At 51.6% G+C, this 139,898-nt stretch overlaps 3 protein-coding genes across 5 annotated transcripts; 2 read left to right on the top strand and 1 right to left on the bottom strand.

Moving 5' to 3' along the window:
- Positions 1-48,246: 48,246 nt before the first annotated feature.
- On the bottom strand, positions 48,247-52,588 carry MRPL14 (mitochondrial ribosomal protein L14). The gene is made up of 3 exons (XM_013943857.2): positions 52,516-52,588; positions 50,956-51,049; positions 48,247-48,914 (listed from the first exon to the last, which is right to left on the bottom strand). Exons 1-3 carry the CDS (start codon positions 52,526-52,528, stop codon positions 48,548-48,550), a joined length of 474 nt encoding a protein of 157 aa, XP_013799311.1. The 5' UTR covers positions 52,529-52,588; the 3' UTR covers positions 48,247-48,547.
- Positions 52,589-58,574: 5,986 nt separating this feature from the next.
- Positions 58,575-118,931, top strand: TMEM63B (transmembrane protein 63B). Of its 2 annotated transcripts, XM_067293216.1 has the most exons (24): positions 58,575-58,622; positions 95,233-95,430; positions 96,160-96,239; positions 98,976-99,014; positions 103,230-103,320; positions 104,058-104,095; positions 104,907-105,049; positions 105,324-105,375; positions 105,694-105,802; positions 106,363-106,433; positions 107,408-107,488; positions 107,696-107,819; positions 108,278-108,411; positions 108,564-108,701; positions 108,971-109,124; positions 109,472-109,578; positions 111,269-111,355; positions 113,271-113,336; positions 113,505-113,667; positions 113,865-113,970; positions 114,115-114,282; positions 114,489-114,604; positions 114,935-115,015; positions 116,218-118,931. In XM_067293216.1, the coding sequence occupies exons 2-24, from the start codon at positions 95,254-95,256 to the stop codon at positions 116,380-116,382; spliced, it is 2,490 nt and encodes an 829-aa protein (XP_067149317.1). In that variant the 5' UTR covers positions 58,575-58,622; positions 95,233-95,253; the 3' UTR covers positions 116,383-118,931. The 2 variants fall into 2 exon arrangements, with proteins under 2 accessions (XP_067149317.1, XP_067149318.1); XM_067293217.1 differs by lacking the exons at positions 58,575-58,622; positions 95,233-95,430; positions 96,160-96,239; ... (1 more) ...; positions 103,230-103,320; positions 104,058-104,095 and having other exon boundaries at positions 104,102-105,049; positions 116,215-118,931.
- A 3,067-nt stretch (positions 118,932-121,998) lies between these two features.
- CAPN11 (calpain 11) lies at positions 121,999-138,526 on the top strand. Of its 2 annotated transcripts, XM_067293218.1 has the most exons (22): positions 121,999-122,141; positions 126,621-126,903; positions 127,317-127,386; positions 129,150-129,268; positions 129,448-129,581; positions 129,760-129,928; positions 130,841-130,924; positions 131,011-131,096; positions 131,330-131,404; positions 132,342-132,502; positions 132,604-132,773; positions 133,012-133,023; positions 133,524-133,735; positions 133,924-133,963; positions 134,189-134,254; positions 134,729-134,786; positions 134,868-134,932; positions 135,869-135,937; positions 136,050-136,128; positions 136,559-136,675; positions 136,750-136,808; positions 137,049-138,526. In XM_067293218.1, exons 2-22 carry the CDS (start codon positions 126,658-126,660, stop codon positions 137,073-137,075), a joined length of 2,118 nt encoding a protein of 705 aa, XP_067149319.1. In that variant the 5' UTR covers positions 121,999-122,141; positions 126,621-126,657; the 3' UTR covers positions 137,076-138,526. The 2 variants fall into 2 exon arrangements, with proteins under 2 accessions (XP_067149319.1, XP_067149320.1); XM_067293219.1 differs by lacking the exon at positions 133,012-133,023 and having other exon boundaries at positions 122,000-122,141.
- Positions 138,527-139,898: the final 1,372 nt, after the last annotated feature.

Raw genomic sequence — 139,898 nt, 5'->3', positions numbered from 1 at the left:
TTAATTAGAAGTGGGCAAATAGCAAAAGAACCATACCTTTGGCTTGGAAGCGCATGTTTCCCATTATGTTTCTCTGCTATAGGTATTCCCTCAACCATCACGTCTCTGGAGACCACAGCTTGCTATAGCCCTTCGATCCTGCCCCCAGCAGCTCATGCTGCCTCGCCAGCTCTGCAGGGACCAGCCACTACTGACCTGCAGCCCCCTGCTACTCCAAGCTTGGCTCCACCTTATGCCTGGCTCGGTGAATGTCTCCTCAGTCCCACCTCCCAGCCTCCTGCTGCTATCTCAGCTCCAGGCCCTTTCCCCCTGCTTGTCCCTTCCCAATCACCCTCATGCCTGACCCATTTGTAACCTCTAGTTGCAACAGCTATTCAGCTTATATCCATTACTAAATGAAGAATTCTCTACGAAGCAGCAGAAAAGCACCAGCTTTACAATACGCCCAGAGTGAAAAGAGGAGGCTGTTAACACCACTTGGAAAGGGGCCTGCATTTGACAACAAACACAGCCAAGTTTCAAGCTCCTCACTAATTAGTCTGTTAGCTATATGAATATAGAAAGTCTCTCACCATCCAGCACCATTCCATTCTTAAGCTTCAGCCTTGTTACCTCAGGAATCCCCTGTCCCGTCTCCATGGCGCGGTGCTACGTAGACATCACACCAGCGGCTGCCTGGCCAGTTGCCTGGATGGGAAAGCCAGGCGGAGACAGTTCCTCTCAGCAGATTTTCTCTAATGGACAAAACTTGCTTAAAAAAAGGAGCTAAAGTCCCAGGTGCTGCTGGGATGCTCTGTCACAGAGAAAGCAGATACCCTGGAGTAATCCAGAGACCTGTGCGCTCACAAGATGGCCATCCCCAGCCTGTTGACCTTGGCAGAAGCCTCACCCCTTCCTTTTCACTGAGGTGCCAGAAATGCCTCTGTGAAGAAGGTGTTGGGGACAGCCCTTCCTCCTGCCAAGTCCCACATCTTCTGGCCAAACTCAGGTGCCAGCAGAGCCAGCAACCCAGGGGGAAGGTTGTTCCCCAATGCACATCTACCCACTGCCTTCAAGTGGGGAGCAAGCAAAACCATTGCTGTTCTCCACAGCACATGGAGCTGCATGCCTTTGCCCCCCTGCAAATACTCCCCTTGGCATTTTGGCACTTGAGGACCCTTTCTGGCAACCCAGCCAGCCACATCTCTCCTAGCAGAGGGGCTCCCAGTGCCGAGGCAATGGCCAGGGAGCATTTGGCCAGCCAGGGAATGGGTTAAACAGCCTGTGCCCCACCCCATGAGGCCGGCCTGGGCTTCCAGGCATGGGAGGGAGAGGTTTACAGCTGGGGCTCATTACAGGGCAGCCATAAAGAGGGTGGAGGCACTTCCTCCCACACTGATCAGAGAAGCCTTGCAACTGTGTGCCCTGAAGCCAAGGGATGAGGTTTAGGGCTTGTTTACTGCCCCCTGTGAAACAGGGGAGCTTTCATGGGGCTTTGTTCATACCAAGGAGAAAGCCAGACAACCCTACCAAGAAGACATGTGTTTATTTGCTCCCTGAAGTGAGGGGCTCATAGGATGATCACTGGGACTGCTTTGGTTGGCTGCTTCAAATCAGGAGGGCCTGATTGTCTGGCCTGCCTTGGGAACCAGATGGTTATTCATCTAATGTTCCCCTCAGAATTAACAGTGGACATTGTGTTTTTCTAACCTTTTCCTGAGGGTGCCTGCTAATACAGCCTGGTGACAAGTCACAGGGGACTGATGCACTTCTGCTGCCTGAAAACACAGAGCCACAGCAACCAAGGGTCTGGATTCACTCCTGTCCTGCATATTGTGGGTTCAGAGAAGCCAAGGGAAAGGCAGACACAGCCTTTCTGATCTGCCAGTGATGTATGTGGCTAGAAATGACAGGCCGCACTGCTCTGAGGTATTGACACCAAAATCTCTGGGGATTGAGTTGTCTCTATGCGGATACTCTGTGCAAAAGACTTGGAGATCTTGAAGGGATCTAGCAAAATCTTAAGGGATGCACTAGCAGCAGAGGAGTTAAGGAGAAGCCATTTTGTCCTGGAGATGGCATGTTGCCTAGCCGTCAACAGATGAATGGAAACACACGTGGCCAAGGGATGCCGGAAACATGGCCTTTTCCCTTGGAATGCTGGAGTGCTGCAAGTAAAAAATGGATGACTCATTCTCCCAAGCACCACAGTCAAATGTGGAAGGGAGGAGGTCGTGGTACCTCTCCAAGCTCAGCCCCCAGAACAAGCCTGCCAGTTACCAAAATGAGATATTATGAGACATTTGGCTGGTGTAGCTGGTCTCCCTTCTTCATGCCCTTGAGCAGCAAAGCTGTGCTGCCTCGTAGAAATCAATGGTGTAGACACAATACCCTTTGGTTTTCAGTGAAAGCTGGGAATTTTTGGAGAGCCAGTTGTAGCTTCTGAGGGTTACTGGATAAGTGCGTGGTCATGCACCTCTTCATCCAAGAAGGACTGGATCAACTTCTCTGGCAGTTTCCTCTTAGCTGAGCAGGACAAAGATGGTTCTTCCCAAGATCCATGCTGTGTTCTCCACCATGACCCCTTTCTCCTGTCTTCTATGCATGGGGGATTTTGTACTCCCTGCAGGATGGCCTCATCAAATATTCCTGAACTGCAATATGCAGTCTGGGAGGAAGGTATTCCCCTCAATTTTATTCTGCACCATTACACTAGGGTGATTCAGCCAAGGAGTCTGGAAGAATTCTTTATTGAAGGGTCATGAGATCACTGGGGTCACTGATCTGTGAAATCACCGAGGAACAGAAAAAGGGTCATTGGCCTCAGGTCCTTGAAAATCATATAAACCTGTGGGGAATGTCTCTGCTCCAACCCTCATCTGTTCTTGACAGATGTTTATATCACAGTGGCCTCTCTTGTCTCAATGCTGTAATCTAGGCAACGGTCAGCTCTTTCATTGCCAATGCCTCACTTAACACGTGCAGTGGGTTGGCTTTTCTGTGTCTCCAAGACTTAGCGCCTGATTTTTCAGTATAGCCTCCACCCAGCCTCTGTGAGCATGCTTCTTACCCTCTAGCAGAGGTTCACATTTGCTTGAGACAGCCTTAACAATGGATTTGAGTTTGAAGGGACTGTTTGTATGATTCAGCACTTGGCTGAACCACCACAGGTGTAAGAGGATTTCTTGTGCAAACTGCACAGATACAGGACACCCCAGTCTGTGTGAGAAGGAAGGTAGCTCGGATCATCACTGAACAGCCTTCTACAGAAGTTTGGCACAGCTCTGAAGGACACCTGTCGGTTCGCTTTCCTCCTGATCCCCAGGAGGACTTGCCAGCTTGATTTTGTTCTCTTTCTGAAAGATTGGTGTGAGATCTAGTGGAGGCTAAGTCCTCTTTCTCTTGCCACCTTGAATTCTTATTCCAGGACTGATGTTTACTTCATGCCTGCAGTTTATCTTGGATTAGTAGTTTAACTTCAGCCACAACAGAGGATAGTCTTCATCGATTACTTGTTTACATTGTTGCTTGATATCTAGCCATACTGGATGAGGGATCTATTCAAGAAGTCTTCTCATCTGATTCTTGTAGATAGGACTGATGTAATGAGTCTTTCTGGTTTCCTCCCTGGTTCTGCAGAGCTAGAAACATCCACAGTGTACCTGAAGCACTGCACTTCCTAGCAGGGACCAATAGGAACCTCTTATCCTCGGCTGGAGGGTAATGTTTTCTAAACAGGGGGTTAAGGTTTCTCTGGCCAGGTCACAGCTTGCTGCTGTTGTGCCTTGTATCCTGTGAGGCTATCAGCCCTATGAAACATGGAATATGGTGTGGTGGCTGGAAAATGTGGCAATGTGGGGAGCATCACTATTGACTGATTTTCAGTGATGCTCTTGTCAACCTGCAAAGATGCCTCACTTTCTGGAACTGCAGGGCTGCTCCATACCGTGTAACTGTGTGTGACCAAAACCAGGGCTCTTGAGAGGTCATCTAGACATATCTCTGCCCAACGTGGGGTACCACTCTCTAACTGTTCCTGGCAGATATTTGTCCACCCTGGATTTTAGAAATTTCTAGTGAAGAAGATTATGTGGTCTCTGCAAGGCATTCTGTCCTTAAGGGGACCAAAGCCCTTAAAGGCTTAAGTAGCTAACAAGATTCTCTGAATGTCTAACCGTATGTCTCCTGGATATGGAGAATAATCCATTCTGTTCCTTTTCTAGACACTTTCTACACATCTAAAGGTTGTTATTGTTTCCAACCCCTCCTCCCCTAAGCAGACTAAACAAATGCAGTGCTTTCAACCTTTACTCTTGAGTCATGGTCACTAGACTGCTGATCATCTTCTGTGGACTCTTAGAGGTTTACACCTTTCTTGAACTGTGTTGCCCAAAACTGGACGTATCCGGGGCTTTCATAATGCTGCATAAAGTGGAAGGATTGCAGCACATGTGGTATGTATGACACTTTTGTTTGTATATCCTAGTAGGGGCATTTGATTTTATTCAAATCCATGTGTTGTCAAGTCATTCAGTAAAGATACCTGTCACCACAATGACACTCATGTCCTCTTCTGAAGGCCTAGTTGCTTTCTTGTATATACATGCAGCTGATTATCCTGCTAAATGCTGTGGCTTGCACTTGCCCTTACTGAATTGCATCCTGTTTATATCTGTTTCACCAATATGTCACAATCTGCTCGAACTCCCCTCCTGATCTCCAAAGTGCCTGCAACTACCACATGGCCTATTAGCAGCAGCAAATGTAATGTGCATCTTTTATTCCAACACCCAGGCTGATCAGGCAAATATCTCACAGTATTAGAGCCAGGATATATCTTTCTCATCTCCTACAGCCTTTGCTCTCCTACCCTGCTGTAGAAGGAAATTAGGTTGTTGACAAATCCATGCTGGCTATTACTTTTCACCTTGCTATCTTGGTCAGTCTTACAAATAGCTCGTCTGCTCCAGGACCTTTGTCGGCACTGAAGGCAGACTGACAGATCTGTAATCCCATAGCCTCATTTCTACCCCTTTAAGAACAGGTACTATCTGCTTGCCTTTTTTTCTAGTCATCTGGAACCTCACCCCTTCTTCATAAGATAATTACTACCACATTTGAGACTGTTTCAGCCAGGATTTCAGCAAGGCCAGCTTGAAAGGAATAGGAGGGACTCATCTGGGGTGAAAGAGTGATAGAAGCAGGGTCTCTGCCCTGGCCACTGGGCATGCAACGTCTACTCTGGGGTCTCTCGAAAACCTCTGCATGGCTAATGGAGCCCACAGGTGTGGATCTGACACCTCCCATGACACGAAGAGCGTACGTGAGTCTGCAGACAGCAACCCACAGCATCTGGCCTGTTTACATAGCAGGGAGCTTTTGTTAACAAAAAAAAGCTCAGGAGGTTGGCCAACGAGGGGAAATTTTACAATCTCACCATACAGCTCCGTTGAGTCAAAAAGAAGAGTTAGCTTCAAAGTAAAACAGGCTCCACATAGCCAGGCTCACGTACTCCAGCCAGCTGCACAATGAGGCGTTTCAGTGGAGGGCTGGGAGGCTTTCGGATAGATGCAGAACATCACACAGGGCCGATATCAGCTCTCACTAGGCAGCTGGCAAACGAGTAGCTCCTGAGAGCCAGAGAGCACCCTGAGAAAGGGGCAGGGGGAGAGGGAAACAAAAAGCTCCTGGGTGAAGATGAGGCGGCTGCGGGTTCGGTGCAGAGCCAGTGCGCTCAGCTGACATCCTCTCAATGAGGCAGGAGCTGGCAGCTGCCTGTGGGCACCCGGGAAGGGGCAGAGGATGAACAGGCCGCTGAGTTCCCAGGCCCCTTTTGGGGATGTGACAGCATTACCACAAAGTTTAGTTTTGAGCTTCAGCAAAGGTGGCTGCCCCAGCATCCTCCCATAGCGCTAACCCCACTGAGTTTTCTGTTTCTTTTCTCAGACAGGAGACGCCCAATTCTTTGGTGACTGCTTTCGCCTTGTCCTTACCTCTTGCCATGAATGAATTTATTTCTTGCCCTGCTTTTTGGTCCAGCAGCTTCCCAGCTAGGCAGTGAGAGAGGAAGGCAGGGGAGTGCTACACCCACCTCTCCCTCGTTTCTCCTCTGCCCACTGAAGAGCAAGGCAGCCCTGTACACTGTTAATTACACGGAACAGAAATGCCCTGTGCCCGATATCCGGTGCAGCTGAGTGATGACAGCTCACTAATCATTTCCAGAATTTGTGATTGGAATTAAAGGGCCGAGTTTTCCTTCAAAAAGTGCAGAAAGGGCAGCTGGGGGAAGGGATCAGCCCTCCTTTAGGTAGGAAAGAGAAGAAATTGCAAAGAATATCGCTGCACTGCAGTTCAAGCACTGGTCACCTGAGAAGTGATTTATGAGCTTATAAGATAGTGAGAGGTTACAGCTTTGCCAGATACAAATCTTTCCTCCCCACCCATCACATGCAGCACCTCCACTGCCAGCATCTGCACGGTCTCTCCCCACTTTCTTATGCTCCTGGAAGATAGCAGGCCTGCCTTCACTCTGCCAGCAGTGCCAGGCAATCAATACTGCCTGTTTGTCTGCTTTTCGGACAAGCGCCTGCATGCTTCCTCCCTTCTCACCCACTTGTATCCGGGAGAGGCTCCCCATACACCTCCTCCAAACCACCTTCTCCACCATGATGCTGGAGAGAGCAAGCTGGTGCGCTGGGAGCCAGGCTGCTTCACATTATCATGCTGGGGAATCGCCTCATCAATATTCCCTGTGCTCCCCACCTGCCTGGTGGCTGGAGTCAGAGGCTGCTGCTTGGTTTGAGAGATGTAAATCCAGACTGTTCCTGGGAAGGAGCTGTCTTTTGTTGTTCTGCAGCTCAGTGGGACCTGGGATCGAGTGGCCCTGAACCCCAGGCAGGCTCTCCAGAGACTCTGTTTGCCCAAAGAGTGCTTAATAAAAAATGGAGCCATCAGCTCCTGCACTGAAGACACTGGTGTAGCCCAGAGATGCAAGATGCTGAAGGCAGCAAAGCCTTTTATTATTATTCATGTCACCAGGAGACAAGCACTCCAGAGGAGAAGCAAGCCTTGGCCCGCTGGCCCCAAGCACATTGTCCAAAAGCAGCCCTGTGGGGGCCTTTGAGACGCTCCAGCTTCTAAGTGCAGAAAAGAACTGTTTTCTCCTGGGGGCAAGGCACAGGTCCCAGTTTCCCCCACGCCCCTCTTTGGAGCTTCTCACATCTTTGCTTGAAGTTACAGGTCCTGATTATGAAGAGGGACAGGACGCTGCAGAAGATGGCCCTCTGCAAGCCACTGTGGTCTTCCCATGCACCTCTGCCCTGGGCCCCAGCTATGAAGCTCTGGTGAAGAGAGGCTCAAAGTTCTATGGAGATGAGCTGGACAGAGTTGTGAAAAGGGAAGCCAGCGAGAGGGTGGGACGCCTGGAGGCCTGTAAAGAAACTTTTAAGTAATTGTGTCAGAGGAAGAAGAGATTGGACCACAGAATGGAAATTAATGAGCTGTCTGCAGGGCATGGGCAGAATGAACTGGAAGCCTTGGGAGCCTCCTGGAGCAGGGAAGCCAGCTCCTGCAGGAGGGACATTGTGTGTAGTCCTCTTGTGTTAGTACTGTACAAGGACCTTTGGTGGGAAGCCCATATATTTTGGGATGAGCCTCACTGCCTGATTTCCAGATAAGGATTTTACAGTGATTACTTTCTCCGAGTCTGAAACCATTGCAGATGTGACTTGTTCTCATGCTTCAGGTGACCACTCTTTCCTGACTGACATAGGCAGGGCTGAGACATTCTTTACATGGGGTTGTCACTGCAGGAACTCCTTCTCTGCTTAACCTGTCAAACTTGGAGCTTCACAGCCTCCTGCAAACCCTGTCTGCCCCAGCAGGGTGAGGAGGATGTTTGCAGAAATGCTGGGATGAAATCACAGTCTGGGAGGTCTCTTTCTCCTCTTTACAGCTTCAGAGCTTAGCTCAGTGCCCAGCTAGAATCCACTTTATGAGCCATCGCTGCTTGATGTGAAATCTCCATCCTGATCCTGGGCCTTTAGATAGATACAATTAACAGATTTGATGAAATAACCAAGATAAAAGAAGGTGTCTGCTGGATGCTGGGCCAGGCCCTGCCCAGGAGGCTGGCAGGATCATGCCAACACAAATTTTGGAGAGCAAACATGCAATCAGGAGTGGGAATTAATTACTCAGGCTCATTTATCACTGCTCTCCCTCCCTGCCTCTCACAGAGGCTCACGCCCCATCTCAGTGCCAGACTGCACGTACAGTAGCAGGGCTCTGACTAAGGCTTGCCTAGGGATCCCAGGCTGCACGCGCTGTGCCGGCTCACCCGCCTCCTGCCTCCACACCCCAGCCGTCACCCGCTCCGCCAGGCTGGGTGCTCACTCCCAAGCGTGGCAGGCAGCACAGTGCTGCAGGGCAAGCCAGGAAAGAAGGTCACAGTCACCTGTTCCTGTGTCTCACCTGCACCCAGGGGACCTGCTCCAAGCCTGGGGATGGCGCCTTCCAGCTCTGCCAGCTAACAAGCAGCAAGCTGAGCAGAGCTGAGGACACCAGGCTGCTGGGACCATGCTCGTTAGCTTCTGGGAGTGAGATGGTATTTACTGAGGACCAGGCGATGATGAGGGTCTGGGAAGGAATGTAGTAGGATTTGGACCAGCCCTTCTCAGGTGCAGAGCAAAGCAAGGGGTGACCCCAAGGACTGAGCAGTAGTGTTGCAACTTGGGTGTGGGAACAGACCTGCAAATGCATCCTGAGCGACAGGGATGCTTGGAAGTCAGGGCAGGTTTGCTCCACTCCAACTGCAAGGGCTGTGCTGAAGGAAGCTTCCTCCCTCCGAACCCTTGTGTCCCAGTGCAGTATGGCTCTGCCTAAGCTCGCAGCAAAGCTGGCACCTGGGTGCCAAAGCGGAGTTGCACACCTGCGGCAATAGTGGTGGTGAGGGCTGGGGGGACCCAGGGGGGACCCAGCCCAGATCTCCTGAGATGCAGGGCACCTCCCCCAGGCAAGCAGAGGCCGGGGTGGGCAGCACACAGCCCCATCTCCTGGGCCCTTCCCTGGCTGCTGATGGGCTGTGTCTCCCGTCACCCCATGTTATCCTCTCCCACCATTGGTCACCAAGAGCTGTCTCCATCTGTTATTCAGATCAGTCCGTCCTGGGTTGTTAGGGCGCTGTGCAGTTCTGTGGTTGAATGTTTGAGCCATTCAAGTCATCACTGCCACAGTGTATGTGTGCTGCCTATGCCTCTCTCTTGTGCTTTTGTCCTAGCTGGAATACATGGCACCTTGATCTGGGGATGCTACTGAGGAGTCGGAAATAGAGGAAACCCTGTACTAGTGCCCAAGGATCTCCACATGCTCTGAGGGCTATTTACAGACAAAAGTCTCTCTGGCTTGTAAGTGAGATGCAACCACCTCTGTGGTGGAACACAGCAGCTGCTTTACAAAAGGTTGCTTTGCAACATAAGCTGCAAACTGTGAGATGATAATAATGAGTCCAACGGAAAAGGCATCCATTCAGGTTGCACCCCTTATCCAGATTTGAACAAACACCCTGACTAAGACAAAAAAATGCCAAAAATCAAGACATCATTTTCAGCAGCTTGTTTAACAGGCAGCATCTTGTGTTAGGTGATGTCTCCTAGCACTCCACAGAGGGGTCAGGTTAGTACTGAAACAAAGAGAAGGTGGCACTTTGCAGATACCGTTTGACTAAAGAACTCCACTCTTTTCTGAAACACCTTACGCTTTGTACACATACAAACTCTTGCAAGCACCAGTCACACTGGGACTGCAACTTGCAGAAGAAAAAGGTTTGGATCTTAAGGAAAACTTGGACAGTGTTAAAATCTTGGGAGAGAAAAAATGAGGTTTAGATGCAAAATATTCCAAGGAAGAGAGAAAATAAGTAACTAGCTCGAGGACAGTGGCTCGTGGGAGGACACTGAGTAAAGGGGAGTGTGCTCCAAGGGATGGCATGGCACAAGGCCTGCAGACACACAGTAATTCCTGTGTACCATGAACTCCTGGAGCAGCAGCAGGGAGGGATTCAGCCATGAGTCAGATGGGCGCTTACTTAGAGGAAGGAAATGGTCCAGAGGACAAACGCCAGACAGTCAGGTGGAGGGAAGTGCCACTGCCTCCTCTCCTGTAATATTCCTGTGGCCCTCACATATCACAGGTTCCTACAAGAGTGACGAGTAACAGCACCTGGGAGGGGAAGGGAATCACTCCCCCTGCCCAGCTCAGGCCAATAGAAATAGGGGAGTTCCTCAACTCACTGGCTAATAAAATACAGTGGCAGCCCAGGCACCCTCCTGTTCTTTCGCCACGTGAAGATGTCCTAAAACATCCTACCCACACGGTGCACCTGCCCTCCAGCAATGTCTGCTTGTGGACACAGCACAGCCATGGCAGGCAGCCTGGGAGGTGTGTGATACAGGGAGTGGATTCAAGGCCAAGAAACTGAGACAAGCTGGTGAGCTGCCCAGTGTAAAAATTCTGCCGTTCTCCCCACTCCATTTATGAATTCAAGGCAAATTTCTTGACTCCATTGGTATCTCCCTCAAACACACATGGCAGGGTGGAAAGAATGACTGATGGAGAGGGCAGGTTTCTGGGCTTATAGGATATTTTTTCTAAAGAGCATAGGTACTGCCTTTGCAAATGGCTCAGCGTGCTATGAACAACTCTCTGTACCACTCCTGAAGGATGTACCCAACCTAGCATTAAATCTAGCTGGCTTGAGTGCCAAGAGCAATGAAGCTGTGATACTACAGACTTCAATATGAGTCATTTACCCCCAGCGTGGGGCCTCGACCATGTCCTTGTGGTGACTAACTATTGGCACCACTAGCTCAGCGGTGCCCATACATGTTCTGTACCCATTTATCTGCTGTCCTTTCCCAGAGAAAAGTTACACAGACACATACCTACACACATACACCCCACAGGTCACCTGGGAACATGCCTGCCATTTCAAATGCCACAAGCCAGACCTTGGATTCTGCCACCAATGTATTGCATGGGGCCTGGATGCTTCACGTTGGTTCACTGCATTCCCTTGCCTTGGTTCAGAGACAGCACAGTTGCATTGCAGGTGCCCCAATTCTCTCTTCCCTTGTACTGCAGCCAGTCTGTTGGGGCAAAGACTTTATCTTAGGACAATAATGGCAGAAATCCTCATAACACAGCTCACAAGCACTGAGGGACTCACCTACAGACAGCTGTGTTCAGCCTCCACGTGGATGCTGATGCTAAGCCAGTTGCCACACTCAATTCATGACCTATAGCATCTGTCCTTTTCTGGGTCCATGATAGTTTCTTTTCCTTATGGCAGTGGACTACACCAAGTGCTGGGTATTTAAAGACACCCCCTGGTCAGTGAAAGATTTTCTTGGCCATCCCAATTTCACTAGCTGATGGGCATTTCACACAATCAATACACTCAGTGTATTTGTGTTCTGGCCCCAGATCATGAGCAGGATGAGCATAGGACTCTTCTCCAGTATCTGCCCAGTGGTTTCACCTTCCTTGATTACTGGAAAATAATATTCAATTGGAAAAGTGAATGAATAGGTATACCTGTGTCCCCTCTGTGAGCAAACATACCCCAGGGACACTGACCAGATTGGAGGGGGGAGACACAGGGACTCTCACAGCCAAAATACAATCTCCTTTTAAGGTGTGGGTCAATTTGTGACTGATGCATGCAGAGAGATCCCAGTGTCCGTGAGCAATGGGCTGGTGGAGCAGGGCACTCCCAGCTCCTGGGACCTCCTGCCGCGGCGACCCCCTTCTGCACCCTGGCCAACTTCACGCTGTCATGGGTGCAGCCTCTGAAACCCCCAGACCCCATCCCTCTGCCCTGCTGCAGCAAACAGCATCACCCCAGCTCCTTGTTCTCCTCTGCATTGCAGCAGAGTGGGGAGAGAGGGCATTCCTGATGGGGGAGAAACACAGCACAAGAGATCTCTGTCAAACCACAACTCCAAAGCCCTCCTTCTTCCCCCCACTTCCCAATATTCCCACCAGTTTCCCCCGCTGCCTCCCTTCCTGCCCCTGTCAGGTCAATCTGGCATTGCCTGCTATACGATTAAGTCATTTCCTGACATTCAGGACCGCACAGAATGACCAGGAGCAGATGTACACAAGCACAGAAGAGTGGGAGCTATAATACCACGTCCAACAGCACATTGACAGTGTGTTGAGCAAGGAAAGGAAAAAAAAAGAGAAAGAGAGAAAAAAAAAAAAAACCACACAGCTCAATACTTTCCATGTGCTGCCGCTAAGGAGGAAATCGCCTCCATTTGCTACGTGCAAAGCCTGGTGTCTGCACAGCGGGCCAGGGAAGAGAAGGGAGCTTGTTTCCCAGGTGGGGAGGAGGGGCTGCTGTGGGAGGATCTGTGAAAGGGAGGAAGGTGCCTTGCACACCCACACTGGGTGGCAGGAGGGGGCTGCAGGCTGAGCTGCAGGTGGCAGGGGAAATACCAAAGGTCAGAGGCTGTTTTGTAATTGAGCTTTCCAGGGAGTGCTGGGCTGGATGCTGCCTGGGTTTCCCCACCACCATGCTCCCCTCTCCTCCTTCTCACCCAGGAGAGGGGGGTGCAGTGCTGCCCCTCTTTCAGCTCTACTCAAAGGGGAGCACATCATGGGATCAAGCCAAGCAGGCTGTCAGGGCAGCTCCTAGCTGCTGTCCCTACCTCTCCCAGTGCCAAAGCTGCAGGAAAGGGGGCTACAGCTCTGGCTCTTTCTCTCTGAGCTGGGGTGCCAGCTGTGCCCCCTTCTCTGGTAGTATGTGGAGTACCATGAGCTTTCTTTCACCCCTCAAAATAGGGGGGAAGGGGCAAGGGGAGTGAGGGCAAATTTCCCATGACACTGCCTCTCTCTGCACAGCTGGGGTGCAGGGGCAGGGGCTGCAGTGTCCCCCTCCTTCCAGTGTCTGCAGCTCTCGGGGGACCTGGCCTCTGCACATGCTGGGGCGCAGCCAGCGTGCTGGGGCAGCCTGCCTGCCATTATGTCCACCTTGTCCCCTTCCCCAGGCCTCCTGCCCAGCTTGGTTTTGGAGCTGCTGCTCCCACACCGCATCCCAGGTGCCTGCCCCCATTCTCCCCTAGTAACCCCCTCTCCCCTGTCCCCAGGAGTGACAGTCCCCAGGATGCTGCCATCTCAGCTGGGGTGGGAGAGGGGGAAAGACCTCCTGCCCACCGTCGGGCATTGGAGTACCCCCAGGCTGGTTACTCCTGGGGGGCAATGACAGGAGATGCACTACCTGATAGGAACTGAAGTCCCCCTGGGACTTGAGAGCTTATCCTATGAGGCACTGAGCATCTCCCTCTGGAGCTTTGCACCTTAGAGGATCTGGGGCAGTGGCCTCCAGTCCTTTCAGGAGGGTCCCTCTCCTTCCCCACTCCAGCCATTCCCACTAACACAGCAGCTATCCCTCCTTCAAATGCACACTCGTTCCTGCAGGATGCTGCAGCACCAGCCCAGAGTCCACACTCGTAAGAGCTGCCCTCTGCTCCTTCCCTTAGCCTTCAACACAGTGAGATGTACCCTAGCAGTGGAGAGCTACTGCTTGTTCCCTGCCTCTAAAGTCAGAGTGGGAGCCACCCAGTGTGCTGGCCCAGGAAGTAGGCTGGCCTCTCCAGACGGGGAGATCCTTGCACCAGGAAGGTGGCACCACATTCCTTCCTGCACCCTGACTAGGAGGCAAAGTCCCTGATTAGGAAAGGTCTGCCACAATCATCACTTTGTGCCTTCTCAGTCTGGGGAAAGTCCATGGACTATGAGACAAGAGCAAGGTCGGGCCAGGGGCAGAAGGGAAGCTTGAGGGACAAGGGGATGGGAGATCCTTCCCCTCTTCCCTGGCACCTCTGTGGGAACCAAGGGGTCTTTGCTGCTCTTTTGCGCCTGAGCCCCTGCCTGGAAAAGCCTGCAAAGCACATGAGCTTGACATCTCACCAGGAGACTCCCAAATCCAAAGTGTTTCTCCAGCTGTGAGTGGGGACCGCCAGAAAGACTGGGAAAATACCTTTGGTTGTCTGCAGCGTACATGTAGGTTGTAAACTGTAAAGTCAATCTGATTCTGCTCCAGGCTGTTTAAATGCTGGCCCAGACTCCTCTAGTGCCTTTCTCATCATATCTGCAGGCTCCCAGCTGTTAAGTAAGTTACAGCCCTTCCAGCCCCTCACTAGGAAACCACTGTTCTGTCCTGATTTGACCCATGTCCCTGGAGCCTTGTTTGATCTTATTTATGCAGGTGTCCCACAGGTGGGGTATCCTTAAAGTCAACAGATTTGCATCCACACCAGCTAAAGCAGAATCAAGCCTTTGGCCCTTGGTGTTTCCTGGGAAAAAAACATGACTAATTTGACCAAACAACAGGAGATCAAAATGGCCCCTTTCAAAAACAGCATCTGCTGCAGGAAAGTTTTAATTTGGGGGGCGCGGGGGGAGGGGGTGGAATATTTTGAAGGCTGTGGGGCCTTCATCAGATCCATTGACCATAAACTGCATGCAAGCAAGACTGTGCAGCAAAACCCGTATCATTTTCCTTGGTCTAAAAGCCAGAACACATCTTTTCTCATAGTCCAGTTCATCCTCTGAAGACCCTATGTGATGGATGCCAAGACCCATTGCAGATTTTTGCAAGGCACACTGGGATTTGGGTCATTCCACCAAGTCTTCTGTGATATGTGGAGGAAAGCTTCAGACTGACAAAACCCAGTTCACCAGCACCCCAGTGGAGAGATGAGGATGAAATTCAAGCTCTTAAAAATGGCTGTTAATCCACCTCCTGACACATTCTGTCCACTGGATGCCACAAGAATCAAGATCCCTGAGCAGCCCACCCTGAGGCCCTCCCTGATCTTTTGTAAAGAGAGCAGGTGGAGAGCAGAACTTACCTCCAAACACCGCCTGATACACATGGCTCTCCCTGTTGGGATGTCTTACTCTTGCCCTGCAATGTGTCATGGCTTGAGACCTCCTGCGCACCTACCGCAGTGAGGAAGGCTGACAGGCATAGGGTCATCAGGTTGTATATCCTACCTCTGGAATTGCTGGCCAGCTCCCACTGGAGGTGCTGTCCAACTCCATATTCACTCTTAGGTGTCAGTCACAGTCAGCTCTACCACAGTGGCATCTATCTTCCAGCTGTCTTGCCTCATCTCTGGTCTATGGAGCTGTACCCGGTGGTCAAGGGGTGATGGTGCCTACTGAGGAAGGTCCAGTCACCTATCTGCAGGAAAGTTGTCCTCCCTCACCACGTGGAGAGATCAGAAGTAGCCCCAGAAGCAGCAGAACTGTGTGTCAAGCCATGAGACAGTGGCTTGGTTTCTCTCAGGAATCAACATGGTGCCCAGATGAGCTAGTGGCCCCTGAGCAAAGCAGGGAGACTTCCAACAGGGACCCCAGTTCATATTCCAGGAGGGTGTGGGGAGGTGGCATCTTCTGCTCGCTGGCAGTGAAGACACAGTGGGGAAGATGGTGTACCGCACACTGCCTCGGGGAACAACAGCTCTGAAAGTGAACATCCCCTTCTACTAGGCATCTTTCTCCATCTGCTGGTTTATTAATTTATTTTTCATTTTCCCTCCCTCCTCCTCCTCCTCTTCTTCCTCCTCCTTCTTTCCCCCTAATCCATGAACAAGACTCTCAGAGGTAGAAGAGAAGTGAAAACCAGCACAGCTGCAAATTCAATCAGCCCCAAGCTGGCAGGCAGGCACGCACAGCTGGGAAAGGGGAGCACGCTCTCACAAACACAAAGCAGCACCAAATGGAGCACATGGATGAAGGCCAGCGGGGGCTGGTGATTCACATACCCCGGCCACCATCAGCTTAAGAATGAGGACCATCAGCAGATGACTGAGACTGGCAGGAGACACTGCAATGCTGGAGCCACACTGAGCACCCACCAGCCACCAACATCTAGGACAGACAAAAGCTCTTGACTTCAGAGGCTGCTCAACACATCTTGGTGGCAGCAAGAAGTAAAGGACCTGTGTTATCATCTGAGCCTAAATGTTTCATTTCCTCATCTGTGTCCTGACATGTCCTTCCTCTCTCCTTTGTCAAAAGTATCTGTACCTAATATCAATCATTGAAATGGCAAGAGGTTTTTAAATGAGTATGTTGTGCTACAAAACCGGCAGATTGGCAGAAAGAAATTGTTGTTAGCTGATCACTGAGGAGACAGGGAGAGCTCTTCCTGTGGCAAAGGTGGGAATTAAGAGGAGGTTAACTATTATGAAAACTGCAGCTGCTGTACAAAGAGCATCTGGTCTCTGGGTATGCTGTCCCCTTTCCAAAACATCCCATAACCTAATATGGCCTGCAGTGACTACCAGACTCTCCTTGCCAGAGTCTGTCCAGCAGGTAGAGGTTATTCAGTGGTCTGTGATTGTCACTGTTTCTGACAGGGTTTGGGAAGCAACTCATGAGCACATGTTATTCCAGTGGACAGCACAGCAGCGTCTCTCCAGTGACCCAGAGCACGCTCCTCAGCCAGAAGCAATGGTCTGCTCTCCTCTGTCTCCAGGGAGAGCTCTGTGAGACACAGAAAGCCTCTGCGGAGGCTGGAGTCTCTCCTGGGAGGGCCAATGCTGGACTGGCAGGCAATGCACAGCACTCAGCATCGGCTTGATGTAGTTTTGTTGCATAGGTGTCTGGAAAGGTGGTTCGCTGCTCTCAACAAGGCTGGAGTTTCTGTGTGGTTTTCAAAGTCAGCTCCAAACTGCAGTAACTCACCAGCAAGTGACCTCTGCCTGACATGCCTCAGAAAAGTCCCGTCTTTGGGACCATGTGTGAATAGGGAAAAACATGCTTCCAGGAGACACCGGCAGCAGAGCGAAACTAGGCACCACTCTGCAGACACACAGCATCTTTTTGAGCTGCAGCTCTGCTGCCTGCACTCACCTGCAGCACCAGCATGGCTGGGCCAGCTTCTTCCCTCGTCTGGGATGGCAGTGGCCTTTGCCAGGGTGCAGTGGCAACACAAGAGCGAGAGGAGGGAAAGGAGCCCTACACTGATGCAGCATCCATACCATCTCTCATCACATGATGCTGCAATGGGTAGTGCTAGCTGGGGGCTTCAGGCCTCTTTTTAATCATCTTTCATGCATCCATGCCAGCATGTAAGCCAAAAAGGGGATATCAAACTGAAGTGCAGCTCTATACCATTTGCTATGGCACAGCTGTATTTTCCAATGCCGGTCTCCTTGCGGCTACAAGTTCCAGTGTGGTGCTTTTCTCCCACACCTGGATAGCATCACATTTCTTTGGGATCCTGACTCCCCAGCTTGACAAAACCCAGACATGCCACTGAGTGCCAGGAGGAAGGCCAGTGAACCACCATTTTGTCACATTTCAGAAAAATGGGAGAAGATAGTGTACAGACTGGAGCAGTGGTACAGCCTGATCCAGCCTTATCTGCCCTTAGAGCCCGTATCTTCTTTTTGTTCTTGTGCATGGCTGCATTTCCCAGCAGGTAGGTCTGTGAAGCCTGACTCCTCTCTCTCCTTCCCTCCTCACCCTACCATGCAGACCATGTAGCCTCCCCATGTGCACACAGTGTACAACACCATACAGAGCTGCCATGGGCTGTAAATTTGGGGTAGCCTGAAAGCACTGGTATAAGCAGACCAACTCTCCTGTGCATAAGCAGCCATACCCTGCCTGCGCTGAGCTCTGTCTCCAAACTAAGGCTGGAGTTCGGGTGAGCAATCCTAGGTACTACTCACAGATTAACAGCTGTGCACTGTACTTCTAGCTTAGGGGGCAGAAAGAATAAAGGAAGAAATGAATGAATGTTCTAGGTTTTTCTCATACTTTCTTCACCCTGACAAAACATGATTTCCTCCTAAGCAGCTCTGTGAGTGCAGCAGACACAAGAGACAGCTGTTACAGGTAGGTCTGCTCCTGCCAAGTGGTGTGAACATGCTGTCACTCTTCCCACTCCAAGCTCTGGTTTTCAGCCGGTTTTAACTTGACCATACTTAAACCACTTGGACTGAACTTTGTCCTGCTGGCTGGCTGCCTAATGCTGAACTATCTATGCAAATATAGATATAAAATATATAATTTCAGCCAAAATGATTCATCCACTTCCAAGAACATTGTAAGGGGGAAATACTTTGGTTTCTCTTGCTTTTGTTACAAAGAAATCTGATGACCTTTTCTTTGAAGAACTCCCGAAGCTGCATGTTTTTTGGCACACAAACTTGAAGTTTGGCAAAAGGGGAGGTAGGGAAGGCCTTTGGGTTAGTCCAGATGTGCCCTTTGCTGCCACCAAACTTAGCCAAGTCTTTGAAATATCCCATTTCATATGTGCTCCCTAACGACAGCCTTAGTGTTGACCAGCTAAATTCCCTGAAAATTTTCCCCATTTGGGATATACTCCAGCCAGGGGCTGAGCAGGATTTCCAGATAAGCGGAGCTGTGGATTGTTGTGGTCCAGGCCACAAATACAGTCCCTCCCTGAGATTAAGCAGCCTTTTGTTCCTACGTCCTCACTGTGCCCTGCTAGGCCCAGGCAGCATGAGCAATTCAAATGAGGACAGGTAAAGAAAAGAGTCGACTCGACCAAGAGACATGGATGCAGGAACTGCTGGGAGGAGAGAGGAATTGGGACGGGAATTTGGCTAAAGGGAAACTGTACTGGATCCAGGGAGGGGAAAGGAAGGAACTGAGTACCAAAGGTGTAAAGCAGGACTGAAAGGAGATCATTCAGCCTGAAAGAACTGGGACCAGCAAAGAACATGGCACAAGGGTGCAGAGGGGTGCTCTGGAGAAAGCCAGGGCATACTGTGAGCCTGAGGAAACTCCCCGAGAGCCAGGGAGTGCGTGGAGGACAGTCAGTTGCTGAGCGTCACCAGCACTGAATGAGGCAAGGGCCTGGGGAAAACCAAGAGGCCATGTGCAGCATTGCAGAGGTGACAGCCAAATGGTGTGCAGGAAGCATCAGGGCTTACATTTGGGATGTCAGGACAAGACCACATCTGCAAAGGTACTTCTTTAACATGGGGCATGGAGCCCATGTTACTACATACCGTGGAAATATTAGTAAGATGGCTCATCCTAGTAGAGAGTAAATCAGTCCTGCACCATAAACCCAGAGTCATTCCCTGCTAGGGGAAATCAGCAGAGCTCTGCAGGTATGAGCTGAGAGTCTTGTATAAGTTCCATGGCTCCATGCTCTTAAGGCAGAGTGGGAAATTCATTGGTAAGTAATCAAACTGTCAACTAGGACATTGCTTCCAAACAAGGAGGGACACATCCTGCTTGGCATGGTGCAAATGAAACCCTCCAATATTTCTGAGGCTCACAATAGCTTAATTTGTTTATCTATTTTCATCATGACTTTCTGGTTTTGCTTGGAAGTGGCAGCACTGAAATCTTTGCAGCTCTGAGGTCTCTGACCTCAGCTCCAGCCCAAAGGAGTGCACAAGGTTTGGAGACAGTCCAGGCAAACATTTGAAGCTTGTGAGTCTCACTTTGCACTAGCATTAAGAGCCCCCTTCACAGTCGTACTTCATTAGCATTAGGCACCAATGCAAACACTCTCTTTATGGAAGTTAGCTGGCCTTTTATGGGACTGCCGTTCTCTATGGCTGAGCAGTCAATGCTACCAGTCTGGGTTCTATCTCTGCTTTTGCTTTTTTTTCCCTTAAGGAGGAAACTTTTCTGTCCATTTTCTTTAAAAAAAAAATCCCTTACACTCACAAAGCAGCAGTACATTTTCATTTTTCACCTAGAATCTTACACGAAGGCCAGGACAAACCCTGCCACTTTTTCTTGGGAAACACCTCTCCTCTTCCTGATTTCATAACTATGAAAGAACAGAAAGTTTACATTCAAGCTGTGTCAGCAACACAGGGGTGAGTAGCCCATCTTCCAACCAGGGTGCCAGGGAATGACTCATCTGCAACAGAAATAAAGGAGTATGTAGCACAAAAAGAATGGAGAAAGCAGTGGTCCTTTTTATTCACAGTGTGTTACTCAGCCAGGAGATGTCTTCCTGTGCAGATAGGGTTACAGGCCCTGGCAAAAAAAAGATGTGCAAAGCTGGATCTCAAGCTGTGGGGAAACCTGCATGTGCATGTGAGTGTGTTTGAGACAGGAAGTGTCTCTATACAGTTCTCCATTTAAACGCTTCCTACATGGACTGATTGAAAATGATCTGTTGGAACTATTTCTTTGTATTGAACCTTTTAATATGTTTTAATAGCAGATGCTGGATTCTGCAAAGAAATTTTAAATGTTTATCACAAATCTGAACTTCTGGAAGCCAAATACTTTGGCCAAATGTTTTCCCTTCCCCAGGCTTTTTTGTAGGACTGATGCTGCCTCCCATGCCCTAAAGCCCCTGCCATGCCATGCTCTCCCCTGTAAATGTCAAGCTCCTACCTGGCACTGTGGGCAAGTCATCATGTTTTGTCAGTTGGACATCCTAGTGCACCATGGGATCTGTAGTTCAGCTAGGGTGCCAGGTCTACAATATGCAGGATGGGCATGAGGCACCTGGACTATAGCTCCCAGGAGACAGAGCAGTGTCAAGAATAAAAATTAAGATTTTTTTCTTTGACAGAAGCCCAGCAGCTGGAGAAGAAGCAATGCTTTGGCCAGCTCTACCTGTCACATGTATTTTAATGTCTCTCTCTAGAGGAAGTCCAGGCAGGCATCTGAACTGGGGTAATCATAAGAAACTACAGAGCAAAAGTGGCTTCACGGGAGCATTTGGCATCAGCAGAAGGACCAGCTGAGATTTGGCTGCCAAAGGCCTTCTGCCCTCAACTTTTACTTCCGCAGTCTGGTTTCTGCCAGCTGTTCCTCTGTCTCTTCACCTCAGCCCTTCCAGCTTTGGCCAAGCTGAGTGATGAGGCTTTCCAGCCTTAAAAGCTAGTAGGCTGCTGAGCAGGGAGCTAGACCTTAACAGAGATTCTTAGCCTTGCAAATTGATCTGAGAGCTCCTCCAAGGGGAAATGCCACTGTGGGAGGAAAAGCACACAGTTTCTCTCCCCCGCTGACATCCACAGGTGTCTGTAGTGCCATCAGACCTGCCTGTGCTCTGCTACCTCAGGCATCTGCTCTGCTTTTGCTGTAAGAGATGGCTGGAAGGGACAGCCAGGGTGCTTCTCTGAGCGCTCGCAACTCCCACGCACCAGGCCAGCTCTCGGTGCCAGGGGCTGTGTGTGCAGAGCCAGCCTGAGGTAAAATGTGAGCCTGCTTTTTCTGAGACAGTCAGGGCCAAGCCCAGAGGAAGAGGCGAAGAAAGCCTTCGCTGTCAGAATCAGGGTTTACAACTAGCAATAAATGGCCATGGGCCCTAAAGTTCCCATGGCGACAGTCCTGGTGGGAACGGAGCTGTTTCCTCTCAGACCGTCCCTGCAGCGAGAGCCTTCCTCCCCGCCAGCCCCTTCCCCGGGCAGCAGCTCCCAGGCGTCTCACAGAGCCCGCAGCGAGCGTGCGAGGCCTCGTGGCGCACCGGAGCTCGGGAAGGGAAGCACGGCCCAGGCTCTTGGGCAGCAATGCGTGGCATCTGGTGTAGCATCCCTCCAGGGCCCGGCCTGCAAATTCAGCGGCTTTGGGATTTCCTGCTTCTGTTCAGCCAAGCGCAGGGTTGGGTATACACCTCTGCTCTGCTTTCAGAAGTTGAAAGATTGCTGTAGACAGTAATGAATGGACCGTTTTTTCCTCAGACACAGGCACAGAGCACCAACCCTTAAGTGTTGCTTTAGGTAGGCTTTCTGGGAAAAAAGACTGTTTTCAACCCATAATCTCTGCTCTCAGCTCCTCTTGAATTCATCAGCTAGTTTTCTTTGCTGGTGCCTAGCCAGCTTGATTTTTAACTCTTCCCAGCACATGGTATTCCCTTGCTTATTGTATCAGCTTGCTTATTTAACATGTTCATGTGGAGGAAGGCCCATGACAAAGGCAGAAATGTGTCATGCAGACCTGGACCAAGGAAGGCTTCCCTTTGACTGCTGCATGACCAGGGGCAAATCACTTAATCCTTCTACCCCAAAACATTCCCATGTGTAAAAATGTGACATCTTTTCCCCTATTCTTGCTCTGCCTTCCAAGTTCCTGGAGAGAAGTCTGTCTCCTCCTACATATGCATGTGCCACATCCCACTGCAGGAGCCTAGCCTCAGGCAGGACCTACTGGTGCTATTCTAGACTCCCTCAGAGTGGGACTGGTCCCACCAGACTGTCCCCAGTATGGATGTCTCTGCACTAGTTATCCCAGGCTCCCCTCATAGCTGGTAGGCAGAAAAGGCATCTTTAGGGCTTGATCAAGCTAACCTATCTGAGATTTCTACTTGAGGATGAAGTGACTCGTGCCCCAAAAATGCTGTTGTCCAGGATGTCTTGGTCATGCGCAGATGTCACCACTGCAGATCCTGAGATGTGGTCAGACAACTCCTGCTCACCATGGCAGGTGCAGTTTAGAGGTGCAGATGGTGTGACCTTGATGATTGCAGAGATGACCTTCCTCCAGTCATCTTCCTGAGCATGATTTCTCTTAACACAGAAGGACTTGCCTTAGTTGGTTACAGCATCGCTGTGCAATGAATGTGAGTCACGGCTGTAACAGGGTGAAATACGACTTCTTTGCTTGCTTGCTTGCTTGCTTGCTTGCTTGCTGTGTATAAAACGGAGGAAGGCAGCTTAAGCAAACGGAAGGGGCTAAGCATGTGAAAAATGTTCCCTTTTAAAAACTGCCATTAGCCAATTGAAAATCTTTGTATTTGCACTGAAAGTCTATGCCAAGACTCTGTCTGAGGCTCAGTTCAAACACTCTAGCTATATAATCCCTTCCAGTCTGGCCTCATAATGGAAACGCCAACAGACCGTTAAGCACAGCAGTATTGCCAGGTTCTACTATAATTAAACACACACAGGAAAAAGGTATAAATAACCAGGTTAAATTAATGTAGGAGACTGCATTGAAGGGATCTCCAGGAAAGTCTGCAGGCTGTGTCCGACTGGTTCAGGAGTTGTCAACCAAGGACCTGGGTTTTGGGCCTGACCCGGGTGAGCCTTCTCTAGCAGACGCTGCTCTGGGAGAGCTGTTGCATTAAAATGAACTCAGTTGTCCATAACCACCAGTTGATCTACCAGCTCCCCGGCCTGCACTTCTGCCCTCTGCACCTGAGGGAAAGCCAGGTGAGGGGAAAAATGGGACCTTTGCTCCCTTCTGAGCCATGCTCATCTTTGCTGTGTTTATTTGCCCTGTCAGGGACTGTTGTTTGTTGTTTGCTACCTTGTCTTCATTTCTACTGCAACCAGATGAGATGGCACGAGAAAATGATGATGCAGAAGCCAGCAAGGCTCAAAATGCCTAAGAAGCCTCCTAAAATACAAGAAAGGGAAGCAGAGGAGGCAGAGGCTTCCTTCCAGGGAGGCTGGTCCCTGGTGGCCACTTTGTCCACATCCTCGGGACTCTTGGAAGGAAGCCCCTCTCTGCAGCAAGGTATTGCAAAGCAGCCTGAGGAAACAGCACAGCGTTCTGCTCTCTCCTCTCCATGCGTTATCACCACTTCCACATTGCTGGCTATCTGGCAAGAAACACTCCTCCAGATAAATGTTGGGGAATGATGGACACTCCCAAAACTGGATTGATCGTATCAGCAGAGAAGGAAAATGAGTGACAGAAATGTGACTGAGAAAAAAGGCAGATCCACACACCAAATGTTTCCACTCCAACCTCCTTACTTGCGAGAAAGGGTGCAAGAAATGACACCACTTGAAAGCTCCGAGACTATTATGCAAGCCAGGGCAGCCTGCAAGACACACAAATGCTTCCTGAGCTTGCAGACTATTGCACAGTCCCATGTTTGCTTGGGATACTGATGCTGGCTTATGACCTTTTCTGGATTAGCTGCTCACACATTTCCTTTCTGGTTTCCCTCCTGTTATTCCCAGTTTGGTTTGTCTGGTTTTTCTGGGCCAATTCTTCTAAATTTGTACAAGTATCCAGGGAGCTTTAGTAAATAATACAATAAATATTTGTTTTCAATAGCCCCACCACAAAGACAATGAGACAGTAACCACGCAAACACACACACTGATATAGCCAGGCACATGACCCCAGACAACCAAGGGTGCTTGTCCATCCCCAGAAGCACACCCCAAATCTGAAAGCTGAGGTTCACTTCTCCACTTGAAGAAATAATTCCATTAGGATTAACAAGAAAAAGAGCCCCCTCGGCTGAAACCAGATGCAAACACACTCAAATATATATAAATATATATGTGTATATTCATGCATTTTTCTGACCACAATCATCAAGCATCAAATCCTGCACTTTCCAAAAAAAGAAAAAGATCATTTGCAGCCTGTAACACAAAATCTGACCTCAGACTGTGCTTCCACATCTGAGCTAATAACACTCCCAACCCCCAAAATATGGAGGCAGTTCAGAATGGAAATGTTAAAGAGACGTAATTCCAGAGGATGTGAATGGCTAATTCTGTACATTCAAATGAAACAGAGGGGAAATATACTGAATGGAGCCCATGTATAAGATCATATGAAATGTAAAAAGACTTGTTGTTCTGCGCACACACTGCCTCTTCAATCTAGTTCTGTTTAAATGCCCATTCTTTTCGTTTGGCATCTCCTTGTCCCTCTATGGCTGAATCAAAAGAGGAACGAAATAATGACACAAAGATTTTAAAAAACTCAGCCCCAGCTGCAGCAGGGAGAAGCCTGAAGCGAAACGTGAGAGCGTACGGCTCTTTGTTAAGGTTTCCTTGGCTATAGAATATGGTATATGAAACGCCTCGTGTATCCCGTTTGGTCCTATAGAGGGAGAGCTCTTAAGGTGGCTCCCTTGGGTTTGGAGAGGGCGGTGGGAAGGCTTCCCAACATTTGCAGTCAGCAAATGTCCCACCTGTGGAGACCCCTGGGGCCTGGCAAATTCCCTCGCCAAACCCCCTGGGGCCTGGGTCACTCTCTGTAGGCAGTGGGTGGTCCAGCCTTTTTTTTAATTGCAGCTGCCACTTTATATCAGGAAACTGAACTCAGCACTTCTTTTTGGAAGATGGTTCCAATTTATATGGTTTTCCAGGAAATAAATACATTTTTTTCCATACATCTGAGGTAATTTATACATGCCCTTCCTGAGACGGCAAAGCTGCGCACGCAACCAGCTAATAGGCATTGTTGCCAGTGGCGCAAAGCAAAGATTCCCCAGCCAAAGCCTTTTCTAAAATCTGTATTTTGAAGCTAGCAAAAGAGGTGATGCCCTGAAGGTTGCAAGAAGCCTGGCACCACCAGAACAGTGAGAGCCTGGGCAGAGCCAGGGCAAAGCTGCCTGTTGCCTCCTGACCTCTGACAATGCCTCATCCATGAGGAAATTCAGCAGATCCACGCACCAGATGCTTCCACTGCAACTGCCTTCCTCATGAGAAATGCTGCAAGAGTTCCCAACCTTTTGGGAATTCAGGACTGTTATATCACTCAGCACATCCACTTTTGGGAGATGAAACAGGTTCACGAGGAGAGTTTGCTAGGCACGCTCAGTCTCACATGCCTCCCCCCTCCACCACCTGCCAAGCGCCAGGCCAGCTCTCCCCACTGCGACCCAGCCACTTGGCCGGTGCTGTGAACAGCAGCCCTGAAAATCAGCTAGTGAGTACTGTGGTGACCAGCTCTCCACAGCTGAGCGGCTTTTAGCCATATTGTTTAATCTAAACAAATGCTCTGTAAACGTCAATGCTAATTCGTTTTCTGTGGGCTGCACAGTTTTCCTCTTGGAGGCTCTTTCAGCAGCTGCAACTGATTTCTGCCTGTGCCCAGAACCTCTTCCTTGGGACCCCCCCACTGTCATGGTCACCAAGGTGGTTCTCACCATGGCCTCTGCACAATGGTGGCACCTCACAAACACCAGCTTGGGATACACTGGGAACGGGCTCTTTCCTTGGGTTTCCCACAGGAAAGCTCAGTGATGCTGAGATACCCTGAGTTAGCACCGACACCAGCATCCCAGCGGCCAACCTGCACCACCTGAATAGGTGCTCAAATTTTTCGGTAGTATTGCCAGATCCTCCTCATCACAAGCCTCAGCTTCTTCCAGGACCCTGGGACCAACGCTGAGCCTGCGCTCCCTGTACATTGTGCTGACCCCATGCCAAGGAAGCTGAGACGTGGTGTCTCCTCTGTTCCTGCAGGGCCTCCAGGATTTCTCAATGCTTTCACCCATGGCGGGGCTGAACTTCCTGGCTTTCAGGCACCAACCACAGAGCCGGGGCAGATGGAGCGCGGGTAGCAGGCCGCTTTCCCACCGCTTCCCCACAGCGGAAACATAGGACACCCAGCCCCACTTTGCTCAGCTCTCTGTCTGGCAGGAAGGCTGAGCAAAACTGCCCCGGAGACTCTGCCAACAGCACCAGGTTCAGCCCAGCACCAGTCTCCAGAACCAAGACTAGAGTACCCTTCGCTGTGCTCGCTAAATCCCGCCGCTCTCTCCTGCCAGACCGCATCCTGGCCACATGTGCTGCCACCACATCAGGAGACTTGTTACCCGCCTGTCCCCAGGGCTGGCGAGGAAGAGCAAGTTCCTCCTTGACTGCCAAATGCACTCCATGATGTTTGCATGTGTGCGGCTGCCAGAAGGCTTGTGTATCACACAGTGCAACGGAGGACAGCCAAAGTGGCCATGTGATCCCCTCACTGCTATTCCTAGGCTCCGGGGAGGCTGGAGGGTTTTGTCACATGGAATAAGAATCACCCAGCTGTAGAGCACATGCCAGGTGAATCCAGCTGTGGTGACAGCAAATTCCTAATTAGTTCATTGCATCAGACCAGCCAAACACTTACAGTCATTACCCAAGGATGTCCTACGTGCTGGGCAGGGTGTACTCCCCTGATCTCTGCTTCCCAAAATGGGAGAGAGAGAGTGAGGCTAGCTTGCCCTGGAAATGGGACATGGTCTGTGTTGTGCCCAGCAGGCCAACAAATGCCAGGTCCCTGAAACCACAAGGGGAAAAAATAGCAAGACAAAGTGCCAGGAATGCAGCAAATGGACCAAGTGTGATTTTCTTACACTGTGAGGCCTTGTCCTCCCAGTCAAATCTCTCCTTTCCTGCCACATGCAGGTGCAGGCACCTGGCTGGACATGGAGCAGGGATGCCTCTCTTACCCACAGCCAAACAGACCTGGGTACAGGAGAGTCAGGAGTACACCAGCTCTCTGATGCTGCTTCCCACATATTGGGGATATATGCAGGCACAATCCACTCATTTCTTACTGCTTCCCAAGGACTGAGAGCTGAGCACACATCTGAAGAAGGCACTCAACATTGCCATAGCTGGTCTGAGCTCCCTGTGCACTAGACAGCAGCTTTACACAGAGATGCTTTTCTTCCAAGCCCTATCTGGCAAGGCTTGGAGAAGCTGTGTGAGTGCTGGCTGGCAAGTCAGGGTTGTGTCTACTCCCTGAAGCATCAGAGGGCAACATCACCGCTGCCTTGGAGGTACCACAGACAGGTTTGGCAGGGAACTATGTATCTTGGAGTTGCTTTCCCCGTGGCGGTAGCTGGAGCTGATTCTGAATACTTACATGATTTAATATACAAACAAAAATCCCTAGATCATCAGCTCTTCCAAGTAAGGGACCATCCGAGTGTTTGGCAAACACAGAGCATGCAGGGGGAGCTGTCACAGCTGAGCAGCAATAGCAACGCCAGGCACTGGAAGAAGACAAAAAACTGCAGGCCTAGCTGAGCAGCCAGACTGCTTTGAGGGGTTGCAGTGGCTCCACTTCATGCTGTCTCCAAAGTTCAGCTGCTTTCCTTTGGTCAAGCAGGGCTGCATGAGGCAGAAAGGTGTGCTCCTGTGCTTGAGCCCCATCAAGGCCTGCACTGCCAGTGGACTCAGAGGATCTGTAAGGTGCTCTACAAGGCTGAGACCTCCTGGGGAACCATGAGGTGGAAGCAAGCACCTGAGCCACTGCAGGCTTTGCTCTCTCTTTCCTGCCACATCCTTCCTGCTCCGGAGGCGGCTCACCCTGCTGTCTGTAGAGTACCTGTCTTGTTTGCACTCTGGCCAAAGGATCCCACAGTGCTTAGGATGCCACTGAAGCATGGAGTCCTTTAGGGTGGCACGCAATAACTACCTAACAGCACACAGCAATGCTACATAACTGGTTCGGACAAGGGGTGATGAAAAATCCCGTATCCAGCTGAAACTGCTGTGGAATTTAGGTCAGACAGTTAGAATTACCCAGGTTGGAATGAGACCAGGAGGCAGGAACTGGTGCCCAAACTGTACTAAAGGTACCACGAGATCTGTAATTACCACAAATGGCCAATGGCTGAGATTTATGTGTCTTGAGACAATTCTTCCCCAAGAAACTCCATACTGGGCCACAGGGATGAGCAGTGAGTAGGAGGCAGGAGACTGCTGCTGTCACAGCCACTGTGTTCTGCCAAATGCACCCCCCAGCCATGCTGGGGAATTAAGGGCTGGAGCAAAAGCTTTGTCCATCCTATAGACAACTCGGGCATTGCTGGCAGATGTGGCTAAGCCACTGCATGCACCACACTGAGTTTTTTCTGCAGGATCTCCCACTTACAACACAGACTGGCTCTGGGTCCTACGCTGTGGCGTGACATGGGCACAAGGGAATACAGGTGCAAGCCAGAAATCAGAACAAAGGGCTGGAGGGACAAATAATGTTAGATCTTCCCTCCTGGAGAAGCACTGCTCTCTGGAGCATTCTTCACAGTCCCCTGAGTGTCTCCATGCCTCAAACTTTCTCAAGAAGGAAACTCAAGTCTCACCAATGCAGGCAGCCAAAGCTGCCTCTGGAGGAAATTTTGTCACTCCCGCATGACAGAGTGAGCACCATGGATGGAAAAGTAGTGACATCTTTGGCCTGCTACTTCCTAGGAGTGGCAAGGACAGCCCTTTCTGCACTGCAGGCCTGACCCACACCCTGCTGTGCATTAGGGAAAGGCCTGCACAGGCAGCAGCATCTCAGTTGTGTACAGTAGCCACTACTGTTGTTCAGCCACACGTGACATGGCTGTGGCAGTGATGTTAATGTCCTGGTCCCCAGAAAAGCAAATCCTGGCAGCAGCTGGAAGCTACTGGCACATGTAATCCCAGGTGATTCCTCAGAGTCCCCCAGGAATGGACAAAAAGGGGTTTTCCTCTCCTTATCCCAAAGCACCAGGCACTCCGCACCCCCAGCTCCTCCAGGAGTGAGCAGCAGGGAGTTATTTGGCTTTGTCTCCCAGCTCTTCACACCAAAGAAGACTGTCAATGCAAGTGGAAAGGCAGGGGAGAGCAGGACAGGGGTCTGGGAAGGTCTCCAAGGGCATGAGGAAGAGGTTATTGGGGAGGAGGATGTTGCAGCACTGCCTTGCGAGGCAGATGTAGAAATGGGCAGCACGGGCCTGGGAGGGGTGACCATCCACGGCAAAAGGCCCCCACCCTGGCCCACCCTGCTCCCAGGCCCCCGGCACCAGACCCTGCAGCTGAGGGGGGGTCCAAGCCCTGGTCGCGCTCTGCTCCGGGGGGCGGCCGCGACGCGGGGGGCCGGGGAGGGGGCGCCGAGGGGCTGGGGCTGCCGGGGGGCCGGCCGGGAGCAGGCCTGTGCCGCCGGCATCTCTGTGAGGACACCTTAAAGCGGGGCCCGCGGGCTGCCTCCCGCGCGGCGCGGCGCGGCGTGGCGTGGCGCGGCGCGGCGCGCTGGCTGGCTCGCCCGCCCGCCGGGCGCTGGGAAGCAGCTGACTCGGAGCGGCTGCCAGCACTGCCGGCTGCTGGATCCGGGCGCTGCAACGTGCAGCCTGACATGTAAACCCCGGGCAGGCCTATGCTAATGGCGGGGGGAGGGCGCCTGGCGCGGGCGAGGGGGAGCGGAGGTGGAGGCCCGAGCCCAGCCAGCGCGTCCCCCCTCCCCGCCACCGCCGCCTCCCCATATCCATCTGCCTCCCCTCCTCCTCCTCCTCCGTTCATAAATCCGGGCGGCACTGCCATCTACCGTAGCCGGCCCGCGCGGGCAACCCGGCAGCCCCCAGCCCACCGCCGGTCCCCCGCCGCTGCCCCGGCCCCTCTGCGTCCCCGCCGGGTGGCCCCGCCACAATCCCTCCCTCGACAGTATTGCCAAGTCTGGGGCTCTCCAACCAGCCCCTCACCCTGGCCTCAGGCCTGCCTGGGGCCATAATCGCCGTCCGTCCGGTGGGAGCGTCTCCCTACCTCCCTCCTGAGCAGCGCAACCTACAGCCGAGCAGGTCAGTCCCACTGCCACCAGCCACATCGTTAGAAACCCCGAGATATCAGACAGCGATCGTCTTTCCCAGCTGTCCAGCCTCCCGTCCTGGGGAGATCCCGCAGCCGGCATTTCCAAGCACCTCTCCAGCCACAAAGGCTAGACGCTCTCTCTCCAGACGGGGCGATGGGGGAGATAACAGCCCAGCTTCTCACCTAACGAGCCCAGGGCCTGAGGCTTTAAGCAAAAGATGAAAGTAGCACGTGCCTGCCAGCACACGGGGGAGTTAGCCACCAGCCATATTCCCTACTTTTCAAAGGAGTTCCTCCAAAAGTCAAGAAGCCCTCTGCAAGGGGAGGCAGCAATGGACAACTGCTTTCCCCTGGCAGGGGGGTGGCCCAGGGTTTCTGAGTAAAGCCTGGCCTCCCACTCCCCTCTGCTTGCAGCATTTTCTTCTCCCTCCTCGGCATGCAATCAGGTCGTCCCTGGGTGGGTCTCATTCCCTGTCCCTCTCCTCACTATCAGGAGCAGCAGGCCTCGACACCCTGGCTGCGTCCCAGCTCGCACCAGCCTCCCCAGGCCTGGCAAGCTCTTTGTTCACCGTGGCTCCCCCCTGCAGGACGACAGCCCCGATGGCCAGGGAGTGGGAGAGGGGGAAGGTGGTGAATTTTGGCTGGCCCAACAAAACAGTCTGCGCACGGTCAATGTGTGTGCAGGTGGGAGACCCAGCTCTCCAAGATGAATGGGAAGCACTGTCTGAGCATCTCTACAGGGAAGAGAGAGAGGAAGAGCGAGAGAGAGGGAAAAAAAAATCTTGCGAGTGCAGCGTTTGCAAAATGAGCTGGCAGTAAATAGCTGGAGGATAGACAGTGTTTCTGTACGTGAGGCACAGCACGGAGAGCTGCACCTGAGCGAGGCTGGGCCACTGTTCGCTTCGGCATCACACGTCACTTACTGATGCATCTTCCCCAGCCTGCCCTCGCTCTGCACCAGCTCCCCCTCCTCCACCACGAAAATGCAGTGGGAAAATGGGTCTCCCCCCCCTGCACCCAGTGCGGCCACAAAGCGGAGAGCCATGAGAGGCGCAGCTGAACTTCATTCAAGGTCTGGCTCATGCCTGCCCCTCTTCTGGGAGCATTTGACAACGCTAGCCTCCTGATCCACGTTTCCTACTGGGGACCCCCCCCCCCCCCCGATCTCACCCGCTCCCCACGCCCCTGCTCTGGCGTTTTCCTCCCTGAGCAGCAGCAGATGTGTTGCCAGCACTCCCTGCCTGCAAGTGTTGCTCGCTGTGGAAATCTCTTTGTTCCCTTCTCAGTGCCATGTTCTTCTGCAGTTTGCAGAGAATGGCTGAGGCCCAGCACAACTTATCCCACCTCTGTGCTCCAGGCAGGAGACCATCTCCCCTCCTGCCCCACTAGGCAAAATTCACATAGCATCTGATAAATTTAACACCCTTCCTATGTGCCATAGGAAAAGGAGCAGATGCCATCCTTCCCCTACAGAAAGGAGTGCCTAGGTGTGTGAGTTATGACAACAATAGCCAATTAGCTGTAATTTTCCAAAACTTCCTCCCCAGGTCTACTGTTTTGGCTGTTCCCACATGCATTGGAGAGTGGTTCCCACATACCCTTGCTCTTTGCATGAGGCCCCCTCCGTGCTCAGGGACCCCTGCTCGCTGAGACAGCAACGCCCAGAGGATCACCCAAGTGCTGTCAGCCCTGGAGGCTACGCAGATGGCAGCTGGGCACAAAAATGCAGACATGAGGGGCACCAGGGTCTGTGGGAGAGTGCGGTCCCCCACAGACAACCCTCTGCAGCAGGGCAGCATGCAATAGCACGGGCCCCTCATGTCAAGGCCATGCACATTAGCAGGAGACCCAGACGGGCTGGGATGCGAGGAAGGACGGGGACAGTGGCTGATAGTGCTCCTGAGCCATGGGACAAGGCAATATAGAGCAAAGCAGCTGGACACAGAGCACCCTGAGCTGAGAGGCAGCGTGGGCCTCGGCAAGCCTGTGGTCTCCTGCTCACCCCTCTGGGACAAAAAGTCCCCTCTCCTCTATCTCTCTGCTGCCTTCAGCCACCTTCTCCTGGCTCTGCAGCCAAAAGGCAAGGCAAGAAAAAGCCCAACATCCGCCTGACATCTTGTGGCCACTGTTTGCTTAGCAGCTCCTGGCCATGCCAGGGGCTGCGGTGGATGCCCATGCAGGCATCGCCTCGCTGCTGCTGTGGATGCTCGCCAGCCTCACCCCAGGGTGCCCCCGGGCCCTTTGGCAAGTCTCTGCCCCCGGCCCAGCCCGCTCCTGCAAGGCTCCTTTCCAGCCAAGCAGTGGGCAAGGCCTGCAGGGGACCGCTGCGAGAGGCCACAATCTCCAGGCTATTCATGCCTGCACAGCTGAGTGATGCCCTGTTTTGGGGTCCCCCTCCAACTCCTGGGGCCTGGCACCGTGGCTCTTTAGCGCCACCCCACACGTGGTACAGATGTCAGCCTGGCTTCCCACGTACGTTGCCCAGGTGGCCCATCCAGGCCAGAGGAGATCCACAACCATGGGATGACACGGGGTCAAGAAAGGCAATGCATCCCATGCCGTGTCCCCCTTGCAGGAGGAGAGCAGGCAGAGCTGCCTGCCCCGAGGGGAGGCAGAGAAAGCTAGCTCGAGGCCACACACCGATGTTGGAAGTCCTCCAAGACCATGATAAGCGTGGCAAGGCAGAAAAAGAAGCTGGAGGAGATGTCTCTGGACTGGCTGAAGACCTTGGAGGGCTACCACAGCCCTGAGTGGGACAATGACTCTGCCGGTAGCTCCACATCCTTAGGACAGTCACTGTGTGAGGAGGGGCAGGCCCGGCTGAGCACAGCCCCCCAGGGCACGTCTCTGGCCAGGACCTGCTCTCCTTCAGAAATGTGCCAGGGCCTTCCCAGGACTGAAGCCATGGGAAGCCAGTGGGGAAGGAAGGGAAAGCTGCGTGGAAGAGTCCGCATGGACTCCTGCTCAGACTGACTCTTAGCATTGCATCAGAGCAAAATTAAGAGGAGGGGGAAGAAACCGCAGACTGGAGACTGAGCACATGCCTGACTACCCTGCCACCTGCCAGCCAGGGAAAAAATACTAGATGCTTTAATAAACCAACATGCATGTATCCACGCTGCTTCCATAGATGCCAATGGATTCAGCCCAGCATGTCCAGAAGGAAAAGAATTTCAGTTTAATGTTAGCTGATGCCACAGTGTCATATGCATGTACAAGATCTCTTGCTCTACAGCAAGTATGTGACAGCAGAGGCTGCTGCAATGCCTCAACAGGTAAGGGGCCACCAAAAACATCCATATATGTTACAAGCCCTATAGAGAGTCTTTCCAGTTACATGGCTGGGCCTTTCCCCTGCCCTTTTAGGTTTTACCCACCTCCTTGCAGGAGGATGAATTTCCACATCCAGAATCACAGAAGTTGGGATCTCTACGGATCGCAGACACCCTGCAGAGCTGCACCAGACAGCCCCAGCCCAGGAGGCAAGTGTGTGGGAGAGGGAGCAGGGCAGCGGGCGGGAGCAGTCAGGATGGCCCTGGTGCCAAGGCAGTCTGCAGGACAGCACTGGAGGCCAGCATGCCAGGGGCTGCAGGGTAGTAGCAAGGGGCAGAGGCTGCAGGGTAGGGAAGGGTCTCTGGGGATGTACAAGCTAATGACAGCTCCCAGTGGTCCTGTTGAAGCCCCTTGCTTTTGGCCACCTGTGTGCGCCCTAATCAAGCCCTGGGAGGAACCAAGGTGTCCCTCTCCATGCCACATGGTGACTCTCCCTAAGGCTCCCCTGAGGGATGTGCACTGAGTTCACCTCAGGCATGACCTCAGCAGCTTTCCCACCTGGCTTCCTGTTGCACAGGGCCAGCCCTTGTCTGGAGGGGCAAGACAGTGGTTTGCAGTTCAAATTCCCAGTGCTGTGGTAGAAGATTTGCTAGCTGGGGCTATGCGGGAGTAAAACCCGATCATCTCCACCCCACTAGTGCCAGGGAGTCCTCATTTGCTGTGCCTACCTATGAAGGTGTGAAAGTCAGAGGGGCCCTCACAGAGCACAACCCATGCAGGTCAGTGGGGGGGCACCCTCCCGTGAGAGCTGAAATGCCCAGGCAATCCAGCTTGGGGGAAATTCCAACAGCAGCTGAGGATGGGGCTGTCACTCACCCACAGGCATGGTTGGATGCCTGCTCTGCACCACCCCAGGAGAGATCTGCATGTCTCTGCGCATCTCCCCAGAGGAGCAACTGAGACAGAGGTTTCCTTCATTCAGTAGCTGTCTCACTGCAGCCCGAGACATGGGATGACCCCCCTGCAGGATACCAGTGTGCAAGAGACCAGGTGAAGGTGGACATGGGAGCAGGGCACCGGACCACACGGGGAGCGCTTGCATGGCTTAGCCCCTGCTCAAACCTGTTTGCTGAGAAAGGACTTTGAGAGCTGACGCACAGGAGCAGGCATCCTTTGCTCAGATGCTCAAGCAAGGCCTGCACCTTCATGGAAAGGCTGGCTTTTGTCTCCATTTAGGAAGAGATCGCACAGGCCGAGAGGCCCTTTGGATGCCCTCGTTTACCTATCTCCCTTCTTCACTTTACAAAATGCAGTAGCTGTCCCAGCCCTCCTCATCCTTCCTGCTCCCGGGACTGTGCAAGCCTTCCTCCCCAGGGAGAGACCTCCAAAATCCCGCACAGTGCATTTGGTTGCCACTGGCTTAGCTGTTCTGTGACTTCCTCTGCTGTGCCCAGCACACCACTGACATGGGGGAAGGTGGCAACTCTGCCATACCACTCACAGCATTTATTGCTTCTCCCAGGCACTCTGACTCTGCATGTGCGTGGAGGGAGCAAGGCAGTTAATCATTCCCAGCCCTTCTCCTGTGTGGTCAGCCCATGAATCCTGGTTTCTCAGGGCCAGAGGCAGAGCTTGTGCTCTCTTTAGGGCCCTTTGGCAGAGGGGCAGTGTGGCTATAAGCTGCTTTTTCTGCTCCAACTTCAGTTTCTCCAAACTGGCTTTGGTTCAGAGAAATTTTGACATGATATTCTGCCCCAGCACGTCCGTCTGGCCTGAGCCCAGTGGGGAGAATTGGAAACATTCAGACAGCACATTGCAAGGGAATCATTTTAATTAAAAAGATGCTCTGATCAGCAGGGCACGGGTTTCTTTGGGGATATGGGGAGGAGGAGTGAGCTTGGTGAGTGACATCGGGGGAAGACGTGACTGCCCACAGTTCAGCTCTGGACTTGACAGCTTTGCAAGGAGAGCTGGAGCTGGCAAGATGATCTGGTGCTCAAAGGCACTTCCCAGCAGCCTCACCATGTGCGTGATGCTCCTGGCAATATTCAATGTGCCCTGAAACCCCAGTGCAGATTGGGAAACTCCTCGCCCAAGGCCCCAAAGGCAAAGCATTTGCTGCTCTCCTGATACCAACCCTTCTCTCTCAGTGGCAAAGAAGGAGGAAGTTCCTGCACTGCTAGCAGGGAAGGTGGATCAGTGGTGGCAAACTGGGCTCACGCTGGCTCTCAGCCTCTGCTGGAGAAGAAAGCTAAAAGCTCAGAAGGGCCCTGCACCAGAGGATTTTATTGCAACTTGGTGGGGAGCCACAGCAACCACAGCCACCTCACAGGGGTGAAAATGACCTCTAGATCTGATCTCTTCACCCTGGAGCTGGAAAGCCACTCTGTGCTGGCAGAGGGTATTATTCACTACCAGGGCTGTGCTAAGAAGACCAGAAACAAATTGGGCAAGGGGGAGATATGGGCTTGAGAAGGAATTAGGCTGGGGATTTCTTCCTCACACAGAAATGTGGGATTCTCATGGTCCGAGAGGCTTAAAAGATCCAGGTCCTAGTGAATGTGCTAAAAATCCAGTCTTGCATTGGCCTTTTGGGTAGGTCCTAATCCACCTTGGGTAGCTGTGATCCTCCCACATTCACCATAGGTTCTCAAGGTGCTCTTGAAAAAAGCTCCCAGACACCAAACCGCGTGGCTCTGAATCACCAGAAATGTGTCTCCCTCCAAACACCTGCAAGGCCTCTTTTTCTCTTCCCTAAGATAGTCGTGGAAAGCAGCGGCTAGGACATCTGCACCACGCCTGACTGAAGCCATATCCCTGCAGGAGTGACAGGTGGAGCAGGCTAATTTGGGAGCTCCTGCTCTGCCACTTCCATAGGTGTGTGCCTTGAACCTGGCATGGAGCTGGGGAGAAGCAGCTCCCAGGGTTTCTCTGTGTTTTTTTTCCAACCACTGTTTCCTGTAGAGAGGCAATTGGATAGAAGAGAAGCAGCAACCCACAAGCCTGGATGGAGACCAAGGGCTCATTCCCCATTGAGCTCCGGGGAGAGCCCGAAGAGGAGACAACCGTCCAGACAAGAGCAGAAGTGCCAAGATGATGGGCTCCACGCCCCCTCCTGGGACTGCTGATCCCCTCACAGCAGGGCTGAGTTCAGACAGGTGCCACCAAGGTGAATGGCTCCGCATTCTTGTCCTAACCAGCCTGTGTCCCTCCACCTCCCCATCTCGGTGAGCGGGAGCCTGGACAACCTGAACCACAATTATGTTTCAGACAATGCAGGGAACGTTTCTATTGAGCCGCCTGAGGAATGTTGGCCAGCAGCGGTTCCCGGCCTGTGCCGCCAATCCCTATAAAGAGCCTTATTTGCTGAGCAGTGCCAGTGAGACTGAGGGAGCATGGCAGGAGGATTCGGCTGCAGGGATGGCATGGGACGAAGGTGAGGAGACTCCACCACAGGTCCTCGGAAATGCCTTGCGAGGTGCAACAGAGCGGCAACACTGTGAGACAGCAAGGAAAGGGTGGAGAACGACTACGTGATGCTTTGCAGGGAGAACTGATCTTATTAATAAAAGCTGCTTCTTCCCAAGGCCTTGATAATCTCTCCTGCTGCAGATTATTTACAGCTGTGGAATTTAATACTCCAATGAACAAAGCTTCCCAAAGCAGAAAGTGAGTGAGCTGGCTGTTAACCCTTCTCAACAGCACCAGAGGCTTTCAGCCTGGTTTTGATGTCTCAATGCAGCTAAGCCACAGGCTGCTGCAGCCCCACCATCTCTCAGCACCTAAGTGGCCAGTATCCAAGCCAGGCCAGTGCTTGGCAACAAGTTTAACAAATTTAATTGTTATTAAATATTTTATTAAATTTTTATTTAATTTTAATTAAAAAGACAATGCAATGAGTAGTGCTTGGAGGCAGACCCTGCTCAGGGCTGGGGGGCTATGTTACAAGTTAGGGTGGTGCTCTGGGGGATGTTGAGTTTGGGGCCCATTCTCCTTCCGCTGGGGAGCACTGCCTTGCAGGGAAGCAAGAGGATGAGCCAGGCCAGTGAGCTTCCTGCCCGGTTCTGTGCTGGCATCTGTGCTCCCACACTGGGGCATGGCAATGCGGACTCTTTGCTCTCCAGAAGTAGCATTTCGCTGGGGAAGGGTGTAGAGTCTATGGGGTGCACTGGAAGGAAGGTGACTAGAAAATTGGAATATAACAGTTCTTTCTATGTGTGGGCTGTGCAGCTCTGGAGCTGAGCAAGGTTTCTCAGACTTTGCCGACCTCATAAAATCCTGCACTGATACTGCCAGGCAAGCACTTGACCTTACAGACACCAGACCAACAAACTCAGCCTTCAGGCTGAGAACATAGCTGGCCACAGCCAAGTCATCCACACACTCAGTATCAGGCATGTATGAAACTGAGTCAGGTAAGTCCAAGGTGAGCCATAGGAGAGCCTCACTGCAAGTGTGCAACACAGGCAGGGCCCAGACATGCAGCACAGCAGCACCTCTGTTCTCGCTGGGACTAGAAATCCCCTGGTTAAAGTATACGCTTTAACATGCTCTAAAATATACCTCTTTCCTCAGATTGCTTTGAAATTCAGTGTATTCATAGGATCAGGTGGTAGGGCTCATCACACAGACTTGGCTTATTTGACTGAGCGGTCCCTTTGATTTGGGGGGACAGAGAAGGCGGGGGGGGGGGGGCTGAGGCACAGCCTGGTGAAAGCAGGGGTGAATGGGACATGCAGGAAGGCCTGGCTAATCCTACAGGCTGGCTCATCCCACCCCTGCATGAGCCTGGTTTGGATGTGTTCGCTGATGAATGGGATGGACAGGAGAGAGTGGGCAGGGGAAGGTGTAGGCAAAGGGATGGAGAAGGAAAGGCAAACACCACCACATAATAAAGTGGCAGACTGTGGCTGTAAATGCAGTCTGATTTTGATCTCCACCCTGTTAGCAAGTCTATACTCCACACATTCCCTAAGGACCAGATAAATCCTTGGTCCTCTACTGCAAAGCACAGTTTAAGGGGTCACAGTAGCATCTCCACTGTAAATCTACATAACTACAATCCTCAGACATGATAAGCAGTCCCTACCCATCCCACATATCTCATGTACAACAAAGCAGAGCTATGGAAGAATTAGAGTGGGACCTGCTATCCTCTCAGTTCAGCAAAAGCCCAGTTTCTGAAAAGCAGGAAACAGAGTTCACGCACAAACTCAAGTACCACTTGGGGTGGTACCCCTTCTATTTGTCAGGAGCTCCCAGTCTTTGGACAGTGTGAGATCAGCCTATGCCTGCCCTAAAACCACATTATGCACCTGCCAGGCCACGCAGCCCCTTTGCACTCGCCTTGGCAGCATCACTCCCACCTCTCCCCCAGAGCCTCTTTCCTGCCTGCATGATGCAGCGTGACGATAAGGCAAGGGTCTTCGATGGCCCTTGCCCTTCCTTCGATCACCCCACACAGGAGGAGCTGGAGGCTGCAGAAGAGGGCTCAGCCCAGCCCCAGGTGGCCCAAAAGTTGTGCAGGACAGCCTGTTAACTCTACATTTCCTGATTCTCAAAAGTCTTCAAGGTTTGCTCAACTTTCTGCAGATACCTGCACAAGATATTACCTTACAGCCACAACTCCACATTAGCAGAGCTTTTTGCCATTGAGTTTGCCCTGGAGCGATGTGAGCAGCCCTGAGAGCATCGGGTGGAAATGCCAGCATGCAACCGGAAATAAAGTGGAGTGAGCCTAGGGAGCAAGTGAAGCACAGACCCTACCTTGCAGAGCCCGCTGGGTGTTCAGAGACCCTCCCTTGCACCCAGGAGGCCAGCCTGCCTTCTTCTCCTCCCTGCTGCAGCACGCAAACCACCAAGTCTCTGTGAGCAAATTGCCTCCGTGGGTCTGGGTCACCCTGAGACCCCAAACAGGGTCCCCCCAGGTGGTGTCCTGAGCTCACCTGGCCACACGTAAGGCCTCTGCGGGATCTGTCCCTCCTCTATGAGGGTATAACAAAGGCAAGGTACAACAAGGGCGAAGTGTCAGACTTGAGAAGCCAGCTAAACCAGCTATTTCCTGCTGTTAGCATTGTGAACTAGAGTCAAGGCTGCCTAAAGCTGTCTAGGGCCTTGCAGAGGAGGGCCAGGAGCTGAGCATAAACCTCAGGAAACAAGGGCTAAGATAACACCTACCATCCTACCACCTCCTCACTTTATCTACCCCTTTGAGCAATGTTTTTTGTGAAATCAGTGGACTGGATCCTTTCCCACTTCCCTCCAGACACATGCAAAGCTCCAGGCAATGCAGAGGAGGATCTCAGGGCTTGTTTTGAAGAGGAACATAGACATTGATTTGTTTGGAGCAAAGCTGAGCTACCTGGGCTGCACACAACCATCTTCTCTGTTCCAGGCATGCACAAGTGCAAAAATCCATAAGCCTGCCATGCAGAAGCAATAGCTCCTCCTGTGCTGAAGACCAATGCTACCTGTCCCTCTCTGAGCCTCCTGTGTGTCGCAGGTGGCTTTGACACACCCAAGCAGGCCAGACCATGGGGCAATGTGAGAAAGCCAGGCCAAAACCAGCAACTTGGCGGCCCCAGGCAGAGCTGCAATAAGAACGGCTTTAAACATACTTTTCACAGCACTGGAAAGCACCAGTCACAGCAGCAAGAAATGCACTGCGGCCTGTTCAGCTTTCTCCAACCCCAATGAAGAGAGAGTTATCTGCTATCATAAGTGCCTTCAAGGAGCTGCTACTGGCCATCAATGAAAGTCAGGCATCATCCACCCTCTGTATATCACTCCCCTGTACTAGGCATCAGGTGCCAGTTCAGGTAAGCAGGACCAGGCTTGGCAGGACCATTCAGCCACAGGCACCTCCAGTGGTGTTATGAGGCTGTAACTATTAAGAGCAGCTCATCTGAGCTACAGAGATGAAAAGGTTTGGAATGTGATCTTAAACCGAATGACCTGGATTTGCTTCACAAACCCTGCCTTGGTCCATGTTGTATCTTGGGGCTTGCTTGTTTATTTTTTCCTGGAGTTTAGAGCCCTCAGACATTTTCACAGCAACTCATTGCAAGAGCCCAGAGGATGGCCTGTCTTTGATGTCTGCACCACAATAAAGGGGCGTATCACTTTCCAACCTCTGGGAAAGGGTGTGTGTACTACTAATACTGAGCATACTCAGTCTAGTTGGCATGGAGGTAAATGTCCAGGCTCATTCTGAGTTATATTAATCCATTAAGCTTGCTGGTATCCTGAGGCAATAAGTTCCAGAGGGTAACTGTGCTTTCAGTGAAAGAGAAAAAAGAAACTAATTTTCTTTCCTCTGCCAGTCCACTTGATTGGATGGTGACTCTCCTGCACTCTGAGACAGGCTGAATGCATATGCCTGATGTGCTTTCTCCACATCCTCCTTTTTATCCTTCTATCATGAGCCCTCATTAATCTTCTCTCTACTCCTGAGCTTTCCAATTCTCTTTTCTTATTAGAGGGCATATCTGTGCAAGACCTAGGAAAATTCTCATCATCTACCTCTGACAGCTTCTGAGATAAGCTGACCAGCCCAGCATGCACTAGTTCACTTGAGGCTGTATCACCGATTTATGCAACAGCATTAAGAATATTTTCAGTATCATTCACCACCCCATTTTTTATGCTTGAGAAGGTTACATTCACAAACAAAACTGTGATCAGTGCTACCTCACTCAAGGGAGTGCCCTTTGGGCAGAGACTACACAAGCTTCAACGTCATGGTTCTGCCCCTACAGCTATCCCACCCTGGCCTCTCCCCAGCCCCCAGCTCTGCCCCTACTCATCACTCCTGCTCTTTGGCCCCTCAGCCCTTTTTAGTTTCCCAGTACAAGCATCCTGTTAATAGACCTCATTCCGACCCATCCTCTCTCCCAGCTCCCCGTGTCCCTTGTCTATCTTGAACAGTAGCTGTAGGATATAAACAAATGAGGGCCTGAGTCCAGCTGTTTCCCAGTCCTCTTTGCTCTCCCTAGGACATGGGATTCTTCAACAGCACAGCCACATCCAGAGGAAAAGCAGGCACTGTAAAAATGACACCCCTCTCTTTGCTCATCAGAAACGTCCTCTGCTCTTGCTACTCATGGGCACAAAGATGTCACCCCACAGCAGCAAGCCCTGTGGAGACAGTCAGGCAATTAGGATAAAGCAGAAGGGATAATACTGGCCCGGATCAGCCTTCAGAGACTGCCCCAGGGACTGGGCTTCAGAGGTCCTTTCCCAGAAAAGAGGAATGATGCAGTGCCTGCTGTCCACTCACAAGAGTACCACCAGTGATCTAGGGAGCAAGCTTTGCACCAGGGCCTTGGCAGGCTCCTCAAATTGCCTCCTGAAACCACACAGTAAGGGACCAGGTGGAAAATGCTACTCAGCTTGTAAAGCACCCATTTTATCAAGGTTTATCAAGCCTCACTCACGGAAGGGGATTTGGTATCTGCCTCTTGGTGAAATGTCTCAGGAGGGTTTTTGAGGAGATGTTTCACATTGGGAGACTGGCCCGCTCATGCATACCCAGCAGAGCAAAGCTGAGCCTCCCCGTTCCCCAACCTAGTGTTATGCTTCGCAGACACCCTGTCATTCATAAACCAGCATCCCACCACTAGAGAGCACATTGTTTTCCATCTTTTCCCCTCCAACAGCAACTGCAGTGCTGTAGAGTCATGCCTGTCTGCACAGGGCAGGTTGCAGACCCATCTTTCTATTTCCCTGGCCCAGCTTGTTCTTACCAAAATGGCACAGGGGTTTGGTGTGACCCTATCGCACCTGGCTACTCCTGCATCAACCCCTCTCAGTTGTGATACAGTTCATCCATGCTCAGAGCTCCCTGTCTTTCATGGGATCTTGCCCTAAGGGATCAGGCAGCTGCTCGTCCTGGCCAGGGTCAGGCCTGATCACCCCTAATGCCTTCATATTCCTCTTAGCAACTTTTACCCAAGCAGAGATGGCCTCCCAGAACAAGGCCAGGCTTCCTCCTCGCAGGCTGCAGCTCCGCTGTCCTGCTGTGACTGCCTGCAGCTGGGGAACGTGCTGACAGAGGGAGATTTTGGCTCTTGCATGTCAATCAGGCTTACAGGGTTGCAGAGTCTCAGGAATTCATCCTTGCAGGCTCCTGGGCTACATTATCACACCCACATTGCCCTCTAGCGCTCTCACAGCACAGCTCTGGAGCTCAGATCTGCGTGCTCCCTGCCAGGACCGGGCGGGACAGGGCAACAAGAGGGGGACAACAGCCGTGGCCCCTCTGGACTCCCCACAGGGGCATTTCAGCTTCCTTGCCTTCAGGCTCCTGCTCTTGGACAAACAACTCACGTGCCACTTTGTGGTCTGGCCCCTCAGGACACCCTCACCCCCCTCAACCAACTGACACTTGTTTTTACCAAAGTCAGGCCTCTGACTGGATCACCCCCTGTTCAGCCAGGGCACACTGTAGTCTGCATGAGGTTTTCACATACCTCCCCCCTCCTCACAGTCCCCTAAGTCACTAGCTGCCTTCCTAAGCTCTGCAGTCCATCTATCCTGTTGGCGCAGGGCCACAAGACAGGGCCTCCTGTCTCCCAGCCTCTGTCTCCAAGCAGATGGAAGACATCAGCTCCCCACAGCATCCCTCTGTGATAATCTGTCTAGCCTACTTCCTTTTAGGGACACCCCTTTTCATGGCCAGTTAATCCCCAGTGTTTGTCTTTCTCTTTCCAGACCCTGGACCTCTCCAAAGAGCCCTGACACACATGTTTTCTGGTCAAGCATCTCCCCAAAGTCTGTATCTCTCTACCCATGCAGGATTCCCTAAAAAGACCCCTCTCCCCCACTTCCCACCAAAGAATGTCTGGGCACAAAGTCCATTCCATCACCAGGGGAATAGGCACTACAATGTGGCCAGACTGCTATGTCTCAGGAGTTTTATGTGACACAAACCACCATGGGAACAGACCCTAACCCAGGGACCCAGTCAGAGCTGATCAGGAACGCATATTTTTTAACAGCAATTCCTAGGGGCAGAAAAAGGCCCTGTGAGGACTCTGTTTTATGGCTTCCCTTTCTCTTTGCAGAGGGTCACAGCTCTCCAAGAGGCTGCACAGGAGACAAGAGAATTCCTTGAGGAATGTTTCCTAAGCAGTTTCCCATGTTGGGAAAGTTTCCCATTTACTGTATTGAATCATTGTAACAGCAGAATAATAAACACAAATAGGGAGCAGGGAAGAAAAAGTCCTTCTGGCAGCAGCTGAGGTAGTTGGTGTTTTCATGTGTCTTCTTTCCCCTGATGGAGTCATCCCACCAGTCTGCAGCCATCCTTCAAGAAAAGGACTTGCAAGATTGCTGCCAACAGAGGAAATCAGATCTAATTTACAAGCAGAATGGACACATGTGGAAAAGCCTCCCATGTGGACAGAACTCAGTCAGCTCCTGGAGTCCTTTATTAGATGTCTTACAGGGCAGCAGTCTGAGACAGATACCGAAGAAGGATGCTGCAAGCTGGAGCCCCAGGAACCCAGCAGCCCTTTCTGGGACCCAAGTTGCCCCGGTGGCAGCTGCCCAGTTGCTGCTTGTTGTTCAAAAGGCTCTGGCCGCTCCAGAGCACAGTGCACGCCAAACTGGAAGTTCAGAACAAGCAGGTATTGTCCACTGTGCTGAAACAAAACAAAGGACCTGGAATATGGGGCCTGCTTGAAGGAAAAGAAGGAGACCCTGGAGCCAGCCAGCAAACACAGGAAACAACCTACATTAACTTGGAACCCTGGCAAGGTGCCATTCATCTGCTCCTGCCTACACACTGAATCATCAGCGCTGGCTCCTCCGTAAAAGCAGCACTGGGACAGTTAGGATCTGAGCATCTCGCAGCCGTAGCAAGGCAGAAATCTGTGGGATTGGTGGAAACTAGCTCAGATCTTATTTACAAGCCAGGCCCTTTGCCTTCAGCCCTCTGGCAAGAAACCGTTACAGGCAAGGGCCTGGAATTTGCCAAGCACAGAGCCTGCCACCATGGATCAGGGATTTCTGCTGAGGCCCACGTTCCTTGTTAGGAAAAGACTGGTAAAAACTGCAGGAGATGCTCTACAGGATATGCTTAGCTTAGCTGTCTGAATGTCTGCTTATTAAGCTCAGAGGTTAAGGATTTAGTTCCACGTATCAGTTTACTTGCAAATGAAGTGTCTCTTCACATTTTAATCTAAAGTATGCTCCACTGTCTTGTCCACTTCCTCTTATGCCCTCTCCCCATGACCTTCTCCCCAGCAAAATGCTGGGAAGCTATTAGAAAATATTCTGTGAAATATTTAATATCCAAACAGCAGGGTCTATGCATGCCATGAGGGACCAATAGTCCTCATGGTCAGGACAGGAAAGACAAGAAGTGTTTCTAAGCCCCTAGGTCCTACTGGGAAATCTTTCTGACGCTGAAATTGTTGCTAAGTGAAAACCTCTCAGTTAAATAGCCCTTTAGATGACTTACAAACTGGGCTAGCTGGAACTGCAGGTATTCTAGCTTGTGATAGATCTCACTTCTACTATGCACATGGCCTTTGCACAGAAAGTAAACAACCTGTACAAGTGACATTTCAAAATATATTTTTCAACTTTATGTTAGTGAGAGCAACTTTCCATTCTCTGTTCTCAGAAGAATTTACATTCTGAGGAAGTCTGAGCTTCCTCTGTTTTCAGGAAGGACATGGCAGAGATGACAATTGGTTTATGATTTGTTTATAAAATTATAAAAGCATTTGTTTATATGTTTATCAGTGTGTAGGGGACTTTCAAAGTTTGAGGAAGGCTTTCCAAAGGTAGAACACGGAGCTGTTAAGTGGCATAAATGCTTTCTCTAAATATGCACAAATGTATACACCCTTTTACTTGAAATACTTTAGCCTGCTACTGGGACAAGCTTTAAAAAAGTTAAAGTACATCTGAACTCAGCTGTGAAGATTTATTAGCTAACCACAGAGCATAATCCTGACTTTTCCACAACTCAGCTGAACTGAGGTAGATTTAGCACCCTGCAATTGTACTTGCTAAAAGGTCTGCCTCTAGAAAGTTTCACAGAAGGCAGGATTGGACCTGTAAATCCAATGCTCGCTAAATGCACTTGACCTGTTATGAGCAGAACCTAGCAAATCTGATGCCTCCAGACTGATTTTGCTCCTAAAGTCAAGGTTTCTCTTTTCCAGGTAACCTTTTGCTCACAATTCCCAAACACCTCCACTTTTGATCACAAAAGGTTCAAACAGGTCTTTAGGACCTCAGGAGAGTTTTATACAGATTCTGAACAATTTTTTAAAAAATCAGAAGTTTGGCTCCAATCCACTTCATAGCACCCCCTTAAAATCACCTCATGAAACAACCAGACCCAAAAGCAGTACAACCTGCCCACTAAATTGCAGCTAGGAACCCACCCTCAAACAGCCTTAGTGAGTAAAACCTGGGTGAGGGAAAGAACTCAACGTCTGAGTTTACAGAGTATCTCTTAAACAAAGCATCAACTACTTTGTAGCAAAACAGGACTGTCCCATGCCAGACTAGGTCATTCTTCTGCAAAGAATAAAGGCTTCCTTTGCAGCTATAAGAGAAAGACATTCCTGAAGATCTGGGGTACCTTTATTTACCTGATTGGTAATCAAGTAATCCAGGTGGAAGACAGTGGCCTTTGGCACTAGAATAGCCCAGCTGCACCCACGCATTGGGGCTGTACGAAGCCGCTAGAGGGCCCAGCATGCACAGAAAAGATGAACACAAGCCTTGCAAGAACTTACTACTCCTTTTAGGAAATAAAAGGTCCCTTCCTTTGCCCAAGACATAAATTATAATAGTTACCACACTAAAAATACACTCCCGCTACTTCTGCTGTATGTGGAGCACTTTAAAAGAGAGGCTTCATTTAAGCACATGGGATTTTCCTTTAGCCTCTCCACTCCCCAGACAGGGCCCTCCTGCAATTGATTCAGACTCACATAGCTCTGGCTACCATTATCTAAGCTTTGATACAACAGCTTGTGTGGTTTTTTGCTCCCACAGTAGCAGATTTCTAACACAGAACACCTCAAAATAGCTTAATAGCTGACTTAAAAGTTACACTAACGTTACTCTAATCTCAGAGAAGAGTCTTAGAAATAGCAGTTGTAGATCTGGGCACAAATTCAACCAGAAAAAAGAACTTTAAACAACGCCTGAGAATTTAGGCTATGCTATGCTGCCATGGAATGGTAGCAAACTCCATTTGAGGAAGTGAACTTAGCCACAGTTATTGCCGTGACCAATACATAGAGTTTACTCTCTATCTCTCTTAGCAAAGTGGCGTAAACATCATCTCCAAAGCACAGAAAGTTTCTCCTTGAAGTCGACTGCCCTCAGATGGGCTGGAAAGACTGACATCAGCCAGGCTAGTATCTGCTTTGCTGTTGTGTCAGTGTGCAGAACCCTATGACAGCAAGCAGTTTGAAGGCTTAAAGAAAACACCCACAGAGTTTAGGATTTAGAGCAACAGTTCCAACATTCACTGGCCTGTGGACAGCAGCACACAAGCAACACATTGCAAGAAGCAATCTCTCTTTCTGCACTGAACTGGGCATTGTACATAAGTTTGGGCCTCTCCAATTCACAGGGAACCTTTACTAAGGGAAAAAGTGGCATTACTTAAAGGTTGAGACTAAACTTAAGTTTAAAGATTAAGTATAATCATATCTTCATTACCTGGAGTAACAGAGGTGTGAGGGTCCACGGCTCTTCTTTTTCTTGGGTGATTTGGATACCACGGGGACAGTGGGGAAATGGGACAAACAGATCTGCCAAGAGATCAAATCGGGATGGCTCAGCACTGCGGTCTCCAGGAGATCTTCACGTAGGGGCAATGCAGGGCTGAGGTAAAGAGCATTGTGACAGGGAGGAGAGAGGGAGACAGGGCAAAGCCCCTACAGCGGCTATCAGATCTGCACGGAATCAGCTTGGGAGACTAAGCCCAGCCAGACTCCTGCTGGCTGCATTCCCTGTGCCCTCCTCACCAGCACTGCCAGCTCTAGGAGTGCTCTGCTGCCATGTCATTTTACCTGCAGCTAGCATGAAGTTTCTCTGCTTGGCTCCATATAAAGGCAGCTGTTTGGCTCCTGGACCACAGTTGGCCCTGAAAGCAATACAGTAGCATTTGCCCACTATTGTGCCTGAGCTTAGGAAGCGTCACCAAACAACAGCCAGTCTCACAAACATGCATGGGCTGCCTATTGGCAACAGATAATGGACAAGCCTAGGTTTAAACAGTCCAGAAAAGCAGTCCAAAAAGAAGCTTTTTCCCGTGGGGCTTTCAATCTGAATCAGCCCTTGTATTAGTCCAAAGAACACAGAAGTTAATTTCCCGAGATTGGTCAGGTGGAAAGCACAGGCTGCATCTCAAGCCTAACACATTTCCCTCCCATTCCTACCTCTTCTTCCCCATCTCTAGCACACCCTGTTCAGCCACACGCCAAAGCTGTAGGCCCTGAGGCTTTCCCAATTCCAATCCCTCCTAAAAACTTTTTTCTTCTGCAAAGACATAGACACTAACCCTTTTATCAAAAACACCCAAGGCACCAATAGGTCATTATACTGCTCTACTGTCACCTCTCCCACTCTAGTATATGTGAGTCCATTTTATAGATCCTGAAGTCACTGGGGCAGGAACTGAGCTTTGTGTCTTGCTCCAACACAACTGGGGAATGCAGAAACAGGGGAAAGAGAGTATAAGTGATACAAAACAAGGATTTCCATATTTTCATTTTAATGATTAGAGGCCAAATTAACACCACAGGAGCAATTAGAGTGAAGGAGCACTTCCCAAACACACTGCAGAGGTTTCTGTGAAACAAAACAACATTCATTTGGAGGAAAAACAAGATATTTCAATATTGAAACTAGTTGTTTATAGTTCATAAACAGGAAGAGAGACTTTTTATGAACCTCCACTTTCTCATATGTTTCACCCTTTTCTAGAAAAGGATCAAGAAACAGTTACTGCATGAAAGGATATAAACAGGATGGCTAGAAACTTTTCTTAACCATCACACAAAGTTGCGTGCAATGGCCAGTACTTTGGAGAACTCTCCTTCTCTCCGTCGCAGGATATAAGGTATTGGTGTTTTTATTCTAGTCCCTATTGGATTTCCATTGTCTTCTATGAGTACCACATTGTTGGAATCAAATCTAGGGGTCATGGGTGGGCCAGGCATCTTCTGCCCTACAATCAAAGCCTTCTTCTTTTCTCCTTTGATAGCCAGAAGAATGGTATCTCCTACTTTGCCAACTCCGGTCTTGTTATACACATGGATACATTTTGGTGGCCGGTGGTATGGTGTGTTCCCCAAGGCGCTGTTGTCCACCACTCGTACACGAGTCAGTTTCTGTATTGCACTGCACGCTCCAGTGACACTAGCAAAAGGCAGGAAAGAATTAAGAGAGAGATCTCAATAATCCTTGAGGAGCAAGGGCAAACCCAGCGCAGGATCTTGTCATTACACAAACCACTCAGAAGGAGCCAGCAGCAAATACATACCATATGGGTGACAAATTTACTGCATTCAATGTGCTTTTTGAAAGCCAGATGCTACTTTGGGCTTTGCACACTCTTCACTAAATGTCAAACATAAAACGACCGTTCTGCTCTGAAACATGACTAAAGGATGGCGTGAAGAGGGGCTTGCGCTTACTGGGTCTTTTAGCAATCACAGATGACTCAATTCAGCTTCAATTTATGGGAGAAAAAATGTGCTTGCTTCTGCCACAAACAGCCTACAGGGAGCTAAGACTCAAGTCAAATTCTTTCAATCTTGTATGCACTCCCCAGCAACAAGGAATTTTCTGACCAGTCTTCTTTGCAGTGAAGTCTGTGAAGCCCTCTCATCTTATTCTGCTCTCACTGAAACCTCTGAAGTCCTGGTGTGACTATGCCAAGCTGCCACCAATCAGAGTCTAACAGACCAATGCCTTCCCCATGTGGGAAGAACCTGGAAAGAAGCACACTTCTGTATGTCTTTGTGCTGCAGGATTAGCAGGAGTAGGAAATAATAGGAATATACTGCAGCATGCTAAGTCAGTAGATCTGACTCTTAACACACTTGGGAACAGCAGGAATAAACTGAAAAATAATTCACCTCCCTTTAAGGAACAGCTATTCTTTTACCCAGGTAAGCTCAAATTCACATGATTTGTTGCTTCTCCCCAAAAGAGGCTCAATTACAGATCTTCAGGAAAGCAGAAAGATCCTTTCTACTGCTAAACAACTGCTTTGTAGTATGAACCTAGAAACATGCTGGTCAGACAGCTGCAAGAATGCCAAGTTGCTGTCAGCTGAACTGCTCCAATAGACAGCATGTAAAATCAACCTACATTCCCACAGTTTTAAAGACCACAGGCATATACAGTAAATAAAGACCACTGGGGACCTTTAATCTGGAGCGTTACTGCGGGGAGAAGAAGGAGAAACCTGGGTAGGACCGAATTCACAAAGCAACAGTAGCAAACTGACAACTATGAAAGTGAGATTGCCCAGGTACCGCCAGACAAGAACGACTGCACAAGGAGGACTTTTTTTTTTCCTCATTGCTTTGTTTCTGCCACAGTCTTGAAGCAGAACCCCACATCCAAAGCAGGCCCATCACACAGAATAGGTTTCCCTGATAGACTGCTGGCTACAGCAGTAGCACTTCTTGACTCCGTGGACTTTGCCTCCCTCCCACTGTTGGCATCTGTTCTTTATGCTCTCATGCAGCCTATTTACAGAGAAAGACAATAAGACTTACATACCTCCTTGAAACCTAGCCCTTGACATTGTCTTAACGTCCTCTCTAGACCATAGAAGACCAACAGTTGTGGGAATGACTATTCACACCCTGCAAACTGAAGCCCTGACCCTTCAGAGAGCTCTATGCTACAGATTCACCACACCCACACCAAGTGCACTGGTGTGCTCTGTGTAAGACATTGCAGAACACAAAGTCCATGAATTTAAGAAGCTTTAAATGCCTTGAGCTTGGAAAAGCATCTAAAGAAAAATAACGAAAGGGATACTGTTAAGGTAGAAGGAAATAATTTTTTTCCTGTCACTCTTGTTCTAAATACCTGAAATGACCAACTCTGAAAGAATTTTAAATATGTAATTGGCTTTACATCAGCAGGGGTTCACTGTTGCTTTTTTTTCACTTGGCTGGAGAAGAATCCTCAAAAGCCTATAAACTTCTTTACAAGCATATGAATACAGAGTTCAGACCATATTCAGATTGCCAGGAACCTGCATCTCCAGTTGTGTTGGGGCTCACTTTACAATCCATGAAATGACATCTGTGGGTTTTTCTTAATTATATTACCCTTTTCAAATTAGACTATATTTTATGCTTGATCTACTTAATAACATCTCTTTGAATCAGGATACTGACCCAAGAAAACAAAAACAAAAGCAGGATTTGAAAATTACCTGAAGTGTCGCTGGATGACTGTGCTGCGTAGATGGGTTAAGGATAAACCCAGTTGCCTATTCAAGAGAGCCATTTGGATTTTGGTAATCTGCCCTGCATGAGAAACAAAACGATTATGGAAATTGGACAGTGTTTGTTTCCCTTTTTTTTTTTCTTTTTAATGTGAATCACACACTAGAGTCTCAACAACCCTTTAGACATTGCAATCCACAGCATACAGTGCTAAAAGCATCCTCAGCATGCTACAAAGTAGAATAACAGCCCCTGAATGAATTCAACAGACTTATAATTCAGATGCCTATACTGTAAAGCTGGATTCAGCACCACCACAGTGCAGTTTTCTGTGCACAGGGGTAAAGGCCTATCTGTACACTATGAACCATGTAGCAACAAACAGGCTTGAGAATTTTGGATGTGAACAGAGTTCCTAATTTCGAGACTTCCATGACCAGTAACAGCTAGCAAAGTTACCTATAAAACAGATTAAAAAAATAGAGATACACGGCAGACTCCCATCAGAGCCTCAAGAAACAATTTGCTAGACAAGGAACAAAACAAAGCTCCAACGCTGATCATGGCATGCTCACTCTTAGTACGCACAAGGTGTTCAGCAGCCTGTGTTTAGAGTTCAGAATCACTCCCTGGCCAATCTTGCCCTGTTAAAGCTGCCCAGATGAAACTGTTCCCTGTAACGTTAGCTCCACACTAAGACATTACCCCAGCTACAGTAGAGCTGGTTACAAGGTTAACCTCTGACTGAGTTTACCCCACCCTCTTCCCATAACTACACGTATAGCTGTTCCCTAATCTCATTCTGTCAAACTGATTGGGAAGCTTGCATGCTCAAAGGCTTATCTGAACCAAGATCACTTTGCTGAACACAGTTTAGGGAGCAATGACACAAGCAGCTATGCCAGCAGATCCAGGTGAGCAGAGGAAATAAGGCTGCAGAGGCAGTAATCTTTCAGTCCAACTCAGGTAGTGCTAGGACTTCGTATCTGACTGCAACTAATGCCCCATGACAACACTTACTCAGGCCTTGCTAGTGTAACCAACACATGCTCTGCTTCTCTCACTTCTGAAGTAAACATTAAAGATATATTGCCCTCTTATCTTCCTTTGCCAATTTCGATGAGCTTAGGTCCAAATTCTGTAGCAGCACATTCTAAAGCAGTTTTCTTCACTTTTATTTTAAAAACAAAGCTGACCTAACTTCTCTGGGGGAAAAAAAAACATCCACAGAGCCTTCTGAGAGATGCTACCACAGTTGCTTTTGCTACGACCAAGTAAAAAACAGGCTAAATCTTCACTGTTTATTGTTCTTATTTCCCCATGTGTGTTTGCTTACTTGAGGATATACTTCTTTTTTAGGGTTTGCAACAGTCCTGCAGATCAAGTGTTACCTAACAGCAGGGTGAGAAGCACTGGAGATGTACATCACAGGAATTTTGTAGCAGCGCTTCCTGAACAAAGCATGTGTTCTCCAGTACCTGGCAAACTGTCTCACCTGTCACACAGGCAAGTTTGGCATAGAGAGATCAGCAACAGTGAAAGCTTACATTTATTTGCCATAAAAAGCCACTTTTCTGTGGTGCAGATGATCTCCAGATGAGTTCAGCTTCTCTTCAGAATTCTCTTGCACTGTTTCTTCCCTGAACTTTGATTCAAAAAAGGCTGTGTTTTTGCAACAGTTACTTATCTAGCTACGCACTCTTAACGAAAACAAGGCCCTGCAGTATTTACAGTGCTGCTGGCAACCAAAGCCCAATTACCTGGGCCTTGCTAGGATATCTAAGTTAGATTTAGTTACCTTGCTGTAAACCCACACCCTTCGTTGTCAGGGAAGACAGCCTGCATCCCATTCTGTACTTGGGTGTACTGTTTCCCTGTGTGAAACCCAAACCCAGTGTGCAATCTTGTTCCTACTTACTCCAAAACCGCACAGAAGCCTTGGATCCCTCCAGAAGGCCTGAAGAGGCACTAGCAGTGAGTCAGCCTCTGTGGGCTTCGACAGATGTTCTCTGGTGAGTCCAGCTGCTATGATTGCCCCCCACTTCTATTCACCCACTCTTGGGAAAAATCACAGATTGTTTCTACCCCATGAAGTCAGTGAAGATCAGAAGTTACAAAACTCCCAGTAGAAGCATCCACAGTGTTAAGTGACAAAAGATGGTTTATTTTTCCAGATGACTCAATACCCCCTCTTTGCTAGGAATTCTTCCTCAGCAGGTTAAGATGTGTCAGAAGCTACAAAACTTTGTATGATTGATTATTTGGTATGAAACATTTTTTTTAAGAACTGAATAAACAGGGAGATGTTACCAATTAACAGGAAGGTTTGGGGTAGAGGGAAGAGAAGAATGCATCTGTGGCACGGAGTACAGCATGCAAGGGTGCAAGTGGATTTACGAACAGTGAATCACATTTTCAGCCATTGTAACATGCCACTTCTAGAAAGGAAGTTGAACAGCCAACAGTTTTGTTCTGTTTCCAGACACTCCTCAATGAGACCTAGTTCTAAGTTGTTCCCTCTGCTGCTCTGAACAGGGCACTCGATCTCCTGTGCCCTCGGTTTCCCCCTCTGCAAAACAGTTAATCCTAAACTCCAAAGGGCACAGAAGTCATTCACTCTGTCACTCTGTGTGCTGCTACATGAACGCTCAGAGTGGTGCCAAAGTTTAAGAGCCATCCTATGGTGATGAAAGGCAACCGCTCCCTCAGCCCCACCGAGCCAAACATCTCTCTCCTTCCCAATGTAGATTTTGCCTCACACCTTTAAAAAGCTCAGAAGAGAGGAGGCAGCACTTAGCACATGCACTGGGAATGCTAATGACCTGAGTTTGCTTCAGAAGGTGGCTTTCTGAAGTCTTCTCTTGCCAGGTTTCAGTGCTTTCAAGAGTTTAAGAAGAATATCCCAGGATCCCTCAAGCACAGCAGAATTTGCAGGGCAATTCCCAGAAGCCTAGGGCCAGTATTGCCCAATTGATACAGGAATGTCTTGAACAGACAAAGCAACACCACTGCTTCATACTTAATCACTGATACACTCCTAATCAAGGAATTATCTTGGAAGGGACTTCTGGAGGTCATCTGGTCCAACCTCCTGCTCAAAGCAGGATTAATTTCAAAGTTTCATGCCAGGCAAGAGTAGCATTTAAACAGACACTATCCTAAAATAAAAGGCTCAACACAAAGGCAATTACTGATACAATGTAGGCCACATATAGCTGCACCAAAGAAGCAATTGCAGAATCACGCAGAGCAGCTTCTCTCCCAGTTCCTGCACCACTGTATCTAAATTCCAGCAATTGTTTTATCTCATGGCTAAGAGCCCTGTTTTCTTATATCCAAAATCTTAAAGATGCTTTGCTTCTCTCAGTTCCACATATCAGCCAGAAGTTAGCACAGACCTCAGACTGAGTTCACAGTAAGATTTAGAAAAGGGTGGAGAGAGGAGTCTGTTAATCAAATATTCACTAAAATGACCCAATTCCTACTTCACTGAATAAGTTTGAACATGCAATAACCTGTTAGAGCAAACATTCCCTTCTCAAGGACCCTTCAGCATTACTCCATTCAATGCAAAAGATGGACATCAAATTCAAACACCGCAAAACAAAGGAACTCTTCACCAGTTTTAAACCTCTGGAAGTTATTAATCCACTGTACCATTTTCAAGTGCCTCATTAAAGCTACCACCTTCACCATTTTCCCTTGAGATTAAAGACGTGATTTATTAATACCACAAGCTTAAGTGGTTTTTGAATGAAGGAATTCTGGAAAATTTCATCTCAACTAACAGAAGCAAGCAACATACAGTATTTTCGTCAAACACATGCAAACAGGCAAGGAGCCTGCCTCAGGGAGCTGATATGAAGCAAGGACGTCTTCCAGATAAGGAGGATGGAATTACATACTCACTTTGAACCAACATCAGGGCAGGCTATACCAAGGAAGAAAGTCCTACACCCCCCCAGCTCACATTTCCATCACTCCCCTTATGCTGGCACTAGCACTTGTGTAAATCGGGAACAGTTTTCAGCCAGATCAGTTCCCCGATCCAACTCATCACACAGCCACATGAATGCTGGTGCAAGGGGATGTGGCAAAACACAACACTGGGATTTCTCCTTTCATTGACAAGCCAGACTTACATTGATTTAAAGCAACAGTATCTTAAGAGAAACACTAGGTGACTTGAACAAGATAAAAATCTCTTTCATTTTTGCAAAAACACTGATGTGCATTACAACAGCACTCTGAACCTGCATGACTAACACAGTCATGGGAGCACTAAAACGGTCTGTGCCTGAACACTCAGCAGAACAGGGAAATGGCTCTGACCAGGTTTTTATTAATGGTATATATACCCCATAGGATTAAAAAAAAAAAAGTCAAGATGCTGTTCTTACCTTGTCTGTATCCTAGAGTAAAAACACTTTTAAACAGTTCTATTAGCTAACAATCCAGTCTTGCCTTCTTTTTTAATGGGAATTTTTGGAAATGACATCTGCTCCCAATTCCCTCCCTCACAATCTGTAGTTCCACAGTCATTCCATTTTTTCTTTTCTTTCTGCTAGTAACTCATCCACATGCGCAGGACATAGGGAAAATGAACTAATGTGCAAAGCAAATGCTGAAGCCTACTACCCCAAACCTGCTGTCAAACATACAAAATAAAACAAGAAAAATGTTCTTCACTTTAATAGTAGCAATCCTATCTGAGTAGTCAAACAGTGGGAGCCAACATATCCTTTCTTCTTCTGAAAGACCGAAATGGACATGCTCTGGGAACCACAAAGATTCGAATTGCATCTGTCATCCATCATTAAAATGCAGGAAATAAACCCAAGACAATATGCACAATACAAATACCTAAACCCCTACTCTGCCACTGAAGGTTTATTTATAGAATGTCTGCCAGTGTGAGCTACAAGAACCAACTGTGAACTACAGGACTCAATCCATTCACAGCTTTCTTCATAAAGGAAAAGATGTGATTAAGGGCTTGCGCATGTTAAAAATACTTGAGATATTCATTACCAAGACATAATTGGTTTTACATTAATGACATACAGAAAGACCAAGATTCACAAAAAGGACTTAACTCTTCTAGAATTCAGTTTATGAACAGGATTAGTTATTAAACAGGATATTTATTAATCCAGGTTACCAACAGAAACTCATTACATCCATCAAGGAAAGAAGAAATTCCATTCCTACAGGTTTCAAGTGAAACACACTAATTTTGTTTTCCAGATCACAATCAGAAAAAGTAGATAAAAAAGATGGTCTGAATATACCTTTAATGGAAAATTTACTTTTGACATTTTAAATATCCAGAAGTCCCATCCCTAAGGTACTTATGGCTCTTATTCCTGTAGCACCTTAATCCATTTTATATATTCATATTCACAGCACTGTACTAAAATAAGAAGGGATTATTCTCAGTGTATTAGAAGGAAATTAAGCTGCAGGGAGGACAACTTCTTGTCTAAGGTCAAAGGAAATTTGTGGTAGAGCAAATAACTAATCCAAAGCTATTGTTCTAGTCTCTGGAGGCGAAGTCCAGGGACATCCTTCTTCATCTGTGTCTTCTGGAATTCCAAATGAGTTCAAAGAACCAGCTGTTCTCCCCTAACTTAGCACTGCTTTCCAATTCCTAAGGGGGTTGCTATGCTACACATATCACATCACAAATGAATCTTTCATCTTTCTAAAAGTATTGAGGTCTTGGGAACAGGACAATAGATGGCAAGCCAAAAGATCAGATTCTGTTTCCAGCCCTGACCTAGGCTACCAGGTCCTGACCAGCAAGGTACAATCACAAACCAGAAAATAGTAACTGCACTGAGGGGTAGCTGTGGCAGGGAAGAGGACACAAGTAAGAAGGAAGAGAAAGTGGGGAGCTGTGGCTCAAACATTTAAAAAAAAAAAAAAAAATCAGGAACCACCGACCTGGGCTAGATTTTCACAGGGCGAAGAATGACGGTGGCTATGGGCCCTCCTGATAAAGCTACAACAGTAAATGATTCCTAACACGGACAGAACTCAGGCTAAAGAAGACATAACCTGACAACAAAGGTACACTTATTCTGCAGTGCAGCACATAGTGATCTGCAACTTTACTGGAGTTACCCTTGCTTCTCACTCAAAAACTTCCCTTACACCAGTTTCTCCTTTTCCTATACAAGACCGTCCCAGGTAATCTTAGTAGAATTTTCAAACCAGACAAGCTAACACAGCTCAGATTGGCACCCGTGTCCTGCTTTTACAAGGGCTTATTATCTGTCCACTTTTACCACAAGGAATAAGTCTCTTACATGCTTATAATAACAAACCCATCACACAGTCTCCTTCCCCAAATTGCCCCCCCTTACTCACTGGACCTCCAAAGGACTTTTCTGGAGAAGAATCAGCACAGCACAGACTACTGCCCACACTTCCCGAGTCCCCGTGACACACACAAAAAAATACTGCACTTGTCAGTACACAGGAATCTGGGTCTATCTTTGCTGCAAGACTGCTCGCACCCATGTGAGCCTAATCCAGGCAGCATTAGCCCAAATTAATTCTGAAGCAGAGAAATGCTCTGGAGAACATACATCAGTCTTTCAAGATGTCAAAACAGACTTTGTGTTTTCCTTCTCCCCCAAGCTAGAGTGTTATGGCACTGGCAGAAACTCAGCAAGGAGCTGAGGGTGCTGTCCCTTGGAGAGGCAAGATGCTGCCAGCTGCTGCACCCACGGTGCCCTGCGCGCACAGCAGACAAAAGCTCCTGGCTGTGCACGGCGCAGAGCTCCAGCTCCCACCTGCACTCCCAAGATGGCACAACTCTCGACCTTGCAGCATGCCATTCAAAACCTGCCCACGTATCATCGCTGCGGCCAATGCTTCTCACTCTTTTCAGAGCAGCAACCCATAGTCAGTGTTTGGGAGCTACAGGGCCCTTGCGCGGAGCACCAGCAATGCCCGGGACAAGAGCCATTTTGAGCGAGCTAGCAGGCGGTGCCCGGAGGGCCTGGATGCCCCCGGCCTTACAGGCCCAGAGGCAAGGGCGGCAGCCCCACACGCGCTTTAGCGCGCTCGGGCCCAGCACAGGCTCTCTGAGGCCAAGGCGGGCACTGCACGGCCGCGGGAGCAGGGCCCAAGCCAGGCCGGGCCCGCGAGCAACCAGGCCGCACCCAGCTCCCGGGCGGCCCGGCCGGGGCTGCGGCAAGGCCGCCCGAGGGCCACGGGCTGGGCCCTGCCGGGAAGCCCCGGGCCGCCGCCGACGGGCAGGGCCGATACCGCCCGGCCGTTACCGCCCCCCGCGGGGGCCCGCGCGCAGCCCCCCCCCCGCGCACCTCAGAGGAGGACGCGGTCCCTCCACCCGCACGCACGCCGGCACGCACGCACGCACGCACGCCGGCACGCGCGCAGGCGGAGCCGCGCGCGCAGGCGCGGTGAGAGCGCAGGAGCGAGGGGCGGGGCGCGGGGGCCGAGGCCCCGCCCGCCGGCTGCGCACGGCAGGCCCCGCCCCCCCGCGCCCCGCCCCCGCCCACCTGGGGGCTCCGCGCCGAGCCGAGCCGAGCGGCGGCGGCAGCGGCGGCGGCTTCGCTTCCGTGCGCGGCGCGGCGCGGCGAAGAGGCGGCCCGGGGGGAGCCAGTCCGCGCCTGACACGGGGGTAAGCGAGGCGCCGGGCGTCGCGCCAGGGCGCTGCATTGCGCGGTGCGGCTTTGTGTGGCGTTGCGGCCGCAGCTCCGCCACCCCGCGGCGCGGCGGGGCCCGGGGGCGCGGCGCTCCGCCGCCGCTGTGCTCCCTGCGGGCGCCGCGCCGCGCCGCGCCGAGCGGGACACGCCCGGCGGGGTCCCGGCGGGGGCGGCCGGTGGGTCCGCGGCGCCGCGCTGCCCGCTGCCATCTTAGGGTCGGGCGCGGCGCGGTGCGGGACCTCGGGGCGCGGCTTTTCCCCATAATTGTTTTTTTCTTGTTTTTTTTTCTTTTTTTCTGTTGCTCCCTTGCCCCCGTGGGTCCCCGTGGCTGCCGGCGGCGGGGCTCGCCGGGCTGGCGCGGGGGCTGGGCGAGCGCCGCCGCGGCGCTGCGGGGCCGGGGCCGGGGCCGCTGCCCGCGCCGCCCCGGGCGCCGCCGGTGCCACCCCGCGGCCCCCGCTCTGCCCGCGGAGCGGTTTTCTCCCCTTCTGTCGCAGCGGACGCGCCGTGATTTACGGGCTGCGCCGTCGGGGCAGGTTAAACCTGAGCGGGGAGCTCGCCGGGGCCCGTCCGGGCTGGCGCGACGCGGCGCGAGGGGGACCCGTGCCCCGAGGAGCTGCGTCTTGGCTGGAGCAAGCGGAGCTGCTCTTGGCAGGGTAAATGCCGGGGAGCAGATAAGCGTCTCTAGCAAAGGCCTGAGAGCCTCCGTAGGGTCCTTTAAGGCCTGCCCGTCTGGGAGGGAGGGAGGGACATGAAATGGTTTGTCCTGCGATGTCCTCCTTGTCTTACCTTTTGGATCTCAGAGGGGAAGGGAGCAGGCAGAGTTTGCCCACGGTAAACCAGGGCTCGCAGGTGGGCTGGTGGGGTCGGCGGTGCAGGTGGTGCCTGTCTGCTCCGTGAGGAGCTGCAGAAATGGGGCGGTCTGGAGCTCCGCATTGGCTACCGGAGAGCTCTTCACCTCTCCCAGACGTTTCTGTTGTCTGGTGGGACCGTAGCACTGCCTTCTGCATGCACCTTCCCTCAGGTTTCCCCGCTGGTGGAGAGTGCAGTTTTCTTGCTCACTGGGGTGGTTGTACCCATTTTTACAAGGCTACCATCTTACTTCCAGGTGCCATTTGAGATGTTGACGTTGCTCTGTGGAAGGCTTCTCTGTGTGTTAGGTCTTGGGAGACTCGCCTCCCTCCCTTCCTCCCTCCCTCCCTCCCAGTGTGCCACTGTTGTGACTGACTAGCTGAGAAGGAGGAGGGATATTCTCAAAGACGAGAACAGCAGGCGAATGTGTAATATCACTCTGCCTCTTGTACCTTGGAGAACTTAGTAGAGAGAGTTGTTTGATAGGGCTTGTGTCCATGGTCGTGCAGCAAAACAGACGGTCCCTTTCTGCTGTCTTTTAATCACCAACCCTCCAAATTGGCATACCATAGTTCTTCCTCCTGTCTTGAAGCACATGCAAGGCATCTGTATGTAGCTGCCTGTTGTGGGCATCACACCAAAACTCTGGGATGTGGCTGCAGTCAACTCAGTGCCCATAGCAGGTCTGATAGCTCTCAGATGGCTGGAGACCAGGTATTCAGGAATTTGGGATTCCAGGCACTTCTTTCCGCCACTCTTCCCCTAGTTACAGGAGTTGGAAGCCAAGGGCTGATATATAGGTGCCAAGGGAATGCTAATTTGGTTGTGCATACTCTATGAGAAGACCCCACGCTGCATTTGTCTGTTATTCTGGAAGTATCCTTCATCCTGTCCTCCTCAGGAGGAAATGTGTACGGCCACTGGCTGCATGGCAAGAGTGTCCTGTTAACAGCAGTTGCAAAGGGACTGAAGGGTGGCACTGGTGCCTGTTGAACAGTCCTGCAGATGCCCCATCTTTGCATGGGGACACAGCCTTTGCAAATGCATTGCAGGGACAGATAACCTTCCCTTCCAAACACCTATGCCATATTGTCTAATAGCTTTTTATTCTGTAATGTTTCTGAGAGTGCAGAAAGCCAGCCACTCAGCTTATAACTAACTCCAGGAGGACACTGTTCAAACCAGAAATAGCAAAGCATTAAGCACTTCTAATGACTGCAATTAGCTTGTATCTACCTAGGAAAGACCTTTTGCATCTAGAACCTTTTAGCTGTAGGAATATGCTGTCTTTACAGCATAGTAAGTCCTTTCTGCAGTTTTCGCCCAGATAGCATGGGAGGTACATAAACATGAGAGAAGAAGCCTTTGAGGGGGTTGGGAAGAGACCCTGGTTTGGCTCATAAGTATATTTTGTTGCACAAAGTCTATTTTTGGTCTGTTCCTGTCTTCAGTAACCTTGGAAGGAACTGAAGCTACTGTATTTTCTGAGGACATTGGTTTTGTTGACAAGAGAGCATTGCCATGAGGCTTTGCAATGCTTGATTTTTCTTCCCCTTTGACCAGAGCACAGTGTCACTATCCTGAAATGTCCCAAAGTCATGAGGTGGAGCAAAAAAAAAAAAAAAGGAAAAATGCTGAGTTCTTTGCTTTTTTGCTATTGTTTTTTTCTCTTTCTAGGCTTTTAAAATATCCTTGGTCATATTTTTTAGCTTTTTTCAACAAAAAAATGGGCTAGGAACTTGCTTTTTTTTTTTTTTTGATAAATGTGTATGTAAAAAATAAAATATTCTCATGAAATCACTTGGTTCAAGGAACTAGGGCTTTAAGAAACTCCCTGATAGCATAAAATCTGTGATAAAAGCCTGAGAGCTGGCAGAGCTGATGGCCTGTTTTTGTCCATTGCTAATTATGCTTTCCTTGAGCCAAAGGTAGATAAAATACCTTGGGTCATGTGTAGCTCTGTAGAGTCCTGCCAGCAACTCCATTGCCACCTTCACCTTCAGCACAGAGGTGCAACCTCAGATAAGCGTGCTTCCTAGAACATAACGCCCTGTCCCAATTCTCGCAGCTGGGGTGACACCGTATGCTGGGGACCCAGGACCTCAGCAGGTGGCACCTGCTGATCCCGGAGAAGACAGCTGGGACCTGCTCTGTCTGATGGGAACCATGTCCAGCCGAGGGCACCTGTTTAGTGCCCAGGAAGGCCCTTAGTGTAGGATACTCTGTGTGCAGTTAATTGTAGATAGTGCTGATAATGGATCCAGTGGCAAATTTGCATATCAAAGCATCTGAGAGCTCTGCGGTCTGGTAATGGAGGCAAGGATGATGGGGCTTACTAGCGACTGGGGCTGGATCTTCCCTGTGGCTTTTTTGGTGCAGAGATGAAACAAGATAACAAGATAAGGAATGTTTGGAAAATGGAACCACCTCAAGGATTTGTTTCCATGTCCTTTAATGACAGTACTGTTAAGGCCTTTTTAATCTAACAGCTGCTTTCCAGAGTTTGGGAACAAAGGAGGTGAGAGCAATCCTTGGTGACAGTCCCTCGAGCTACTTCTGCTCCTTCCTGCAAGTGAGAGCTTGCACGCCAGCCTGTCACTAGGCCCGGTGGTGATGGGGTCAGGCCACTAACAGGCAGGCGAGGCGGAGGTCAGAAACTGCCCTGCTGCCTTCCCGTGGCCCTTCCCTGAGGCTTCGTTTGTTGGCGCAAGGGTTTTGGTGTCTTGTTTTTGAATTTTTGATTTTTTTGCTGGGCTGCACCTCCATGCCTATGGTAACGAGTCAGAAACAGCCTTGAGCCCTCCAGTGCCTGCTGGCAGGGCAGTTTGTCACCCTCGTGCAGCCATCCCTCCAACTGGCGACTCCTCCGGTATGCGGCTGGGAGTTTGTACACGGGCGGGCCAGCCTGCTCCCTGCACGGTACAGCCACTGCTTGTCCCAGAGAGGTTTGCCATGGCAGGAAAGTCCAGGGTTAACAAACATCTTAAAGGGAAGCGAGGGTTGTGACAGGGAGGAACAAACCCAAACTGTGGGGAAGTCCTTGGCGGGTTTTCTCTAGCATACGGTGAGACTGCTGGTGCAGATGGCAGCTGGCATCCCTAGGGAAGCCTGGGGGGGGGGGGGGGGAAGGCAGGAAGCTGGTGTCACCAGTGCGTGCCGTGCACTGGAGAGCCTCACTCCAGGCCGGCCCTAAGCCCCGCTGCAGGCATGGGCAAGGGGCAAAGGAGTAGAGAGGAGCCAGTCCTTGCTGTGTGTTGTCCACTCTGCGTTTTTCACACAACTTGACACTGAGGCCCCAGTGAAAGTCTGAAGCAAAGGGGTGGATTTGCTACCACCTGAACTAGCTCTGCAGAGTCACAGGCCTTGCCTAATGGCTTCAGAGGTAGGGGGAAGGGAGCAGCCGTGTCTCTAATGGGTTGTGTCCTCTGGGATGTTGCATGAGTCAGAGGAAGGTTTGCCTTTGTCTGGTCTCAACAAAGCTGTATCTCCTGCCATTCCTTTGTCCCCAGGGCCCCTGTCTGGGCTGAGCAGGCAGAAAGCAAGTGTCTTTCCATAAGCATGCCCATCTGCTTTCACCCCAGGTCAGCATGAGAGCTGCAAGTACTGGAGAGAGGAAGCTTTCTTGGCAGGATTTCCCTGTTCTGGCACATGGGGAGAGTGCTCTCGCTCTGTACTTTGGGCCATGTGTATTGCTGTGCAAAGGAGGTCTGCCGCTCTCACCTACACCCCACTGCCGGTGGGAGTGGAAGTCCAGCCAGAGATACAATATGGGGTTCGTCAAGACCCACCCGGAACTCAGGCATCACAGCTATTGAGCAGGCCAGTGTTGGCATGAGTGCAAAGCAAGGAATGTGCTCTTGTGCTGGTGCTCCTCGCTCCTGCCCTACAGCCGCCTCTGCTACTCCAGCCCCAGGCTTCCCGCTTGGAGCCTGGCGGCAGAGCCAAGCTGCAGAAGTGCTTGTTGAAAGTAAGCCTGGGAGTTTGGAGTTTGCTTGTAGGCTGAGCTGGAAACTGGAATGAAGGTTTCTAGGGAGGGAGAAGGAGGGAGTCGCTGTGTCCCTCATCCACTTTGCTCTTCACAAGTGTTTTCCTGGTTTTGATGCTGTAGCTTCAAAAGATCCCAGCGTGATGGCAGACAGCATCTCAGGGTAGCTCTGTGTTCCTCATGGGTGCATCTGCTGGCTGGGACTGCAGCCCTTGGCACCTCTCCCATACCCTGTGCAGCTCAGGCTCTCTCTGAGAAGGACGCCTTGTCTTGCTAGCCATATGGGGAGTTGGTGTGTGCAGGAGCTGCCTTGAGTATGTCCTTCTCGGGAAGAAACCTCTCTGCCTGCAGCCATCATCCTGTCAGCAGCCCTGCAGCAGAGAGGCTCTGTGCCTCAAGATAACAGGGAAGTGGGAAGAATGGGAGTGGGTTTGGGGAATAGTCCGGACATTGTCTAGAAAGAAACTGGTTAAAAGAAAAAAAAATTACAAGAACTGAGAAGAAATATGCACATGTGCGTACACATGCTCTACAGCAGAGAGAGGGCAAGAGTCATGATGCCAGTGCCAAGCTTGTGGAGCAAAGGCTTACAGTATGAAATGGCTTTTCTCTGAGCGTGCAGGCCTGTGGTTGGCACTGCCTTCTCTCTTCTTGTTCTTCCAGCATGAAGCTGGGTGTCTGCCCTCTGCTCCAAATACAGATTAGCTGCAGGAAGCCCAAGAGTCTCTCACTGTGTGTGATGCAGAATGTTGTTCTTTGTGCTTTTCTGTGCAGCGTTTGCTCCCCTTCTCTAGGTTGTCTTTGCATGTTCTTTATGCATTCTCTGCACGTGATCCCAAAGCAGGACTGGAAATACTTCTGTTCTCCCCACTGCTGTTATATATGGATGTTGTCTGTCATTCTCCCTCTTTTGCTTTCAAGTCTCTTCCTCCCCATCTCTTACAAAGCCAATTCCGGAGTGGGAGGAGTGCTTTCCCAGTATACCAGTGTTGTCCTTGGGCCAAGATCTTATAGTGGCTACACAGCTTATATTGGCAAAATGGAGATCCTGCTGGCATATTTTTGGCACCTTTTGAGCAAAACAAGGTCTCCTATTCCTGATGTGCTTTGGTCTAATTGTGTCAATGCCAGCAGCTTCTGCCTGCATAGTTGTTGCCCTGGGAAGAGGGATAGATCTTGTTCTGTGCCTGCTATTTTTCCCCTTTCCACTTCATGACGGAGACATCAGAAGTTGATAGCACAGGCCTGGCTTAAAACAGGCTTTTGAAGATCTGCCTTTATGTGGCCTGTTCTGGGAATATGTTTGTGTTATTGCATTAAAAAAGGGACTAGATCTCTTAAGGGACTGTGTATTTTAAAGGTAGCATGTTGCATCAGCACCAAGAAATAGCAGCTCCAGGAAGGATTTATATCTGGCTGGTTTTGCTATGTTCCGCCATAGCTTCCTGAAGCACCAAAATCATGCTGTCTCTTTGAGCAGCAAGGTAAAGAACCTTTCTTCCTTCCTGCCTCTGGAGGGGCGGCTGGCGAGGGCCTCTGGCACCCTGCCTCTTCTATCTGACTGTTACTGTCTCTCCCTAGGAGAACTGTCTATCCCCCAAACTAGTCCTGCGGGTCCCTGTGTTGAGTGCGCTTGTCCGCTCTGCAGCCCTGGTACTTCTGAGTGTGAAGCACTTGCTCATTTTGACCCCTTCTTTTCTCTAAGGGTGCTGCTGCTGAAGATCCTTACAGATCTCTGATCCTGGGCAGAGCCAGCCGGGCTCAGGACTGTGCATGGTGCGGACTGTTGGCTGGCAGACAGCAAGCTGCCACCTGCGACATGACCTCTCATTCTGTCCCACCAAGATGGCCCTGCTGCTTTGCTCGCAGGGAGGTGCTGCGCTCTGGGCCGTGCTGTCTCCCATCAGCCTGCCCAGGAGACAGCACTGACAAGCTCCCTTAGATCACTGCGTCCTGATGTGTTGCTGACACAGGGTCAGGTCAGGTGGCCGTTCAGCACGTCAGTGCAATTCTTAGGAGAGTGCATCTATTAGGAGAGTCATATGCTGGCGTGGCCCTACTTTTGCTAATTAAGAAGGGGCCTTTAGTAGACTCTGTTCCTGCTCCCTTCAAAGCCAGGGAATGAGACCATCTTGGCATTGTCTTTTACTTGGAGGAAACTCAGGTGGCAGTAGGCCTTGTCTCCTGCCTGAAATAGTTATGGCTGTCTTATATTTTCTGGTTGAAGGTTGGACAGGGCCTGGTAGTGACATTGACTGAGGAGGGTCTCTGCACCTGACTTTAGAAATACTCTTGAACAAAAAACTGAGCGTCTTTGGATCTGAGGGAAGACCTTAAAAAGGATCTGATGAATTTTCTGTCTTTCCTCCCTCAACTCTCAGTGCATATTGTCTCGACTCCCCTTTGTGTGAGACTGTTGTACTCTGGAGAGTCTCAGGTGATGCTGGTGAAGCTGATATCATCCACAGGATGACTGTATATGCCAGCTGGTGATTTGCTGAGGTCTTGTCTACACTTGAGGCTTAGACTTGGAAACAAATCACTGTGCATCTGTTGAACTGCAGTAAGTGCCCAGGGACTTGCTATTACACACAGCGTAGACAAGGCAGCTTCAGTTAGATTTGTTTAAAGCTATAAATCTGGGAAGAAGGAATGGGGTTTGCGATGAACACAAAACTTGGTGTGACCTCACAGCTGGGGCAAAAAGAGCCAAAGCAACTGTTGGATGAAAGAAAGAATTGGCTCCTGGCTGAAGAGAAAAGAAGAACAAATAAAAGGTGGTAGTAAGAATCCTGTCCTCCCCTTGCAAAGAAGGTCAGTGGTGACAAGGGTTTTAAAGCAGTTAATTTTAAAAAGTGAATCCAAGCATAAATCAGAACAGGTGACAGGCTATTTAGGTAAATTAGATTTGGTCAAGTGGGCAAAGCCTTTTGAAATTTCCCTGAAAGTACTTGAAGAACAGGCCAAGGTAACTTCTGCATCATGAGCAGCAGTTTTAGAGAACATCTAGTAGAGGAGATCTCAGGGCTTGATCCCTTGAAGTACAGGGAGGAAGAGGAGAACTACGCCTAGTCAGTCTAAATAAAAAAGAAAGAATAATTAAGCAGTCATTGACTGTCCTGTAAGGAGGTAGGATAAAAATCCATCAGTGTGTATTTTCTAGAACACACCACACCAAATCAGTTAACTCGCTTGCATGGTGAATGGCTGGCCTAGCAGATGAGCAGGGCAATGGATGTGATGGATTTTGACTTAAGTCAGTCTTTGTCACCCTCCCATGTGTCAACCTCATAAAACAAATTGAGAAGGGCTGGGAGATGTGAAGCATCCCTCAAGTGGGTGCACAGCTGGTTGAAAAGCCATATTCAAAAGGGGGCTTGATGGCATTCCTCCCTGATAGGGAGACCCTAGTTTAGCAGAGGCAGGGAAAATGTTGGTGTTATCAGGGTTCATGAGCAAGATAAGTTAGTGCTGTGCTGCAGAGGAGAAAAATTCAAGGCAAACCTTGTGCCAGGCTGTATTAGGAGTGTCACCTCTAAGGTGCAGGAAGTTATTTTTGCTTTCATTGACACAGATGAGGTGTTGCTTAAGGACTAGGCTCGGCTGTAGATGCTGCCCGTGGTGAAGATGTGCACAAACAGGAGAGTGTCCAGGAAGCAACTGAAATGATTAAGGTCTTCAGAAATATGGGATGGGAGGAAGGATGAGAAGACCTAGGATTGGGTAGCCTGAGGAGGAAGAAAAGATGGAAGAGGGAACTTCATGGTCTTCAAGAACACAGAGTGATGTGCTTCTAGAAGACTGTAGTTGATCGTGTTCAGTGAAGACGGGGCAGGAAGTCATTGACTTTGTCTGTAGAGAGGCATTCAGATTAGATTTTAAGGTTTTTCCTCATATCAGCTGGGATAGTGAAGCGGAAGAAGAGGCTACCTAATCTTGGGCAACTAAAGCTTCCATTCCTGAAGGTTTTTTTTGTTGGTTGTGTTTTTGTTTTGTTTTTCCAGAACAAGTTGGCCAAAAGTCTGTAGGTATGGACCAGTTATAGCTGGCTGTGCCTCATAGCAAGGAATTGGACCAGATGACCTGTTCCCCTTCAAGCCTGGCAGTTCTGTGAAATCTAAATTTGATGCCTGGAAGGGAGGTAGTGAGTAGCCATAGGAATGCAGTTTTTGCTGCTGTAGGAGGTGCTTGGGAGACGGGTACTAAAATATTGTATCCAAAACTAGTGTCAGTGTTTGGAAAAGGATGCTGAAAATCTGAAGAGAATGCAAGAAAGAGCTATAAAATAATTTAAGGGCAGGAGAAAAAGCTTTATTGTGAGAAACATAAGGAGTTCAATCTGTTTGTCTAATCAAGACCAAGATTAAGATGTGACTTGGTTATCCTGCATAAGCATAACATTTCTTATGATTGTGTGCATCAGTAATTTGGTGGGTAGAAATACCAGGTCACAAAGAAAACGTGTACTGTAGAAAAACATGTAGTGAGATCCTGGGGCCATGATCACTTCAGGGCCACATAGCTAGCTCTTCTCCTGCATCACCAGTAAAAGGAAGTGCTAGCCTGACTCCAGCTATTGTACAGCGATGCTCTGATGAACCTACATCCACTCTCCATGCATGTGCCTTTGAAATTGTTCCCTGCTTCTCCTTGCCCCTGCCCATCATCCACCACTTTAAGTGATTTATAGCATGCCCTCCCTGGTGGCACTCGGCTTTTTTGCCAAAAAGATACCTGGAAGCAGCCAGCAGAGCTCCTGAGAGCCTCCCCACCACCCTCTAGAAGTCATTATCTGAGTCAATGAATATAATGAACAAAATAAAGCGTAACCCTTGTCTCTAGTTCCAGCCAGCCTGTGGTCCGGTGCTTTGTACTTTGACTGCTGTTTTATTTAGGGTCATTAAGTCAGTTTCCAGTCCAGGAGGTAACATTTCTGTCAGCCCTATGAATAAATCTTGAGAAGGAGATTGGATGAGGTGCTGCAGCAGATGGTTTGCTAAAATCTTGCTACATCCGCAACTTCCCTTTCACCCACTAACGCTGTAATACTGTTAAAAATAAAACTGATCCAGTTTGCCTAACAGGATGTATCCTTTGTAAATCCCTGCTGCCTAGTGCTCATGGAATCTCACACGCTAATATCTTGGTGTTGTATTATTGCCTGTGGTAAGAGGGGAATTTCAAAGCTAGTAGTTAGCTCCTGACTATCATTGTGAGTCAGGGGAGAATGAATACTTTGGTATGCTTTAAAGGAGAGCGGGGGGAACCCCACAGTGTTTCACTCCTTTTTTTGTTTTTTTGGCTTTTTGTTTTGTTTTCCCTCAAGCTTTGCTCCGTTTTAATGGGAACAGAGTTTTGGATTGTAGAAAATAACCTCAGAAAGTGTTTGTGTCTTATCCTGGGGAGCCAGTGTTACAGAATCAAAGGGCCTCAGTCTAGACTGAGCTGGTCCAGAAGAGTCTTGTGAAATAGCAGCAATAGTTCAGCTGGCTATGAAGGACGTGGGGTGACGGATGCACCTTTGCAAATCATAAAGACGTAAAACATCATGGTACGATCTCAGTATTTCAGCATGGTCTGGGTCCTGTCTGTGAGGTATATTAGGTGCCTACTTCAAAACACATGCAGTCTTCTGGCCTGCTTGATGTGTGGGATTGCCTGCTTTGATCGCTCTGCTGATATATTGTTTTGGCAGATTCTCAGTCTGGCTTATTCCAGCTACCATCACCACCTCAAAACATTGAGAAGCAGTTTTGCCAGTATAACTGCACCTCCATCAGTAAACTTATGCCTGTACAGACATGTTGATCATATGGGCCTTTGCTTCTCTGTCCGACACAGCTGTGCTGGCAGATGTCTCTGGGGTTGGCCTGATATGAAAGATCAGATAGGGGCAGGTAGTTGGAGCCCAGAAGTTAAGGGAAGAGGAAAAAATGGGACAATCAAAGTAGTGGAGGTGTGAAGGTCTAATGAGTCCATTTTCAAAATATATGGGAGTGACTATATAGGTAGGAAAGAAGTGCTGAAAAGTGCATGGCTGGTAAATAGAGAACAAAGTAGGTTTCAGATAGCTGAGGATGGGAGGGGGGGGATTGGTATTTGGACTGTGGTATGTATGCTCTATCTGTTGTTCGTACTGCATTTCTTGGAGCAAGAAAAGGACCTGTTTAATGGAGGTAAACTCCAGCCTGTCTAAACAGTGGTGGAGGTAGAACTGTGTATTGTGGCTGAATGGGAAAGAACACGAACTGGAAACACCCAGCCTAGTCCTGAAAAGCTACAGCAGTGTGGTGAGCCTGTCTGGATCATTACAAGCCTGCCTGCCTGATTTTTATCCTCCCTCCCCCGGGCTGTTTTGAACTTGCCAATCATCCTTATCAATCTCTAACTGCCTCCCAGCCTGCCCTGACATTTCAGAGCATTCCCAAACTTGTCCCTCCCTAGATGCCATTTTGCGCATTACTGATTGCAAAGTCCTTCCTAACAACTTCTTGCAAAGCTGGCTGCAGAGCCCCCAAACAGAGGTTTGAGGCAGCACTCTCTCTTCCTACCCAAGCAGTTGGGGCCCTCGTGGCCTGGAGCATAGGCCCAGCTGCCTTGTTATTCCTGCTCTGTCTCCCCAGTTAGAGATGGGTGGCTGTGTTTTAATCCCCTGTTTTGTCTGCAGGAGCCAGCCAGATTACAGAATTGATGAGGGTTTGAGGTTTGATATGGCTGGGGGAGAGAGGAGGGGCTGTTTTTGATCTTCCCCTGCTTTTTTCTTAAGACATGTGTTGGGATTGTGGGACAGAAATGTCTTCCCCATCTGTTGGTAACCCAACCCATGAGAAGGGCCGGGGCGAGATTCTGCTGACGAGTATTGCTGCTTGCGGTGCCAGAGGAGTAATCTGCTCCTTTCTCAGCACTGCAGCACCCTGGCATGCCTTTGAGTCAGAGCAGTGTGCTTTGCTGACAGAGGTAGGTACCGCTTGCAGAGAGCAGACAGGGCCCCAGAAGAGCCAGCTGAGCGCCGCGGGGAGCAGAGCAGAGGGAGGGAGGGAGGGAGGTTCATTAGAGGTGGGGCTCCTTGGCTTGCCAGGGTTTCCTCTGTCAGCAGGCACTCCCTGCCTCCCATGGAGCAGGGAGAGGAGTGCTGGGGTTTGCCGCCACATGAGACCAGGGAGACAAATAACGTCAGCCAGTTAAACAGAAAGGATTAGACGGTCTTCTGGAAAATGAGCCCAAACCAAATACCAAAGGGAACAGGCAGGAATGTAGTTTTTATGATCCTAATCTGATGGCTGTGGATGCTGGGGGAGAACAAGAAGAGGCCACAGAAAGTGGTCAGGCTTATGTGCTGCCCCTAAGTATAACCTTCAATTGTCACTGTCCCTGTTGGGATCTCCCTGTAGGGCTGGGCATTGGTCTGACCTTAACAAAACCTGAACCCCTTTTCAGGAAGAGAAGGACTAAAGGAAAAAAGGAAACAGTGGAGAATGCTGGATGCAGAGAGGCATGAGAGATACAAGATGAAAAGTGTGTGGATAGGGAATGGGGCTGGGGGGGAACTGAGTGGAGCACCCCCTGCTCCTTGCAAAAGAGAGGATGAGGGAGTCGGAGCAGGCTCCACCATCGCCAGGATCCCCCTACACTTCCTTCGGCTGAGATGTGGGTGGGCAGTGAGGCCAGGGCCGGGAGGAGGCCAGCAAGGGGCTCCCGTGACTCGGGCAGCAGTTGGGAAGAGTGACACTGATCTCTTCCCTGAAGAGACTGCACTGTGCTGATCGCCTATGCTAGTGTAACTGGTTCTGCGCTAGGAGCCCTGCTGCCGAGGCTGTGTCAAGCGAGGGAGTGGAGAGGGCAGGAATGGAGACCCTCTTCGCGGCCTCTGCTAGCCAGCTGGCCTCTCAAACATCAGTGGAGAGGGACATTTATGAGAGACACCTTGTGTGCTTTGAGCCACTGGCACGATCCTTGGGTAGGAACCCACTGTGCTGAAATGGATATGCTAGGTTTGTTGGCACACAAGGCTTGTCTGCGTTAACTGCAGGGGGTCCATTCAGTACATTCCCCGTGCTATTTGCCATGAGCTGGGGAGGTGCTGGGCTGCTCAGGGCATGTCCCTTGGCCAGCAGGCCAGCCCCCTCCCTGGCTGCTGAGGAGGCACTTCCTACCCAGGAATTTGATCCAGTGATGGGACCAGGGCTGTTGCCCCCAACGGGGGTGGCTGGTGGTCCTGTCCCACATGCACTGGGCAGTTGGTGGAAATAGTAGAAGCCTCTTCTGACACCAGCTGTCAGGGTTGGGTGATTCTGTCTACAGTGAGGCAAACTGATTTTTGAATTAACCCTATTGTGCAAAGGTTGTTCGCTGCAGCAATGTGGTATTAGCTCCAGTGGGAGAGATCTAGTATCTCTGCATCACACAGCCTGATGTACAGGAGTGATTCTAGGAGTACAGTGCAGGGATATGTTGTGAATACAGTGCAGGAGGGAAGGAGTCTGAGTGCTCAATGCTGAAAGTTACTCTTCCCCTCAGGACAAAGTATTTTTTTCATTCATTCTCACTGCTTGAAAAATATCCCTCACATGGCTGTGTGTGTAGTGAGGAAAGGCTTGGTCTTTTGTGGGTGAGAGTCCTCTTCATTGCCATGTAGAGTATTTACGACTCCTGCTGACATGGGGCTGACATCCCAGAGACCTTTGCTCCTGGGTGGGCTCATGTGTGTTAGTCCCTTTTTCACTGCAGTTTGCCTGATGCAGAGCAGGGCACTCAACCCCATGGCGTGACAAACTCACCGGCCAGTTCAACTATCCTCTTCCTTGAGAGCAGAGGTGCGTGTGCAGGGAACGCACCTAATCCTGAAGAGCCTAAGCATTAATCTTTGACAAAAAAATAAAACTAGTGGTGGCAAAACTTTCTAAATGCTGCCTTCCTGAATCTACAGACAGGGAGCCATTCCAGCATCTCTGTGGCTACTCAGAGCTCATCTGAGTTGTTGGAGGCAGAGTGAAGTTTGTGCTGATCAGTTTTGTTATAGCTACTCAGAGTCCTGTGAGCAGCTGGGGGGGGGGGGGAAACAGAAATTGTTTTGGTTTTAATCCTGTGGCTTGTGAAACTCTTGAGCAGTGACAAGACAAGTGTTACTTGTACCAGAGAAGGGTAAATCCTTAAAAACAGTATGTAAAAGCCCTAGAGGAAGAAGGAACAGCAGGGCAATGACAATCCCTGCTGCTTCGCCAAATCTTATTGACAGAAATGGGGGGACAGTTCCAGGACATACCCTTCATCCCTAGTAACTGAGCAAGGATTCCAGCTGACCACAGATTGAGGCTTGAACAAGAAGAAATATTTGTGTGCTGCTATTACATTTAATCTGGAAAATGGAGTGAATTAATGGTGTGGTCTCCCTGGGAGAGTTGAATGTCATTTTCCTCTTTGACAGACAGGGAAACTGAGGCATGGGGCGTATGAGTGATGTGCCTACAGTTGCACAGTACATCAGTGGTGAGATTCAGAATAGACCCAGGTTTTCCTGCATCACAGACCCACACCACTCCTCTGCCGGTCTCTACAACAGAGTAATCTGAGACCCAAATATTCATCTCGTGGTTGCTTCCTCGGTGAGGCGGAGCTGACACGGGAGCAGCGGCACATATCAGTGCAATCCCTGGGTCTGTGAGTGAACGAGGAGGTATGTGGAGCAGCAGTGCCCAAGTTTGTGCAAGGCTGGCAGCTTACTCAACTCCGGCATTGTGTAGGTGCCAATATAGCAACCTGTGACTTGGTGCGGTAGGGATTTCTGATGGTGGGAGGAGGTGAGCTGGATGAGCACATGAACGGTAGAGGGGAAGAGTGCAGGGAGTGAGTCAGTGCTGGGGGGGGGGGGGGGGTGAATCAGTTGAGGGAGGAGTGGGTGGGCCAGGGCACAGATGGGAACAGTGGGGCCACATTTCACGGAGGGGAGCTGCCATGTGAAACCGTGGGAAACCGGTGGAGAACAACGACCCAGCAGCAGGACACCAAGGTGAGCTTGCATTTCCTGAGGCCACTGAGACTGAGTCTTTGACCTCTCTGAGGTAAGAAGGCAGGGCTGGGAAGAGGTAGGGAGCTGGCAGCACTCAGTTGCCCATGGCGTGGATCCTGCGTTGCTGTTGGCACAGGGGCTGCAGTGCGCTGTGTGGGGTATGGGCAGTGCCGCTGGTACATTCCTGCCCCTTCCTTGCTGTGTCCTTCCAAGCACTGTTCCGTAGCTGTCCTCACTGACAGATGGGGGGCTGCTACCAGTGCCAGCAGTGGTGGCACCTGGGTCATGTATTTGCTCGGGGTTACCTTGTTAGCTAAACTTGGAGCTGGAGGATTTTGTGGTAGACTAGAGCAGTTATAGGGGTTTTCCCTGTTCCCTGTAGCAGGGAGTCTTCGTCGTTTCCCAGTTGCCATCTAGGAGTTGTTCCCCCAGCAAAACCCTGCTACGACAAAGACCCCACATGCAAGCGATGCGCTTCACCTCTTGTGGCACAGCAGTGGGTGTGAAGGCTACACTGCACAAAGTTCTTGATTCTTCAGGGAGGAGAAGCTGTATTGAGGGAATAGGGCATGAGGACAAGCAGAGCAGGGTGGTTTATAGATGAAACTCCTGTTATTGGGTTGGCCAGCAGTTCCTGGGGCCTACACCCGAGGATGTCCTGTGTTCCTATTGCTAATGTGGTGAGCTCCAGGCAGGCCTCTTGACTCCAAGTCTGGCTGTGACTGAACAAACATCAAACCGTGGCTGAGGCTTTTTGGTAAAGCCACTGGGACAATCATCCTTATGCCCATTAGGTGAGGTAAAGACAAGGAAATTGATCCAACCTCTTAATGTAAGTGCATATCCTCTCCCACATATGCTAGCCTCTTTGGAGCTGGTTAAGTGTAATGGATGGATCCAGGAAATCACAAAGAGGAATGGAGCCAGAGGGTCCATTACCAGTTTGGTAGAGTGGAAGGTCTTTAGCTATTTGAGAGCTGGAAAGCAATAACTTTCTCCAAGAGGGAGAGGAAAATGTGAGATTCTAAAAATGAGCCTGGCATCAAGAGACAGCTGGGCTCAGCCAGGAGGGAGGAATGGAAAATGCGGTGGCTTCGGGAGGAGCCAAGAGCTGGCACCGGTTATTTTGCCTGGATGTGTTTCAAGACTCTGATCTGCCACCATATGGGTATTCAGTTCAATAACATCATTGCATGCTCTAAAACTCGGGGGCCCATTCTCAGCTGCCCAAGAGGGGGTGCCACCTTAGACACCAGAGTAAGGTCTCCGGAATTTAAGCAGCCCTAGGAGATGCTTATTTTTTGCTTTCTGCTGCACAGGAGTCTAACTCCTGGATGGTGTCCCAAATGTTAGAGATACTCATGTGGCCCTGGGTTTTGTAGTCACTCTTCCCCCCCCCCCCCGTCCCCCCCGCTTTGAGACCCATAGCAAGCTTTATTGTGCTTGTCTCTGCTCACTGCTGAAGGATGGCAGTGTGTAGTGCTCAGCATTCAGATGTCCTTGCTTTATACTATCACTGAAATCTAACTGTTCTCATGGGTGCTGAGTAAATGTAATACCAAAATGGCTGGCCAGAAGGGAGGCGGGACTGGAGTGAGCATCTGGGGTCATATTTCCACCAGCTTGTCAGAGGAACGCCAACTGGCAGGGTTACAGTCCCCCCACAGGAGATGGGCACTGCTCGAAGAAACACTATCAAAGCATTTTAGCAACCAACAGCCCTGCATGGAGCTGCTGGAAGAGGGTCACAGGAGCTGCCGGGAGGCTTTTTGGAGACCTTATGTTAAGCCTGTTTTTCAACACCTGCTGACACTCCATGATTCCAAAGCCTGGAGTATGCTAAAAGGGACACTGGCTCTCTTGTGTGGTGGATCTAATCAATATTGTTCTTGCCCTTTCATGGGAAGATCTATCCAGAGCTTAAGAATCTGATTTAAAAAGTGCTGAGCATGCTCTCAACTCTGGTTGCATTGGAAAGGGAGCTGCAGGTGATCAGCTACTTTGTAGCATCCAGCCCTAAGTAACTCTCCCACAGTCTCCTGATCTTCCCATAACAGGAGAAAGAGCATGAGCAGCCTGGAGCTCCTGAACCCCTTGACTTATCTAGTCCTCTGCTTCCAATGAGTGAGCCCTCTGTGTTGGTAAACAGAGTGTTATAAATAGGCAACTGATGCTATATCGGGAGGAGTTTTGTATGCTGTTGAGCACAGGTGTGGTGGGACCTGGGCCTAGAAGCTGCAAGCTAGTCTGTCATGTTGTCAGGCATGTGGAGGTGATCCCTCAGGAAAGGGTCTGCTGTGGGCATGGCTGGGAAGCTGCCTAAGTGCTAGCCCTTCTTCACCTGGCCCTGGAGGGGCATCCACAGGCTTCCAGTGCTAGCAACATAAATGGGAGCAAGGAAAGGCATTAGAAGAGGAGCCTTGAAAACGACTAGGATTCGGGAGGAAGGAATGAAATGCACATAGCTGTTTTTGGCTACAGTTATCCATGAAGGACCATAGGTACTTTCCATAGAGACAAAGACACTGCAACTAGCAGTAGTGGGGTAAAACTTAAGGCTGAATACCTGTCAGCTTCCTTCTGTTGAAATAGTCCCTGACTCCCTGACTAGGGAAAGGCATGCACACCAGCATCCAGGTGAGACTCTTAAAAACACGCAGACAACTCCCATGGGCTGCTTTGCTTTGCCCTCTGGGAAGCCAGGTGAAAGACACCATGCATACATCCATTGGCATGTGTCATTTTCAGAGCAAACGCTAAACCTAAAACATGGCTTGGGCTATGGATTTCTGAGGGCCTGCAATAAGCCAGAGTCAGCTGAAGGATGCTTGCATGACATGGAGCCCAGCAAAACTCCTTGCACCAGGGTTGATCTTGGACCTAGTATTGGCTGGCACTTCTAAAAGGACCTGTCCCCCTGCCATCTGAACCCAGCAGTCAGTTCCCAGCAGCGATGCACAGTGGCTGGCACCACAGCCTCAGTGGAGGCCTTATTTCCGTGCTTCAGGATTCCTCAGAGGCTTTGATTGGGATGCCACTTAGATGGCGTAAGAGGAAGGCAGGCTGCCAGGGTGAAATTCCAGCCCTCCTGCTTGCTTACAGGGTTGTGGCAAGATTACAGTGACAGGCCTCAAGCATAAACAAATGGGCAGGTTGGCAGCAGTGGGACCAGCTGTGTAGAAAAGGTTGGAGGAGGTGTTACCTTCCTGCATCCTTGTACTTTTCCATTTGAGAACATGGAGGAGCTAAATATAGCCGGGAGCAGGGAAGGTTTGCTCTGAAGGCTCCAGTCCTGCTAATGTCTGGACGTATTCCTCTCGCTCAGACTAACCTTTCTTTCCCCTTTGCTTAAGGCAGCTGTGTTCAGAGTGGACTGCTCCCCACTCCATCCAGGGGTGGTCTCTGCCCTGCCACTGGCCCCAACTCCAGGGAGCCACCTCCTGTGCTGTGAGTGTTGCCTGAGATGAGGCCACACGTGCCACTCCTTCCTCCTCCTCTGGGCTCCTGCAGTGGTGAGGGAGATGGATGGTGGAGGAAAGGGAAAACCATTTCTTCTCTGGAGCCTGGCTTAAGAGTTCTCGCTTAAGAAATGGCTGTGACCTCTGCTGTCCATCCCAGGTTGTGGAGGGTGAGGAGGGGATGTCCCTGTCAGGGGTTGGCTCTGTACAGCACAGAGGGGATGGCATGTGGCTGTGATCAGAGGAGGAGCTGTGCGTTGGCATATCTGGGATATACCACCTGCTAGGATGATGTTTAGCAGGGGACCTATGACTTTACCTCCTCTTCCTCTATAAAATAGGAGGGAGTGACTGGTAACTAATGCCAGAAAGGCCATGTAGGATGTGCTGACAGAATGGAGCCCTGGGCATTTGGTTTTCTGTTCTGTTAGGCCAGTAATGGGCACAGAAGGGAGCACAGGGGAGTGCCTAGGAGTCAAATGAGCAGCTAGGGTTATGGAGAAGCCACTGAGCTCTCTGGAGCGTGGCAATGGCTTTCAAAGAGCAAGCAGAGTCTGAAAGCTCTCACAGTTTGATGATTGGAGAGTTTGCTCAGTTTGCTCCCTAAATGAGCAGCATTGTCTGGCATTAATCCGTGTTGTCCAGGTTCTGTTTTAAGCCAGGTAAACCTAATGCTGCCTAGCACTTTGTGTGGAGTATTGAGCTAGCACCTCTGAGCTGATTGGGATGCTTTGGAAGAGCTAAGCAAAAGACATTCTAGGAACAGACTGACCCAGTGTGTGAGATGAGGTGGTATGGCTGTGCTTTCTCCATTGATAAAAAGCAAATTGTCCTGGTTAAGAGATTCTGACCTTATCTCCTGCTTGCAGCACATGTCCTTCTGTGCCATGATCTGAAAAAGCAGATGTTAGGAAACCTCTTTTCCAACACATAATGGAGCTTGCCATTGCACTTGGCAGCTGTGGGTCACCTTCCCTGGTGAGAATACAAGAGGCTTTCTAGGTGATATGGCTGTTTGGTGAAGTTCTGAGATACTCAAATGCTTTATGCAGGAGACCTTTTCAAAATACCCCGTAACAGTGACGAGACACAAAGGCCATGTTTGTTGTGTGGTGGTGTTTGCCAAGAGCCAGATAAGCCTTGACACTAGTACTGATGATCTGCAGCAAGTCTGGCAACAAGGCTCGAGTGTGTGTCCCAGTATGCCCAAACAAGAGAGCTAGAATGTTTGAATGTGTGTTGATGTAAACAGGAAAAGTGGGAGTTCATCATATAACAATTGATGCTTGTTAAACTATCGCGTTTATAAAAAAATAGCTTCCCCCCCTCCCCCCTTCTGCTCTAGACAATTTGGACATTAGTGGAAGCAGCCATGCTGGAAGGAAGGAAATGGGGAATGAGAGGACAAGCTGGGATGTCAGGGCATGGGGTTTTACACATTTGGCCATGATGGGACAGAAAGAGGGCTCTTCAGCCTCTCAGGCTGTGAATACGAAGGAGTTCCAGAGCAAGGAGACAATACCTTTCTCTCTGTGGTTCTGACTGTATCCATGCTTGGGGTTTTTGGCATAACATTGCCAGAAAGATACTGAGCGAAGGGACTTTGGAGGGCAGCCATGAAAACAATCAGAGGCTGAAAAGGTGTGCTTGAAAAAATGACAGATGTGCAGAGCTTGACTTCAGGAGAGCAGAGACACAAGTGTGTGAGATGTCTCCTGACAGCAAGGGATTGAAGAATGAGGAGGGGGAGCAGTGTTTTGGGAGGGGTCACCAGGAATGGGAGTTATGAAATTAAGAAACAAAAACAGGAGAAAGGACATGCTTTGAGAGTCTGCTGGAGCCATTTCCCCATGAAGAGAAGGAAGCTTTCCAGTCTAGGATCATTGTTTAACCACTCAATATAAAATGTACCACGGGAACCTATTATTCATCACCACAGAGAAGTTCTGGTTAGGCTACTTGATCTTTGCTGCCTCTGCTCTGAGATGGTCAGCTGAGGCGGAGCTGATAGTACACTTAAAGTGTTCAGAGAATGGGCCTGGAAAACATTTGGTGCTTGATGCAGGGAAGGCAGAGAACAGTGCTCGAGCCTGTCCCTTTTTAGGCAAACACTTTAATTTAGCCATATACTTAAGACCTGATGACTTCAATGAGAGCATTTCAAGATAAGTATGTACTTAGGAGCTTTTTAGAGCAGAGGTGATTTCTTTTGCATGAAGATCCTTGAATGACTATCTTAACAAGCACTAGTCCATACCACTGCCAAAGCTAGATTTCCATTGGGAGAAATATTAAGCAGTAACCCCATCTGAGTTATTAATTAGTAATTAATATCTCAAAATGCCATAGTCTACTAATAGTTTTTTTATAGTCTTGGTCCTGTGATATGTCTGAGAAGGCTGGGCACACTTCTCTCCTACAGTGAAAATTCTGGAGGAATTTCTTGCTCTTCTATGTCATGATATATTGCAGGCCTCAGCCACAGCTTTGGCAGGTGAGTTACCATTTCATGTAATACATGTGGTGTATTACCGTGACATGACATGTTACCATGACACACCAGATCCAGAAATGAGATATGGACCACTATATTTACCCTCTTTGGTGTGTGAACCAGCGAAGAACAGATTTGCTGTCTGAAAGGGCTCCTGGTTGTCTTTGGGGTCCACTCTTTATTTGGCTACTCTTTATTTGGGTGTACTGCCCCTTCTGCCCACCTCTGTGATGCTGTGCTTCAGATCTGTCCATACAGCCAGATGCCACTTCCACTTGAGGGAAACAGCCAGGGTGTGTGTGTGTGGTTGGTGTTTGTTTGTTTGTGGGTTTTTTTGTGGGGTGGTTTTGTGTTTTTTGTGGTGGAAGCCTACAGCACACCTTCCTGCATCCTGCCAGTGTTGTACAGCATGCTGTATCCACGTACAGGAGAGGGTTAGGGTCATGGGTACTGAGTAACTTTTGCACTCCAGAGCTTTATGCAAGGACAGAGGCACAGGGTCAGAACTGAGATTGCCCCAGACTTGGGTTTGCATCCCAGCTATCAGTGCAGTCATGCTGTTTCCTTTCGGCATTAGAAGTCTGTAGAAGCAGAGAATATGAGGGAGCTTTTTGGGAGGGAATGGTGAAATCTGAAAACATAGTCAAATAAGTGGTGGGGTTTTGGCTCCCATTTACATGTAAGCATCAGGTTCAAGCTCTGTTAGTGGGTATTTGCTCCTTAGGCCTTGTGCTAGGAGCGCCCAGAAATTCACTGTGATTTGGTCAGGGTGTTGCTTTGAGTTCTGTTGTCCCTTCCCACCTGCTCCTTTCCCCAGGCCTTAAAGTAGATGTTCAGAGCGATGAACAGGTTGAGCGTGGCAGAAGAGGCAGCGGGAGCAGTGCAGTTCTTCTGAGCGTGGTCCCTCTTGGGGCTGTGTCTGCAAATAAGTGGGGAACTGTCTGACTGGAGTTGCATTCTGTTTAGGGCAGCGCTTTCCATGGGAAGCAGCTTCCAGGTGCCCAGGCTGTCTTATGACAGCTCCAAGCATGATGCTTCGATACTCTTGGGCTTAGCACTGGTGTTTTCCAAGGACAAGACTGACTCAAGCCCATGGAAAGCACTTGCTGCTGTTCTCCTTTTGAGATAGCAGCCTGGTGGAGCAGAGCCCAGTGTGTGCTCCAGTCACCTGGCATCCCCTCCCTGGAAGGCACAATCTGAGGTGCTGCCAGATGCCTGGTATCCACTGTTCTGTGCAATGCTGACCCATGTGGGGTGGAGAGGCAGAAGGGCTCTTCCTAACTTCACCTCTGGCAACCCTTGGCACACAGTATTTGATGTGCTCAGTGTTTCTTCTGGTGTGATCTCAAAGCCATCTTCTTCAAGTCGAGTTGGGACCTCAGTGTTCCTCATAGGTTAGAGCCCACTGCTCACCCTGGTTTCAGCCTGGGACTGCAGGCAAGAGAAGCCCAGGTTACCAACTGCCAGTCTTTGCCAAATTTTCATGGGTTTGATATTTGCTCTTGTGGAGCTGTGCTCCACAGGTAAGCACAGCGACTCAGAGTGGCTTTGCCCAATTATAAGTGCTATTTCTTTGTTTATCCTAACAATGAAATGGAAGTCCGGTTGACCTGAAACTTGTATTGCTGCGTCTTGCCTAAAATTCAGTGCCCTCCTTCAACTCTAAGCAGCCACTTTATCTTGCACACCTTTATCTGCACGTCTGGGAGCCAGGCTGCTTGCCTTGAAGTACCACTTCTGTGTTCCTGGTCTTGACTGAATGCTGTCATCTCTGTGCGTAGAGCCAGACCGATGCTTTGTTCCTTGCGTTCCCAAGCCAGGCCCAGCTCCTCTTGCCAAGCGCTGCAGGGTGGAGAGAGACCACTGAAAAGAACAGCCCAGTCAGCATCTCTCAAGTGCTGGTGGCTGGCACAGGGCCTGAAGTCCCCAGCCTAGTGCATGCAAGTAATCTTGCATGATATAGACCCTTGCCTCGGCAGTCAAAGATAAGCAGATCTACCCTGAAAACTCCTCAAATAATAATAATGAGGTATTCCAGCCTCAGACTTCCCAGCAGGCAAAAGATATTGGGGAGCAATTCCCTATCTGTAGTGCTATTGAGCATTGTCAGGACTAACAGTCTGCAGAAAAGGGAGGGAGCGTCTCTGCTCTGATACCCCATGCAGGGTCCAGCAGTTCTGTCTGTAGCAGTGTGGATGAGGGCTTGAGAACAGGGGCAGTCTCAAGGCTGTTTGATGTCCCTCTCGCTCAGCTATGACCTTCATTATTTATTCAGTTCCTCGCAGAGCTCAAACTTGTTATCTTGCAGCACATGCCCATGGGCTGTGCAACTTCTCTCGCTCTCCATCTTCCGTGTTAGAGTGGAGTAGCTGCTGGTGTGGAGTACATGAGGGAAATGGTCCACTCTAAAGTCATGTTTTTTCCAGCACAACAGTATCCTAGCTTGGACATCCTTGCACTTGAGGTTGCCCTCCTGCTCTTGGTTGTACCAGCAGGTTGTGTCAGCCCTTGTGCTGTGCTGCAAGTTGGGCAGCACTGTTGCTGCTGGAGCTCTGGCTCCTCTTAGTCTTTCCCCAGCTGCCGCAGGGTGCCGGTTCATAGATGCTCCTCTGCAACTGTCCTGGCTTGTTGGCTGCTTCCTGACCTCTGGCTGAGAGAACCCTTTGCTGATGTCGGCTGCCCTTCAGAAACAATTGACTACTTTCCTCCTCCTGCTTTGGCTGCTGAACCTCCTCTCGGGAGTCATCGAGAGAGCTGGACTCTATACTTCAGGGCTGTGGTTATGTTGACCTTTTATCTGTTTCTTGCCTGTGTCACAGGTACTTTGTAGACTGACCCTGCAAGGCAAACACTGCTCTACAGGCACACTAAGGAAGGTGAAGAAAAGGTGTGAACATCCCCTGCCTGCAAACTGCAAATACTTGGAGCTGCAGACTGCTTGTCTATATCTAAGGGCCTTAGAAAGGGATTTGCCTGTTTGTTATGGGAAAGGTGCAGGTGTCAGGTTTTGAAGTAGCTGTTCTCACTGACTTGGAGAAATAGCTTCTGTGGCAGGTCATGCAGTGTCCTGGCTGCTTACCCCTGCAGTTAGCTGCACCTCAGAGCCCACAGATTTCCCTCCCAGCTTCCTCTTTCTCCTTCCCATGTGCTTCCTGCTGGTGGAGCAAGTGTGAGGCAGGAGTGCTGACCTCTGTGTGAACAGGGAGCCCTTCCCTGCTAGTGCCAAACTTCCTCACCTCCTGATATGGGGGGGGGGGGGGGGGGGGAGGGTTTTCTCTTCACTGCTAAGTGTCATTTCCAGGGATGATGATGTAAGCAGCCTGCATGCCCCTTTTGCCATGGTTCTTGAATTGATGCGGGGTTTCAATTTTCTTGAGTCTCTGTGGAGCAGCTGCTAAAAAGCATGGTTATGAAGCTTTTCTGCAGTACCATCCAAGAGATGCTTCCCCAGCCCTGCACTGAGTGTTGTCAGTGCTTAGAACAGGAGGGCAGGGTGAGAGGGAAGCTTATCTCCCACTGACCTCTCTGAGCTGCTTGCGTCCTGCAGAGTGGGGATGCTCCCAGGGCTGATGCAATAGGATATCTCTCCAGCTCCTGCAGAGGAACCAGCTGCAGAGCCCTGAGAGGTGGCTTTGACAACTCTGAGAGAGGTTCCCTGACACTGCTTGGTGATTTACATCACCAAGGATTTCCTTAGTGGGAAGTGCTGAGAAGTGTATAGGTAAGGGTTTATAGTCCTGCCCAGTGTATTTGAGGGCTGTGCTTCAAGAAGGTAAAGATTCTTGTCATGCAGACATGAGGAGGAGGAAACAGTCAATGTGACCTTGAGAGAATAACTCAAAAACCTGGTTTCATGAGCAAGATTCTGCATTCAAGAAGAAAAGTTGGGTGGAGATGAGAATACACAGACTGTGAAAGCTGGTAGGGGACAGATATGAAGCATGAGGCAAGGCAAATATGTTAATACCCCTGTATGCACAAGAGGATTAAGACTGGACATAAACAAGAAGCTCTAAAATGAGATTAGCTTTCTGCTAAACAAGGGGAAAAGGGATGAAAGCTGGGAGAGGTGCAAAGCTCCTCCTTAAAATGTGTGTCTGTGTAAAACTGACAAGATGGTGTTTGGTCACTTAAGAAATGGAGAGAAACATGAAAAATTCAGAGCAATTAAAGGTCATCAGGAAGGATTGGTTCATGTTTCAGCCAAGCCAGCTGTGACGCACCTGAACAGTTCTTTACAATACTCAAAAGCTGAAGTGGTATTTGTGTAGTAAAGATCCTGTATAGTCACTCTTGATGAATGAATGAAGTATGGGAGAGCCAACCTGGGGTAGACCCTTGTGCAAATAATGTAAGCACAGGTGATAAGCATGCAAGAGGGAACTAAGAAGGCAATCCCCTGAGGAGCAGCGCATAAGCTATTAGGATCCATAAACCAGAAGCTGAAAACCACTGGTGTTGGGAGATGGTGGAGTCTCCATCTGTGGGGTTGGCAAACATCTATCAAGAATGGGTAGAAGTGCTACTGCTGGGGTGTTGGGTGATAGATGAGGAGGCCCTGTTTTCTGGGACTTATTCATATAACCAGAGCACTGAAGAGTTCACAACTAGGGCTTAGTTGTGAGGTGGCCACTGCTCCACAGAATCTACAATGTGAAATCCAGTACCTCATTAGTCTCACCACTAAACTTAAGTGATATAACAAATGAAAGATAAATATCAGCGTATGCTTACAGGATACAAGGGAAGCCAAGCAGTAAGCACTATTTGTTTACAAGCTATAAAATACAGGCTGGCAGACAAACTTGATTGCTTTCTGATAGATTTGCAGCCTGAGAGCTTGAAGGGAATGTGACAGGTAGGTATATTTGGAACTAAAGTGTTTGATTTGGTGACTCATGAAATCTTGCACTCAAAATTTAATGCAAATCAGGTTGGCTGTGACACTGCCATGCAGACTGAGAGCTGACTGACAGATCCCGCATGGAAAATTAGTGAATAGTTTGGACTTTGTCTTGATGGTGAAGGAAGAGACAGACCCTTGCTGCAGACAGGATGGGACGTGTGGATGGGACTCCGGGAGTGTCAAGGTAGAGTTGAGGCTCTAGTGTTTGCCACAAGGCAAGCAAGATGAGGGCAGCTGGGACTGGGGACAGCCCTGACACCTCATAAATGGTCTAGCAATGCCAAATGCCAGGTCTGCCTTGGTTCCTTGGGGTGGGATAGTGACTACAAGGCCTGTTTTGTTATCCAAGCCTACCTTCCTAGTAGCAAAGCCATAGCATGGTGTTGCATGGGTGCTGCTGTGCTATACCACCTCCCTGGGAGATACTGTCAGTGATTCCCTGATGACCGGGCAGGGACATCCGCCCTTTGCCGAGGGCTGCTAAACCAACAGTTGTTGCAAACACCCAGGAGTACCAAATCCAGAGGGACATGGAAACTTGAGTTGGAGGACAGCAATGTGTAAAACAGGAGGGAAACCCAGAGCAGCAGAGAGACTGAAGGGCTGTTAGGCTGACGGCAGACTGGTTGGCTGTGAGATGATGGAGCACAAATCGTGGCATGCCGGCGTTTCAAGCCATGGTACAGCGCTGGTGCAGCCTTTCTTGGCATGGTGCCTGATGTTCAGGGCACCATGTGACTAGACAGTGTTAGTGACAGGTTGGAGGGAGTTCCTGCAAAAAGGAATAAACAAGACCTAGTTGTCTGGAGCTAAATCCATACTGCCTGGCAAGACAATGGTTTCCAGTGGGTGAAGGCAGTCTGAAGGGCTTTGCTGATGCTCAGAGGCAAGGTTTTGTAGACGACTATCCTGGGTGGTCAGGACATCTTGAAAGGGACAGAGAGTCATGAAATTAAAAGCTCTCCTGATCCTAATGAAAGTTATCATCCAAAATCTCCTCTCTGCATTGAAAATCATGGCTGAGAAAATAGGCTCCAAGGAAAGAGAGGGATTAATTAGTGTGGTCTGGGGAGGACTATCAGGATGAAGTTGTAGAAGGAAAATGATCGGGTTTCACCTGAAACTTGAAGATCTCCCTCAGGCTGAAATTCCCTAGCCTGAAGAGTGAAATTTTCTTTTTTTTTTTTTTTTTTTCTCCTCTCCAGGGGAAGGAGTTCTTCAAACATCCCTGGTCATGTCCTTGAAACAAAGGAACAGTCTAGTACTGAGCTCCAGAAAGTAAGCAAGGATCTCTGAAATGTCCGTGTCCCTTTAGGATCACCCTCCAGCAGGTTCAGGACAAAGTACAAGGATGAGTTTCCCTCCTCTTTTTGGGTGGGGAAATCATGCTTCCTTCTCACTTTGCTGATGAGTTCTATAGATCTTGGTTGCCTTTAGGAGAAAATCAAACCCAGGTTCATTGCAGAGCCAAATGCTCCCTGCTGTTACAATCTGTTTCTATCCCTGCCAGGCACTATCCCAGTGCAGATGAGTCACCTGCATGGTTGGCTTTGCTTACAGCTCTTACAGCTGTACTGTGAGCAGGACCAGGGGTTCCTAAGCAGCGAGACATATACCACTAGCGATATGCAAACCACTGCAAAGCAGTGCACAGAGCAGCAGCACAGAGCCAGGAGCTGGCCATGGCAGTTACAGTACCTGCCAACACTGGTGCTGATGGTGGGAACTGGTACTCAAAAAAAAAAAAAAAAAAAAGTTTGCGCTTTGCTAATAGATATCTGAGGCCTGATGCAAAGCCAGCTGGAAAGACTTTGGACCCAGGACAAGGATGCATTTAATTTTTGCTTTGAAGAATTTGAGCCTGCCTGATCAAAGCTGTGGATCAGTGTCTGCAAGAAGAGACTGCTTGATTGGCTTATACAAGAGATGAAGCATGCAGGGAAGTTTGTATGTAGGCTGGAGGGATGCAGAGGAGACAGAGAGGTGTGGACCTTTGCTGGGTCCTCCTTCTTAATTAATACTGAACTAATCCCTCTTGAATGTTCTTTAGTGCTTTGTCCAGGCTTGCTTAAAGTGCATTTTCTGCTTGTTGCTTTTTCTCTGGGCCTGCAGACTGTGTTCCTCCTCACTGCACTGAGCACATCAGCACTTCTCAGGCCTTCAGCTGCCCAAAAACTGTGCCAGGTTTGAGGTATGGCACAGGACAGCCTTTCCACTGCTCTGCCTGCAGCTAGAATGCTATTTGCTACTTTTCTTTGCTGCTGTACTGTGTGAGAGGCTTTGTGCTAATTCATAAGCCTTCTCCTTCTCATCGTTTGTAAGGCTTTTCACCAGGTGCTGAGAGGGTTGGACTGATCTTTCCTTGGACTGTTCTTGCTTCAAGCAGTTTGCACTGTACAGAGCTCTGCTGAACTAGATGGTGCAGGTTGGTGAGTGAAAAGGCGCCCTCAACCCTAGGTGCCAGCTGCTGCATTTTGACAATGGTGCAGTTGGTTGGGTGACCCAAGGCTTGGTGTTCATAGCCAGCTGGAGAGAGGGGGGAGTTGTGTGATGGCATCGTTAGCCAGTGAAGGGCTGAGCTTGGGTCTCTGTTGGTGCATGCTGGACCACTGCATGAGCATGTGGTTCACCACCAGGCCTGATGTGCAGAAGAAATAGGATGGGCAGCTGCCGTATTGCATGCCTCCAGGGTCTTCTGAGTGAATCTGAGCAGTGTAGGACTGGGGAAGCCATGTCAGTCTGGGCATGTTTATGCTTTCCAGGCATTGTGTGCTGCCTAGTGCTTTGGCACACAGGCAGAGAGCATATCGGGAGCAGTGGCTTTTCTTCACAGATCTCTGAGAGCTGAAACCCTCCTCCCAAGAGAGTCCCTGGCTCCCCAGTGCAGGCAAGTCTGTACTGTCCTGGCAGTCAGGGACTCAGGCACAAACTCCTTGGCTGAGCCCAACAGGAGGTGCGTGGTGTCACAGCGTGGATCACCCACGGCACTTGGGAGACCATGTGGGTGCCAGATCATGAGAGGAAGCAGGTCTCCAAGGTATAACCTATGCTCCTGGCACCCTCTGGGGCAGATAACCGAACTGCACCTCATCTCCCTGAGCATTGTGTCCTAAAGGTCTCTCAGGTTTTGGTTTTCTGATCTTGAAATCTACAGTATCTTAACCCACAGTCCTGCTGGTATCTAGCTGTCTCCATCTCCCCCAGCCTGTCATGAGAATGTCACATTTCAGTAAACACATAAGGTTCTACGAGAGCACGATCTCATTTTTCTAATTACAGATGTGTTTAATAAAGTTTACCGATGAGAAAATAAATGAATGCTTACATCTTTCTGGCTGCTTTTGCAGGCATATGCTTTATTGCTTTATATTTTCTCTCTAAGCATTTCTCGGACCACTTTCTCATGTCTGACTGACATCAGTGGTGTGGCTGGAGGAACACAGCTAGACACTTGCCTGTGTCAATGCCTCTGTACGTGTAACCCAGCTGTCCAGCTCCTGCATTATTTCTGCCTGAGTCCCAGCTGAGGGTTTTTTTTTTTCTCTCTTCCTTCTCCCCCCCCTCCTTTTTTTTCTGCTCCTCTTGCCAGAGGTTTGGCAGAGGATGCAAATGTTGAGTGTGAGGGGCAGAGACTCCAGGATGAGCTGCTGAGGAGAATGGGAAATGCTCCATTTGGGAGAGCCTAGATTGCTAATTTTATTGCATGCCTAGGCTGTGCTCTGCCACAGAGGAGTTCAGCGTGGGGTGGGCAGTCTCCATGACAAGCAGCTCATTGTCCACTGCCCTGTAAGAGTCCGTCTGGTCTCTGCCTGATGTCAGTCCCCCTGCCTAGAATGCAAAATGACTCTGTGAACATCTTGATGAGCTTTCTCTCCCCCAGCTCTTCACAACTGTGTCTCAGACTGCAAGGGCCAAGGAATTCATCCAGGCTTTCCCATCCCTCCCCCTGCCTCCCTTTTGCTTTCCCTTTGCAGAGCTGCATAGCATTTCAATGCGTGTACAGGAGCTTGGAGACTTACTTGGCTTCAGAGCAGGTGCTCGTCCTTGCCTTCCTGTGGGCAGGAAGGAGGAAAACCAGTTGACTGCGCTTCACCTGCACGCGAAGGATGAAGGCAAGGAGAGGAGCTATGCTCCATCTGCCAAGACCTTTTCTCCCCGCTGCCGCCCTCTCAGGGGAGCACACAGGCACCTTGAAAGGGATAGTTCCCAAGGCTGTGTTTTTGCAGGGCTGCTCAGAAGGCAGGACTTAGCGCTGGAGGCTGCATCGCAGTGTTTGTTTCCCTCTGTCCACCCAGTTACAATGTTCTTTAGTGTGCCTCGCTGAAAGGCTCAGCAAATAGTAAGTGCCCTGCAGGATATGTCTTAGCAGCTTCTGCTTGGAAGTGCCACCAGCAATGCTTGTGATGTTTCCTGCTCTGAGCAGGAGACCCTGAGGTGACTAATGTCAGCAGTAACTGGCATACATATTCATGGAGTATGTTCTAGGCCTGTTGGCCTGGCCTGTAGCCTGCCAGGGAATATCTCTGTTCTTGATGTGTGGATAGAAATTTGGGGTAGTGTGAACAGGCTAGTTGTGCTAGGAACATAGAGGCTTCTGGTGCAGAGCAGGCTTCCCTTGGGGATGGGGGGAAATAAGGGGAACTCTGCTCCTCCCTTCCTCCTGCTGCTTGTAGAAAGGGGGATGGTGTTTGATATTGCTGAATAAGAGCTTAAGATGCCTTTTGGCAAGTATTTCTGCATCGTTCTTGCTGTTTAGTGGAAGTCGGCATTAAATGTGCAGAAGAGGAAGGCTCCGGGGCTTGGGTGGGACCTGGTTCAATGTCCTGCTCTGTTACTCCTTCCTTGGGAACCTACAGTCTGTGTGCTGCAGTGGGAACCCATGCTTGAGGTCAGTGAAGGACTTGGATGCCAGTGGCTAGTTCCCCCCACCCTGGCCTTGTGACAGCTTTCCACTAACTGTGCCCTGGGTCTTGATGAGCAGGAACCTGAGCTGACATTAGCGTCCCAGGGCAGGCAGAGGTGCGCTCCCCTGCCCTAGAGCCCACAAGCAGGAGAGCACAAGCCAGGCTCCTTTGCCTGTGTTCCTGTCCTGGAACAGCACAGCCTGCATGATCGCAGGCAACTCCTGCTTCCAGGGAACTCTCTTAAGAGAGCCATTGCTGCGTGGATGTAAGGAAGCAGCCAGGTTCCTTCTCCAGAGCCAGGCAAAGCGACTCCCAGTGGGATCTGGACAGAAAACTTTGCAAAGCCCTATTAACTGTCCCCATTCTGGTTGCTTTTTCTGTCCTCATGCTATCTTTGCTGGAGAGTGATGGCAATGTATGTGGTATTAAGTTTATCTCTATAGATGACTGTCTTGCTTGAAGCCTCATTCAGCCAATTCCAGCACTTGCAACCAGAGCAAAATGGAGCATCTCCCCAAGACCTCTAGTGTTTTATCCTCCCTGTTCTTCCCTGGCTCTTTTTGCTCCACAGGATGGGCTGGATGCCCCTCCTTTCCAGCCCACCCTGAGGCTACACAGGGGAGGATTTCTAATACTAGAACCAGGCTCTTCTTCTTGCTGTGGCATGCTTCACAGGCTGACAGACCTTCCCGAGAAGGCACAGGGGCCTCTTTGGGGACAGTCAGGGCATCAGGTGTGTGCTTGGGGCAGGAGGTGGTTGTTGCTGGAAAAGTCCCCTTGTCCCTTGTGGATCGACAGAGGACACTTCTTTCCCTTAAGTAGGAAGTGTGCAGCTAAGCCACAACACTGTATTCACTGCAAGCACTTCCTTTCCTCCTTGGCCTTTTGCTTAAAACACTGCATCCAGACCTCAGCTTCCTCCAGGACCAGTCCTGCTCCTCATGTGTTTTACAGTGTGTTTTTCCCCTTGATGTGTGCATTGCCCTGGTAACATCCACTTGAAGCATGAGGAGCAGGGAGGGAAGATCCCTTGAAGCAGCTGTTTGAGACCAAGGCATCAGCTGAGCATAAGGACCAGGGTAGTTCGAGGTCCATGGAATGCACTCTGCCCTTCTGGAGGAAAGCAAGGGAGGTAACCATGACGCAAGCAGAGCTGCTCGCTGCCTGGTGGAACTGGTCCCTCTTGAGTCAGGGCCTGTATGCGGGTTAATGGGGTAGCAGCTCTGTGATGGGCTTGCCGTGTCTATGCCAATTTTCCAGTCACAGCTGCCAGGAGCATCATGCCAGAGCTGACCTCTTTTCTCATGGAGGGATCAGAGCCAGCGGCATAGGTCAGGGGGAGGCTCTGCTTCCTCCGCCCAGCTTCCTCGTTCTCTCAGCCTCATCATCAAGGCACTCGGGCTGCTGCAGCAGGCTACAAGGGCAAGACAGTACCTGTACACACATCGTTGGGAGGCGTTCTCCCTGCCCACGGAGACTTAGGATCGAGTCCGGCCCTGAGCAATGTAGGCTGGGTGCATACAGCATGGTGTGGAGGGACAGTGGTGGATGTGTCCTGAGAGATTGGTATGATATGGACTGTATTGTGGGGGGTGCATACTCTGGAGCTGGCTGGTCCCCAAGTGGGCAGGCTCTCAGAGCTGTTGGCTGCTGCAGTTATGCGTCTGGCTGTGAACTGTATATCCTGCAGACATGAAGGCTAGCCTGCTGGGAAGGGTGCCTTCTGGGAAAGGCTGCTGGCACCCTTGGCCTGTGAAGAAGGGCAGGGGTTTCCTTGCTCCACCTAGGTGAGAAGGCTTTGGCCTCCTCCGTGGGACTGGTGTGAGGAGCTGTAGCACCAGGAAGGCCTGCAGCTGTGGTGTGTTGTTCTCCCCCCTCACAAGGGGAGAGAGCCATGTCCAGGGCCTCAGGTCTCTAAACCGTCTCTTTCCCTCTGGACTGTGGAAGACAGCAAGGTACTGAGGCCTGCAACTTCCATTTGGCTAAAGCCAACTGGTTTAACTCTTTCTTTGCTGGGTTAGCAACCTTTGAAGATGGGGAAACTGCAAGTGCATGTAGTAGGGACAGAAACAGGATGAAGTGCTGTGATGGCACCACAAGAGGACAGTGGGGATTGATGCCAGAAAGCAGGGGATGGACTGGAAAGGACTGGTGACAAATCTTTCCAAAACCCAGAGCTCCCCTATCTGAACTGGCTAGTTCATCTTCCCAAAAGGGTAGTTTGTTCACTGATGAGAAGACACTGGGAACCTGATATTTGTTGTTATGCTTCCTCCTTATACGTTCCTCTAGGAAACTCAGCTCAGACTCTCCAAGTGACCCTAGTGTTCAGCTGCAGTTCAGGCACAGCAGTCCTTGTCTAGCTAGGACAGAGAGACCAGCTAGCATCCTGCTGAGTTGATAGGCTCCTGGGGAAGGTCTTTGGATGAAGAATACTGACTAAGCACTATTGATCAAACCTGCAGAGATAGTCACCAAGCTTTTCCTTAGTTCCCGAATTCCTGCTGTAACCCTGCAAGAGGCTGGGCACCTTGGTGTGTCTGACCCAAAGTGATGCTACAGACAACAGATTTTTTTTCTAGCCTGCTGCTGGGTGTGCGTCTGGAGGTTGGCGGAGCTGGGAGGGAGAGGGAAGAAATGTTCCTGTTATCCTTGCAAACTCTCCAGGCTGTTCCACATGCCTGTAGCAGCCATAGTTCCATGTGGAGCCCCTTGTGCCCACCATCGGGCAGGAGGTTGCATGCCCTAAGGATGGTGCTAACTGACTCTGTGCTCAGGTGGCTGGGCAGTAAGACACAGTGACTGGCCCAATGAAAAGGTAGTATATGTCTTGAGTGTATGCTACAGCTTTTCCATTACTAGGTGTTCTGGCCAGGTTACTGGAGAGGTTAGAGAAGCTTATCTCCAGTCCCTTCCAGTCCATCCTCTGGGCTTTAGAAAGATCACATCTTTGAGACTCTCTCTGTGAAATGTGGTTTAAATTGCCCATAGTTTGTTTTGAACTCAGTGTTTGTTTTGAACACATAATGATTTGTATAAATAATGATTATCATAGGTTCATGAGCAACGTGATCATATGACCGTCATTTCTTTCAGAAAGACGACTGCTGGAGGGAATATAAAACATACAGTAATGAAGTCAAAGTTTGGTCTTTGCAAAGGAAAATCATACCTCCCTGATCTGTTGCAAGTTTTTCAGTATGTCGGTAGAAGAATAGTTAGTAGGTAGCCAGCTTGTGTAGCTTGTCTGGATGTTCAGAAACCTCTGAAATTCTTCATAAAAGACTGCTAAGAAAACTAGCCATGGGAGCAGATGTGAAGTAGAATCATAGATAAAAAACTGGCTAAGCGTCCAGAAACAAAGTGCAAGAATGAATGAGCAGTTTCCAGTGTAACAAAAGCAAAAGGACAAGGCTGTTTGCTATTAATGATCTGGAAAAGATGATGAGTAATGAGGTACCCCAAATCTGCAAATAACCTGGGGCTGTTTAGGTTTGTCAAGGTGAAGCAACTCCAAAGTGACAAGGTGTAACATTAAGTGACAGGAGGGGAGAAAGAAGTTAGTACTGAGAAATGCAAAGTCAGGTATATTGGAAGGAATGATTTGTTCTTGGACATTGCTAGGTTCCAAATTAGTTATAACTACTCAGTGCAATGTTGTTGCTGAGCAGTTGATGAAGACGCTTCTCCTCAATATGCAGGGATGCAATCGGAGAAGTAGATCATGCTCAGGTGCATGAGGAATAGCATAAAAAGAAATGCTGAGAGCATCAGAATGCTATTCGAGAAGTCAAGGTTATTTCTTTATCCAGGATATCATGTGCAGTTCTGGATACCTTTCCTTAGAGTCGAAAGAGAGCAGACAATATCTGAGGGACAGCAGTGAGAGTGGTTAGCCTGTCTTCCTTTCCTCATTCTTCTATTTTCCTCCAGCCTGTCTTTCTTTCCTTTCATCAGTGCTTTTAAAGAAATTGTCACAGGATATGTTGAAGGCAGGGAAAAGTCCTTTGCGCCACACTGCCTGTATCATACGAAGTGGGGTGTTGACACTGTATCAAGCCAGGAGTCTCCTCTCCCTGACCTGGCAGGAGATGTTACTGTGACTGCTGAGTTTTGCAGTGCTGTTTGGTTGCAGGTTCCCATGAAATTTGTTGTCCTTTCTCCTCCCGCCAGCTTCTCTCAGATTCCCAGCTCACTGCCTCCATCCCTCTCTTGGAGCTTCTGAGTCTCTTGTTAATTCGAATGGGATGAATTATTCTGGTTGGCTCTTTAGTTAGTTCCCAACCACAGTCTCATGGCTTTGCTTTTTTTTTCCTGATTTTTTCACTCTCCTTTCTGTTCCTGGCAGCTGCTCTCTGGCGCTTAACCTGTGATTATCTCTTAGCAGGCTGCTTGGTAGCTTTTCCAAATCAACTGTCCCCCCCCCCCCCCCCTTAATGCTCAGCCCAGCTATTGCTTGTTGTTGTGCCCTTTGTCATCAGTGCTTCAGCTGATTTGTGTTCATGGGTCTGTCTCAGCTGAGCTGGAAAGGATCACTTTCAAGTCAAGCTCTCTAGGACACCGCAGCAAATGTTTTGGTTGTCATTATTGAGACAGCATTGTGTTGTGATGCTGATAAATCTCTGCAGCTAAGCAGGAGATTGCCAGGATACACCAATGAGCTAGAAGGAAGAGCCCTGGACCCTCTCTACTGATGTCCTGATCTAATGTGGGGTTAGAAGAGCAGGGCTGGTGGAAAAGAGCCTCTCTGGGACAAGAGGCCAAAACCAGCACAGGGCAATGGTGGTGGCTTTCTTGTGTTTTGGATGAGTGGCAGCTCTTTTTTGCCTGACCCACCAGAATGGCTTCTCTGGGCTTGGGTAAGCAGCCCCTGAATGTTTCCCAGAGGTGATGCTGTGCCATCCAGCCATTTTGTGTGGTATGCCATGAACTGGATAATGAAGGGTTTGGGGTGGTGCGTGCTATATAAGAGGAGTTGTTCAGGGGTCTGAAGCCCAGGTCTAGAGCCTTCATATCTGTTGTTGCCTCTCTCTTCAGCAGCTGAGGGGATTTTCTCTCTCCTGTTCCACAAAGCAATTGTTGTTTTGCTGCTGATTTGTCCTTTCTAGACCATCCCAGTGATGCTTGATTTGTATTTGATCATTGCTAGCATGGTCTCCTCTGTTTCACATGGAGCTGCTCTGCACAGAAGGAAAAACTCCCCATCCCTAAGATGTGAAGTGACTGTACTGGCTGCAGCCCAGCTGGGTCTCTTGTACCATTTTGGGGAGAGTGCCAGAATAAAAATTGTTGACTGGCTAAATAGTAGAACCTAAGCTCCTCTTTGTCCTCTGTGTGGTTGCACCTGAATGCATCCACGCCAGAGGAAGGAAAGAAAACAAGCAGGGGGTGGGACCAGCCTCTGACGGGGGCTCTGGGAGGTTGGGGCTGAGTCCTGCAATGAGCAGAGCATGGTGATTCAGCCTAATAAAGCTAATGACACACAGCCAAGCAAAGGAAATTGTGGGATCATGATGCAGCAACTGTCCCACAGCAGTTTGTTTTCATCATCCAGCCATGACTTAACACCCCCCCACACACCTATTCTTTCCTTCCTGCCAACTAAATGTTCTTGCTGCGAAGGGAAAGGGGGCCTGAGACACCAAGCTCTCAGGAACAGCAGGAATCCATGAGAAAGAGGCACACCTAAGTGGCTTTGAGGGTAGGAGAGCAAGCAAAGGAGATTTGGGACTCTGCATAGTGGGTCCAGCTATTGAAGCACCTATAGGCTCTTTGAGCACCTCCCAGACTCAGCAGGCTTCTTCAGAGAGACACTTGTTCTTGGATGCAGGTACCCAGTGAGATCCTGCTGCACAGGAGAGCCTGGAGATGGCAGATTAGGTTGGTCCCTCAAGCTGCTGTGCTGATATCTCCAAGCTCTAACCAGGCTACAGCCCCGTGCAGCTGGTGTGCATCTAACCTGGCCTTTCTCTCTCTTCCCCAGGAAGACGATGAAGTTGTAGAAATGCTTCCCTACGTGATTGCCACCCTGGGCTCAGCAGGGACCACCTGCAAAGCCTCCACCTGCAACAACAGCACCAAGGATTACTGCTACAGTGCCCGCATTCGCAGCACTGTGCTGCAGGGGCTGCCCTTTGGCGGGGTGCCCACCGTCTTAGCCCTTGACTTCATGTGCTTTCTTGTAAGTCTCCCTACCACTGCATTGGTGCCTTCTCCCCTACCATTCCTGCCATGCTAGAGAAAAGAAGGCAGATATGGGCAGAGGGAGAACTCGGGGGTTACGTGCTTGGCTCAGCAAGGTAATTAATCATGAAGGAAGGACTGTGGTCTAGTGTTTACAGTTGGGGGTCCCAGACTCCATTCCTGACTTTGCCACTGGCTGGCTCTGTGGCCCTCACCATGTCCCTTAGCCACTCTGGGCCTTGACTTTACTCCAGTACTACTGCACAGAGCCCACAGAAAGGAGTTGTGAACTAACTTTCCTGAGGACATGGACTGGGTTAGGTCAGTCCTGCACCCCAGAACTCCAGCTTATGGGGTGAAGCGCCTACAGCTTTACCTACCCAAAGGCTCTGCTGGTTCCTCCTTAGGAGCTGCAGGACAACAGACATTATAGCTGTAATCTCACCTCCTTGAGACCTGAAATTTATGGTGGGCTCCTTTGTTGATCCTGCAGCCATGGTGTGTTGTGTTCTGGACCTCTGCCTCCCACAGCCACCTCCTTCTTCGGCCACCCAAGCGTTCAGACTTTAACATCCACAGGGAACTCGTGCTGCTCCACAGCCTTGGTTTGCTGTTAGCAGAGGAGCCCTGTCCCTTCCTTACCCTGCTGTTCCTGTGGCTCAGCACACATGACAAGCGCAGAGCTGGGCAATGCCTGTCTCATAACTCTACATTCACTCTCTTTCAGGCACTGTTGTTTGTCTTTTCAATTCTGCGTAAAGTTGCTTGGGACTATGGACGTCTGGCCCTGGTGACTGATGCTGACAGGTAAGCTTGGGAGAGGGGCAGAAGGGTGAATGAAGCACAAATGGTACCCTTTCTTACTCAGGAGCAGGATGGACAAACCCCCTTGCATGTGCTGGGGGAGCTGAGGAGGAGAGACAGTCATGCCAGTTGTATCCCTTGAGCTCCTGGAACACAAAAAATACCTCCTTACTGGCTTTTTGTTACAGCATCCTTGCTGTGAGAAGTTCTTGCTGGGTGCAGGAGCTAGAGCTGCAGTATATTGCTTATGGTTCATATAGTGACAGAGGTGTGCAGGGGGCTTTGCAGGGCACAACAGCTCCTTCCCTGGAGAGGCTAAAATGGCCCGAGGAGGAACAGAGGATGAAGGGAAAGGGGGAGAGAGGGAAAGAGGTCACAGGAAAGGCGAGGGCTGCCACAGTAAAGGCTTTCTTAAGCCTCTGAAAGTGTCTTTGTGGCATTGCTGGAAGTAGTTCTTGTTAAGAGCACTTGAAAGCAGTAGGCTGTGTTTCCAGGTGCAGTACTGCTTGTTCACAAAGCTAAGGCAGGAAAGGCAGCAGGCAGGGATGGCTTAGATGCCTGGCCAGCCCTGTGAGCTTGACATGTGTGAGCTCGGGGAGGCTGGAGCAACAACCTGCGCCAATGGTAGTAGTGGCTGAAAAGAGAGTGCAGGTGCCCAGAGTAAATGCGGAGTTCATTGCTACCCCAAGCGAGGTGTGGGCTACCAGGCATTTCTTGCTGGGTGAGTGGCACAGAGGAAGAGCAAACAAACTGCTGGCCTACCCCCACCCTTGCCTGTGGTAAAATGTTTGTGCTGAGCCCAGGAGCGTAATGCAGCAGGACAGTGCTGCGTGGACTGCTCTGTGGCTGGAGGGGCAGAGCAAGGGGCAATGGAAGGGGACGTGTCCGGCAATCTTTTTGTTTCTTTAGTGATGAGTGCGTGTGTAGTTACCGCACATGTTTATCAGGAAGCTAGCCAGCCCCATGGTGAAGCAGGCAGGAGGTGAAGGAGCCGTAGGGGCTGAATGTCTACTTCTGTGCTAATGAAAGTTTAGTTCAAATCCCGAGTGCTGAAGAGTTAGTCTGGTATGTATCCTTTCTGCATACTGTGTTGTGAGCTACTGTATCTTTTGGCAAAAGTCAGAGACCTTTGTGGATGGCAATTCCATGGTGGTATGAAATGTGTGGTAGGCCTTTCAAGAATGCGCCTTACTATTCTTGTTATTGGCAATGGAAAGGCTAAAAGTTATTTTCGTCCAGCGCTGAACAAGGGACTCTCCTTGATTAAGCTAGAGGATTTGTGCAGATAGTCTGCCTTGCTCTGTTTCTATAAGCTTTGGGGATGGTTTGCTGCATGTGCTGTGCTTTGTCATGTGCTGGAGGCAAAGTGTGGCTTAAGGCAGGCTGTGGTTTGTGCGTCTTCCTCTTGGTCAGCTCCACGAGCTCATAACGCCCAAGGGCTTGGATGGGGCTGAACTCTGGCCTGTTCCAGTTCCCTTGGCGATACTGATTCAAACAAGCTGCCTCTGGGCACTCCCTGCACAGCAGTGGAAAGAACAACAGTTGTTTTCTTCAAACACTGAACAAGGAACTCTCTTGGATTAGATACGTAATGTTGCTGTGGCTGCTCTGCCTCTGCTTTCCTGGCTCGGCTGGGGAAATCAGCAAAGCGAGGGCCCTAGGGGAAAGAGAGGAGCAAGAAGAGAGAACAGGCAAATGGAATTTCACTGGGGAGAGCGTAGCTGATCCTCAGGGTTAAGTTATCCTGACCTAGGCATTAGTGGGGAAGATCTGGCTGATAGCCATTGGGTGAGAGATTTTTAGGGTCTGAGAGCAGAGCTGTATCTCTGAACTTGCATCATGACCTGCTGACAGGGAAGGCTGGCACAGCCCTAGGCTGCGTGGTAAGTGTTATCTAAGACCAAAGCATGGACTCTGTCTTCCCCGCTAGTGTTTGTAAATCACAGTGCTCTGAAGCCTGCAGTGTGCCACTCTGGCCTTCAGGGCAGAGAGAGGATTGGCCCCTTCTTGGAGCTGATGCTTGAATGCCTTGGGTGTGAGGGAATGAGAAGCCTCTGCCAGGGAGACATGGGCCTTAGGGGGAAAGGCAGAAGGGTGCCTGCTGTTTGGCTAGGGGAATCTGCTAAGCCCAGGGAGGAGGGCAGCACCACTGGTGCAAACAGGGACACCAGGTCCAGGATCCCAGATAGGAGCTCCTGCTGCTGAGGCTCCTGGGCCCTGGGTATTCCTGCTGCTTGGCCCATCTGCAGGGCAGGATGAGCGTTTCAGGGTGCAGGGGTTTTATCTCATGATGTGTGTGTGTTGGCTGCCCTGGGACAGGGAGGAGAGGGGTGTAAATGGAGCTCAGATGACTGCTGAGAGCTGGAGGGCAGCCTCTGCAGACTGTCCTGCCTGGTCTGGTCCCTCAGGAGCTCCCCATTATGGCTGTGGCATAGACCTGGGCCACCTTCCCGACAAAGCTGGCTTCTCTTGAGCTTGCAGCAAAGAGCACTGTCTACCAATGCAGCCCATGGGCCAGCAGGGGACTTCGGGGGTGTCAGCAGCTCAGGATTACACTGAGCTCTGGAAAGAAGTTTCTCCTTTGGTTTCCCTCTCTGGCCTAACTGTCAGCAAGTTTTTCTTCCTCAGGATGGTGTGGAGCCCTGCTGGGTGCAAGTCCCCTGGGATGGAGGAGACCCCGGCCCCTGCTCACCTGTTCCCATGTTTGTAACATCTCCTTTTCTGTTTCTGTGCCCCCAGGCGCCGACGCTGGCAGACGGAGCGAGAGGAGCGGGAATAGTATGTCATTTTTTCAGGGTCTTGCTTCTCCTCTCTCTCTCTCTCTCTCTCTCTCTCTTTCTTTCTACTTTTCTTTTGCAGTTTTCTCTCTTGCTTCTGAACTAATCTTAACTGGTTGGGAGTTCAGGGCTTGGATTTGTCTCTCCCAATGGATTCATGCTCTTCTCTCCTCTTTCTTTCCCTTTGTGTCAGCCACTTACCACAGCTGGATCTGCCCTGTTTTTCCGCTGGTAGCCCTTAGATGCTCCCTGCCTGTAGCAGTGGTGATGAGCTCCTAGTCCCAGCTGAGATGGAGGGTGCCATGTCACACACCTGCTGTGCCTGCCAATGTCTGGCTCTCCCACTTTGCGATTGAGCAGCTGTAAATAAACCTGGTTGCCTCAGCGCACAGCATGCTCAGGTCACCCAGGCACAAGAGCAGCCCTTCTTTGCCTGCTCCTTCCATCGTGCCAGTGACCCATGAGGGTTGCTCCTAAGCCACCTGCAGGGCAGACGTGTGCACGGAGAGGATCTGGCAGAGAGTTGCAAGGTTTTTTTTTTTTTCCCCTCACCTCTGTGAGGCTGCCAGGAGCAGAGCAAGTGTTGGCCCTTGTCACTTACCACCCACCCCAGGTTGGCAGCATGCCCAGCAAGGCAGTGTCTTTGTCCCTTCTCTCTTCATCACAGATACTTCCACAGAAGCAAACTTCCTGCCTCAGCATGGCTGAGAGCATCATCCAGCACCTTGGTCTGGCATTGCCTGCAGAGCATCCATGGGGACTGCAGCTGGCTGCCAGCTCAGCACTGTCCCAGGCCCTCCCTCCTTACTCTTTCCTCTTTCTTGCTTCTTTATGTCTAAGCAATGACCTTCCCCCCATGCCCTGCCACCTGGCTGGGTGGTGCACGCTGCAGAGATGATGATCAACTAGTGGTGCAGAGCCTGAAATGGTCACTCAAGGCATGTGGAAGGGGGCAGCTGAGGCCGGGGCAGCACACTGCAGTCTCGCTTCTCATTTCTGCCTAACTCTATTGCTTGTAAAGGAGCAGCCTAGCTGCTACTGTCTCTAGAGGATACAGGAATACTCCTATTTCTGTGGCAGCTTCTTGCCCACAAAGCAGAGCCGCTGGGATTGTGAAAACAAAGGTGATGGTAGCTGCGGGTTTGTACAGGACACAGGGGACCCCTTGCTCATGCTTGAATGTTTCACTAGTGGTTGGCCCCCCTTCAAGGGTGTTCTAGCAGTTCTTCAGTGCTAATGCGTAGTTGGGGGAGTAAGGTGGAGGTAGCAGAGCTGTCATGCCCCTGCCCTGAGGTCCAGAACACTGCCTTTCTGGAGGAACACTTCCATCATCCCTGTGATGGTGCTGTTCTCTCTCCAGGGCACCATTCCTTCCTGTTCCCCTTCCTCATCTGGGCTCACTGAAGCTCCCTGCTGACCTCCCAAACCTAGTGGTTGAGCGAGGCTGGTTTTGGTAACTGTAAGCTTTCAATGTCTGTGAAACTCAGAGAGGAAACCTTGGCCTGATCTGTGTTCCTCTAAGGCTGACAGCATCTTCCCATCTTAGCTGTTTCTCTGTGCAGGGGTAAAATGGCATGTGGTGAGTTAGGGACACATGTAAGCAGCCTAGCCCTTGAATGTGCAGCTCTTGGCAGGTGAGGGCATCCTTCTCTGCTGTGTCCATTTGCCTAAGAACTGGCAGGTGCCCTTGTCCTGCCCCTTGCCAGGGCTTGAGGTAGCCATCAGCCCCCTTAATTGGTGACTCAGCCCCCCCCACCCCCATACCCAAGGGCAGTGACTGCAGAGCCCTGTGGAGCTTGCCATTCACATGGCCACCTCTGGCACCACACTGCAGCAAACTCTCTCCACAATCTGCATGGTAACTTGTCACCTCTTGGATTACACCCGAATCCTCTCAGGATTAGGGCCTGGGGCAATGATGCCTCCTCCCACTCGCTTTGTTAGTGCTTTGCTTTAAAAAGCCTCCAACCAGAATGCAGGTGCCCCCTAGGAGCTTCCCCTTAAACATCCTATCCTTGGGATCGTGGGCACCCTCTATCTTCCTAGCACTCCAAGTCCTTCCTAATTATTTTCTTTACGTCCCCCTAATTATTGTCTTTACATCACACTCGGCTAGCACGATCTAATAACGTGGCTCCCTTGTCAGTTATTTCCTCCAGTACTGCTCTGCCCTCAGGTTTCTGGTACTGAGGAACCAAAAGCACATCATGGTGTTGCGCTGGGGTCTCCACAAGGCTGCCGATAGCAGAAATTTACCTTTGCTCCCTGTGCCCAGCTGCAAAGCCTCTGGGATTTTAGAGGGCTGAAGACCCAGGAGCCACTATGAAGCTCGCTCCATCCCTGCAGTGGAGCAGTGTGTTCGCCTGTGCAGTCACAAGGCTGCATGCTGCTGTCTGATTGCTCTCCTATAGTCCCATGGCCTTCAGCTAATCTCCTTTCCCCTCTCTGTCTCGCTTCCAGCTAGGGGCTCAGCAGGTGCTACTCTGCTCTCTAAGGGAGTCATCAGGTCCCATTCTCTTCCCTTTGGCAGGGTCTTGAGGGTCTTTGCTTGTTTTCCTTCACATAGTGTCATCCACCTCATCTCTGGTGTTTGTCTCACAGCTGTCTTGAGCCTCTACTGGTTACAGGGAGACCACGTTTTCATATATTTTCCTTTGCTTCTGTCCTTTAGATCAACCATATCTCTTGCACCTCCAAGATCCCAGCCTGTTGTTGCTATTTTACGAGTGCTATTTAACTTAGGTCTTTGGACTATTTCCATGCCTCCTTTGCCAGCTCGCTTCCACCTCCATTCATAATGAGGGCTATTGTCTGTCTTGGATGTTTCCACTGCAAGTTATTCTAGGTCCCTGCCTGCGTATGGAGTAGAGCAGCCTGGGATATTCACCCCTCTTGCTTCCTGCCTGTCAGCCTGCAGCCATTCACTTGTAGCTGCCTCCCACACTCCTGCTCTACGGATTTCCAGCCAACAGACCCAGGTCAGGCTATGGAGGAAGCTGAGCTGAGCCTGGCTTCAGGGAACAAATACAATACTGGCTCAGCTGTATTTCTCCTTTTCTTGGGTTTCCCCTGCACTGAAGTGCTAAGGGGAGGGAGGACTGGTATAGCAGGAACATGGTCTGCTGGACTCCCACTCCTCCTCTTTCCTAGGGCAAGTGTGGTCTGCAGAGACCGGCTGTCCCAGCTGCCTTCCTGGCAGGCGGGTGCTGCTGCCACGGCCTCTCTGAAGCACTGGGACTGCCGCCTCGTGGCTGCACAGGGGGCCAGCACATCAGAGGGGGACCTCCTTCCTTTCCCTGCATCCTCTTGCTGCAGGGTAAAGCATGCTTCAGGGCAAGAGACTTCTGCTGCCACAGCATATCCTTTGATTGCAATAGGTGGATGCAGATTATCATAAAACAGCTATTGCTCTGTGTGCAGGTGCTTAAAAATATCTGGTCAGTAGTTCCTGCTCTCTCCCCTAGGGAGAGACAGCTGGAGGAGGGATCCCATTTGGGCCAGTAGGCGGTTGCCTGCCTTGGCACCAAAAAGGTCTAGGACAGCACTAGCATCCCTAGTAGGTGATGGGCTGGGGGGCAGCCTCCCAGGTGGGAGTCTTGGCTGGTGCATGTAGCCATGGTTCTTGCTGCTTTGCTCCAGCTTCCCTGTGACTTTGTGGACTGTATTTTCTGCCTCTTGACCTCAGTAATAATTGCTAGCAGAGAGCCTTGCAGGCCTACAGCTCTGGGCTCGTCTCTGCAGTTGCATTACAAAGGGAAAACAGGAGCCCTCATCTGAACACCCACCCCCTGTTGTGGTGACCTTTCCTTCACATCTCCTCTTCTCTTTCCAAACTCTGCGCTAAACAGACCTAATCTCGCCTCTGTGGCAGCCACTGCCAGGCCCCCATCATGGGAGGCTGGTACGTAAAGTAGGTGTCTCTGAGAAAGAGGCAGGAAGGTTGCTGAGGGAGTAGCATCCACGTCCGAGCCCACAAAGGCTGGCAGAGCCTAGTCTCATGTTTGTGAGTGGGCTCTGGATGCCAGTCAGCGCAGTGCCATCTGAGGAGGGGCTCTCTGCTTACTGCTTTACCCTGTTCTTTGAGGCTGTTCTCTTTCCATCTCACCTGGGGCAAACTCACCTGAATTAACCTCTGATCTTCTGGGTGCTCTTGGTTCCTGGCCAAACTGCCTCCTCTCATCTTTTAGTTTTCTCTCACCTCTGCTTGTCATTTTAGCGTGGCCTCTGCTCTACATTCTGACAACCATGACCGCTATGAGCGCCTCACCTCCGTCTCTAGTTCTGTGGACTTCGACCAGCGGGACAATGTGAGTAGCAGCAAGCAGCAGAATCGAACACCTTGCCTTTGAGTGGCTAGGAGCCCACATTTTGTGTGAACTAAGCGCTCTTCAGAGATGGTGCTGTTTCCCTATCCTAGAGCTTTAGGTCCAATACCTCATAGTGTGTGAGCATGGTGTAGAGCTCAAGGAGATGTGGGAAGCACATGACTTCTAGTCAGGTGCTTTAATCAGTAGTTTATACATCCCTGTAGCCTATTGGAGATCCCTTTTAAACTGTAATCTCAGCCTCACAAGCCATAGTCACCAGGAGAAAGGTGCCTGGCTCTTCCTCATGTCTCACTGCAAAATACCACTGCTGCTTTCTTCTCTAAGGTGGGGTTGCAGTTCAGTAGAAAAAGGGGATGCAGTGAATGGGGGGATGAAGTTCCCAGGAGACGTTCCTCCCCCAGGTATCCACTGAGGAGCAAAAGCTTGGTTTCCTCTGCCCAGGAGTTGAGCTACTAGTTGTCAGGGTGCAGCCTGGTGGCGAAGCCCAGCCTGTATCACATCCCATAGGGCAGCATGTTGAGAGAACTCATCTCCTTCAGATCAGCCTGCCTGTGGCCCTATGCTTCTGGGTGATTGCGGTCTGTCCGCTTCTTGTCCTGAGCCAGGGTCTGTGGAGGTGCAAGGAGACCAGCCAGGTCCCCTTAGCCTCTAAAGGAGGGAGCAGGGATAAGGAAGCACAAAGTGATGCAAGATCCTCCTGTCCTCTCTCTGCACAGGGTTTCTGCTCCTGGCTGACAGCCATCTTCAGGATAAAGTAAGTGCTCCAGGACCTGTATGGGGGACCTGCATGGGGAAGAAGAAAAGCAAGTGCAGGGAGTTGTGACATCCAGTGCAGTACAGCTGCATGAAGTCACGGCTCTTGCTGCAGCTCCTTCTCTGAAGAGCTCACAGCCTGTACGGAGAGGACAAGCAAAGATGGGCCTAGTGGCCTACCTCACAGATGAGAAATCCTAGGGCCAAAATTAAGGTCACACAGTAAGTCTGTGACAGATGAGCACCCAGTCCAGGTCTGCTCTGCCTCAGTTGCATCTCTTGATTCTCAAAGCTACTGTCCACTGCTTTGCAGAGATGCTCCTCTGCCTGGGACTCCTTCTAGGAATGCTATTGTCCAAGGAAGGCCCATGGCAGTGAAGGTTAGACTAGAGGATGCAGGGAGACCCCTCCAGACTGATGATGCTCAAGTAGTCTTCTAAGCACTTCTGGCTTCAGAGCACAGTGGGGATAGTGTCAGCAATCCAGTATCTCAGTAGGGGAAGTAAGGCCCACCAGGAAGATGCGTGTTAGGTGTGGTTTGCATGGGTCTGGCTGCCCCTCCCTGGTGGAGTAGGGCAGGGAGCATGGGGGATTGAGCTGCAGTAAATGTTGTGTGGTCAGGTTTCTGCCCGGGCTAGTTTAAGGCAGATGCTGGGATCCCTACCAGGGGCTCTGCCAGAGCTCTGTAGGGCACTGTCCTGGGATTCTGTGAGGTCCAGTGATTCAAACTGTGCAGGCCACCGTGATGTAAGGCTTTTTTCCAGCATTCGGGAACCTGAAGGATTGCCTGATTGCCTTTCTCTCCCCGGCAGGGATGATGAGATCCGGGACAAGTGTGGGGGCGATGCAGTACATTACCTCTCCTTCCAGAGGCACATCATCGGGCTGCTGGTGGCTGTGGGTGTGCTCTCTGTGGGCATCGTGTTACCTGTCAACTTCTCAGGGGACTTGCTAGGTGAGAGCTGAGATCATCTGGCTGGGCTGGGGGAGCTGCTTTCAACACCATGACCCAGACTACCACAGAGAAGTAGTAGGGCAGGATGGAACTAGACAAACCCCAACTCTTATCCCATGTTGTGAGATGGATTGTGCAAAGGGTCATGCTAGGTGATTTGGTTTTTGGGGTGTTTTGCAGGTGAGATTCCTGCCGCACCCCAACCCACTGGGTGCTCTGTGTCACAGCCCCCTGATATAGCTGAACATGCCTGTGTCTGCCTCTTTCTCCCCAGAAAACAACGCCTACAGCTTCGGGAGGACAACTATTGCCAACCTGAATTCTGGGTACGTGTGGGCAGGGATGGGATGGGTATTTGAAGTCCCCAGGGTATATTTTGCAGATGCACACCTGTTGCAGTGCCTCAATTCCTTGAAGGTTGCATTTCTGCCCTTGCCCTGAGGCTGCTGTTCATGCTGTGTATCTGGCTCCTATTTGCAGATCAAGCCCTTGGAAGTTGCTTGCAGGGCATGTGGATGCCATGCCAGTTACGCTGCCCATGGCCCCAGGGCCTTCAGTGGGGCCCCGAGGGACCTGGCCAGCCATACACAGAGTTGTAGTGGCAGCCTTGAGTTGGCCTTTAAGCACAGTCTCTCTTGTGACAGGAATAACCTGCTGTGGCTGCACACGTCTTTTGCCTTCCTGTACCTGCTGCTGACGGTGTACAGCATGCGCCGACACACCTCCAAGATGCGCTACAAAGAGGATGATTTGGTGAGCAGGATCTGGCCACTATCCAAGTCACAGCTTCCCATGCCTTCCTGTCCAATTGGGTGGCCTCAAAGAGGATGCTGAGCACCCTTTTCCCTACAGCAGCTTGAGGCTTGCTCCTTTTGGCTGTTTTTTTGGTTCTGTCTGGTCAGAGCAGGTTGTCTTCCAGAGCAGCAATCCTGACTCCCAGTGGGGAAATCAGAGAGGTCTGTGCTGGGTGAACATCTGTGAACCTCATACCTTCCCCAGGAGTTGCTCCAGCTGCTATGTGGGCTTTGGGCGCTCCCCAGTTGTCTCTGCCTTCCTTATTGCTTAAGGATACCCCCCACCCCTGCACGCGCGCGCGCACACACACACACACATTTCTGTTCAGGCTGCTGCAGTGTAGCCCCACCACCCAGTCAATGTGCTGAATGTCAGGATACAGGATGCCAACAGCTAGCTGCCCTTTCTGATGGCTGACTGAGGCCTGGGCCTTGCTGTTCTGCTGCAGCCTGGTCTTTTGCACCACCCACATCCGCCTGCCCTCTCTTTCTCCTTCCCCCCTGCTCCCCTCATTCCAGGTGAAACGAACTCTTTTCATCAACGGGATCTCAAAGTATGCTGAGCCAGAGAAGATCAAGAAGCATTTTGAGTGAGTCTCCCTGTATGCCTAATTAAAGTCTGTCCTGAAACAGCAATGTTTTTCCTTGGGTAGTGCTACTGTTACCTGAGATGGCAATAATACATTCAGAGCAGAAAACTAGTCAAAATCAGTGAACGCTTTTGTTTTGGGAATCTTACTGTAGTTGTACTGTGGAAGTGTTATCTAAATGTGAAGTGTTTGTACCTTGTAAAGGTTTGTACCTTGGGATCTATCCTATAGCTTGGGAGCTAACTCTTTGCAGAGCCATAGTGGGTCAGCACAGGAATTAGTGGTGATGGTACATCACAAGATGTAGTCAAGTTCAGGGATGAGAAAGGGGGGCAGGAGACAGGCAGTGTCTGTGGGATGTTGTGCTGCTTCTTCTGCCTTGATCATGTGTTTGGCAAAAAGTGTACAACTTTTCTTATTAACCCCCCCCCCACACACACACACACACACAAAAAAAACCCTCTTCCATCAGGACCTCAGTAAACACATTGTCAGGAGCTTGTTTAGAAGCATCCTAGAGAAAGGAGAAATGGTTTGAACCCTTTGGGAGCCCTTTTGCCTCGTTCTGACCCCCAGCCCTGTGACGAGGGCAAAGAGGGGATGTGGGGTTGGAGGGGTGCCTTGCTGCACAACTGTAGTTTTAGTTTAAAGAAAATCCCCACCCCCATGCATTCTGTCCTTTCACTAAACCCTTCTCCCATCTCCTTGGAAATATCATAGACAGCCCCAGTTTCTCCCAGGGCAAAAATCTGAAGAGGCCTCCCATGTCAGAGCCCAGAGGATACAGTGTTTCCTCCACACGCTGCTTCCCATGTAAACGGCAGAGACTGCAGGCAGTTATCCTCTCCCCGGCAAGCTTTTACTGTGCTCCCTGGCACTTGGCCCGAGGCGGGTGGAAGTCCTGGACACATGAGATTTGCTTGAGATATGGCTTTTGGCGCCACCTGTGATAGGCTGGTATTTCCTGTTCACAGGGAGGCCTATGCCAACTGCACTGTTCTGGAGGCTCGTCCCTGCTATGACGTGGCCAGGCTGATGTTCCTTGATGCAGAGAGGTAACTCCTGGGACAGGGAGAGAGGGCAGGCTGTGCAGGCTGGCAGGGGCTGTGGGGCAGGAGTGAGGGGCAGCTGCAGAGATGGGGTTGGGGTGCACCCAAGGTGGGGAGTGAGCCCCTCTCAACAGAGGCTGGTCCCTGAATCTGCTGCCACAGAGACTTTTCTGAGCCACCCTCTTTCCTCCTTTTCCCCCTCTCCTGTTGCAGGAAGAAAGCTGAGCGTGGGAGAATCTACTTCACCAACCTGCAGAGCAAGGAGAACACCCCATCCATGATCAACCCCAAGCCCTGTGGCCACCTGTGCTGCTGTGTCATCAGGGGCTGTGAGGAGGTGTGACATGATCACGAGGTGTTGGGCAGAGGGGCTCGTGGGTTATTGGATGCAGAAAACTGTCCCCATGCTGCCCACATTGACTTCTAGTGCTCTTGGTTCCTGCCAGCCACTGCATGCAGAGGCAGTCCTGAGATAGGAGCATGTTGCAGCCTCCCTGGCTCCCCTTGGCAGCTCAGGCTCTGTTTAAGGAAAATGAGCTCTTTTTTCTCTATCCCTGTTACTGTGGCCCAGGCGGAGTTTGCCCAGCTGCAGTCAGTTTTACTTCACGCCACTGTCCTATTTGCCTCCTTCCTAGCACTCAGATGCAGAGCTAATGAAGCTGCTGCCCTGCAAGCTGGTCTAGGTTGGCTTGGCTGCCCACCTTCTACCTACAGTGCTGTTGTCGTGGCACAAAGGGGTCAGGGGTGTGAGGAGAGTCCCCAACTCTCTGTTGTAATCTCTGTCCTCCTGCCCAGGTGGAGGCCATTGAGTACTACACTAAGCTGGAAGAGAAACTCAAAGACGACTACAAGCGGGAGAAGGAGAAGGTGAATGAGAAGCCTCTGGGGATGGCCTTTGTCACCTTCCACAATGAGACTATTACGGCCATGTGAGTGCAGAGGGGCCTGTCCTTCCCAGGAAGGTGACCTCTCCCAGCTCTCCCCTTAAATCAGAGTAATCCCAGCACCAAGCCACCCCTCCTTGGCTTGTCCCTGCCAGCCCTCTTTGTCAGCATCTCTCCCTCTTTTCCTTCTTCTCCAGAATCCTCAAAGACTTCAATGCTTGCAAGTGCCAGGGCTGTGCATGCCGTGGGGAGCCCCGGGCCTCCTCCTGCAGCGAGTCCCTCCATGTCTCCAATTGGACTGTCAGCTACGCCCCCGACCCACAGAACATCTACTGGTGAGCACCTCTGCAGGGGTCAGCAGGCCCCAGTGATGGGGAAGGGGTGTACCTTCCCTTTGTCCCTCCCCTTCCACTTCTCTGATAACTAAATGGTTTACTGAAGCCCATCCTGGCTGAGTTAGAGGGTCTGGTCTGACATGAAGGGGAGAAGCCTGGGGTTGGCACCCCAAGCTCTATTATGCAGCCTAGACTAGTGTCATGGACAGGAGGCTCTGGACCTGCCATTCTCCCCGTGTGGCCGTTCTGATGCCCTGTCTCTCCCTCAGGGAACACCTCTCCATCCGGGGCTTCATCTGGTGGATCCGCTGCCTGGTTATCAATGTGGTCCTCTTCATCCTCCTCTTCTTCCTCACCACACCTGCTATCATCATCACCACTATGGACAAGTTCAATGTCACCAAGCCTGTGGAGTACCTCAACGTAAGGCCTTAGGAGAGGGACACAGGACAATGAGTAGCAGTGAAATCTCCCCAAGACACAACAGCTACTGCAGGCGAGGGGATAGTGAGAGAGATTGTCAGCATGCCCCAGGTCCAATCAGCCTGACAGCAAGGGAGGGAAGCCCCAGGAGAGGGGCTGCTATGCCCTGCTGTGTGCTCCTCAGCCTCTGGGAGGGGGTGCTGAGCCTGGCCAGGGTGCTGTGGCAGCTGTGGTGCTGGACACTTGGCCGTCAGCAAAGGCACCAGCTTCGTCTCAGGTCATCTCTGACTCACCCGAGAGCTGCTGCATCATGTGTAACGCGCAGTCTGTTCTCTGCCTTGTTGCAGAACCCCATCATCACTCAGTTCTTCCCCACCCTGTTGCTGTGGTGCTTCTCTGCTCTGCTGCCCACCATTGTGTATTACTCTGCCTTCTTTGAAGCACACTGGACCAGGTAAGGACAGCCAGTGCCTGTTCTTAGCCATACCAGCATGCTACCTGGGCACTTGACACTTCTCACAGAAGCAGGGCTCCTGGCTGGCTCCTCTTGCTTGAACTTCTGTCTCACACTCCAAGGCATGGTGTTATGTGGCACCTCTTGGACACCTTGGCATCTGTCACAAGCAATTGTCCTGCCAGTCGTTGGCCATATATCGTTCTGCAGCATGGTTGTTTGAGCTAAGCTTGGTGTAGGTCTGTAAGTAGTGGAAGAAAGCTGGGAGGACTTGAGCCAGTCACTGTGAGAAATGCTAGCAGCAAGTCTTGGCTAAGGTGAGTGTGCAGGTGGGGTATGCCTGTACCCCTGTGTAAGTCATAGCTTTTCCAAGGAAAAATTGCCTTAGCTGCTATGGCTTCTGTCAATAGAGAATGTATTTGAAGTGCAGAGCACTAGTAAATGTATTTGCATGTTTGATGTGAGCTTTCTCTTCTGCTCTGTGTTGCAAAGATTTTGGTTGGGAGGATGCCACCAGCTCTGAGGGCTGCAGGTCAAGAGAGATGAGGACTGATTGCAGAGAGTCCTCCAAAGAGCAAACAAGGGTGATGCAAGGGCTAGGAGAGCCCGTGAGGAAAAGGTGGAGGAACTGGAACTCAAGAACAAACTTCAGACACACCGGAGAGAAAGGGGGAAATACTGATCTGTATCAGTAGTGGGCAGTGTGAGACTGGAGTTTGACACTGGGAAGAGCTTTCTGATTGGAAGGTTGGTGGAAGCCTAGAACAGACTGCTTGGGATGGATGTGGGCTGTGCACAGGGAAGTTTGTCTGAGGAGTTTGGGCAGACTGTTGGGAATGGGAGAGCTGAATCTCTCCTGGAATAGATCACCCTTATAGGTACCTTCTGGATGAACCATCTCCAGTATTTGTCTATACACATTTATGCATAAGGCATACTTAGACAGGCCTTCCCAGGCTGTGGGGTGGGATGCAACTGAAGGCTCATAGGCAGCTCTGCCCTTCTTCAGGCTTCCTACATCCCTGGTCCCACCAAATGATATAATATAGGCCTTTTTCTGCTGGCATCTCTGACAGCTGCAAATTACTGAATGAAGCCAGCTTCTTCTCAACACATCGTCCACTCCTTCCCTGGCTCTACCAAATGCTTTACCCTGTCCCTTCATCTTTCTCTCTCACTGTTGCCTCTAGGCCCTCTCATTTGTCCATTTCCCCCCTCCCTGGGAAGGGAAGGCTCTTCCTGACTCTGCTTTCTCCCTCCTTCTATCCCACCTGTCTGCCTGGTGCTCCCCTTCCTCTTCTCTCTGTTGTAGCCCAATATACTTAAGGTTTTCACATCTACTTTGTTGCCTGGGCCCAGCCTGAGAAGAGTAAGTTTTACCAGCCCAGCTGAGGCTGGACTGGAGCTCACTCTCCCCACACCACAACGCTCTCCCAGGGACCTCCCTCTTCCCCAGCTTGTTCCCTCTTTGCTTCTGCTGTATCTCTTGTCACCCCTTCCACGATAAACTTTTCCTCCCTCTGTGGTCAGGCAGGGCATGCGCACTGGGTGGCCTGTGCTTGCTCCCCCACCTCTGCTGCACTTGGTGTGCCTGGGGGCACGTCTCTTTGCCTTAACTCCTGGTGATGGGGACACTGCTCCTGGGGGTAATGTGACACTGAAAGGTTAACGGCCTCCTCTCTGCCCTCAGGTCTGGAGAGAACAGGACAACCATGCACAAGTGTTACACCTTCCTCATCTTCATGGTCTTGCTGCTGCCTTCACTGGGCCTGAGCAGGTGGGTGTTGAGGGAAGGCAAAGCAAGTGCAGAGAGCTGGAGCATGGGGAGGGCTGAGATGCACCTCTGGTTGTTTTCCTGCAGTACTTCCTTTCCCTGCTTTGTGAGCGCTGGCCACTGTCCCCTTGGGGAGGCGACATTTAATTCTGGTTGGTGGACCAGGCCAGATCACACTCAGTTGGGTCCTAAGGAATTTCTTGAATCATGAGTAGTAACTATTTGCATATAGGTCAGATAAGGCCATCACTACACATCCTGTAGCTCTATTCACGTGTGTCTTGGTGTTACTATAATAATGCCCAAAAAATTGGCCTGGTCAATGGATGCATGTGAAAGGTCTGTTTGAGGTCTGCTGGTGGAGGAGATGTTCCCCACCTCTGTGCTGAATGTGCACTCAGAATTTTGCGCAGAACTAGTGAATTTTCCATTTGAGACAGAATTGAGTAGGTTGTACTACTTGGGAGGATGGAATCATGTAGGGTGAAGAAATGCTGATCCTCCTGGATCTGAGCCTCAGATTTTCCTGCCGGACCTATACATATATGTTGACAAACAGTGTTGCATCAGCTGCCAGCCATCAGCATGGGCTCTCAGCACTGAACAGTGGCAAAGTGGAGAACAGCATGATGAAGAGAAAAGGAAAACTGGCTGGGGGTACTCACTGTGATAGGGAATTACATAGGCATCATGGTGCAGGGGATCTACGTCCCCTAAACTGAGGCGAGGATACAGTCCCTCAGTGACTAAATCAGGCAGTTCCTGAGAAGAAACAAGACTTCTGATAGAGACAGAAAAATAATCCTCCATCCCAGTGGATGACTGCAACAACGTTTCCCAGAAAGATTTAAAATGTCTTGTCGATATAATGTTATAATCTAGGCAGGTGAATGCTCCGAGGGTTTGCATTCTAGCTGGGTACCATGTCTTTAAACAAATCAGACTTCCTTGTGAGCACAGAATCATGCTGCTGTTGCATTTGGAGATCTGTACTCCACCCTAAAGGTGTCAGAGGACTACACAGTTTTATATCCAAGATCCAGAATCAAGGGAAATAGGATTTGCTTCTCCCAGAAGTTTTTTAATCTCTGTGCTTGAGGGTACCTTGTACTAGTTTCTCCTGTAGAGTCAGTCACCTGTTGTTCCTTGCATGGATGTTTCGCCCAAACAGTGGGGAGAGGAAAATATTTTACTGACAGGATCAGGGCAAAGAGAGAAAAATGCACATGAGAATGGGAAACCTAACATCCTTTTTTTGGGTTGTGTCCTGTTTTTCCCAGTGTCCTGCTTACCCAATTGCCAGTGGCATGTCCCAAGAGAGAACAATAAGGGCTATGGTCAGAGATTTAGAGCACCTTCCATTTATTTGCATGTGTATGTCTGTATGATATCACTGCTTCATATTTCATATTGAATTATTGATTTATTTTAATTATGTCATTTAAAAGAAACAATAACCATCACTTCACTCAAACTTTTTTGCTAAAGCAAGAAAAAACTGCTTCCTATCTATTAAAGCTCCTCTGCAAAGTAGTAGTGTAAAACAAAACACCTTCCCTGCTGCATACTTGGGAACAGGAGAGAGCAAAAGTGAGAACTGGTATACTGTCCCCTGCAGCATGGATCTCACAGGATGGGATTTTTGCCAGTAGGATTTCCATACACTAAAGACTTTGCCCTTTACAAACACTAGAGAGAGGAAAACCGCAGCTGGTGGGCCCTGTGAGATGTTGCACTGCCCTGAATGTATGTCTGGCTACACAGACTTGCCTGTTAGCGCAGTAGCTGGTTCTGGAGAGCGGCCAGGGCCCAGGGGCATATACACATGTGGTCCTTGTCTACAACCCTCTCTACACTCACACTGAACTCTTTTTCAATTTTTTTTCTCTTTTCTTCCCCTCCTGCTGTTCCCCCACAGCTTGGATGTGTTTTTCCGCTGGTTATTTGACAAGAAGTTCCTGGCTGAAGCCGCAGTACGATTTGAGTAAGTGGAGCAGGAGAGAAGGCTCTCTGTTATAACGGGGAATCCTTGCTGACATCCAAAGGTCCCCATGGCCTTGCCCCATGCAGCTGGGGCTCCTGGCTCATCCCCTATACAGCCTTCTGGTAGAGGGAACACCTCCTGCAGCCTTTTCTTACTCTCCCTCCTCAGGTGTGTGTTTCTGCCAGATAATGGGGCCTTTTTCGTGAACTACGTCATCGCCTCTGCCTTCATTGGGAATGCCATGGACCTGCTGCGCATCCCTGGCTTGCTCATGTACATGATACGCCTCTGCCTGGCCCGTTCAGCCGCTGAGCGGCGAAACGTCAAGCGAGTATGTAGTGGGGCTGGGGGGGACGGGATTATGGCTTCTACCTGGGGCTGAAAGTGCTGTGTTGGGGCACCCGCGCTCCTTGGCCTGCCAAATCCTGCGTATATAATGTGGGTGTAATGTGCAGACAGAGGGGTGTCATGTAGCCCCCTTGCTTGGCTTCTGGGGCTGCGCTGACAGGCCTCTGCTCTCTCCTGCAGCATCAGGCCTATGAGTTTCAGTTTGGGGCCGCTTATGCCTGGATGATGTGTGTCTTCACTGTGGTCATGACGTATAGCATCACCTGTCCCATCATTGTCCCCTTCGGTAAGCAGTGCCCCTCCACCTCCCTGCACTGGAGGCCAGAGGGAGAGCTCTGGAGGGTGGCAGGATGGGGTGGGGGAAGATACTACTTGTAGGTTAGAGGCATTGGGAAAGAGTTTGATTCCCCTCTCTGCTGATATCTCTCAGGGCTCATGTACATGCTACTTAAGCACTTAGTGGACCGGTACAACCTGTATTATGCCTACCTGCCTGCCAAGCTGGACAAGAAGATCCATTCGGGGGCCGTGAACCAGGTTGTGGCAGCCCCCATCCTCTGCCTCTTCTGGCTTCTCTTCTTCTCCACCATGCGCACAGGTAAATGCCAGGGTGGGAAGCTTGCCCCTGCCAGAGTGCCTTGCTTTTGGCCTCCTTCAACGCCCAGTTACAGACCAACTTTGCTGGCCTGGCACAGCCCCGTCGAGCCATGCTCCCGGCAGTCTCCTGGGCATGGAGCACAGCCAGAGCTGCTGTGACTTCTTTTTTTTTATTTTTTCTTTTTCTTTTGTTTTGTCTTGCCCCAGGGTTCCTGGCCCCCACTTCCATGTTCACCTTTGTGGTCCTTGTGATCACCATTGTGATCTGCCTGTGTCACGTCTGCTTCGGGCACTTCAAATACCTCAGCGCTCACAACTACAAGGTGAGGCTCTGTGCTGTGTGGGGGAGTGTGGGGCTCTTCCTGTGGGAGCACAGCTCAACAGTCAGACAGCAGAAGCTTTGGGGGCCCCTGGCCAGCCTTGGCATGTGAGCTTCATCCCCAGCAGAGCCTTTGAACTCCAGGTTCCCTAAGGGGAAAGTTCCCAAAGCAGCCCAGAGCTCGACTGTGTCTGTGCCATGGGACGCTGCTCCCATACTCTACAGAGAGCTCTAGCGTAGCCCTTACTGGAGTGTGGCTCCTGCTGCAAGTTTGGGGGCAGTGAGACAGCAAATGTGTTGCCCTGGCATTCTCTTGATTTCTCCTTTACCACAGATTGACCACACAGAGGTGGATGCCATAGAAAACAGGCAGAATGGGAGACCTGCCACCAACCTGCCAGCTCCCAAATCCGCAGTGAGTCATTGTTCCCACCTCCATGCCCTGGCACACTTCTTACCCAGGTTTAGGAAGGGGAGGTACCCCTGTACATTTCCTTCTTGTCCGAGTGCCTCACTCCTGGCCTTTCTCAGGCAGCACCCAGAGCCTCCTGATGAGGGTGGGAGGCAAGTGCTGGGCCCTGTGCCACTCACCTGAGCTGGGTGATGAATTTTAATCTTCCCTCTGCCTGTCCCACACCCTTTTCCTCCACTCCCCAGATGCTGTGTGATCACTTTTTGCCTCTCTCAGCCAGCACAGTAAATCTAGACTGGCTACATCTCCCTTCTTGTTCTACATCTCTGAGCCTTTGTCCATCAGGGCACCCACAGGGCTGGCCCTCAGGCCAACGCAAAGGGGTCTCCATAGGCGTATTGAAAGCAAAGAAAATGCTTTTTCTGCTCAAAGCCTTGGGGGACTCCCCTCTGTCTAGTTCTGAGATCCCAGGTTCAGTCTTCTGAACTTCTCCTTGGCTCGCTGGCTCTATTCCAGCTACTTCCTTCCACAATGAGATTCTTTTTTTTAAGCTGTGGCTGAGGTCTATATAGAGACAGAGGGGTGCTTGGGGAGCTGCCAGACTCCTCGATGCTGCCCACCTTCTTTCCTCATCTGAGCCTGCAGGGGGAGATCTCCTGGCTGGGCACTGCCCCACCGTGGTAGGCTGCAGCTGCACCCTTCTCTTCCTTCAACTGTTAGGCCTCCAGAGCCAAGGCAGAGAGTTTGTATTGCAGCTCCTGCATCCACCAGGCATCTTCCCTGTGCCCAGGAGTCCTGAACAGAGGAGGAGGGGGAGTTTCTGCTCTGGGTAGCTCAACACAGGCATGGGTATCTGTGAGCCCAACACAGTACTTAGAGATGTTCGAGGATTAAATGCAGAGATTAGGTAAAGTGGAGCCTCCCGCTCTCCAGGGAGAGCTGGGCTCTGATGTGCATATGTAATCTAGGCTCCTTCCCAGCATGACCCCCTTCCCCCCACCCTGGGTCTCCTATGCAGTCTGGGGGAGCCGTTCCTTGCCTTCCCAGCTTGTCCCTGTATTCAGCCTCCCAACTACATGGTGCTTCACCCCATTGTGCTTTGCTGCCCTGAATCCCACAGGGGCTGTGAGAAGCTCCTGGAGCTCACTTGTGTTTCTGCTCTCCCCGCCCCAACCCCTCACCCTTGTTTTATGTGGCCCTAGCAGAAGTACATTGCCCAAGTGCTGCAGGACTCCTCACCGGAGGGCGAAGCAACCGAGTCCGAGGAGCAGGGGTCTCAGGACGAAGAGCTCATCAACACGGATGGCATGAATGACACAGATTTCCAGTCGTGTGAGGACAGCCTGATAGAGAACGAGATCCACCAGTAGGGACCTCAAAGGGAGGGAGGGGAAGGAGTCCCAGGCACCGGGCAGGCTGCCGCACACGGAGACAGAGAGAGAAAAATTGAATGAAGCGAGCAGGCAGGGAGGGTGCCAGCCGCTGCCATTGCCCACCCCCCAGGGCCACTACCTTCAGCGAGGGCAGGGGCACTGAGGCTCTCCATTTCCCTGCCTCCACCTCTGCCACTGCTCCCTCAGGTGCCCGGCTGGGCAGCTGTGAGGGGCATGCTCATTACTAGCCACCTTCTTTAACACATATCCAGACTGCACAACCCCAGGGGCTGGGGAGGAAGGTGACTTTGACCCTGCTGAGCTTCTTTTGTGAACCAGGAGGACCCAAGGAGAGCAGGAAAATTAGGTGCTTTGTGGGGACAGGGTGAGCGTTGAGGGCAGGGGGGACCTTCAAGCACCATTGGGACTCTAGGGAGGGCCCCTTTGTCCTCCATCCTCCTGACAAGAAACAGGAACACTAATGACTTATTAGATTTACTGGAAGGCAACAAACACAACGCTTTAAACATCATATTGGGAGTCCCTATTAGTGAAGGGTGGGGAAGGGGGATGGCTTTGAGCCACCAGGGAGCTGTTGTGTCTGTGCAGAGCTTCCCTCCCTTTTCTCCATGGCCACGTGTGCCCTTGCTCAGCCTGTGGCCATCCCCTGCACCCACCTCCCATGCCCCCACCACCTACACACAGGGAGGGTTATAGCCTAGCCCTGGGGGGGGAGCTGGTGTCACCCACCAAAAGCCCTGCAGGGCTGGTGAGGGCTGGAGCGCTGGGCTGAGCGGCTGGGCAGCCCCATGCAGGGTGAGGGGTGCCAAGGGCAGTTCTTGCAGCTAGGAGGAGGTGTGGGCAGCCTCTCTCCCAGATGATGCCCCCTGCCCCTCCCGAGGCTTACAGTCAGGGGCATGCCGCATCCTTTTAAGTGGCATTTTTTTGCACATTTTGCTCCCCTTTCAAACAAAAATCAACCTGACCCCCCCATGCTACCCCAGCTCCCCGTACTGCCCTGTGTCTGCACAGCCACACTGGGCACAGAGAGGGCTGGGTTGGGGAGGGGTCTCCTGGGTGCTATGGAGAGGGGAGAAGGGGCCTGGACCACAGAGCCCCCAGCACATGCGGAGTCGGCATTGCCTGGTTGACACTGGGCCGCTGCCTTCCCCGCACCTACGGGTCTCGGCTCGACGCGGTAGGCGGTCAGAGAGGGAGGGAGCCCTCTCCCACTAAGCCCACCATTTTCATGAGGGCGAGGGCCTTATGGGCCTGTGCTGGCTTTATTTATATGCTTCACCCCCTGTGGGCTGGACATGGGTTTGCCTGGCATCCCCCAACCTGAGAGGGGGAAGCCATTCCTTCCCAGTCTCTGCCCTTGCTGCCCTCCCTGGTGATGGCCATGTCTCGAAGGCAGGGAGGGGACAGGAAGGATGCAAGAGGGGCCCTGGGCCAGGGGCAGGTCTAAGGCCCAAGACCTGCACATGGGAGCAGGCAGGAGATGTAGACTGGAGCCCCTGGTGCATGCGGGGAGATTTGACCCTATTTGAAGGTTTCTTGTGAGGACGTTTCTGGTCAGGATCATTTGCCCTCAGCTGCTTCCTCCCTTCCCCTTGTGTAAAATGTAAAGGAAAACATAGATCTCCCTGCTATTGAGCTGTATTTATTTCCCTGAATCCCCTGCCACCATCTTGTTTGGTGCTCATTGCTGACACTACCACCTTCCCTGTGCCTGTCTTCTGAGGGCTGCTCTGTCTCCGGCTTGCTGGAGCGGTGCCTGGTGCCCTGCAGGGTCTCCTGGGGCTGGGGGGAAGGGGACAGTCATTTAACATTTTATTCACCATTTCTGGCCCTGGAGCTCAAAGCACTTTATAGACCCAAATGACCGAAGATTCAGCCCTTCCAGCTCTGCTCTGGGGAAGGGCAGTCACAACCGATTGCTTCTTTTCTCCCCCTTCCCCCTGTTAGAGGAGGGGATCCTGAGGCACAGAGCAGGCACAGGGCTTGTCCCATGTCACACAGCTCCAGGAAGGGTGTAGCTGACTTTTCCATACACCTCTCTAATAGGAATTCCAGGCCCAGAGGAACTAGGGGGCAGAGGGGAAGAGACATGGGTCTCAGAGGCAGGGAGAGGGCAGGCTGTGGCTGGCCCCGAGTAGCCAGACTGGGACTGAAAAACGTGTAGGGTGCAGAGAGGCACATTGATTGTCACTCATCCCCTCCTGGGACGGGCTAGAAATGAAATCAGCATGCAGGATGAGAGCTCCCAGCACGGTCCCAGGCTGGAGCGGGGAGGATGTTGATCCTGCTTCCATATTCCTACACCCATCTAGCACCCTTCTCTCCCCACCCCGGTATGGCAGGCTGGCTGGGATGGCTCCAGTCTCTGTACACGCGGTTGTGGCCCCAGGGCTGCGCCTGTGGCTGTCGGGGCGGTGGCCAGGCTCTGCCCATGGAGACCTGCACTCTGATTGGCACTGTCTGTGTAGAGATGTGTATAATACCCTGTATATATTTGTGTACAAAAGAAAAAAGGAAAAAAAGGAGCTGTTGTTCTTGTGGTCTTTCTTTGTGGAGCGGGGTGGAGTTGGGACCTGAGAGGAGAGACCTTGGCTGCAGCTAGGATTCAGAAGCGTGCATGGTTCAGAGGGAAAAATGGGGGTTTGTGCAGTGTGTTAACCCTTTTCCTCAGCCCCCACTACCCACCTCAGTAGTATCTCTGCACACAGGGCAAGTGTCAGCAGCAGCACATGTGGCAGCTCATGATATCTCCGGTCAGGAACCTGTCTCCTGGCTTGGTGTGGGTGGATGGGCGGCTGAAGGCTTTGCGAAGGGTGCCAGGCCCCTGGAGTGCAGCAGAGCTGGGAATGCTCTCTGCTGTGTGATGCTCCCTGTAGCTTAGCAGTCTCCTAAGCCCACCAGAGTGCCCTAGGCACGCAGCAGCTGGATGGACTCAGGCTGCTCAGTGCTGCTGTTAAACATAGGCTGAAGCATGGGTGTTTCCCAGCCAGTTGGTACCCTGGCCTTTGGCTAAGCAGAGTCACTACATATGTGTGCCTTTGTTTGCTTGGCCTGTCACAGTGGTGGGGAAGTGAGGTGTAGGGTAGGCCTCTGTGAGGATGACAGACCGGTGACCCCAGCCAGCCTGGTTGCACCTCACGTTGCTCAGGCACAGCTGCATTCAATGGCCTCATGCACCAGAGCCCTGTTTTGAGTGGAGGCAGGCAGCATCCCTGCCACCTGGCTTCCACAGAGCTTAGGTTTGTGTGTGGGACCAGCATGCTCCTCCACAAGCTTGGTGCAGGGTGAACACAGGGCAAAAGGCACTCCCTGGCGGCCTGCAGTCAAAAAACAAGGAAGAGGTGACACCTGGGTGCAGACACAAAGAACAGTAAGACCAAAACAGGAGGTACATTACCTGCTGTCAGGTTCCTGTAGGCATCACTACAAAAGAAAGCTTGAAAAGAAGAGAACGAGGAAATTGTGCAGGTATTCGCAGGAAATTACACCCAAGAACAAGGGGCAGAACATGAGACAGCCTGTGTGAAAAGGTTACACGGGAGCTGTTTCGAACCCCATGAGAACCAGCTATCTAAGGGGCCTTGCAATGCAAGGGACAGCAGTGTACCAGCCTTTTGGCTGATATTACGGTGCAGTGGCCCCCTCCAGCACACCAGAGCATGGTAGCACATGGCCTTATTCCACCTGTACCAGCTGGAGTGGGTGGGCAGCACCAGCTGTTTGCAGCTGGTTCTCCTGAGAGCCCTTGGCAGTGCAGACACTTCACCTCAGCCCAAATGTGCCCTGAACTTGTGTGTCTTTCACTCCCTGGAGATGGGGACAGGGACAGGGCAGCTCTGACGGGTCCTGGCCAGAGCTGGAGCTTTCCTTTGTGTGTACAGTGGCACGGCTATGCTTTGTCCGGCTTTGAGTGTCCTGGTTGCCCTTCCCTCAGGCAGCTCCTGACTCTGTGTGCAACTTGGGGCAACCTTGCTTAGCAAGGAGTTTGTCTCTCTTCTCTTGCATCTGTTCCTTGTGCTCTTGTCCAGTTTTCTATTCTTTTGCTGTGTCTCAGCATCATAGGTGGGTACGGTGCTGTTTCAGCCTCTCCCCCAAGGCTCAAACTAGCCAAGGATTGCGTTCCCTTTCCTCCCCCTCTGCCCCACAAACTACCAGCGTAAACATTAGTCTGGGAGAGGAGTGGTGCAGAGCCCCTCGGTTCAGCCCAGCCCCATACCAGCTGTTGGGTCATGTCCCTTCCAGCCATGTTGTGGGCAGGGGATTGTTCATAATGGAGGCACTGGGAGACAAGATACTACTTCACCAGCATTGGGCCAGGACTGGTGGAAACTCTACTCTGGTTCATATGCCCTTGGTTGGGCAGAACAACCCAGATAATACCGCACATGCTCTGACAGGGCAATGTGGCATAGTGAGAACGGGACCTGCAAAAGCTGTCCGTGTCCTCCTGGGCCTGGAAGTGCTGGGACAGAAAGCAGGCACTCTCCAAAGGACCCAGCGGGGAGCACATGGATGCCAACTCCCTAAGGTGACGTGATGTGAAGTGTTAGCAGGCTCCTCAGCTGCAACCAGCCACGAGGGGAGGTGAAGGGATCCCCAGGTTGGTGGCACCCGTTGGGATCACCACATCCAACCCCAGCACCGGGACGGCAGCCCTGGGGAAAGACACAGCATTCTTCCTGGGGCTGGGGCAGGTGGGGGGCTGGGCTGTGGTGGGCTGCGTTGAACTAGTCTGAGCTGAGCTGTGCTGGTCGGTGCTGGGCCATGCCGTGAACTGCTGTGCCATGCCGTGCGGTGCCATGCTGAGCCCCGCTGCTGGCCATGCATGCTGGCAGCGGCACCACCCCACATAGGTGTACAGTGAGTCACGGCAAGCAGGCACACATGGGCGGCCCTGTTGTGGGAGGCCCCGTGGCAGTACCACTTGCTCAGGGTGGCTCCTCTGCACCCCAGAGCTAAGGGCAGCTGGCTGGGAGGCCCTCAGGGCTAGCCGTGATGGCCAGGGCTTGCACCAGGACCGCAGGGAGGGCTGGGCTGCCAGTGGCAGGCTGCAGGCACCAGGACTGGGGAAGTTCCCTCTCTTACCCCAGGAGCTGGTGGCTTGCTGCCTCATCATCCACAAACGCCTTCCCTGGGGAAGATGCTCCCCTTCTCCTTCCATCCCCGGCTGTGGCCTCTGCGTGCCCCGAGCCCTTTGCGCGCAGCAAGGGGGCCAAGGCAGGGGTGCCTTTGGCGAGGCTGAGCCAGCACCGCCAGGAGTGCTCCAGCCTCGCCCCGCCTGGGCTGTCTGTACACCCCCAGCGCAGGGTCAGGGGACAATTTTAGGGCGAAGGGACCTCAGGAGGCCCTTCCTGCCCAAGAGCTGCCAGCCGCAGGGCCAGCTGCCAGGTCAGCCCCGGGCTCCGACGCTTCGCCAGCGAGCACAGGGCCAGCGGCGCCCCGCGCCCGCGGGCGGGCAGGCGCGGCCGGGCCCGCGGCACCGCGCAGGCTGCGCCGGCGCCGCCGGGGGCCGCTGCGCGCCGCGGGGGCGCCCCGGGGCAGAGCGGCTTCGCCCGGCCGGCGGGGCGGGGAGCCGCGGGGCCGCGGCCGCTGCGCCTTTAATTCCCCCGCCCTCGCTCAATCCGAGCCGCCCGCACATCCTGCCCGGCCAAACCCCACCTTCCGCGGAGCAGGGCCGAGCCGAGCCGGACCGGGCCGGGCCGGGCCGCGCAGGGCGGCGGCAGCCAGCGCGCACCGTGAGTGACCCCCCCCCCTCCCGGAGACCCCCGCCCGCCTGGCGGCCGCGGGCGATACCCCGGCTCGGCACGGCACGGCTCGGCACGGCACGGCACGGCACGGCACAGTCGGGCCCGCCGCTGCGGCACCGTGTCCGGCGGCGCCGCTGCGGAAGGGCCGCGGGCGGGGCTGGGCCGGGGGCCGGGGCGGCGGCGGCCCCCGGGCGCTGCGCCCCTGCCCTGCGCTGCCCTGCGCTGCCCTGCGCTGCCCTGCGCTGCCCTGCCCTGCCCTGCCCTGCGGCGGGGCCGGCCCGGTGCCTCCCCGGCCGCCGGGGCGCGGCGGGGCGCGGGGACGGGGTGTGCGGTGTCGGGCGGGGGTGCCGCGGGGGCTGCGTAAGGCGCCGGAGGCCTTTGCGCGCTGTGTGGTGTGAGCTGGCCTTGTGAACCGTGCTAGCGGCGGGGTCCAGCCCCCGTTGCCCTTGCTAGTTGCACGGACCTTTTTTCTTTCTCGTCTCTGCTGGATAATGCAGTCGTGGCTGCAGTGGCCGGGAGTCTTCCCAGTCACAGCAGAAAGTAAACTGGGTATCGCAGCAGCCTGTAATGCAGTCTGGAGGGTTGGCAGGGAGTCAAGGCTGGCCTAGATGCTTGGCCAATGTCTGCTGTAGTGGGCTTGTGCTGTGGCAGCCAAGTCAAGTCAAGGGGGTATGGGAAAGCGGAGGGGAGCCCCTGGGCAGTAGGGATCTTCCTCACCTGGTGCCTGGGAAGAGCCTGAGAGTTGCCCATACAACATAAGGAAGAGTTTCTATAAACAGCTTTGACTCCCTCCTGCAAGCTGAGTGTGTGCTGGGGTGTGCTGGAGCACTGCTGGGTCAGGAGTCCAGCAGGATGGAGCAGGCTGTCTCAGCAGCACCAGGCTCTGCCTGCCTGGCCACGCTGCTGGCACTGAGGAAGGGAGTGATGTCAGGTGGCAGAGACAGGAGATCCCCAGAGCAGTCACTGCATTGAGAAGTTGTGGTGTTTGGAGATGAGCAAGCCATCAGGGTCCTGTGTTGCCTTCACCAGCGCTGGGCCAGGACTGGTGGAAGCTCCACTCTGGTCCATTATACCCTGCCCTGATCTCTGGTCTCTGAGTGCAGCTGTTGACCTGGAGGTCTGCAGAGATTTTGGATGGGCCTCAGGGTTGATGCTGTACAGGAGACCCCAGTTTTTCTGTATGCCCTAAGGTGTGCCAGGTATCATGGCCTTGTGGGGACCAACGTGTCTTTCTGATCCAATCTAGGGATCAAAGATGTCTGATGCTAGAAAGCATCATATCATGGTTGGATGCTGCCTGGCTTGGAAAGGTGGCATGGGCTATCCTGGAGGGCTAATGGGCTTGTTTTTTCTCTGAGTTGCTGTGTAACTTTTCCTCCCACTTAGAGGACCTACTGTGTCTGTCAGCATCAGCATGGGAAAGGCCTCTCCAGTGACTTATTCTCACCCTGCTTGTTTAAGAACTAGTCTGGTCCCTGTCCCAGCCTCGGGTCTGAAATGCTCCTTCTGCGCTTGCGTGACCTCGGTCTGCCACCGTTCTTTATTTTTCTGTCTGTGGAGAGCACAGCCTTCCAGAGTATTTTGAGTAACAGGGCTAAGAATAACTTGCATGGTGCCCCTGTCCCAGCTGCACAGAGCTCAGCATGTCCAAGGCCTCGTCTAGTCCCTGGGGGCAGGGCAGAGAGGCCGAGGGGGGACCACTGATCCCTTCATGGGGGCAGATGTGGGTGAGGAAAATACAAGTGAACAGAGAGGCCTGAAGACAGGTTGGGAGAGGCTGCAGGCAGCCTGCAGGTTGCAGGGAGGGAGAGTTTCCATATCCTCTGGCAGGTTGTGGTGTGTGAGTTAACTTTGCAGATGTAACTGCTTTGCCTAGGGGGAAGGAGAGGAGAGGAGAGGTGATGCCAGCAATTTTGGTGCTGAGAGTTAGGGAGTAACTGAGAGGTGGGTGCTGGTTACTTGTGCATCCTCAAGACCTCAGGCGTTGAGCCCTCTGGAGAGGGAGCTGGTGAGGGATGCTCCTGCAGTGTTAAACCCTGACACTCATGCCCTCCAGCGCAGCGGTGAGCCCTGGCAGGGTCCATGGCCTAGGTGGATTGATGCCAAGCCAAGGTTTTGCTGGAGGTGGGACCAGATACAAGGCGTTCTCCATGCCCCAGGGATGCTGCTCAGCCTGGGATTAGCACATCCTGCCAAGCACACCTGCAGCCATATCTGGGCCTGCCAGAGCACGGCAAGGCAGGAAGCTGAGGAAGTCGTGAGGCAGGAGCTGAAGGCTGTGTGGATGGCTGTGTTTGGGATACCTCCTCCCACAGTCCTGCTGAGCTCTGCCTAGCCATTCAGATGGGAGGAAGTATCCCACCAGCTCTCTGGGAAAGACAGTCCTCACCGCTGGGAGAGTGAGAGGCTGTAGGGGTCTTGGGTGCAAAATGGAGCCAAACTGGAAGTCGGAGGGAGGAGATGATGTGGGATGCTCAGAGTGGTGGCTTCTGGGGCAGGCATGGGATTGGGGCTGTCCGTAGAGGGAAGAAGAGGGGTGATACCACCTTGGAGAAAGGCAATGGGTTTAGGGCATCCCAGAGCAGAAGGAGCAATGGGAAAGAGTGGATTCTCCCCCAGAAAAGCTTCTGGGTAGTTCCTTGGATTAGGAACCCTGCTTTCCCACCTTATACCCCACCAATAGCAAAGCACATGCCAAGAGCTTGCACCCCTTTCAGTGTTGCCTGCCATCCCCTAATTATCACAGTACTTCCAGGTTAAGGAGAGATACCCCTTCAGAGCCAGGTTGTACCCTGCTGTGCTGGGAAGGAGTGTTGGGAAGGTTAGCCCTGCTGTGCGTGAGGTGGAGCTGAGATACCTTGGGGTAGGGGGGACAAGGTAAGCCACAACTCCAGTGGGCCCATGGTGATGGCACCTGCTTCACAGGCCTTGGGTGTCAGTGCTAGCCCTTGGCACTGTGGGTTGCCAAGCGGGGCTGAATGTAGCTGGGAGCAGTGTTAGGGCTTGCCTTGCTGAGTGGGTGGAGCAGGGCAGGGCCATAGGGCCAGACGTGTAGGAGAGCTGCGTCATGCCGGTTTGGAGGGCCCGGGTGTAAGCTGCTGCTGGTTAAACCCACCAGGAGGAAGGGACACTGCAGGACCTTTGCTGGGACAAGACTTTGCCAGGACGAGAGGCTGGAGCAGCGGGGAGGCCTGGTGGGGTTTGGCCTGCCCTGGTCTCCTGGGCCAGGTGTGCTCCTCACACCGCAGCACCCTGCTGCCCTCCTGTCCTCTTTGCAGGACAGCCTCTGTCCCTCTGGTCCAGCCAAGGACGGTGGGGGTGCCTGAGGAGACAGGCAAATGTCTCGGGAGGCTCCTCGTTGGTGCCTGTTGTGCGTGGGGAGCGCTGCCCAGCGCGGGACACGGCTTCCCAGAAGCCCGCTCGCGGTGAGCGATGCTTGAGTCACCCTGCGCTCTGGGGAAGGGCTGTCCCGCCTCTTCCTTCCCTCTGCGTGTCCCACAGATAGGCGCTGTCTCTGCCCCCCCCCCCCCCGGGCTCCTCCCTTCCCTTCCCTCGCCTCTATTGACTCAGTGCTCAGGCAGCCGCAGCCTCTCTGAGCGCGAGAGAGGCGCTCCGGGCACAGCACGGCAGCTGCTGACACCTTCCCGGCTGGGATGTGCACGGAGGAGTCACAAACCAGGGCAGGGAGAGTCTGCCCCGTCCAGACAGCCGTGCTGAGGAGATCGGGGTGGGAGCGCCCAAGTCCTACAGGGAATGCCCTGGAGAGGCCCAGATAAGAGATGGGCAGCAGCCAGGAGCACGGCCAGGCTGGCAGCTTGGAGGAGATGCTTCTGGAGGTGGAAAGTGCCTGAAATTCCTCTGTGCTCAGCCATTGTGTGCTGGGGAGCTGGAGAGTACTCTGCAGTGCTGCCGGCAGGCTGCTCCCCATCTCCATCTCCTTCCAGGCTGGGATCAGCGCCACTCTCCTTGTTCAGCTTATGCTAAAGACGGTGGGAACATGACAGGCTGGGTGGGAGACCATGACCTAGTTCTGCGCAGAGAAGCACTGCAGTCTGTGTTGGGGATGGGATACAGGGAGATCCTTGCAGCATGCACGCTCACCCAGGGGTGCTTTTCGTGCTGGTGGCTCAGCTGGGCTCTGCTCGCGCTGCCTCGGAGCAATGCTGATGGAGGAGGTTCCATTGTGGAGGAGATGGGAAACTGGGTCTCCCCCACTTCCTCAAAGGAGCAGCTGCATGCAGCGGTCTGGTGCTGTGTGAAACTCTGCCGACTTTCCCCCTGGGGTGTGCTAGCTCTGACCAGCCCTGGGCTCCCTGCCCTGGCTCTGCACCTCTTGCCTTGCCGTGTGCTGCAAACCTCATTCCTGCAGGCGGTTGCTCACGTTTTTTGTTTCTAGGTGCCCTGGACCACCCCTCCCTCTCTATCAGGGGGCCCTGCCTCAGCCTCGTGGTGCCTGTTTCGTTGCAGGGAGTGGAGCTGAAGGAAGTGCTGCTTGTGCCCAGTCATGATGCCCTTCGGGGGAATTGCTGCCCGGCTGCAGAGGGACCGCCTGAAAGCAGAGGGGGTTGGCCAGCACCATAATGCCATCAAGTACCTCAACCAGGACTATGAGGCCCTCAAGCAGGAGTGTCTTGAGAGTGGTACCCTCTTTAGGGACCCCCAGTTCCCTGCTTCTCCCTCTGCCCTTGGCTTCAAGGAGTTGGGGCCGCACTCCAGCAAGACGCGGGGGGTGGAATGGAAGCGTCCTTCAGTAAGTATCAGGCTTGCTTCTCCTCGGGTTGGGCTGGTGGCCCTCATCTGCAATATCTGCACTAACATGGTTTGCCAAGCTGCAGCTTGGCACTGGCCTGCTGGTCACCACGCTCCAAATCTCTCAAGTGCTTCATAACCTCCTTTCCCAAGGGATTAGGGCAATGCTTAGTGAGTGTTGGCTCAGAAGAATATTATGTCTAGCAAGCCTTTTTTCCTGCTGGGCAGCAGACCTTGGGCTTTGGAATGGGTGGGCTATGTCATTGCTTCTAGACAGCATGGCGTGGATGTGTTGCCTTCAGCAACTGGGGCTTTTGAGGGTGTGTAACCCAGGGTACCACTGGTGCCAGCCCTGCAGAAGCACAGGCCCTGCTAGATCCATCACTAGCATCCAGTTTTCTCTTCCTCCTGCAGGAATTAGTGGATGACCCTCAGTTCATCGTTGGTGGTGCAACACGGACAGATATCTGCCAGGGGGCTCTGGGTAAGTGCTGGAGATCTGTCCCCAGCCCTTGGTCTAGAGAACAGCAGCTGCATAGGGTTGACATGGTTGGAGAAGAGGTGTTTGTGTAAGGCACATGCTGAGAATGGGCTGGTTTCACAGCACCTTTCCGCAGGCCCATACAGAGCATTTTCATTTCAGCCTGTGCACCCTCATCTCTGTACCCAAGACTCCCCTCCTGTTTAGTACTGTGGTAACTGTGGAAGGTGGGGGATGCTTTGTGGCTTCTGCTGGCGCCAGGTTAGGAGCCCGTGAGCATGGGTTGATGGATGTACAGCCTGACTGTGCTAAGATCAGGGGAGATGCTGGGTGGATCTGTTCCTGACACACTGACAACAACGCCAGGAGCTGCTCCAAGCAGCTCTCTCCCTTCATAGATAGTGAGAGATGACAGTGGGGAGTAACAAACTGAGGTGGGGAGGTGCTAGTCATGACAAAGTGCTTGCAAAGCAGCACTGTGTGGCAGAAGAGAATTGAAAGGAGAGCTACGTAGTACAAATAGTGATTCCTCCTCTTTCCAGGAGTGACCCCCAAGCCTGGGGGCAGCAAAGGTACTGAGACAGGGAGATGTTCCTGATCCAGATCAAGTTGGGCACTTTGTGAATATCAGGCACCTTAGCATAGCTCACCAGTTTCAGGACTGACAACATTTAATGCATCCAGGTTATTTAAACAAACTTGAGGCAGTAGCTGGAGCAAGTAATGGCACAGAGCACTGTGGTGTTTTTTAATTGGTCATTAAGAGGCCAAAGCCAGAAATGCCATTTTGTCAAACCACAGCACAGGTTATCCAGGCTAGAGGCTAAAGTATGACAGGTTTTAAAGGCAAAAGAGAAAGGGGAGCCAGGGTAAAGAATTTAAAGAGCAGTACTGGCCTAAAGCAGCGCTTGTGGTTAAGAGCACTTGGAAGGAAATATGCAGTGTTACTTCTTGCATCCTGAGAAGTTGGAGCGGCAGTGTTTTAAGCCTCTTGCTCAGTGACTGAAAACAAGGAAGAAAAAAAAAATTTTTTTCTTTAAATGCAAAGTGCAGTTGCACTGCAGAACTTGCTGTCCCAAGATGATGGGCGTGGAGGGCAGCTCTACAAATGAGACCCAAGATGGTCTTGATAAATGACTGCAGAAAGGAGCTGTTGATGCTGACCATATATGATGGTCCAGAGACAGGCTGCAGATCAGGGGGGTCATTCCCTGCATGCCTTGATCTAATTCTTCTCTCTGAGCACCTGCTATTACTCTAGGTAGGCTAGGAGTGAGGGGTGTTGGCAACGCTGGATGTGGGGCAGGGGTGTGGGATGGTAATGGAGACCCCAGAGAGGTTCAAGACCAAAACAGCAAGATGGGCACAGCTGAGGGGCAGCATGGAGGGATGCTGGCAGCGTGCCAGGTCAGGAGAGTGCCCGCAGAGCTGGTATGTGGGCTCCCTGCCAGCGTTCCCAGGGGCTTGGCGTCCCCAGAGACCCCACGGGACATGCTTGGGAAGTGGGTGCTGCCTGACCTTAGCAGGCTGAACAAGCCCAGCTCCCTGAGCCTCCTCTCACAGGGCACGCACCTCTCACCAGCTTGATATCCTTCTGCTGGACCTTTTCCAGTTTCCCCATGCACTTATTGAACTCAGGGGCCCCAAACTGGTGTGCTGCTGGCCCATACATGGCCTGGCATCACTGTTGCCCCCCCCAACTACGGAGGTGGCAGTGAGCTGGCATGGCAGCACATGCCTCTCACTGGCTCCTTCTCCTTCCCTAGGCGACTGCTGGTTGCTGGCTGCCATTGGCTCCCTCACGCTCAATGAGGAACTCCTGCACCGCGTGGTGCCCCACGGGCAGAGCTTTCAGGAGGATTATGCTGGCATCTTCCACTTCCAGGTAGGCTGGGAGCTCCTGGCCCTCCGCAGTGGGACTTTGCCAGCCCGGGGGTGGGCTGGGAGCAGGATGGGCTGTCCTACAGGCTATGGTCTGAGCACATCCCTCTGGGGTAGGGTTATCCAGGGAGCGTGGTGCTGCCCAGCGTACCTCTGGACCACTCACCCCACTTTCCTCCCCAGATCTGGCAGTTTGGCGAGTGGGTGGACGTGGTGGTTGATGACCAGCTGCCCACCAAGGATGGGGAGCTCCTGTTTGTGCATTCAGCAGAGTGCACAGAGTTCTGGAGTGCTCTGCTGGAGAAGGCCTATGCCAAGTGAGTCCTGCTGCAGTGGGCATGAGGATGGATGGGTGCCTTGCTGGTGGGGGGAGACAGGAGTGTGGCGGGGAGGTCTCTTCTCTCCCTGGCCCTGGTTTTGCAGGGTGCCTGGGAAGCAGCAGTGTGGGGTGTCCCTGTCACCTTGCATACCCCTCTTGTACCCTCTGGTGCTCAGGCTGAATGGCTGCTACGAGTCACTCTCCGGGGGCAGCACCACTGAGGGCTTTGAGGACTTCACCGGTGGTGTGGCAGAGATGTATGACCTCAAACGGCCGCCACGCAACATGGGCCACATCATCCGCAAGGCACTGGAGAGGGGGTCCCTGCTGGGCTGCTCCATTGATGTAAGTGATGCACTGCTCCTCAAAGAGGAGCACTCTCCTCCAGTAATGGCCAAGGCGAGGCCTCACAACTTTCCTCCGGGATGCCAAAATCCTGTGCTGGCAGTCCCTTAGCTGTGATACTAGGCAGGAGGTTACTTCTTCCCCATCGTGTTGGGGCATCCTTTTCAGAGCAAGCATGACAAGCCAGTGGGCACAACGTAAGGGGCTACAGTTTAGCTGCTAAAAAGGTCTCATTTTGGTGTAGTTGGAAATGTTCAATAGTCTGGAGTTGAGATGGGTGAGGCTCAGCCTACCACTCTGGCCATGTCTTGTGTCAACATCTGCAAATTAGCTACTCTTGCATTTTCCATCCACTCCCTTTCCATCCGCAAGCAATGCAGTGCGTTGTCCCCATCACCACTGCTGGTGGTACCCCTTGGATTTGCAAATCTGTGTGGGACCAAATGCAATCCAGCCACGTTTAGCAGCTTGCCAGGATCTAAGGTCTGCTGCCAGTATTATATGCATGGCTGGAGTCTACACATTTTCTACAAGAGACTGTTGCTTACAGCAATCTCTGTGCACCACCATGATCCATTGGGTAACACGTTCTGGGATTTGTAGCTTGCATGGACAATATTTCTGTGTTGCTGATGACAGCACTGTGTTTTGGGAAGCACAAAATCCTTTTCATGTTTTTCTGAAGTTTGGGACATTCCCTGATGGCTCTCTGGGCCCTCCAGCAGGGAGTCTGTCTTTAAATTGTCCTCATCCAACAGCCTTTGAACACAAGTGGCTGGTACCTGCTCCTTCCCTTTGCTGGAGCATTGCAAAGCAAGGGTGATTCTCTGGACAAAGCCCCTGCTGGGAAGGGGTTGGGATAGGATGACATGAATTAATCTCATTCACTTAAGCTTTACACATTCTCCTCAGATCACAAGTGCCTTTGATATGGAAGCAGTGACCTTCAAGAAGCTGGTGAAGGGCCATGCCTATTCTGTCACAGCCTTCAGAGATGTGAGTTGGCTGCATGGGGCTATGATAGAAATAAAATGGTGTGGCCAGCAGCATGGGTTTAGCATCTTGTATCTGATTTCTGGCAGGTGAACTACCGGGGTCAGCAGGAACAGCTCATCCGCATCAGGAACCCCTGGGGTCAGGTGGAGTGGACCGGAGCCTGGAGCGATGGGTGAGCTCACTATGTGGGACTTCAGTCCTGCTGCTGGCAGGCCAGCTGACATTGTGCACAAAACAAGCAGGCACCTCTTGCATGGCACTGCCAACAGGTAGTTCATAGCATGCAGTGCCCTTTGCATTGGAGAGGGGGTCCATTGAGGGCCATCTGTGAAGTGCATAGCGCTGGGAATGTCTCAGTTTACCTTAAGAAGTCCTTGTCTAATTGTCTCCCTCCTGCTGTGCCAGTTCCTCTGAGTGGGACAACATTGACCCCAGTGACAGAGAAGAACTGCAGTTGAAGATGGAGGATGGAGAGTTCTGGTGAGTGCTGGAGAGAAGTGCTCCTGTTTTTCAGCGTCCACCTTGGAAAAAAGCAGAGGAGCCGGGGGAGACTCTGCAGTCCAACTTCTCCTGAAACCTACGACCTGTCTTTATTAGCTGCATTTCTGTTACTGGAGAGCCTGTTAACTTTTTTCTTATCTGATCTAGTTAATAATTTCCTTTCCCTCAAGGAAATTCAGGACAACTAAATCCAAATTAATGCCTAGGAAGGACAAACATCCCTTATGCCACAAACCCAGCAGTGGGCTCTAAATGAGCTATTACTGCTCAGAGTAAAAGATCTTGGTCTCACTTAATTCTCCAAAAATGTTGCCTCTGTGTTTTGTGGTAGTCACAAGGGGAAGCTGAACTCTGGGAAAGGGGCTGGAAGTGCAGAGTGAATAGGAAGGAGTTGCTTAGTACTTCTTAAGCCACAAGAACAAAGGGGTCCCCAGTGGAAATATCAAGCAACCAGCTTAGGCAAACATTGAAAGTCTGATGTGGGACACTGTGCTGCAGGATTTTTTTGGAAAGTCAAAGAGTAACTGTGTTCAGAAAGAGTGGTCTGGCAGGAGGGATGGTCATCTCCCAGTGTGTGCAGTGGCTGTATGCCCAGCCTTAATGGAAGGAGATAGGCAGGGAGCTTGCATCTCTGCAGGGACTGTTGTCCCTGCTCTGCCCTCTTTCCTTTCAAATTAATGCATCTCTTCCTTTCTGAGAAGGAGAGCCAGAGAGCCAGCCCCTGGAGGTGAAGGGGCTGGACAGAGGCTGTTCCTGAAAGGGCATCTGAGTCCCCTGAGAAAGGAGCCTGGGGTAGTTCCCCTCTCCTTTTTTCACCTAATAAAAGTACCAGTTGCTGAGTTCAGAGCTTCTTGCTTTCCTCCTCCCTCCCTCCCCAGCTGTGCTCTGGCCTTAGCCCCTGCTCTGCCTCCTGCAGGATGTCTTTCCGAGACTTCATGAGAGAGTTCTCCAGGCTGGAGATCTGTAACCTAACCCCCGACGCTCTCACCAAGGATGAGCTGAGCAAGTGGCACACACAGGTGTTTGAAGGCACATGGCGCCGGGGGAGCACGGCCGGGGGCTGCAGGAATCACCCAGGTACCTCTCCCTCCCACACCTTTGCTCCCAGGTGAGCAGCCACACAGCTCGGCAGGGAATGAGCCAGGTGTCTCATCCGCGTGTCCCTCCTTCCCTCCCAGCCACATTCTGGATCAACCCCCAGTTTAAGATCAAGCTCCTGGAAGAGGATGACGACCCTGGGGATGACGAGGTAGCCTGCAGCTTCCTAGTGGCCCTGATGCAGAAGCATCGGCGGAGGGAGCGGCGGGTGGGCGGCGACATGCACACCATCGGCTTCGCTGTCTACGAGGTAACCCCCCACCCTGTTGCTGCTTCCTTGGGACCAGCTTAGCCCTGCCAGTCCCTCATGGGACTGGCACCATGATTCTCAAGGACACCTTTCTCTTCTACTTTAGCCAGACTGTGGGTTAAAGTCCCCCCCCTTCCCCCCACCAAATCCTTGCCCCCCACCCCGTGCTCCCTGCTGCTGTAAGAGATAATACACAGGAATGGGGGGTTCTGATTTCCCTCTTCTCTCCTCTCTGCAGGTCCCTGAAGAGGTATGTCCTGAGCCACTGGACTTTACTGCCTCTTGGAGAGGAGCACAGAAGTGGGCAGGAAGGGGTTGATGCACACAAACATGCATGCATACCCCCTGGCATGGGAGTTTCCATTGCCCTGGCAGTGGCTGGGTGCTAAAGGGTGCTGGGCACCCTTGTGCCAGGAGGATGAGTCACACCAGGCAGGACCTCAAGGGGCTCTCTGCTCTCTGCAGAGCAGCTGCTGGGCTGGGGGGCAGCAGGACCGTGCCTCCATACCAGCTCAGTGTGCTGCGTGGGTGAGGCTGGGCCACAGTGTGCCGGTGCTGCTGGGCTGCCACCTTGCTCCATGGCGTGGAGCCAAGTTGGGCTGACCCATTACAGCAGGAGCTGCTGAGTTGACTGGCTGGGGCAGGGCATGTTCTGCCCCATTGGGCAGGTTTTGGTCACCCTGCTCCCTGCAGATCCCCCTCTGTGGCTGCTGGCTGGGCCATTGTCCATGGGTGCATTTGCCCCCCCAGGCTCAGGGCTGTCAGAACGTGCACATGAAGAAGGACTTCTTCCTGCGAAACCAGTCACGGGCACGATCTGAGACCTTCATCAACCTGCGGGAGGTGAGCAACCAGATCCGGCTGCCTCCCGGAGAGTACATCGTTGTGCCCTCCACCTTTGAGCCACACAAGGAGGCCGACTTCGTCTTGCGGGTCTTCACCGAGAAGCAGTCAGACACAGCGTGAGTCCCTTCCTCAAAGCCTGCTGCTGCATCTCAGCCCCTGGCCTGGCCAGGGGGACATCACAGCACAGGCCAGCCTGCCTGGGCAAGGGGGACCCTTGAGCTGTGGGAGACTCCTCCTCTGCAGGCAGCCTGCTGGCTGGGGACCTACCACCCTCTCATCACTGTTTCCCCCTTTGTGCCCCCAGGGAGCTGGATGAGGAGATCTCAGCAGATCTGGGAGATGAGGTAAGACCCACTATTCTCATTCAGTCAGTGCCAAGGCTCTGGGGCTTGGAGGAGGGGGAAGCTGTAGGCAGAAGCTGGCTGCATGAGTTTGGGCTGTCGCTGTGGCTGGAGATGTCATGGTGATGGGGACATGGAAGGGAACAAAGATGAGTTTGCTGACCCTCAGGGGTAGGGCAGTGCCTAGTTTTGTTTGCTAACCTCCTTTTCTGACTTGTGTCGCTTCAGGAGGAAATTTCTGAAGATGACATAGAGGATGGCTTCAGGAACATGTTCCAGCAGCTGGCAGGGGAGGTGGGTATAGCTGCGGCAAGCTCTGGGAAGCATGGGGAAGGGACAGGACCTCTGGCTGTTAGAGCTGCACAGACTGAGGAGTAGGGGCTTCCCTAAGGCAGGGCTCCTGGAGGCTCTTGGACATCCCAGGGTCTCCTGGTGCCACCTACTTCTTCCCAGCCAGCGAGCTTCTACCTGCCCCAAGCTCACTCAGCCCCAGGGCTGCAGACAAGTAGCTGCAGCTTGGCCCAGCTCCCCCCAGGGGTGGCATGCCTGGAGCAGATTTGGGGAAGGAGAGTCCAGCTGTGGCCTGAACCATTCTGGGCATGCAGGAAACTTCACAGCACCCTGGTATTTTGTGAATAAGGTGGAGGTGTTTGGGCAGCAATGGAGGAAGGGCTGCAAGTGGGATGGAGAGCAGCCCTCCATCCCAGCTGGGAGAGGGAAAAGGGGTGGGTGCAGACAAGGGTACTACTAACTCTGTTCTTGCTGCAGGACATGGAAATCAGTGTCTTTGAGCTCAGGACTATCCTGAACAGAGTCATCGCTAGGCGTAAGTACTGCTCTTTCTCCCTATGGCCCTTGCCTGGTTGACAGGTAGTGTTTTGATGCACACAATCTCCCTCCTCCTTAGACAAAGATCTGAAGACAGATGGATTCAGCCTGGATTCTTGCCGCAATATGGTCAATCTGATGGATGTATCCTCTCAGCACTGTGGGCAAGGGCCAGATTCCCTAGCACTCAACCTTCCGGCAGGGAAACTTTTCTCCGCAGGAGCTGTGGCGGGGTCTTGCCTAGCTCTTCAAGTGGGGGAAGGGAAGGGGTCCTTGCAACTGCCCCACAAGGGCTTCAGGGATGTCTGCTATATGCACGTGCGGATTTAGCCTGTAGCTCTGTGGACCGTCTGGGCTGCAGTAGCTGGTTTCCTGGAAACAGCTGTGAGTTCTCCTGCTTGTTTTGGGCCCTGGCCTGCTCCCTCTCTGCTGCCAGAACCCCAGCCTGGCTGTGCTCATGCTTTCAACCTTCCCCTCTGGACCCGATGCTTCACTTCTCCACGGGCTCACAAACACCAGACAGAGGTCCTGCTTCACCCTAGGATGATAAGCTATAACATCGCGCAGGCTTTGAGGCATTCCTGAAAGGGAAAGAGGGGTGTCCTCTCCCCAAATCCATCTTGACTGATGGTTAAAAATGAGGGGAAAAAACAATTGCAGCAGCAGTCTATGTTCCTGCTTGCATAAGGACATGCAGTTGGAGGCCAGGGTAGAGGGATAGCTCCAGGCCCCTTCTTTAGTCTGGCCCTGCAACATCCTTTTAGCTGCGTGCCAGCCTGCTGTTGCTCTGACAACACTGCAGCAGAGTGCTGTGCAGAGCAGAAGTGCAGCCCTTTCTGGGGAACAGCACAGCAGCTGTTCTAAGCATTGCACTTTCCCTGATGGGTTGCGGGCTCCGATCTTCCTTATGGTGCAGGAAGGAGAGGGGAAGTTAAAAAGGAACTGGCCAGATTGAATGTGGTCTGGCTGAAATGCCCTTTCTCACCCAAGGTGGTTGGGGTCTGATTGCTTTGTCTCAGGACATGCCTTTATTACACCCCTTTTGCTTGCTTGTTTTTTCCTTGATTTGCTGCTCCCCAGAAAGATGGCAGCGCCCGCCTTGGGCTGGTGGAGTTCCAGATCCTGTGGAACAAGATCCGGAGCTGGCTGGTAAGGAGAGTGGGGCACAACACATGGTGCAGTGGGAAACCCTGCAAGGGAATGGCCGGAATGGAGAAAGGAGGAGAGCCTGCCCTTTACATCCTCTGTGATCTTTTTGCAGAACATCTTCCGTCAGCACGACCTGGATAAATCGGGCACCATGAGTTCATATGAAATGCGCATGGCTCTAGAGTCAGCAGGTGGGTGTAGAGAAGGATGAGGCTGGGCTGGGAGTGAAGGAATGGGGCTCCTGCTGTGGGACCCCTGTGGGACCCCCATCCCATGCAGGAGAAGTGCGATACTGGCCTTTGTTGCATGCTTTCAGCCAATCTGTTGTGGTAGGGGGATTAGGGCCCACGTCTGGGCTGGGCTCTCTCCAACCCAGCCATGCTGAATGCTGGCAGCCTTGGGATCGGGGATCCAGGCAAGATGGTCCCAACTTCTGTCCCTCTCCGACCTATAGGGTTTGATCCAGAGCTTAACTGTTCATCTAGCAATGGTCTGTAGCTCTGTGGAGAGCATCCCTTCTTCCTGCTAAGTCTGGGCTCACCACCTCCCCTTGGTTGGGAGCTTTGGGAGTCTCATCCTCCTCTCCTGACTTCCCTGGGTGCTGACTGCTCTGCCTTTCAGGTTTCAAGCTGAACAACAAGCTGCATCAGGTGGTGGTAGCCCGCTATGCAGACTCCAGCATGGGTGTGGACTTCGACAACTTTGTCAGCTGCCTGGTCAAGCTGGAGGCCATGTTCAGTGAGTGCCAGCCCTGGGACAGGGAGGGCAGGGGGAGAAGGGCATATAGCTCAGCTTGCTCTTGTGGCCTGCAGGGTTCTTCCGCAGCATGGACCCCGAAGGCACCGGCACTGCTGTGATGAACATCTCCGAGGTGAGAGCTCAGCCCAGCAGCCCTGGGCCGTGGGTCCAGAGGGTGCGGGGACTTGGGGCTGAGGCACTGGGTCAGGAGGTGGAAAGCCCTCCATCCCCTTGGGTAAGGTAAGGAAAGAACCCATGAAAGATCCAGAGAGATGGGAAAGGAGATTGCTTCAAACTCCATTTCTCTCAGGGGGCTATCGAAATGTTGGGAGTCCAACACCCCTTACTCATACTGTCTCCCTCTCTTTTGCAGTGGCTGTTGCTGACGATGTGCGGCTAAGAGCCACAACAGATCCACTGCAGCTAGGACACCCCGGCGGGCCAGGCCAACTCCAAGTGCCTGCCCTTGGATTCATGGACACAGGATATTCTCCCTCCCCTTGCTCCATCCCATGCTGAGCCACCAGCCCTGCCCTACCTCCCGGCAAGACTCACCCCACCATCTCCTGTGGACCATTTTGCAGGGTCCAAGGCAGACAGGGGCTGCCCTTCTCTTCTTCTGGGCTGTTTTTCCGCTCTTCCCTCTCCTCTCTCCCCACCCCAGAACAGGAGGAGGGCAGGCAGCAGGGGAGTGCCTGTGCATCACTGTACCTGGCTTTATGGCAACCATTGTGGAGGCGAGTGAAGGAGCAGGCTCAAGCGTGGCCCCAGAGCAGGGAGCGGAAGGAGCTGTGGGGAGAAGGCAGGGGGGACGACTCGTGTTGCTTCCTCCTGGCATATGTTACCTTCATGCTGGGAGCATCAACATCTATTACGTTGCTCCAACAGAGGCAGCTGGTCCCTGGGGCACCAGGGTTGGCCTCCTGGGAACGTCCTGGTGGGAGGAGAGTGCGTGCCATAGGGAGGAGGAAGGCCCGTACTCTTTCCACTGCACTCATCACCACCACACGCTTTCTAAAGGGTAACATAACCAAAGCATGGGGTCCTGTGTGGATCAGGACACCAGCAATTTGGTTCCTCCTCCCACAGACTCCTTTTGTGTGGCCTTGAACACATGCCTCCTACCTTATCTTTGCCCTGCAGTAGGGCCAAGCCCATAACTTAAGCACTGAATGTTTGGGGAGTTCTCCCACCACGTGATCGTCTGCCACCCCCTAGCACAGTGCATTGGGTGTCTCTTCCCATGTGGGCACAGGAGTGCCACCACCATAGTGCCACTGCTTTCCCACAGCAGCAGGTTCACTGCACTGAGGCCAGCGCAGGAACTACCGTGGGCACTTGGCCCTGGCCTCCTGCCTTCCTTCCTGCCACTGTGCCTGCTCACGGCTCTCTGCCAGGGCAGGGGCCTGGTGCCACCAGGGAGCTACCTCCCACGGAGCAGAGGGGAGCTCTGCTCAGCAGGAAGGGGTGGGATTGGCTTGAGGGGGGTTTTCTCCTCACAGATGTTCTCATCCTTTTTTACACTACCATCACACACTGCTACACTCCCCTCCTCCTTTGGGCTCCTCTACCCAGCACAGATGGGCCCCTGTGCAAACTGATTTGCACTTCTCCGCACTCCTGCACTCTCTTCACTGTTTTCCTGTGGTAAGGGGGTGGCTCTAGCTTGGCAGTGGGCAAAGGCCCATCCTTTGCCCTATAGATGTAGGCAAGACACTTCCGTTTTCCCCCATGCCCCTGTCGCTGCTGGAAAATGTGCCTGCAGCAATAACCACTCTGCCTTGTTGGCAAAGCTGCTTCCTCTCCATGCTCACTGTGTACTCCAAATAATAAACAGAGATCTGTCGGAAACATGGCCCAGGCAGTGCCTAGAGGGATGGGGGCAGCACATCCTTGCTCTTCGTGGGGCTGTGGCCTTCCCAGGCTAGGCTGGGCCTTGCAAGAGAGAGGTGGAGCAGAGGAGGACTCTGCAGGGAGGGTGGGAGCAGGGTCCAACTTCAGGCTGTGGTTTGATGTGTTTCCACACAAGCCTAGGCAGGAGTAGAGATGCTAAGTATGGCAGCACTGGAGCAAGGGGCAGTAGATGGCTGCTGGGCCTGGGCTAGGGTGAGGATGAGAGGCTGGGATATGCTGATTCTCTTGGGCACAAGTGGAGGATCAACACCAGGTACTACTCTTACCATGGGGATAGAGGGATCCGTCGCCACCAGGGCTTTATGAACCTCACTTCCGTCTTCCTTTGCATGTGGGTCTTAGTGCTGACGTGCAGGAGCAGCACAACGTAAAGGAGGTTTTGGAGAGCAGTGGTCTTCAAGAACAAGCCACATTATTCATTTCCAAGATAATACCAAATGTGAATAGGCAGTGGGAAGCATGGCCATTACTGAGGAGAGGCCCCTATAGCTTTCTCCCACATGCTGCTTTTTGTGCTCAGCACAAGTTGCCATGTGCCCATGTCTAAGCGGTTGGATGTAGGCAGCCAAGGTGCCATGAGGGTGGCTGCACAGACACACAAATGTGCGCAACCTCCCTAAAGCGGTCAAGTACTAGTAAAAAATGCCTTTTCTGCAAACTTTGACGTTACAAGCTTCGAGCAAGGGGCATGTGGCAGCTGGGGCACAGCCCAACACGGGGCGCGGGGCAGGGGAAAGCTCCTCCACAGCGCAAGGGCCAGGTTTTTGGGGTGCAGCTGATAACAGCTAAATGTCCCTGCCGTGTTCGCTTCCCGGCAGGGAGAGCTGGGTGCTGCTGTGGCTGCGTATGCTGTCGGCCCCGCAAGCCTTGTGCGGTGGAGAGCGTTGCGATGCCCACCGGGGTGCCCGCCGGGGGTGCCCGGGCCGGGGCCGCCGGGAGGGGGCAGCGCTGCCCCGCGGGCCCAGCCCGGCCCGGGAGGCGGCGGCGGCGGCGGCGCCGAGGCAGGAGGCGCCGGGCGCAGCCGCGGGCCCCAGCGCGGCCAGGCCCGGGCAGCGAGACCCCATGTTGTGCGGGTGGGAGCCCGCCCGGGGACACGGCTGTCGGCTACTTCTAGGCTTTTTGCAGCAGTGGAAAAGCCTGCACTCGGCACCCGCTGCGGGCGGGAGTAGGAGCGCGTTTCTGCCAGGCAGGAATGGGGCGGGACGGGGGAAGTTTCAGCCCAGCCTCTGCCAAATGGATATTTGTGCAGCTTGCTCTCTTAAGATAGGAGAGCCCTGGGTCTGGCCAGAATTTGCCAAAGGCTGCTCCT

Source organism: Apteryx mantelli, chromosome 3 (genome assembly GCF_036417845.1).
Source record: "Apteryx mantelli isolate bAptMan1 chromosome 3, bAptMan1.hap1, whole genome shotgun sequence".
Taxonomy (NCBI): domain Eukaryota; kingdom Metazoa; phylum Chordata; class Aves; order Apterygiformes; family Apterygidae; genus Apteryx; species Apteryx mantelli.
The sequence above is the reverse complement of the archived record's forward strand: the minus strand, read 5'-3'. Positions and strand labels throughout refer to the sequence as shown.

Coding starts and splice junctions, on each gene's coding strand:
- TMEM63B (XM_067293216.1), top strand. CDS start 95,254: ATGCTTCCCTACGTGATTGCCACCCTGGGCTCAGCAGGGACCACCTGC. Junction 108,412..108,563: donor AATGAGACTATTACGGCCAT/GTGAGTGCAGAG, acceptor CTTCTTCTCCAG/AATCCTCAAAGACTTCAATG. Junction 113,337..113,504: donor GAAGCCGCAGTACGATTTGA/GTAAGTGGAGCA, acceptor CTCCCTCCTCAG/GTGTGTGTTTCTGCCAGATA.
- MRPL14 (XM_013943857.2), bottom strand. Junction 48,915..50,955: donor GTCATCCAGCGACACTTCAG/GTAATTTTCAAA, acceptor GCCTTTTGCTAG/TGTCACTGGAGCGTGCAGTG.
- CAPN11 (XM_067293218.1), top strand. CDS start 126,658: ATGATGCCCTTCGGGGGAATTGCTGCCCGGCTGCAGAGGGACCGCCTG. Junction 132,503..132,603: donor GGGCTGCAGGAATCACCCAG/GTACCTCTCCCT, acceptor CTTCCCTCCCAG/CCACATTCTGGATCAACCCC. Junction 134,787..134,867: donor GAACAGAGTCATCGCTAGGC/GTAAGTACTGCT, acceptor CCTCCTCCTTAG/ACAAAGATCTGAAGACAGAT.